This window comes from Pelophylax lessonae (genome assembly GCF_965119305.1).
Source record: "Pelophylax lessonae genome assembly, chromosome: 9".
NCBI lineage: Eukaryota > Metazoa > Chordata > Amphibia > Anura > Ranidae > Pelophylax > Pelophylax lessonae.
This window is the reverse complement of record NC_138776.1, coordinates 58,298,286-58,442,464: the sequence shown is the minus strand read 5'-3', so window position 1 is coordinate 58,442,464 and position 144,179 is coordinate 58,298,286. Positions and strand designations below refer to the sequence as shown.

At 45.2% G+C, this 144,179-nt stretch overlaps 2 protein-coding genes across 3 annotated transcripts in view; one reads left to right on the top strand and one right to left on the bottom strand.

Annotated features, from left to right (window-relative positions):
* Positions 1-13,704, top strand: part of PDZD8 (PDZ domain containing 8) — an 85,113-nt gene extending 71,409 nt beyond the window's left edge. The window contains exons 4-5 of one of the 2 annotated variants that reach the window (XM_082266696.1): positions 3,700-3,832; positions 11,046-13,704. In XM_082266696.1, the coding sequence (XP_082122822.1) occupies positions 3,700-3,832; positions 11,046-13,171 (2,259 nt within the window). In that variant the 3' untranslated portion in view covers positions 13,172-13,704. Of the gene's footprint in view, positions 1-3,699; positions 3,857-11,045 lie in introns of both variants that reach the window. The other variant, XM_082266695.1, reaches the window with a different exon arrangement.
* A 25,966-nt stretch (positions 13,705-39,670) lies between these two features.
* On the bottom strand, positions 39,671-100,888 carry SLC18A2 (solute carrier family 18 member A2). The gene is made up of 16 exons (XM_082266713.1): positions 100,767-100,888; positions 94,038-94,178; positions 81,722-82,061; positions 80,597-80,655; positions 73,878-73,961; positions 69,913-70,005; positions 58,287-58,376; positions 57,318-57,361; positions 57,179-57,239; positions 54,646-54,741; positions 51,228-51,306; positions 49,468-49,519; positions 43,682-43,745; positions 41,383-41,502; positions 41,037-41,170; positions 39,671-40,527 (listed from the first exon to the last, which is right to left on the bottom strand). The coding sequence occupies exons 2-16, from the start codon at positions 94,156-94,158 to the stop codon at positions 40,423-40,425; spliced, it is 1,542 nt and encodes a 513-aa protein (XP_082122839.1). The 5' UTR covers positions 94,159-94,178; positions 100,767-100,888; the 3' UTR covers positions 39,671-40,422.
* Positions 100,889-144,179: the final 43,291 nt, after the last annotated feature.

Below are 144,179 nucleotides of genomic sequence, written 5' to 3'. Positions count from 1 at the left end.
TGAAAATGAGTTGCACTGCAATGCATGTAAAGTCGCTGCAGCACACTTAAGCCGGAATTGGCCAGTTCAGCATGGACCGACCAAGATTTGAACCATCTATGGGCAGGTTGATTGAACCCAAGTCGATCCATTGATCGACTTGGGTGCAACTAGCATTAAAGATTTTTATGTGCGATTATTGCCAACTGCTGTAGTCGTTAGCAGTCATTTCTGCCATGAGAAAACTTTATCTCCACAGTAGGGATTCCCCCATAAACACCGACTGTGTTGATGGGGAAATCGAGTGAATTTCCTGGTTGCAGGAAAGAAAATCTCATTGCCTATGGCCTGCCTAAGGTAATGCACATACGTTGCAGCCCCATATTACATTGTTACCAAATTTGTGGCAAGTCCAATTTTTTTGGATGTTGGTAGTCCATTGATTTTAATAGTTTCCCTTTAGCAAATTGCATATTAATGCAACATAAAGTGTGTTAAAGCACTGTGAAAAATGTAAATGGGCCCTTTTTTTTTGATTTAGTAACATCCAATAAACATGGTGCAAGACCTGGTCATAGATTACGTAATTGTCTTTCCTTCAACTACTGGTTGAAGGAAAGAATATCACTTGATTCCCTCATCACCACAGTCAGTGTTAATGGGGGAATCCCTCCTGCCGAGCTATTGTGTTCTGATAGTAGGTGGTTTCCCTGCCATCAGAGTAGAACGTTCGCTGCTGCCGGCAGTAATCGCATGGAAAAACCTGACAGGCTGGTTTTACTGAAGTCAAATAGATTTGATTAGAATTGTGCCTGGTTCCTGCTTAAAGCGATGTTCCAGCCTCCCCCTCCAAAAATTAAAAGTCAGCAGCTACACATACTGTAGCTGCTGACTTTTAATATTAGGACACTTGCGTGTCCTGGAGTCCAGCGGTGTCGACACCGCAGCCGATGTTTCCATCAGCTGTCGGGGGGTGCCGCCACCATTGCCGGTGAGGGAACCCGGCAGTGAAGCCTTATGGCTTCACGGCGGGTCCCTAATGCGCATGAGCGAAGTGCGCTGCGCATTCGGATTGGCTCAGCGGCGGGGGGAGGAGGAGGGGGCCAAACTTCCGGGGGACAGCGCCGCGGCGCCGTCTCCCGGAAGTGGGGAATGGGTACCTGTCAAAAACAGGTACCCGTTCCCCCCCCTCCCCCTGAAAGGTGCCAAATGTGGCACCGGAGGGGGGGGGGAGAAAGCAAATGAGCGGAAGTTCCACTTTTGGGTGGAACTCCGCTTTAACCCGCTGAGATTCGAACCATATATGGCCGGCCTAAGGCTAGCTCAAGGCTATAGAGTATGCAAACCACGGGTTGAAGGAAAGAAAATTGCCAGATTTATACACCATTATCAGAGTCCCGTGGGGGAATCCCTCCCACTGCACAAATGAAAAAAAAAAAAACACTGGCCTGCTTCTACGGCGTTGCTCCCTTGCTAACTCATCCAGTGTTTGCCACTTCTCTGCTCTTCCCTCCCTGGCTAGTGAGACTCTGCTTTGATTCAGCCAGCAACAGGGCGATGGCTTTGGAACAGGTCAGGGATTTATTTAGTGATCCTGGTGCTGGTGGGTGGCTAGTCCTTGGAGATTCTTGACCTGACATCTACAGTATATGTAGGGAATTGTTTGTACAGTTTGTTATATTTCTATGTGAACACCAGTCTTCCCCCGAATCTTGCACAGTTGTGCAGGATCCTTTCCTGCACTGAAATTTCTTGATTTCACTGAACACTGTGAGCTGCTCACAATGTGAAATAAAAGCTGTTGCAAGCCAGATAGAGCTCACCTCATTTCCTGGCTAGAGGACATCCAGCATTGTCTAGGTCTTTCCTCAGCCTGGCTAGAGGACATCCAGCATCGTCTAGGTCTTTCCTCAGCCTGGCTGGAGGACATCCAGCATCGTCTAGGTCTTTCCTCAGCCTGGCTGGAGGACATCCAGCATCGTCTAGGTCTTTCCTCAGCCTGGCTGGAGGACATCCAGCATCGTCTAGGTCTTTCCTCAGCCTGGCTGTTTCTGGCCTGCCTCTATGTTCATTGAGTTTCAGTTTTTCCAGTAATGGAGGCGTGGCTTTAAACTGCTACTAAACCCGCAACCGTAAAATCAGTCTGTATATGCAGTAAATAATCTCACTGTGGAACCTAAGGGGTTAGTCCTCCGCATTGTGTAAAAGACTGTTTGATCCAGTCTTCTCTGATCCTTCCCTCCTTATTTCATCCCCCTAATCATTTCCTGATAGTACAGAGCTTGGGGACAAGCTGCACATGCTCAGTTTGCTAGAGGGTTTTTTTTTTTTTTTTAAATGAGAGAGTGCATGTGATCAGACAGAGGGTCAGGGGTCATGCAATCTCATAGGACAGTCAGAGGAGAATGAAAACTAGTGCTCTGCTGGACACTAATAGAAGTCACAGAACTGTTCTAGTTGCTGATGAGAAAAGGTATTTAGTTTATATTTACTAAAATAATTGCATTTCCATGTTCTGTGTACTGTGGGAGACCAGATATAGTGAATGCAGGGTTCTGGGTTTAGTAACACTTTAAGGCCCCTTTCACACAGGCGGACTGTTCAGATCCGCCTGTTCGTTTTTTTTAGGCGGATCTGAACGGTCCCCCCATGCATTCCTATGGGGCATTGGATGGCAGCGGAGACATGTCCGCTGACATCCGATCCGTCAAATCTGGACGGATGGAAACCCTATTTTCCATCCGTCCAGCGGACCGGATCGGATGAGAACGGACCGACGGTCCATTCCCATCCGATTTCCCGCATAGAGATGCATGGGGAACTGACAACTGTGTCTCCGCACACAGTGCAGAGACACAGCTTTCCTCCTGCTGCTCAGTGGGGGATCGGCGGCTCGATCCCCCGCTGAGATAAACGGAATCCGTCCGACGGACAGATAGTGTGAAAGGGGCCTAAATGTGGGCGTTACGTTACCTAGGCTATTTTGCATGCAAATAGAACTTGCCTAGGAATGTGCATTTCTTAAAGCTGACATTTATTTATTTCAGGTACTTGTATAGCGCTGTCAATTTACGCAGCGCTTTACATTTACATTGCACATTCACATCAGTCCCTGCCCTCAAGGAGCTTACAATCTAAGTTCCCTAACTCACATTCATACATGCATAGTAGGGCCAATTTCTTTTTTTTTTTTTTTTTTTTTTTTTTTACACAGGATCCAATTAACCTACCAGCATGTCTTTGGAGTGTGGGAGGAAACCGGAGTACCTGGAGGAAACCCATGCAGGCACAGGGAGAACATGCAAACTCCAGGCAGATAGGGTCGTGGTTGGGTTTTGAACCAGCGACCCTCTTGCTGCTAGGTGAAAGTGCTAACCACTATATCGCTGTGCCGCCCATCCGCTCATCCATTGCATAACTAAGTGCTAGCCTATTGTCTGCATCACTACTGAGGTCTGAGGAGTACTGAAGAAGGGCACAATGATGTTTTCAGGAATCTGTAAAGTGCCAGAATTCAGATCAGCCTGCAGCGTTTGGATGGACGATCTTGATCCAGATTGTTGTCCCTGTCATTTGTCTTTCCTATGACCCTAAAAACTTCCATTTGTTTATATTTTAGTCCTTTCATGGAGCATTTATTCTGCTGATTTGTTGTAGTGTTCTCTATTTCCAGGTTTCTATTTACACCACTTTAACAGACTTCTCCGTTTTGTGTTTCAGGTGGAGTTAATTAAAGGGACATCACAGAACATTGGGCTGATCCTGGTACAGGCCAGAGATGGAGACACTGGACATATCTGTGTGGAGTCGGTCATGCCAAATTCCCCCGCTGCGGGCATGGACCTGAAGAAAGGTGATCGCATAATTGCAATTGGAGGTATGAGAAGGAGGCCGCTGTCAATTCTCATCTGACTCTGTGTAGGCTGTAAGGCTCCGCTCATGCCTGGATTTCTGTCTCAGCCCATAGAGTGTAGAGGACAGGCCTTGGTTGGAAATGCCACCGTTACTCTGCCAATAACGTGTTAGTGTTGTCGTGTTTTGCCTGCACGGGTACTGGGAGCAAAATGGGGGCTGCCTTTGCTGAGCCCTGGCTGGAAATGCTTATTTCCTGGCTGTCTCGTATATTTTGGATTGCTGACATAAGAAAAGATGCAGCAAGTACTTCCTAAATACATACTGTATAGCCAGAAGTCTGGGGATCCCTGCCCAACACACATGTATGATGTCTGAGATCTCATACCAAAACCATACCCCTTGGTATGGATTTGGCTTTCCTTTGCAGGTTTAACAGCCTCCACTCTTCTGGGAAGGTTTTCCACAAGATTTTGGAGTGTGTGGGTGGGAGGGGGGGGGGGGGATTTGTGCCCATTTGTGAGGTCAGTAACTGATGTTGGACCATGCTCACAACTGGCATTCCAGTTCATCCCAAAGGTGTTCAGTAGGGTTGAGGTAAGGGCTCTGTATAGAACACTTAAAGGATAAGTAGGGCCAAAGCTCTTTTGGCCATACTTCTCTTGTGGGTCACAGGAGTGCAGTTAGTTCTGTGACATGTATTTAGCTGACAGCGGGCTAAAGTCACTTAGCCAGTCCTGGCTCTGGAGTAATCCTGTCTTGAATGTCGGGATCCACCCAGATGGCTGTGTTGCACCTGGCACAGCCGCTTTTGCCTCCTCTGACCGTCACCAGCTCACTGAAGACCGAGAACTGAGAAATCAGCGGCCTTTTATTGCTCAGTTCTCGGTCTTAAGAAGATGCGGGGGACAGATGCACCTTCAGATCGATGCTGCATCCACCTAGGTGAGTACGATTGTTTTATTTATTTTTTTTTATTTCCTGCACTTCTCCTTAAGCACTTGCCGACCGCCGCCCGACTATATACGGCGGCGGTCAGCCCCTCACAGGCAAAGTGACGTACCGGTACGTCACTAGCCTGTGAGCCAATAGGGGGCGAGCGCGCGCCGCCGGAGGCGCGCTCCCGCCCCCGCTCGTTTCCTAAGCAGCCCGCGCGTGTGACCGGCGGACCCGATGTCCTACACAGTCCTGCTATGTAGGACCGTAGATCTGTGCTGTTACACACACAGCCACATCCAATCACAGTTAGAAGCACGCCCCTAGGGACACACTCAACCCCTCCCTCTCCAATAAAGTTAACCCCTTCCCTCCCAGTGTCAATTTTACAGTAACAGTGCATATGTATAGCACTGATTACTGTAGTAATGTCACTGGTACCCCCAAAAGTGTCAAAAATGTCAGTCAAGGGTCCGATCTGTCAGTCCCGCAAAAAAAATCGCAAAAAATCACATTTTAGACAATTTCATGCTCCCAACTTTGTGGGAACAGTTTGGGGATGGCCCCATCCTGTTCCAACATGACTGCGCACCAGTACACAAAGCAAGGTCCATAAAGACAAGTTTGGGGTGAAAGAACTTGGCTCGCCTGCGCAGAGTCCTGACCTCAACCAGATAAAACACCTTTTAGAGGAATTAGAGCGGAGATTGTGAGCAAGGCCTTCTCATCCACAGTGCTGATAACAAGCCAGAAGCTCCCATCCCTCTTTAGTCAGGTAGACACGGAGCCCATGGTTGCATAAAGAATGTCAAATTTTTATTCGTATGACCACAGAACAGTTTTCCACTTTGCAGCAGACCATTTAAAATGAGCTGTGTCCCAGACACCACAACGATGTTTCTGGATCATGTTCACATAAAGCTTCTTCTTTGCATGATGGAGCTTTACCTTGCATTTTTTAAATGGCACGGCAAGCTAAGTTCATAGACAGATTTCTGGAAGTATTCCTGAGCCCATGCAGTGATCATCACAGAAATATGCCTGTTTTTAATACAATGCCGTCTGAAGGCCAGAAGATCACGGGCAATCCAATATTGCGTTTCGGCCTTTTCCCTTGTGCAAAGAGATTTCTGTAGATTCTCTGAATCTATTAATGATATGTACTGTAGATTATATATTTAAAGTCTTTGCAATTTTGCGTTAAAGAACATTATTATGAACTTTTGCAACTATTTTTGCATGCAGCTTTTCACAGATTAGTGAACCTCTGCCCATCTATACTTCTGAGACACTTCTTCTCTCCAAGATGCCCTTTTTCTACTCGGTCATATTATTGACCAGTTGCCAATTAACCTAATTAGTTGCAACATGTTCTTCCAGCTCTTTGTTAGTACCACTTTGCCAGCTTTTTGTTGCCCTGGTGGACCTTTCGGTTTTCAGATTAAACAAGGCAACCATGATTCTGGCTAAAGAGTCCCTGGCCTTTAAGGATCCCGCTAACCAGAAGGTGGAGACTGGCAAGCTATATGTATTCACTGGCTGGTTCGGCATTGAGGCCGGTATTCACCATTGCCCTAGTGTCGCAAACTCTGACTGAGTGGTCTAAGCTCTTACGCTGTAACCTGGAGGGAGAACAGCTCCCTCCTGCCTTTGCCAAGCTGGCGGCTGCAGTTTATCTATGATGCCTCTTTGGATGCGGCTTCCAGATGGCTTGCCTCTTTGTTTTGGCAGTGGTCCTTCGGCGTGTCTTTTGACTCAAGCGCTGGTTTGCGGATCAGACTTCAAAAAAGACCTTGACTGATCTTCCTTTCCAAGGAGATTGCCTGTTTGGAGGTACCCTGAAAGACCTCATTAAAGGTCTCACAGGGGGGAAGAGTACTTTTCTTCCCCAGGCTACTAAGGGCAAAGAACCTCGTTGTAGACATGGGCCTTTCTTCTCCGCTCATAAGAAGTTGTTTTTTCGTTCCTCAGGGTCGACTGACAAGGGCTCGAAGCCTTTCAGGGCCTCTTCAAGAGGATCCAAACTAACTTGGTCTGGCAAGCCAAAATCAGGCTTCTCCAGACCTGTGGACAAGGCTCCTTCAGCATGAAGGTGCGACCTCACCCATATCGGGGGGGGTACGTCTTTGCTGGTTTCCGGACCCATGGACTTCCCGGGTGCAAGACAAATGGTTCCACTAAGTCATTCGGTCTTGGCTACAAGATTGAGTTTTGCTCTTGTCCACTGGCAAGGTTTTTTCCTTCCATCTTGTGCCAGTCCCCAGACCGCTTACAGGGCCTGTTTGAAGCAGTACAAGACCTGTTCCTTCAAGGGTGATTTTCCTGGTTCCAACTTCGGAACATTTTCAGGATTTTTACTCAAACCTGTTCACATTTCCCAGAAAGGAAGACAAAGCGCGTCCAATCCTGGACCTCAAGGCGCTCAAATTCTTTGTGCGGGTGCAGAAGTTCAGAATGGAATCCATTCAAACGTCAGGGAGATTTCCTTGCCTCTATTGATATCAAGGACGCCTGCCTTCACATTCCAATATGTGCCAGTCACCAGCATTTTATCCGCTTTGCGTTGGGAGAGGAGCATTATCAATTTGTGGCCTTACCCTTTGGTGTTGCCTCTGCTCCTGGGGTCTTCACAAACGTGTTAGCCCCGGTACTAGCTTTGCTATGCCAACGGGGGATCGCTGTACTGGGCAACTTGGACGATCTCCTTTTGCGAGCAGAGTCTCCCTCTGCTCTGTTGGAAAACCTGGATATCACAATACAAAATCTTTGGGAGTTCGGCTGGATTCTGAATTTTCAGAAGTCTGCTCTGGCTCCGTCCATGAAGCTGGACTATCTGGGCCTGACTCTGGACTCCGCCTTAGCCAGAGTGCTCCTTCCTCTGAACAAACTCCAGAAATTGCAGACTGCAATTCGCCTCCTGCTGTCCAACAGATGGTCGTCCCTCTGGACTTGCATGTGGGTGCTGGGCCTGGCGGTGACTACCTTTTTTGAGGCGGTTCCATTTGCACAGTTCCATACGAGGTCCCTGCAAAGGGAAATTCTGACCAAATGGCACAAGACTCTGCAGTCTCTGGACAATCAGATCCGACTTAGTTGGGGAACAAGAGTCTCTGATTTGGTGGCTTCGTTCTCCAGCACTTCGGCTGGGAAAATCCTTCCTCCCCTTGTATTGGGCAGGGGTCATCACCGATGCCAGCTATTCCAGCTGGGCAAGCATTCTGCTCAGGGGATCTGTACGCTGGAAGAGTCCAGACTACCAATCATTGTCTTGGAACTCCAAGTGATCAGACTGTGTCTGGATCATTAGACGGATCATCTTCAGGGTTGTCCAGTGCGCATTCAATCGAACAATGCCACAATCGTGGCTTATGTCAATCACCAAGGGGCGGCTCTGGAGGTAGCTTGCCTTCTAAGGTAGGCAGAACGGTTCGTTCCAGCCCTCCCTGCCGTACACATTCCCGAGATCAAAAATTGGCAGGCGGATTACCTCAGTCGGCAGGCATTGGACCAAGGGGACTGGTCCCTTCATCCGGAGGTGTTTCTTCAGCTGTGTCTGCAGTGGATCTGTTGGCCTCTCAGTTCAACAGAAAGGTGCGGAGGGTTGTGGCTCAGTCAAGGGATCCTCTGACGAATGCCACAGATGCACTGGTGGCCCTGTGGGGTCAGTATCGGCTGATTTACGCCTTTCCTCCTCTCCAGCTTCTGCCCAGATATTCTGGTCATCTTAGTGGCCTCGACTGGCCTCGTCGGGCTTGGTAACACTGATCTGGGGTGGCTGGTCACCTACGTTCCTTGGAAGCTTCCTCTCAGGAAGGATCTACTGTCCCAAGGATCGACCTTCCATCCTGCTTTACAATCGCTGGCTTTGACGGCTTGGCTATTGAACGCCACGCTAGGGATTTATCTGAATCGGTGATTCTTACACCGTTAAAAGCTATGAAATCATCTTCTAGGAAGAGCTACCATAGTATGTGAAAGACGTACATCGCGTGGTGTGTGTCGCTTGGGATTCATCCTCGCTCCTTCTCGGTGGCTCGAATCTTAACCTTCCTTCAACGGGGGGGTTGAACAGAAGTTGGCCTTGAGTACCATCAAGGGCCAGGTTTTGGCTTTGGCAGTCGTCTTCCAACGAACATTGGCCACACACTCCCTGATGTGTACCTTTTTCTTTAGGCTGTCTGACATTTGGTCCCTCCAGTGCGGGCTCCATTACCACCTTGGGATCTCAATTTGGTGCTTTCAGCTCTACAGAAGCCTCCTTTTGAAAATATTTGGGAGTTTCCTCTGCTTATGCTGTCCCAGAAGGTAGCCTTTTTGGTGGATGTCACCTCTGTGCGCAGGGTGTCAGAACTGGCAGCCTTATCCTATCGTTCACCCTATCTGGTTATTCACGGGGGATAAGGTGGTTCTTAGCCCCTGTCCGTCATTCCTTCCAAAGGTTGTCTCTGATTTTCATTTGAATGAAGACATTGTGTTGCCTTCCCTGTGTCCCAGGCCTAAACATCTGAAGGAAATTGCCTTGCATGCCTAGGATGTGGTCTGGGCAATTAGGGTGTACCTGGCAGTTACGGAGTCTTTCAGGAAGTCAGACTGTTTGTGTTCACGGACGGACCTCGAAAAGTGTTGTCCGCTTCAGACGGATGGTGGTTCAGGCCTATTCCATCAGGGATCAGGTTCCTCCTTTCCCTGTCAAGGCACACTCTACTAGGGCGCTTAGTGCCTTCTGGGCCTTCCGTCATCAGGGGTCAATGACGCAGGTTTGCAAGGCGGCCACCTGGTCATTGGTGCACACTTTTGCAAAGTTTTGTAAAGTGGAAGTGTTGGCATCTGCGGATGCTTCCTTTGGCCGCAAGGTTTTGCAGACTGTTGTTTAAGAGGACCTGATCCTCTTTGAGGATGTATTGTTTTTTTTCAGGTGGGCTCCAGTTGTTTGAGCTCCTGTTGCCTGGTTGGCTAATGTTTAGCCTTGGGAATTTATTGGTTGTTCCCACCCCTCATGTTTAACACTGCTTTGGGATGTCCCAATGGATATGAATACCAGGAGCTGTGTCCGTCAATGAACGAAAGAGAAAATAGGATTTTTGACTTAACGTAAAATCCGTTTCTCTGATGTTCATTGACGGACACAACACCTACCCCTCTGTGGAGTTATTATTCTCCGGACACTGCTTGTAACAAAACTGAGTGGCTAAAGCCGAGAGGAGGAGTATACCCCCTGGGACTGCCCATGGGTGTAGCTAGAATTATTTTCTGCCTGTGTCCTACTCCTGTGGGGGGCAGCATAACCCAATGGTTATGAATACCAAGAGCTGTGTCTGTCAATGAACATCAGAGAAATTAATTTTACGGTAAGTGAAAAATCCCATTTTTTTTTTCATGATGAATTGTGCTTTTTTGGCGTTAACAAATTTACGATCAAAGGAAAACATGCCCAAAATTAGTAAAAAAAAAATAACTTTTTTTAATTAATGAGATTTATATTTCTTGCTATTATTACGTTACCACCAAGAAGAACCCAAAATAAATTCTCCTGTTTCTGATGATCACAGCGATACCACATAGGTGTATGCTAGTTGTATGTACCTATAGTAGGACCCAGAAACAATAGTGCACATTTTGCTTTTTTTTTTTTTTATCTTGCCTAAAACACACTAAAATTGACATTGACACTGAATTTTTTTTTTCTAAAAACCTACCCAAAAATTACTGACCCTGGCATTGACCTAGATCAGACAATGATCCAGCTATTTTTTTTTTTTCTTATTTTTCTTTTTTTCTTTTTACACACTGTTTTGCTTTTCTCCATTAAGAAGAGAAAAAAAAACACATGGGCAGGCTATACAGTTATGATCAATGTGATAGCCAATCAGAGGCTATCACAGTGATCAGGTGACCGGGAACCCTGGGGTCCTGATCATTGGTACGAGACCCGGGGCTCTCGTTAAGGGCCAGGTCTCTGTGCTGTGAGCGCCCTTTGCATATATGCAGCCTTATGGATAAAGACCCACATCCGTGAGGCCGGATATCTGTGTACTGTCGGCGGGAAGAGGTTACCATGGTACATTTTCTCAGTTTAAACCTTTGATATGTTTTCTGTTGTTAAGAAAAATATAAGTTTATGAGATTTGCAAATTATTGCATTTTGTTTACTTGTAGGTTTTACACCGCGTTTCAACTTTTTTGGAATTGCAGTTGTAATTAGCAGTTAATGGTTAGAAGTGCTGTCTGGAATTATCTAATCAAGTTGCTCCAATCATTTTCCTTGTTTTGTCTCCTAGATATTAAGGTTACCTCCTCGGTGCATGCATTCAAGCTCATCAAACAAGCAGGGGACAGAGTGCAACTCTACTACGAGAGGCCAGCCGGTCAGAACCAAGGTGGAGGCAGCCTTCAGGAGAACATAGGAACATTGGAAGATTCCGCTTTCCCGCAGACCTTTGATGATGATGCAGCAGGTCTCTTGATAGATGTAGAAAACAAAGAATTGGATTCTGAGTTTGAAGACCTAGCGAGTGAAGTGAGACCTCCTGGGGAGACTAAAGATGACAATTTCCTGCCAGTAAGTCAAAGTCCAAAACGGATTGTAGGAAACCTTTCAACAAAATCTCTGGGGTCTATCTCACCTATTCTAAGCCGCAAACCAAATACAGCAAGTAGCCAAACAGCGGCAAAAACTCCAGCAAAATCGGGAAAAGCAAGCCCGCCAGAGAACCAAGAAACTACCCAACTCAACAGAACTTCATCAGGATCTGGCATCAAGCCACCGGTACCCCCGAGACCTCAAGTTAAGCTAACCCTAACTACGTGTGAAACTCTAAGTGTAGAGCCCGTCGAGCCCTCCATTGATAAAGTGGAAAAAGTTCCTCCACCCCCTGTGAATGGCGACAAACTATCTGAAAAATCTGGGAAACAAGCAGAGGTTGTTGAAGAGCTCTCCATTCAGAAACCAAGCTCCCTGAAGCCAGAGGCTGCAAAGGACAGGACCTCTGAAGGTTCTACTAGTACCAGGGAGAGCTTAGAAGAACAGTATGTGTGGGAATCTCCAGAGACCTTGTACAGGAATCGGCAAGGTAGATGGACAAGGGCATCTTGCATTTTTGATATCGAAAACCACCACAGATATTTGAATGTAGCTCTTTGGTGCCGAGACACTTTTAAAACTGGTAGCCTCTGTTGTGTTGGGCATGTCAGTATCAAATTAGAAGACATTTCTTTAGAATGCCTTTCCACCTCATCTCTGGAGTACCATACGCGATTCCGGTTAAATGCTCCAGAACCTAAAGCCAATGTCAGCAGAACTGCATTGAGGAGTTTGAGTATGCACAAGGGGTTCAATGAGAAACTGTGCTATGGTGATCTCACTTTGAATTTCAAGTATCTGATGGAAGGCGAGTCTGAGAACTCAAGCCTTCTGCTGGAGAAAGAGAAGGATGCCATTTTTACAGAAGATGTCACCATGCTGCTGAAAGAAGAGTTTCCTCCCCCCACCATGACTTTTTCTGAATCCAAGCATAATTTCCAAGACACTCAGTTTCAGAATTCCACCTTGTGTGATCACTGTAAGAGAAAGGTGTGGACCAAAGCTGCATCGCAGTGCATGAACTGTGGCTATGTCTGCCATAAGAAATGTCAAGAAAAGTGTCTTGCTGAAAACCCATTCTGTGTGTCTCTAGAGAAAAGACCTGACCTGGAGTCCAAATCTGTGGGAAACAGAACAGCAGGCATCACCAGACATATCATCAACACCAGTTCCCGACTCTTGAGCCTGAGACCGGGACCTAAAACGAGACAGCCAGAACAAGGATGTGATTTGGTTGAGCCTTCTCCAAAGCAAACGCCGAACACTTCAGACAATGAGAGCAGTGACACAGAGACTGGTGGGGCAAACAGTCCTTCCAAGCGGTCTAGTGGCAGCTCATCAAAATTAGCTCGCAAAGAGGGAGGATTGGATGACAGTGTTTTTATAGCCGTCAAGGAGATAGGCCGCGATCTCTATCGCGGTTTGCCAACTGATGAAAGGATACAAAAGTTAGAGTTCATGTTGGATAAACTCCAGAACGAAATTGATCAGGAACTGGAACATAACAATTCTCTTGTTAAAGAAGAGCGAGAGTCTACAGAAGCCAGGAGGAAAGCTCTTTTGTCTGCGGCACTGTCCAAGTCTGGTGAGAGACTACAGGCCCTCACATTGCTTATGATCCATTACCGTGCGGGAATTGAGGACATTGAGTCTCTGGAAAACTCGTCTTTGGCTCAGCCTAGAAAAACCACAAAATATGTTGAAGACTCTGTGGTGGTGTCTGAAGCTGCTGATAATGAGGAGGATGATGTACCACTGGAGATGAAGGCAACTTTTAGTGACCCTACTGAGGATAACCTGCCAGAAGCCCTCGAGGCAGAGTAGTTAAACTTGGCCATAAAATTGCATCTTTTCACCGCTTGTACACTAAAACCCGAGGAAGAATGGATCTGCACCTTGACCTGCTTCACATACACTGAATTGAAGGACTTCAAGCAGGATGTTGACACCACTAGCCTTTTGGCAAAGGCTCAGACAGCCTGCTGTCCAGGTTATGCAGGTGCTAGAAAACTGGCAGCCCCAAGGCCAACTTTGGGTAAAATGGAGGATGAAGGAAGCCGATTTAGACACTGTTTGTCCAGCGCTGATTAATTTATCCTTTACATTGCAGCTGCCATTTTTTACTATGTCTGCCTGTCTGTCCATGTCTTCAGAAAAATGTATTTTTTTCGAGAGAATCCGACACTTTCTACAATATATTAACCTTTGCTGGCAGAGGAGGATATATTGGAGGCTTTTGGGACACAAGGAGCTTTGTGTGATGCCATGATTACCCATTCTTCACTCACAAACGCCAAAGATAACTTGTTTGTGGAGGAAGCTGAGCGGAAACCCCCCCTGTGATTGTACAAGACCCAATGATAAATATGAATATATATGTTGGCTTATTAAAGGGAAAATATTTGATATGTGTTCATCTCCTGGGACATCTCAAACTATTCTACCCCAGATATGTTACACACTGTGTGATGGCCAGTGGCAATTTAATATAAAACTCATTCCATAGAAAGATGCAGAAAGCGGCCTGTTGACCAGTTACTATTCCTTATATAAACCTTTTCTCACAGTCCCCAATCAGATTCAGTGTCAGAAAAGAGGAGTCAGATGGGACGGGATGTGCAAAGCAGCCTGCTCTTATTTAGGATAACCTGAGATTTGTTATAGTTCCACTGCCATTGAGTCATTCTGTATGTATTCCCCTGGCTGGTAAGAGTAGTATGAGCCTGTTCAGTAAAGAGAGAGCAATCTATGTAAGACAGAGTGAACTTCTAACCACCAATCAAATTTCATGCGAATGTAGTCCGATCCTGTTAAAAGGTGGTTAATGATTGGTTGCTTTTAGAATAAAGCATGCCATAGATATTAAGCACTGGCTGGATGGTCAATTATGGAGGTATGGTCACCATGTTCCCTCGGCTGATCTCTCTGCTTACTTTGAAGTGCGTTGGTCAGATGGATGTGGAAGTGGAAGCCATGTGTAGTGATTGGGCAAAGATTTTAAGCTGCCAATCACTGGTCCACCAAAAACACTGATATGGGATTCTCATGCACTCCACCAATCTACCAGATGCTACATCATCACCCAATCCAACCTTAATGAGGAAGTAAAGTCTACTGTAGTGTTCTTCTTTTTTTTTTTTTTTTTTTTCACAACCTCTTTAAAAGGCAACATATGGAGAAACGTATCTAATTTCTATGGATACCTAGAAATCTCAGCTCCAGCCAAAACATGCGAATGCTACTTTTTTATTACTATGTATCCCCATTTAGAAGATGGGTTACATAGCAGGCAGTGAGGTGACACAGGTTGCATTTAAATTGCATTTCTAATAGAATGAGGAAGGGTGAAGAATCTCCAACGGGAGTAGTATATTTCTGTCACCATTAGTGAGAGATTTCTCTGTACTTCCATTCAGGTGACACATGTGACCGTAAGAGAAACTACATTTTTTTTTAATGGGGAGGTTATATCCCTTCCTCGTGATATCTAGAGCCGAACAAAAATTTGTATGGGGTTGAGCCTCAAGGCCTCTTCTGAACTGACAGGGGCCTTTACTATGGCAATGTTTGGTTTGGGATTTTTGGTTTTCGTTTGTTGGTGTCAGATATTTTCGGTTCTTTATTCTTGCCGTGTGAGAGGTCCTTATCAGGCAGGTCTTCAGATGACAGAGGTTTATGAGGAGAGTGGAGCCTTGATTGCAGTATGTGGTGCACAGGGTACCACTTTGGTTCCTTTATCTTTTCTGTTTCTTTGTACTGTGCAGCTTTATAGACAGAGAGCTCTCCTATTCAGCTGTGCGGCTGCTACAGACGGAAGTGCATTAAGCCCTTCAGCGCGGTGGTGGCCTTCCACAGTGAACATGTAAATAGAACAGGAAAGTAAAGGCCCGTACACACGATAAGAAAATCTGATGGGAAATTTCGTCCAACGACCGATCTGCCAATTTTCGGATTGTTACTATGGTGCTTTTGACAGCCGACTCCGACTTTTCGGCCGACAAAATCCTGATGTGCAGGCTATATAATTTTTTTTCACCCATCAAAACAAAGTCCGATTTTCGTCTCATTAGTACAGATTTTGATGGAAAAAAAATTTAAGAGCAAGACTAGGCATGCTCAGAGACGAAAGAACACATACAAATCAATCCCTCTTCACTTTCCACATCAGACTAGCATGCCACAAAAAACGGACGACAGATCGTTCGATAATCTGATCGTGTGTACGGGGCTTTAGCCTACTTCTACCACAGATCCTTGGATTACTAGCATGACAGGTGCACTTTACTGCCTTTAATCTCACATTAAATATCCCTCTAAACCAGAGATCCTCAAACTACGGCCCTCCAGCTGTTGTGGAACTACACATCCCATGAGGCCTTGTAAAACTCTGACATGCACAGACATGACTAGGCATGATGGGAATTGTAGTTCCTGAACTGAAGGGCCATAGTTTGAAGACCCCTGCTCTAAACTAACAAAAAAAACATTTTTATGTTAAAGCGGAGTTCCAGTCATTTTTTGTTTATTAAAAGGACACAAAAAGTGTAGCTTCTGACTTTTAATCAACAGCCACTCACTTGTCCCACAATCCATCAGTGTACTCAACCCAGCCGTGTTCTCCCTCAGCTGCACGAGCATCTCTACTATGGGCACCTGGCTGTGTGACAGCTTGCAGCTTCACAGCCGGTTCCCACTGCGCATGCGGGAACGACACTGGGCTCTCTGACTGGTCCCAAAGTCTTCTAGGACTTGTGTCCCAGAAGACTTTGGGAAGGAGAACTTCCACGTCCAATCACCTTAGGCGAACAGAAGTTGGAGCAGGTACCTGTCAAAATCTGGTACCTGCCCCCCCCCCCCCCCCCCAAAAGCTCTTTTTAACAAACAGGAGCTGGGGAGAAGGCCTTTAAAGCGTAAATTCCACTTTTGGCTGGAACTCCGCTTTATATTAAATATTCAGAACTCCCACCCCACCACTCCTCAGTGTGTCAGAGCTGGACCATTATTCTGGTTTCCGGTCCAGGACATCAGCTAATTTTGAATATTATCACCTCTGTCAACTTCAGAATATTAGCCTTTTTAATAGGTTTTATTTGGACAACTAAACACAACTACACAGCTGAATCTTTACAAACTATAGAATAGGTTTTTGTGATAGTTTGTAATGTGATGTGGATGGTGCTGTGAGAAAAAGTTGCCAAACAGGTATCCTCTTTAATAGATGTTTTACTGTACCGCACATTTCCTATTCACATGAACTGGAAAAGTCTGGAGTGACCAGAGTGGGATCATTAAAGCGGACCAGTCACAGAATACAGGAGCTTGCCTTAGAATGACAGCCCTGGAGCCCTGAACCTTTAAAAAGCAGTCTGCAATCAGCTTCCATTTTTACAGGTTCTCTTTTAAAGCTCTTCAAGCATGTCCCAAAGAAGTGAGAACTTCTATTGAAGCTCCACCCAACCTCTTACACGTAAATGTAATTCTTATCTTACACTATGTGGTCAAAAGTTGGTGGACTCCTGATCATCAGACCTCTATAAGTTTGTTGGATGTCCCATTCCACACCTATGGCCATTAATATGGAACAGCCACTCCTTGTGGCTATAATAATAGCTTCCACTTTTCTGGGAAGATTTGCCATAAGATTTTGAAACGTGTCTTGGTGCCCATTTGTGAGCTTAGGTACTAATGTTGGATTAGAAAAATAGAAGAGGGAAGCGCCTCGAGTGTGGTAAAAAGCACAATTTATTACAAAGCAATATAGTAACTTACATATAAGTAAGCAGGTAAGTGCATGGCTCTCCGAGGGCGGCTGCTGGGGATTGCATCCAAGTGTCCAGGCGTAGGCTTGATGTCCGGGAACTGGTGGAGACTTTGCTCAATCCTTCCGGAAGTGCCGTGCAGCGGTGGAGACTTGTGCGACGGCCGGGAGTCAGCGGAGGCGTCTGACGTCACAAGGTGGTGTGGGCAGTCTGGGCTTCACAACTAGTTTCAGAGCATGCGCGAGAGTCCGGTCCCGGACCTGCGCTCTCCTTTCTCAAGTGTCGACACTTGTGTTACCACACTCGAGGCGCTTCCCTCTTCTCTTTATCTACTGCTCAGTCGACTTCACTCTCCTGGACAGCAGCCCTGAGTGCCTTGTGACCCATCCATCCATCCATCCTTGAATCTACCCTGTATCTGCTTATCCTTTATTGGATTCCAGGTCATTTATTTTCCTTTTATCCTCAGAGACTTGCACAATGGACTTCTAATCCCCACCTTGTGCCAAGTGTCAGTACAGCCCAAAACACGCTGAATATTGTCCTGGCCACTCATTTAAGACATACCACTCCTTACTGTATTGTCATTGTATATTCCCCTGCATTATCTATGAGCGCCATACCACCATTATATCTCTAATGTTGGATTAGAAGACCTGGCTCACAATCCATGTTCCAATTAATCTCATAGGTGTTCAGTAGGGTTGAGGTCAGGGCTCTGTACAGACATTCAAGTTCCTCCACACCAAACTGCACAAACCATGTCTTTATATAGCTAGCTTTGTGCACAGGAACCCAGTCTTGCTGGAACAGTAAAGGACCTTCACCAAACTACTACCACAAGGTTATACAATTCTCTAAAATGGCTTTTTGTATGTTTTAACGTTACCCATCACTGGAGACATCTGAACTCTAATTTGGGGGTAAAGGGGTGTCTACATTCTTTTAGCCATTTAGGTGTGTGTGATAGTTGGGTGTCCACAAACTTTTGGCCATATATTGTATTTTAGACCCACCAACTCCTTAGCTGTAAAAGTACTTCTTATCCTATATGACCCCCGATTCCTTGAAAAACTTCACAGGGTTATCATTGATATTCATATATTTTTAATACTTCTTATCAAGGCTCCCATTTCAAGGTGAGTGGCCCACTGTGTGCTCCAAATCATCTGTTTACTTCCTCTTGAAATATGGGACTATTGTAGTGTCCATGATGTTTTGCAGTGACGTACCTGGGGCAGTTCAGGGGAAGGTAGAAGACTGTATGCGGCTCCTGCTTGCAAATACAGTCATTTCCATTGATGCTTCTAAATGTTCCTGTTCTTTTCATTTGGAAGTACCATTCAATGAAAGCAATAGATGCCTTGTATCTTTCTAATTCTTTGCATAAACTGATGACTACCTCCTTTTAGTTTGGCTTTTGAATCCAGTAATTGGCTGAGGTGGAATCGTTTATTGCCGCTAAATCTACATCACATATAGACCAAAACACTCCCCATGAAGGAGACTTGGAGGGCTGTCTGTTACCTTCCAAGGGGGCCTTATAATGCACATGAAATATATAGATATAGAGGCAGTTGGTTAATCCTCTTGTTTTTGCCGAAATGAAACCTATGCACAAATAATCAGTCACTTTATCTTTACTACGCAAAGTCCCACTAACCATTTTAGAGCGTTCGGGAAGTTTTACTACAGTCTAGTAAATCGGGACTACCTATAACAAATATTTTATGGAATGACTTATTACTTCTGCTGCCTTGTGGTTGAAAGACCTTCAAGGCTAAGTTCACCTTTTAAAGAAAATAGCCTATGCCGTCAAGGGGCCCCAGGAGATTGAAAAACAGTGCAGCTTCGTAAAACGTTCAATAATATTGTTGTCATACCAGTAGGCCATTTGGGACTCCAGAAGCCTGATTTAAAAACCCCCAGTTAGCAACCCCCACGTCCTGGCATGTTGCTGAGACGTGAAAACCTTTGGGCATCCATTAAGCATCCAGTGGTTTTCAAATCCTAGAAGCAAGACATGACATGAAGGTTACTGACTTGGAGTTTTTCAGCCAGGCTTCTGAAGAAACCCAACTGGCCAGCAGGTATAACAATAATATTTTGGAATATTTTGGAAAGCCTCACAGTTTCTTAATATCTACTGGGGCCCCTTGACTGCAATGGCTATTTTCTGGAAAGGTGGACTTGGCCTTTCAGGCTTGTCCCTTCTTGCTTTGAGATGTACTTGTATTTCTAAGAGCAGAATGTCCAACTTCACTTCTCTGTCTGCTGTACCACTTGATGCAGAAAAAAATACAAGATCAGACTACTCTACCAATCTTACCAATATAAAGGATCGGTGTCATCTCTGGCACTGTCATTATTATAAATTTTATGGTGAAGGCAGAAAACACTGCAGATATATACCGCTGCATAATACTTTATGGGTGGATGTGATTATTTTTATAATTTTGTGTTTTAATTTTTAGTTTTATAATTTTATTAGTTTTCATAATTTGTAACAACATAATCTACTGTACATTATTTGATCTCTTGCACTTTAATCTTTATTTTCATGTTGTGTGTGAGTGGTTTGATATACTGTGTCTTCAGTCCCTTCCGCAGTTGCTGTAACGGTTGTAGTTCGATGATCAGAATCGGTCGCTATGAGCTGGACTGTCTTTGCCACAATGGGGAAATTGTCTGCGCACTATAAGGAGGGTCATCTGGTGTTTACAAATCGGTGAAAAATAGCTACAGAGTTATTCACACTAAGGGACATATTTATAGCAGTGAGACTAAGAGCCGGTTGACATACAGGCGGACCCAACTTGCCGGGGCGACCTGTGAAGTCGCGGTGCACAGCGCGCACGGCGACCTCGGAGCGACATGCACGGACTTAATTTCATTGAAGTCAATGCAGGTCACTCCAGGTCGCCCCAAAGTAGTACAGGACCCTTTTTCTAAGTCGGAGCGACTTGTGTAGCTCCTATTAGAACGGGTCCTGTGCTAATCTATGGCAGGCGACCCACGGCAACTTGTCAGGCGACTTGGTCGCCTGACAAGTCGCCCCGGTGTGAACCGGCTCTAAAATTCACCAAACAATTACTGCAGGTAAATCTTCTAGGCACATGTATTTTAAATGAGGGTGATTGATTTGCCACAAGTAAGTGTTAGCAGAAAGTCAATTTTACTGCTTTATTAATATGCCCCCTAATGTCAAATTTATATGACATTCAGGCAACATATGACATGGTGGGTAACATTGGACACTCATAAACTGCCATAAAAACAATGCATTTTTATACTGTTATTTGGCAGATTAAATTCCAATGGGTGAGGTAGTGGAAAATTGTGTTTTAGTTCAGTTTTGTATGAAAAGAAATGGAGACCAGTGTGTCACAAAACACTAAAAGAAAGAAATCTCTCTACCACAATTTCTGTGTGTCTCTCCCTTCATATCATATGGTTTTTTTCTCTTGCCTCTTTCTTTATCATTTTCTCCCCCCCCCCCCCCCCCCCCCAATGTATCCCTTGCCTCTCCCTATGCATTCTCTAAAGTTGGCCATAGATGGTTCATTTTATTTCTGGCTGAGCGAATAAAAAAAATCCCTTCATCCACGCAAGCGAGGTGAATGAAAGAAACTGTTCCCCGCAGGGACACTGTTTTCTGACAGTGGGGCTCTCCGCAGTCAACATATACTGATCAGTTTTCCAGCTTCACCATTCACCAGAAGTCGAGGGACAGCCACATGCAATCAAAATTCAATCGGCCCCGCTAACCTTGCCAACTTTTGATCTGTCTATGGCTAGCTTTTTACTCTTCCTCTCCTGCCTGTCTCTATCTCTGTCTTGCCTCTCTCGGTCTTCCTATCCCCCCCACTTACTCTCCGTCTCTTTCCCTTCCTCTGTTCTCTTTAAGTTCCCCTTACCCTTCCCTTTCTGTCTTTTATCCTTATTTTTCTTTTGTTCTCTCTTTCACTCCACTTTTTCTTACTTTTCTTCACTTTTTGTTTCTCTCCCTCCCTCGCTTTCGCTCCTTCTTTCCCTCACTCTTTCTTTCTGTCCTTCTCGCTCCTATGTAGGGGATAGTTAGTCTCTTCACTTCATCTACTTTCCACTGCTAAAATCCATCACTACTGTCCAATGCATTTTATTTGTCATGATGTTTTTATTACACATGCCTTGCAAAACTTAAATCTTCTCGATAACACCATTTCCTATTTTTTTTTTTTCTCCAGAGAAACACTTTTGGAATAGTCTCTAGACATTTATGTTGCACGATTTCAGACATGTTCATGCCAAAGTCCACCTCTAGCCAAGATATTTAGTTTCCTTAGTTTTGACGAAAAGGAGAAAGATTAGAACTTTTAATTTTTTGCCAATTGTCCCATTTGGTTTCTCCTTTCTTCAGTCCTGGTGACACCCAACAGGAAGCGAGATGAAACCTCTGAAACACAATTTGCCAGTAAAACATGATCTCACCCCTTCCCACTTCATCTAAAACTAAAAGCAAAGTGGAGTTCAGTTGGGCTGAATAATTTGATACACGAACTTCTATTCTCTGGTAATGTTTCTGATGCCCAGGCCTCTAAGCTCCTCAGCAGACAACGGTGTTATGCCAGAACTAATTATGAACATCGTACACTCCTTTCATTTACCAGATCATGAGTGGGCAGATGTAGAAAGCGGTACCTGTTCAAGTTCTTGAGGACTGAAAATCAGAAATTTCTATCAGAAGAATGCGTAAAATATTTTTAATGTATTATATGAACTACTTTTTCTCTTTACATTGGTAGCCCTTATTTGCTGGTCATCTTCTCAGAGAGTCTTCATAATATGGAGGAGGATTTGATTGGTAAAGTCGTATTTCTTAGATAATTTATGCTGAGAGGCCTTCGTAATACTCTGGTTTTGCCGAGTCAACTTGTATAACATCCTTTGTAAAAGCAAACGCAACAAATCTAGTGGCAAGAGTGTTTGGCGGAAGGATTGCATGAATGGACACTTGTGTATTTGTGGCTTTTGTCTTCCATGTTCCCGAGTCTAGTGTGAAGTTTCTTTCTACACGCTGTTCTACCATCACGGTCCGGCACTGTGGAATGAACCTGTCACTTTATGTCCTCTTGTAGATGTTTCTGTGTTATCAGGACAGGCTAGGTAAAAGTAATCTGCGGTTGATTTAATGCTGCTAATTCCATTAATCTTTTGTACAGTGCAGAATAAATGTAGTGCAATATTTTTTATAAACACGCAATGAAGAATGGAAGTTTTAAGGGAATATCCACAAATGGCGCAGTTTCTGTGGTTCTAACCCCTGGGTTGTACTGGAAGAAAAATGTATAATGTAACCTTTGCAACAATGCTGTATTGTACATAGCTTCAATAATAAAGGCATTGCGGGATGTGTTGTGTCTGCCGTTATTGCTGTCGTATCCTCGCTGTCACACTGCCAGGAAATGAACACAACCTAATCTAGATGACTCCTTATCTGTGTTATTACAGAAGGGTTTGGTGTTAACCTATATTCTTTTTGATTATAAAAGGAATGCAGAGAATTGTGTTTTCCAGGAGCTTTTATTGAAAATGTCCACCAGAGAGCGAGGAGCGATTTCCACAGAAAATGATCTAAGGTTCTCCTTAAAGGTATACTCCATCTGAATTATGTTTGCTTCTTTTTAACCACTTAACGCAAACTGACGTAGGCCTACGTCAGCTGACTTGAAGTGGTTGTAACGGGATGATGCCTCTAGCTCGTCTTCATCCTGGTACCGTTTTTTAGAGCCGGTGGTCGGCTTTCCGGCAGTAATGACCAATGCGGCTCGGGAGCCGCTCGATCGTTACACCGGCGAGCGAGAGGGGATGTAGTTTCCCCCCATCCCCCCCCCCCTCCCGTCGCCTTTCGCGGCTCTGCCCGGGTCTCCTGTCCCATCGGTAGACCCGAGCAACCAGCCGGCGTCTCCGCTGGCTGGATGGAGTCCCGATCTAAGCCGCATGCGACTTAGATCAGGTCTCCAATGAAGTAACCCAGAGGCGGCGTCCATGACATCACATCCGGGTTACTCGGCTGCTAAAGGCGGCAGTTTAAAAAAACGAGTGTATTCAAAATGCCGTTTTCGGCGTTTTCAAGACATAGAAGTGTAGGGGAGGGGTCTAGGGTCTCTTAGACCCCCGATCCCTCCATATAGAATACCTGTCATTGCATATTGCTGTCATAAGGGATGTTTACATTGCTTGTGACAGCAATAAAAGTAATTTTTTTTTTTTTTAAAAAACCTGTTAAAATTTAAAATAAATAAATAGGGGAAAAAAATGTAGCCGCTCGCGCACGAAAGAAAGTGTATACTAAAGTCGCGCCGCAAATGAAATCGCTGTTCAAACCACACATGTGAGGTATCGCCGCGATCGCCAGAGCGTGAGCAAGAATTAAAAAAAAAAAAGAGCTACACTCTACCTCTAAACTGGTAACCATTAAAAAAGTTTAAAGCGTCGCCTATGGAGATATTTATTGACCAAAGTTTGTCGCCATTCCGTGGGTGTGCGCAATTTTTAACCGTAACATGTTGGGTATCTATTTACTCGGCCTGACATCATCTTTCACAATATACAAAAAAATTGGTTTAACTTTACTGTTTCATTTTTTTTAAATGAAGTGAAATGTGATTTTTCGTAATTTTTCCAAAAAATTGGCGTTTGAAAGACCGCTGCGCTAATACTGTGTGACAAAAATTTTTTACAATGACCGCCATTTTATTCTCCAGAGTCTGCGCTAAAAAAATATATATATAATGTTTGGTGGTTCCAAGTAGGTTTCTAGCAAAAAATACTGATTTTAACTTTTAAACAAAAAGTGTCAAAAATAGGGTCAGTCTTAAAGTGGTTAAGGGCTCTTTCACACGGTCCGCCTCCGTAGGTGGATCCGTGTTGCTCAGCGGGGATCGATCCGCGATCCCCGCTGAGCCGGCGGATGACAGCTCCGTCTCCGCTTGCAGAGCGGAGAGGGAGGTGTCTCAGCCCCCACTGCCCTCTATGGGGGATCGGATGAGAGCGGACCGCTTGTCCGCTTTCATCAGATCCGATCCGATTACGGGTTTCCATCCGTCCAGATTTCACGCATAGGATCGGATGCGGATGTCAGCGGAGGTGTCTCCGCTGACACCCGCTGCCCCATAGAGCTGCATGGAGGATCCGATCAGATCCGCCTAAAAAACTGACAGGCGGATCTGATCGGATCGCCCGTGTGAAAGAGCCCTAAGGATGAATTTACTTTTGCACTTTCTCAGTGTATACCTCAACTGCTGAGTAGCAGCGATTCTCATTCTGGTGTCCGTTTTCATCTAAGCTGTTAAGGATGTTGAACAGCTCAGAATCCTTTAAAATGTAGCTGGGGGATTCATTAGTATTATTATTGTAAGTGTAACTAAAGGCAAAAACTTTTTTTGTTGAAGTTTTTTGACAGAGTGGAGATGGATTAGAACACTTATCAGGTTTTTACTGCTGTCTGTGCCCCCATTAAGAAGATTAGGAGAATATCCCCTTCAAGTCCGCAATATAGATAAACTGCAAGAAAAAGTATGTGAACCCTTTGGAATGATATGGATTTCTGCACAAATTGGTCATAAAATGCGATCTGATCATCATCTAAGTCACAACAATAGACAATCACAGTCTGCTTAAACTAATAACACACAAAGAATGAAATGTTGCCATGTTTTTATTAAACACACCATGTAAAAATTCACAGTGCAGGTGGAAAAAGTATGTGAACCCTTGGATTTAATAACTGGTTGAACCTCCTTTGGCAGCAACAACTTCAACCAAATGTTTCCTGTAGTTGCAGATCAGACGTGCACAATGGTCAGGAGTAATTCTTGACCATTCCTCTTTACAGAACTGTTTCGGTTCAGCAATGTTCTTGGGATGTCTGGTGTGAATCACTTTCTTGAGGTCATGCCACAGCATCTCATTCGGGTTGAGGTCATGACTCTGACTGGGCCACTTTAGAAGGCGTATTTTCTTCTGTTTAAGCCATTCTGTTGTTGATTTACTTCTATGCTTTGGGTCATTGTCCTGTTGCAACACCCATCTTCTGTTGAGCTTCAGCTGGTAGACAGATGGCCTTAAGTTCTTCTGCAAAATGTCTTGATAAACTTGGGAATTCACTTTTCCTTCGATGATGGCAATCCATCCAGTTTATCAAGACATTTTGCAACAGGACAATGACCCAAAGCATAGAAGTAAATCAACAACAGAATGGCTTAAACAGAAGAAAATACGCCTGTGATTGTCTATTGTTGTGACTTAGATGATGATCAGATCACATTTTATGACCAATTTGTGCAGAAATCCATATCATTCCAAAGGGTTCACATGCTGTATTTTTAGATAGATAGATAGCTATATTTTTTTTTTTTTTTATATATTTTCCGGCTTTGAAGTGGTTTACTGGGGTTATGGCTGAAGCTTTCTAATGAAAGCATTCCGAGTGGCTCATGAGTCGCTGGACTGCTTTAAGAAGCGGCGGGAAGGGGATGTCCGCCCTCCCTTACTGTTTCCATCGGCTTGCCCGAGAAATAGCCAGCTAGTCCCAGAGGCGATCAAAGAGTAGATCCTCTTTGATCGCCTCTGTCCATGTGTTTTTAAAGCAAAAGATCACTTTTTTTTTTTTACTTTTTTGGCTCTTTTGCTTTTAAAGATAAAGAGATCTGGGGTCTTTTTGACCCCAGGTCTCGCCATAAAGAGGACCGGTCATCCTTATTTCTCTTTCATTCTTTAACGGACACAGCATCAGAACTCCATAAAGGTTCATAACTGTTCATAACCGTTGGGCAGGAGTAGAACACTAGTCAGAAAAAAAGTCTGGCTACGCCCATGGGCAGTCCCAGGGGGTATACTCCCCTCTCTCTGCTATAGGCGCTCAGCTTTTTTTCTGCCTAGTCAGGAGTAAGGACCTAGTTCTTTGCTGGGGTTTTTGGTCCTAGCAATTTTTTCTTTTTAGATAATTTTTTCTCCTGGATTTTTCCTAGAACATCTACAATCAAGTACCGGATGAGGTGACGGGCTGGATAATCTAGATCCAGTGGTCACCCCAGTCTGGCCGGTGAGCGCTAGGTGGGCCACAATGTAGCCCCACTGGACGGGGCTGGCTTGCGAGTTAAACGCCTCGTGAGGTCCCATACGACCGAGTCTCAGCCTGAGTCGCAGCGTTCCTCCTGGCCGACAGCCCCCCCATTTTAATGAAGAGAAATCCTGTCTGGAGCGGTGCCCGCTTGGTTCCTGGTATGGCGAGTAGCTGTCCCTTCTCTCCCCCTGGAGTGTTTTGGTGTGGACGTGGGCCCCTCCTTGAGACGGCACACTACCACAAAAAAGCCGGACTACACAAAAATAGAAACACACAGGCTACAACAAAATGGCACCACAAGACTTACAGGGACCCAGGAGGGAACACAGGTCTCAAGGACAGACCCAGGCAGGATGGGGGGCCCTGGCAGGAGCCCCCACCAGGTACAATCACCCCTCGCGGCACAGTCGATCACCCGGTCACCGGCAGCACACACCCCCCCCCCGCCCCACAGCCCCCATTACCAGCATAGCACCCCGCACCCCCCCCATGTCATATGTCCCATATCCTACCCCCCCCCCCACATAGGTTGGGGCTGATGTCCCCCCATCCTGCTTGGGTCTGTCCTTGAGACCTGTGTTCCCTCCTGGGTCCCTGTAAGTCTTGTGGTGCCATTTTGTTGTAGCCTATGTGTTTCTATTTTTGTGTAGTCCGGCTTTTTTGTGGTGGTGTGCCATTAAGTATTACAGTGGAGCCCTGTGGACGTTGATTTTGGTGGTGGGAGCCCCTCCTCATCCCCTGGTGCTGACTCCTGGATCCTTTCATTTCCTGATCGCTGCACATGGAGTGCAGATTATCCTGGTGGCTGCAGGTGCCTGTTTCTGCTGAGTGGCGAGTCTGGTGGGGTCCTCTCCCTCTCTGCTAAGGATCACTTTGTGCCTGGTGACCGGGTGGTGCTGCCAACGCAGTGGAGGTTATCCCTTGCAGTCTTTTACACTTTTTATGGGGTCCCTGTAGTGACTCATTGAGTCTTTGGAGCACATCTCCCCGCCCCACCTGATCCCCTCTCTGAGCCTGCGGTGCCCTCCGAGTCCCAACCATCCATCGATGCACTGACGGCGGTCCTGGAGTTCTTTGTGTCCCAGGTAGAGGTGGTCTTCAGGAGGGGGGCTAGCAAAAAGCGCCCCAAGCCTTCCCCTGCCTCATCTGTCTCATCAGATCCTGCATCTGATTCAGCCGCAGACATGGGTCACCCTGCTGGGTCTGCAACCACGCACCCGGAATCCTCTGATAGTGAGGATGTTTTCTCCACGTCTGCAACCGCACACGAACAGGTGCTGGTTGAAGCACTGATTGTATCTGTGCGAGATACCTTGAAGATGGAGAATACAGCTGCGACCGAGGCACAGGTTCCCTTTGGCACTCTCAAGCCATCCAGAGTGACAAAGGTGTTTTCTTTCCCTGCCTGTTTTGTGGCTAAAGAGTGAGGATGACCAAAGTGTCCCTGTGGGGTCCCTAAGCGCTTTACTAGGCGTTACCCCTATGAGGAGTCTGTTTTTAGGAAGTGGGCTGTTCCACCGGTGGTGGACCCTCCGGTTTTCCAGATTGAACAAGGCAACCATAATTCCGGTTGAAGAGTCCCTGGCCTTTAAGGATCCGGAGGGTGGAGGCTGTGGCCCGCAATATGTACACTCTGGCTGGTTCAGCACTCAGGCCGCTATTCACCATTGCCCTGGTGTCGCAAACTCTTGACTGAATTAGCTAAGCTTTTACACTGTGACCTGGAGGGAGAACAGTTCCCCCCTGCCTTTGCTGAGCTGGCAGACCAGCTGGTTCAGGGGCTGCAGTTTATCTAAAAGGTCTCACATTGGGAAAGTGTACCTTTTTTTTTTTTCTGCAGGCTACTAAGGGCAAGGAACCTTGTCGTAGACGTGGGCCTTCTTTTTCGGCTCATAGGAAGTTTTTTCGTTTCTCAGGGTCAACTGACAAGGACTTAGAGGCTTTTAGGGCCGCCTCTGGAGGATCCAAACGAACCTGGTCTGGCAAGGCGAGAGCAGGCTTCTCTAGACCTGCGTACAACTCTCCTTCAGCATGAACCTCACCTGTATCGGGGGTGGGGGGGACGTCTTTGCTGGTTTCTGGACCCATGGTCTTCCCGGGTGCAAGACAAGTAGGTCCACAAAGTCATATGGTCCAGCTACAAGATCGAGTTTCGCTCTAGTCCCCCGGCAAGGTTCTTCCCTTCCAACTTGCACCCTTCCCCGGACCACTTACAGGTGGTACAAGACCTGTTACATCAAGACTTTGGAACGTTTTCAGGGTTTTTACTCAAACCTGTTTAGAAATCCCAGGAAGGAAGGCAAAGTGCATCCAATCCTGGACCTTAAGGCGCTAAACTGCTTTTTGCGAGAGCAGAAGTTCAGAATGGAGTCCATTCGCACGGTGGTGGCATCCCTGCATCAGGGGGATTTCCTTGCCTCTTATCGACACCAGCGCTTTCTCTGCTTTGCCCTGGGAGAGATGCATTATTAGTTTGTGGCATTACCCTTTTGTCTCGCCTCTGCTCCTCGCGTCTTCACAAAAGTGTTAGCCCCAGTGCTAGCTTTGCTACGCCAACGGGGGATCGCAGTACTGGGCTACTTGGACGATCTCCTTCTGTCAGCAGCTTTTACCTCTGCTCTGGTGGAAAACCTGGTGATTACAATACGAACTCTGCGGGAGTTTGGCTGGATTCTGAATTTTCAGAAGTCTGCCCTGGTTCCATCCACAAAGCTGAACTATCTGGGCCTAACTCTGGACTTGGCTTTAGTCAGAGTGCTCCTTCCTCTGGACAAACTCCAGAATCTGCAGGCTGCAATTTGTCTCCTGCTGTCCAACAGATGGTCATCTCTCCGGACTTGCATGCGGGTGCTGGGCCTGATGGTGTCTACCTTGTAGGCAGTTCCGTTTGCACAGTTCCATGCGAGATCCCTGCAAAGGGAGACTCTGGCCAAATGGGACAAGACTCCGCAGTCTCTTGACAATCCGATCCGGCTGAGTCAGGGGAACAAAGGAGTCCCTGATATGGTGGCTTAGTTCTGTGGCGCTTCGGCTGGGCAAATCCTTCCTCCCCTTGCATTGGACAGTGGTCACCACGGATGCCAGCCTGTCCAGCTGGGGAGGGGTCCTCGGCAAGCATTCTGCTCAGGGGATCTGGACGCTGGAGGAGTCCAGACTACCGATCAATGTCTTGGAACGCAAAGCAATCCGACTGTCTGGATCATTGGACAGATCGTCTTCAGGGTTGTCCAGTGCGCAATGCCACAGCCGTGGCTTATGTCAATCACCAAGGGGACACAAGAAGTGTCCTGGCAGGTCTGGAGGTAGCTGATATTCTAAGGTGGGCAGAACGGTTCATTCCAGCCCTCTCCATCGTATACATTCCTGAAGTGTAAAACTGGCAGCCGGATTACTTCAGTCGGCAGGCGTTGGACCAAGGGGAGGGGTCCCTTCTTCCAGAGGTGTTTCACCAGTTGTGTCTCCGGTGGGGCATCCTCTAGGGCAGGAGTGTCAAACTGGCGGCCCACCAGCTGTTGCGGAACTACAAGTCCCATCATACCTCTGCCTGTGGGAGTCATGCTTGTAACTGTCAGCCTTGCAATGCCTCACCAGTTTGACACCTGTGCTCTAGGGGGATCTGTTGGCGCCTCGGCTCAACAGAAAGGTGCAGAAGTTTGTTGCTTGGTCAAGGGACCCTCTGGCGGTCGCCACTGGGGTCACTTCCTCTGCAACCATTTCCAGATGGATCAGACAGACAGTGATTCAGGCTTATTCCATTAAGGGTCAGGTTCCTCTTTTCCCTGTCAAGGCGCACTCTACTCAGGCGCTTAGTGCCACCAGAACTTTCCGTCATCAGGCGTCAGTGACGCAGTTTTGCAAGGTGGCCGCTTGGTCGTCTGTGCACACTTTCACAAAGTTTTATAAAGTGGATGTGTTGGCATCTGCGAATGCTTCTTTTAGCCGCACGGTTTTCCAGGCTGCTGTTGAGAGGACCTGATGGAGGGTGTATTTATTTTTTCAGGTGGGCTCCAGTTGTTTTAGTTGAGCTAATGTTTTGGGACGTCCCAATGGTTATGAAGATCTCAAGCTGTGTCCGTCAATGAGCGAAAGAGAAAATGGGATTTTTGACTTACTGTAAAATCCATTTCTGATGTTCATTGACGGACACAGCACCCACCCCTCTGTGGAGTTGTAATTTTTCTGACACTGCTTGTAACTTTACTGGGTGCCCATAGCCAAGAGAGGGAGTATACCCCCTGGGACTGCCCATGGGCATAGCAGACTTTTTTTCTGCCTAGTGTCCTACTCCTGTAGGGGGCAGTATAACCCAACGGTCATGAAGATCTGAAGCTGTGTCCGTCAATGAACATCAGAGAAATGGATTTTACCGTAAGTCAAAAATCTAATTTTTTTATTACAAGGGATGTTTACATTCCTTGTAATAGGAATAAAATTGATCAAAAAATTAAAGGGACAGAGTAAAAATAAAAAGTAAGTGCCCCTATCTCTTAGTGGTTGCGCGGAGTAGCGAACGCATACGTAAGTTGCGCGCGCATATTTAAACAGTCGTCACACCACACATTTGAGGTATCACCGTGAATGTTCGAGCGAGAACAATAATTCTATTGGAGTAATTAGTTAACTCATCTGTAACTCTAAACAAGTACCCTGTAAAGGTGTTTAAAGAGCTGCCTATGGAGATTTTTGAGTACCGTAGTTTGTCGCCATTCCACCAGCATGTGCAATTTTAAAGGGTGACATGTTGGGTATCTCTCTACTCGACATAACATCATCTTTCACACAAAAAAAATGAAGTTAATATTGTGTTTGTTTTCTTTGTTTTTTTTTTTGTTTTTTTTTCATTTAGTTCCTTCAAGTACGGTATATTTTTTGCAAAACTGCTGCACAAATATTGTGTGATCTAGAAAATTGCAACTATCACAATTTTATTCCCAAGTCTATGCTAAAAAAAATGTATAATATTTGGGGGTTAGATGTAATTTTCTAGCAAAAAAATACTCATTTAAAGTTAAAAAATGCCAGAAAAAGCCTGGTCTTAAAAGTGTTTATTATTAGTATTATATAGGATTTATATAGCGCCAACAATTAGATTCACCCTCTCTATTTGTCCTGTGTACTGTTATAATTGAAAGTAAAGGGAAATCCTAAATTTTGGTTTGTCCCCAGGCAGTAAGAGAGAGGAAATTTTCCAATGGAGACACTAGTTCTGGTGTCTTGGGGGGGGCGGCAAGGGATTCCCTTAATTTGCAGGGATTTCCTCTCCCTTCCTGTTTTGGCTATGGGTCAGATGGCAAAAAAAAACTGATGGGTTATAACCCTCCCTTACTTTCAAATTTTAAAAATGTTTTGCATAAAGTTCTGCTTTAACACCCGCTGCAGTGTCTTCTTGTTAGCAACATTAGATTCACTATAGCTAGTAATATTAAGTCACATTCAAATTAGAGGGGCTTCTTGCTTTTACATCTTATGTAGTCAATATAGGCATAGTGAATCTTCCCCAGGACAGATGTGGTGGTGCAAGATCCAATTAGTTGAGTGTCTACAGTACCTTTTCCAGGTGTTGAAGACAGTCTCCCATCATCTTTAACAGCTAGTGGAAGGTCCCTCTTTACTGACTCATAACTATTACCATGTCTGACCCCTATTCATTACCACAGTGCATCTCCACTTGCCTACTGGTATGAACAATTGGTTTGGTTCCCTATTCAGAGATTTAGGAGACATCCTTTCTAGTAAAGTCAAGCTGGTAAAAGGTGCTGTGGCACTGGATAGGACAGCAGAGACTTCCAGGCAGAGTTGTTAAAGTCTCATGTCCAGCTATGTGATTGGTATGGTTGAAAGCTTAGATGGTGTGGATGAAACCCACCAGAGGGATATGTTGGAGCGCCACAATGAAGTTCAGTCCCTTGGCTAAGACTTCCCCAGCTGGGTCAGTTCTTTGCTCACTTGTCCTTCTTTGCTTGGTAGTGTTTCACCATCTGTGATCTTCATCTGTTCTGTTGGTATTCTTGGTCCACAGCAGCAAAATGGCGAACTAAGAATGACGCTTGGATGAGTAGATAAACCTCTTCAACATTGCAGTACAAGTCCAATTGAATGTGACTAATTACTGCTAGCTATTTCATGTCTTAAGTAAATGAGAGGCTTCACAAACATTGTGGCTTGGAATTGCAGCGTTTTATCTTCTGCCCATTCAGGGTAAGATAGCCACTTAATACGAAGGATATATTTTTAAGCTACATTTTTATTGTTCAATGCATTCTCTCGACTTCTTTAATGAATGAAATTGGTGGCAAAAAGTTTAAAAACAGTTAGAAGCTGCAAGATATGAAATATCTGCTAAGAAAATTGTCTTGTTGGTTCTGTAATTGGCTTACTCTTAACCACTTGCCGACTGCCTAACGCCGATCTACGTCGGCAGTCAGCCCCTCACAGGCAAAGTGACGTAGGGCTACGTCACTAGCTTGTGAGGGTCTAGGGAGCGAGCGCGCGCGCGCCCCCGGAGGCGCGCTCCCGCGTGGTCACGGACCCCCCCCCCGCGCGTGTGACCGGCGGACCCGATGTCCGCCGGTCACTCGGCGATCGGCGGGGGAGAGGGAGAATGTCAGGCAGCTTGTGTAAACAAGCCACCTGTCATTCTCCTTGCTGTTAGGATACTGATCACTCGGATCTAGTATGTAGATCCGTTGATCAGTGTCCATACAGCTCAAGCCCCAGCCAATCACAGTAGAAAGCACGCCCCTAGGGATACACACAGCCCCTCCCTCCCAAATAAAGTTAACCCCTTCACTACCAGTGTATTTTTACAGTAACAGTGCATATATATATAGCACTGATTACTGTAGAAATGTCACTGGTAACCCCAAAAGTGTCAAAAATGTCAGTCAAGGGTCCGATCTGTCCGCCCCAATGTCGCAGTACCGCAAAAAAAATCGCAGATCGCCGCCATTACACGTTAAAAAAAAAAACAACAAAAATGACAGAAATCTTTCCCTTTGTTAGTAAACGCGATAACTTTTGCGCAAACCAATCAAAATACACTTTTTGCGATTTTTTTTACCAAACATAGGTAGCATAAAACAAATTGGCCGAAAAAGTAAAAAAATTTTGATTTTTAAATTTTTTTTTTGGGGAATTTCATATAAAAAAATGTGAAAAATATTGCTATTTTTGCAAAATTGACGCTCTTTTTTTGTTTATAGCGCGTGATCAAAAAATCGCACAGGTGATCAAATACCACCAAAAGAAAGCTCTGTTTGTGGGAAAAAAAGGACGCCAAATTCGTTTAGGTACAGCGTCGCACGACCGCGCAATTGTCCGTTAAAGTCACGCAGTGCCGAATCGCAAAATACCCCCTGGTCGGAATGGGGGTAAAATCTTCCGGGGCTTAAGTGGTTAAAGGGATTGTAAACAATCACCAACGCATTCGTTTCAAAATAGAATTGAAAGACAAAACATTTTGTATAGATATAAAAATAAAATATTAATCCCTTTTTTTTTTTTTTTTTTTTAAATAAATGATCACATTCCCTCTGTTCTCAGCTGCATAAGAGCTGGAAGGGAGGGGGGAAGCAGCTTCACACTGATCTTCCCAGTAAATGGCTGTGCAGCAGGGGTGTGTCAGGACAAGTCTGATCATTGGAGTAAAGTACACTGAGTTCCCAGCATAGCTAGAGAACTGACCACAGTGTGCTCTCCTGCTAAAGAAAACACACGCGTCGAAATTCGGCCGGGAATTTTCGTCCGACGACCGATCTGCCGATTTTCGGCTTGTTAGTATGGTGCTCTTGACAACCGACTCCGACTTTTCGGCCGAAAAAATTCTGGTGTGCAGGCTATAAAATTTTTGTCCACCGTCAAAACACGTCTGATTTTCGTGCAGTCAGTACAGATTTCGACAGGGAAAAATCTTATGAGCAAGACTGGGCATGCTCAGAGATGAAAGAACACAAAGAAAGCAATCCAACACATGACATCACTTCTGAAGTAGAATTCTGTCGGAGGACAAAATTTGTGTGCAGTCTAGAGCACATTCCAACCAATAGACACCACTCTGGACAAAAGACGAATGACCGGTCGGCTGAAATTCGTTGCGTGTGTACGAGGCTTTAGTGTGGCCAGTTTTTAATGGGAAAGCAAAGGGACTGGCAGGATTACCAGGGATTTCACATAAAGCAAGCAATACAAAGAGAACAGGATACTTTCTTATACAAGTACATGGTACAGCAGGCACCTGTCAGGAATATGAATTGTTGGGGTAACAAATGCTTCAAATGCAACAGATTATCCCTAAAATACCGTGTACATTTTCAGCATTAAGGTAGCAGGTGCTTTATGATCTTCTCATGTAAGGAGAGTTTGAGCTGTATTTTCAAAGAGGTAGCCTCTTGTTTTTTTATTTTATGATGTGCACTAAATTTGATTCCTAAAAGGGGGTGTTAAGAAAAAAAACTTATTTCAAATCAAAACTGTTTTAGTTCACATTCCATGTTTATGTATATATATAACTGTTTGTGCAGCCAGGTCTCCTCTACAAGATATCTGAGCTGCAGGAAAGAAAACATCCTCTTGATTTAGTTATAAGTGGACACATGGCTGGACAGATATTGATTATTCAATCATGGCTAACCATAGACGACTGATGGCTGAAGCCCATTGCAGCTTGCACAAGAAGCCCCAGGCCTCAGGAAGGACTGTAATGCTGTAGTTTTCTACACTTCGGTCTCCACTAAGCAAGCTGAGGAATTTTGCCTCTACCATTGCCTGCCCTTCACTGATTGAGTACACTAATCTTTTCTTTCTCCAACAGATGACCCATATGAGTTCCTCAGAATGGCGTTACCTGGAAATAAGATGAATTAACTGAACATAGGAGGGCCTACAGACCTTAAGTCCACCAATCAGAATAGCATCCATGATGCAGGTTACTATTTGAAGGTGGGGACAATTTTAGTTCAAAACCAATACATTGCTCCAATACGTAGACTAAAGTTCGTGTTCCAGCTATTTTAACTCTATTGATCCAGGAAAACGGGATGAAAAGCCCAGCAGTGAAGGTTACAACTTATCTTGACAGTGAGGCATGAATATTCTTTCCTGACCCCTTCGCTAGTATTGCCAAGCCTTTGTTCGTGCCAAAACTGTTTTTCACCCCATACAAGTAAAAATATTCCGAAAGCTGCTTGAAGTGGGTCTAGAAGCCAGTCAACTGCACCTGCAAAAAAGTCCTAATCTCAAAAGCACACTACATTTGTCCATCAACACAAGCCCAACGCCCATTGATACAGGCCCATAAGATGACCAAGAGTTTAAAATGAACATCACTAGATACAGAAAATTAAACTTGATAGTTCACACCTTGACATTTTTTGATATGCAAATGACCATAGTAGATGTGTTTACCCAAGAAAAGTATCTACAAATTACTTGATAATTCTGGACTCCTGTGGCCTTTGTAGAGGAGACACCAGAATTTAGGGGGGAATAGTACTGTGGCCATTGACATAAAGGTAATGTAAAGAGAAAAACTTTTATAATTCTTTAAGAAAGAAGGTAAGCTCCAACAAATGATTTTCATGATGGTGATTTGGGAGCCATCTCCATTTCCCTGTGTGATGACCATTGAATCTATTTTTAAAAGCAGTTGCTGTATGGCTACGGCCACAGGCTTCTTCCTGAACATTTTCTCCCATCCAGTAGGTCTTGCCAATTATTTGGATCTGGGTACTCTGACTGAGGACATACTTTTAACAATAGTTCCCACAAATTTTCTTTCAGTTAAAGAGGAAATAAACCGGTTTAAAAAATGTGAAAAAAAAAAAAAACCTGTAAAGACAAAGGCATAATGAGCTAGTATGCATCGCAGTGCCTCAGTGCCGACAGGATGGCCGACATGTCCGGCCGTCCTGCTTCCTGGATCTCGTCCCCTGGCCATCTGATTGGCCGGGGGGCGCGATTACATCACTCCTGCGCATGCGCGTGGGAGCCGCCGTTCACGGCACTGGGATCTGAAGGAACGGCACGGGTGGCTGTTCCTTCAGCGCGCATGTGCCGATGACGTCATCAGCTGAATGCACTGTAAATATCTCCTAAACGGTGCAAGTTTAGGAGATAATTATAGCACCTATAGGTAAGCCTTAATGTAGGCTTACCTATAGGTAAATGTAAACAAAAGGAGTTTACAACCTCTTTATAGGCCACACTCACCATTGTTTAACAATAAATAAATGCACAAGTTTGTGCAAGTAGAAAAAAAAATGTGCTTTTATTTTTTTTTTTTTCTCAGGAGCCTGCAGAGCATTGCAGCCACAATTAGTGGATCACCGGTGCAATGTCAGGCTCTTGCAGACACTTCCTACAGCTCTCTGCCCATACGTCTGTATGTGCTATCAGTTTCAAACCTGCAGGAAATGTCAATTGATTACAAGAGCGCTGATCAATGCTCTCGTAGCTTATTAACCACTTTACTACCAGTCACGTAACCTCTACGTCATCAGACTTTGCGGGGTTATACCGGGATGATGCCTCTAGCTAGAGGCATCATCCCGGTACCGTTGTTTGAAGCCGACGGTCGGCTTTCCGTCGGTAACGATCGATGCGGCTCGGGAGCCGCTCGATCGTTACCCGGGGGGCGGGAGGGGACGTCCCCCCCCTCCCGCCGCCTTCCGCGGCTTTGCTCGGGGCTACCGTCCCACCGGGAGCCCCGAGCACCCAGCCGGCACGTCCGCCGGCTGGATGGAGTCCCGATGAATGCCGGAAACGGCATCGATCGGGTCTCCGATGACGTAACCCGGAGGCGGCGTCCATGACACTGTGCTGCAAAAGGCGGCAGATTTGAAAAACGGCTGTATGCAAAAATGCCGTTTTCGGCGTTTTGCATACAGGGAAGTGTAGTGGAGGGGTCTAGGGTCTTTTAGACCCTCGATCCCTCCATAAAGAGTACCTGTCACGACATATTGCTGTCACCAGGGATGTTTACATTGCTTGTGACAGCAATAAAAGTGATCAGATTTTTTTTTTTTTAAAAACCTGTAATAAAGTTTAAAAAAAAAGAAAAAATAAATAGGAAAAAAAAAAAAAATTTAGCCGTCCCCGTCACCGTTAGCTCGCGCACAAAAAAAAACGTATACGCAAGTCGAGCCGCAAATGAAATCGCTGTTCAAACCACACATGTGAGGTATCGCCGCGATCGCCAGAGCGTGGGCAATAATTAAAAAAAAAGAGCTACACTCTAACTCTAAACTGGTAACCGTTAAATAAATGTAAAGCGTCGCAGATTGAGATCTCTATTGACCGTAGTTTGTCGCCATCCCACGGGGGGGCGCAATTTTAAACCGTAACATGTTTGGTATCTATTTACTCGGCGTGACATCATCTTTCACAATATACAAAAAAAATGGGCTAACTTTACTGTTTAGTATTTTTTAAATGCAGTGAAATGTGATTTTTCAAATTTTTTCCAAAAAAATGGCGTTTTAAAGACCGCTGCGCAAATACCGCGTGACAAAAAATTTTGCAATGACTGACATTTTATTCTCCAGAGTCTTTGCTAAAAAAATATATATAATGTTTGGGGGTTCTAAGTAGTTTTCTAGGAAAAAATACTGGTTTTAACTTGTGAACAAAAAGTGTCCGAAATAGGGCTGGGGCTAAAGTGGTTAAGAACTACAAGTCCGTCTGCCATTGTGGCTGACAGGACTTGTATCCCATTCATTCACAGATCTCTCCTGATGTGAATATGTGGGAGCAAATTTTAAACTTGGCGGCTGCAGGGGAGAGGGGTTTGTAGTTGCGTTACACTCTAAATATATGTTGCTAAAGGTGAACTCCGTAAATATTCGTTCAGACTTCTGCATGGTTTACACTGGCGATCTTCAGCTGTGCCCATGTTGCATTGATTTGTGGTTAGCTCTTAGTTACAGATCTGTCTGAGGGTCACTTTTCTGGTACACATGAGAATACTTCAGAAAAGGTGGAAGGAACTGAAACACTGAAATATCCAGTTTTAAATAAAGCAGGAAGAGTTTGATCATCTTCCATATCTTGATAGATGTCCTGGGGACCCCCTCCCCCCTTAACTTCCTGTTCTGGGCGAATCTGAAATGTTATAGTTGTCACTGAAACAGTAGGCAAAATCTTTCTTCTGAAGAGTTCATAATATCCCGGATAATAATTAATGTGTTGAAGTCCATGCTATCGGATCGCAATTCATGTTCAACTGCTTTAGGTGGTTACTGTAAATTCATTCATAGCAGCATTGGTCTCTTCATGATAACAAAATAACAGAGATAGGTTAAGGCAAAATGGCGCTCCCCCCAATCCTTACTACTGAAATGGAGAAGAATTGCAATAAGTACAGAGAAGCCACTCCCTTTATATTGTTTGTGCTGGCCCCCTGAGACATCAGCTGCCTACAAGTTTCCCCCACCTTGTGAATGATGGGCAGGTCGGGCGTACCTACGGGGGTTGCAATTGCGACTCAGCCTCCTGTACACCAGGAAAGTAGGGGAGGTGGAGGAACCGATCCCTTCCCTCCTACAATCACTGAATGCCCGCTTCTCCTCTCCCTCCCACAGGCATTCAGCGGGTGCAAGAGGGAGGGGATCGGTTCCTCTACATGCCACCACCCCTCCTATCCAGCTCCCTAATCCCCACCCCCCCCCCCCCCATGGGCCCCTGTCCTCTCTCCTGGCCACCCTGTGCTGTACCTGCTCTCTCCCCTCTCCTGCCGGCTGCTGCGGGGGGATGCTGTTAGGAAGGAGTCGGTAAATGTGTCATTTACCAGCCTTTTCCTAGTTTGAATGAATAGTCAGTGATCTGTACCGATCACTGATTCTTTCCAATTTATAACTGAAACAAAGTAAACTGCGTTTAATATGTTTTCGTTTGTAAATGAACAGGAAGCTCTGTACAGAGCTATTCCTGTCCATACATTCTGTGCAGCTGAGACTGCCGAGATAGAGCTTGAGGACTGTGTCCTCTAACATATTTCTCTGTCTCAAAGGGGAAACATCAGCGGTCTGATTCCTGATATCTCACAAAAGCCCCCAACGGGGCTCCAAAAAAATTGTAAAAAACGACTGACACCAGTGGCGGAACTACCAGGGTCACAAAGGTTGCGCTAGCGACCGGGCCCTGGTTTTCTGCCACCGGGCTCAGAGGGAAGGGTCGGGGGGCCTTTTGGTTTTTCTGCACTGGGGCCCTGAAGGTTCTAGTAACGCCCCTGGGGCAGGGGCACTGCTTTCACCAACTGCAGTATGTGCCGCCCTTACTGCAGGAGCATGAAGGATGTAGCTGGGCCCCGTGAATATCGTCCGGGTCCTAGGTTACCTTGTAAATAACCCGGATCTGCATAACACTGCGACCTTAAAACTACACATCAGCCAACCAGCAGCTTCTCTCCCATCACCCCTTGGCAATCTTTACTTCTCTCATACATCACATTCAGACTGAGAAATAAAAATGATCAGGCATTTAGCATTTTTACACATTTACATTACAATTACAGTAGTTAAAAATATATTGCATAATATGTAATAAAATTAAATACATAAAATAACATCTTTCAACAATATTTATAGCAATGAGTCTATAAAAGTCTGTTTTTCTTTAAACTTGGTAAGGCGGTTGGTAATAATGTGTAGTTCTTATGTGTCACATTGGGAGCGAAGACGAGAAGTGGCTGTATTTGTGGATCGAGCGGAGCACACGTGGAGAGCGAGTGTGGTGGGTTTATTCTTGAATGTTAAGGGGAGGTTCTGGTGTTTCAGAGGCCATTGGTCACCGGTGACCTCCCTAGGGGTACCTGTATACACTATCCAGCCTAACTTGGCCACACCTGAGGACCAAACAATGGATAATTCCGGAATGGGCTTACAAACCCTGGCCTTGTATACATTATAGGAATCTTAGACATAATACAGAATTACATTTGTATAACCCACCTTCTCCCAATAAATCTAAAATTGTAGCCAGATCTGTTCACTTTCACAGGCTGCTGTGGATTGCGTCACAATACTTGTCCCCATACAGTTCTACATGCTGTGTAATGACTCCTCAGTCTTACCCCAGGTGTGTGCGCAGCTCTTCGTATAGATGTTGCTCCGCCGGGATAGAACACGGGACCTTTGGCTTGTTACTAAGTCACTGATAGACCAATGATACGACAATGAAATGTAGAAACAACTAGCTGCGTAATGTGGAGTTGGCACTCATTCGTCGCTCTCGGACTCCTCAGCAGCAGCGTAATAGGACTGCGTGCTGTTCTGGGTGTACATACGCTTCTTCACCGGACAATTCTGCTCCATGAGGATCGCCTACATGGATAAAAGCATTTCATTACCCTACAATGATATCGGGAATGCATACGGACTGAATTTCTATGATGTAAACTGGCAAGCAGTGAACCAGTGGACCCGGCAGGAGGTCCACCATGACGTTTTACAAGTTAAGTTGAGATTTGGATTAGCTGTCACTATCTGTAGATTTGCTTATGGTGTTGACATGCAGTTCTCAGATTACCTTGGCTCATGTATGTTTACATCGTATTCTCTGTTAAATTTCCATGTTTCTGGCATGTCCACTTTTCCCCCTATAAGGCCTAGCTATAAGAAGTGATTCTTAAAATTGTCTCGCTGATTATATTGATAGGACAAGGTAATGCCACCTGGGGCGGAATCCACACTATGGTGCTATAAAAGTGTTCGGCATCTTCAATGGGCAACAGTGAGAAATAATGATGATGAAAAACAATTTGTTGTCCATCTGAGAAGCAACCAAAAAACAACATACAGTATAATCAAAGAAAGGATGATTTTCCACTCACCATCTTCTCTTCCTTGGCGGGAGGACTTCTGAGGAACAGACACATAGGAGCGAATACTATGTCCACGATTCCAATGATTGTCATTAGCCAAGGGAATCCAATAGATTTGGCTATAGCGCCCCCAGCAGATGGCCCTGTGAAGTCAGATAAAGGAAGATCGGTATATGAGACAATTGTGGTGAGTATCTCCACCTGTGGGAACATGAACATGTGTGTACAATGATACTCCAGCCTTCAACTTGCAGCCTGTTTGCTGTGCAAATATCTAACATCGATAAGAAGTGTTTGTTGGGTTTTCATCACCTGTACCGTGTGCTAGAGACGTCTCTGATGATACAAGGCTTACCTAATGCAAACCCCATACAAAAGGCTACGTCTGCGATGGCGTAGACACTGCCGTAGACAGAGACGTGGCGTAGATCCACCAGATAACCCATAATTGGCATCATCGATGAATCCACCATGCCTGCGGGACAGAAAAACAAACGCAGCTGTTGGAGCTGATGGTTTCCTCCATGTACAGCAAATATGCACATGTGACATCATCCAGCATGCTGGAAAACAACTTTCAGCATTAACCATTTAATGGCCTAAAGATAACAATTGCTTTTTGCATTCTAAAAAACCATTGCTGGATAAAGACATTTTTGCTTTTGTAGGCTAATATGACTTTTTTGTAGGTTTGGATGAGCCTTTTTTTTTTATTGTAAATCCTGCTAAATGTTTTTTTTTTTTTTTTTTTTTAATTTTGGGTGGAGTGGGGAATCTGCTGTCAGGTTTTTATTTCTGACTGTGTCCCTGTTGCAGATTTTCTTTTACTTCCTGTCTGGTGAAACAGTTGTCACCAGGACAGGACAGGGAGTGAGTAGAAAGCTTTCTTCAGAGCTACGGATAATAGTAAAGCTAGAAATAATGTTTTTTTGGCCTGACATACACTTGTTACGCTTACCTTTTCATAAATAAATGAAAAGGTGAAATAACTCACAATACCCTCCCCACTCCCCCCCCCCCTCCTATAATGCTGCACTTAAGCAGTTGTAAATGCCATCCCCCGCTGCTCATGCCATCCTTTTTAATGGGCCAGACACTTGAAGGCTCATAGCCCTGGAGGCTGTATAGCATCATAATGTTCGCAACGGCTTGCAGTCAATGAGAATTTCTTAGAAGAAATAAGGTTTAGAAGAGATTCTCATTGGTCAGTGGGGTCACGCGACCATGCTGACTTTTAACCACTGTAATTGTGTGACTATCAATTACCCCTGCGTGCCCAGCCTAAAATGTGTCAATGTTGTGCAGGTGAGGATGCAGCTTTGTCACATTCTCAAATCAAAGGTTCCTATTTTAGGAGAACCCCCCCTCCCCCGTCATGGCAAACCATCCATAAACTAACTAACTAATCATTGGTGATTTTTGTATGGAGAGAAATTAGGGAGTGTATAACTTTCTTGGGTCAGTAAACAGAAAGGGGTGTCAGGTCAGTGGGAATCAAATCCTCAGACACTTTGGAGATCTCTGGTCTAAAGAATGTCAAACTGCAGCCTAAAGGCCAGATGTGGCCCTTTTGATTGCCTTTATCCGGCCCTTGAGCACTATTCCTTCCCTTGATATGAGGCCCTTTCCTTTCACTGACACCAAAGACGGCACTATTCCTCCCCCTGATGCCAGTGATGTGGCACTATTCCTCTCCCGGATGCCAATGATGGGGCACTATTCCTTCTCACTGACAATATCGCTGGTGCACTTTTCCTCCCACTGATGCCAATGATGGGGCACTATTCCTCCAAATGATACCAACAGTGGGGCACTATTCCTCCCACTGATGCCAACGATGGGGCTCTGTTTCTCTCACTGATGCCAGTGATGGGGTACTATTCCCCCCCACTGACACCAATGATGGGGTATGATTCCTTCCACTGATACCACTGGGGCACTATTCCTCCCAGTGATTCCAATGAATGGGGCACTATTTCTTCCACTGACACCAATGATTGGGCACGATTCCTCCCACTGATACCAATGATGGAGCACTATTCCTCCCACTAACTCCAATGATGGGGCAATAATCCTACCACTGACACCAAAAATGGGGTACTATTCCTCCCAGGGACACCAGCGAAGGAGAACTAATTCTTCCACTGACTTTAAACTCCAACTGACATCAATGTTAGGGCACTGTTCCTCCTACTGACACCAAATCTGGGACACTATTTCTCTAACTGACACCATTGATGGGGCACTATTCCTCCCACTGAAACCAATGATGGGGCACTATTCCTCCCACTGACACCAACAATGTATTTTATTTTTTAACTCCCCCCTGACCACCAAGCCTATGACATTGTTTACTCCTACCGATGCCAGAATATTTTCTACTCCCACTGATCACAGTCTGCCCCCCCCCCCCCCCCCTAATATTTAAAGGGCAGTAAACTGGCCCTTTTGTTTTGAAAGTTTGGAGAACCCTGCTTTAGACACTTTGCCTCAAAAGGGGGAAATTATACTGAATACTTTTTTTGTACAGTTCGATTATGTATATGGTAGAACATTTATTATTAACTTTAAAGTGCTTATATGGTAAGAAACATCTGACGTTTCCTAATTAAATTTACATATCCCAATGGCCCCTTGTGTTTTTCAGGTCTTACCAATAGCGAATCCAACGCCAAAATTCGGTGCTATTAATCCATAGATGTTCTTGGCAAATGGCACCTGAATGTGAACATACAATTCAAAGTTAGTAGTTGAACCAGGCTGTGGATCGATCTGGTTGGTATGTATACCAGACAACACCTTGAAGCTGGGCTATGGAATTGTCTGGTACTCATGTATACAAGACCTCACCCTAGGGTTTGGCTGTGGTCCAGTCTGGCAGACCTGTATATTAGACATTACCCTGGAATTGACTGGTGGATTGGTATGGTTCTCATTTAAACCTGACATCACCCTAGAGTAAGACTGTGGTTTGGTCCAGCAGATGTGTACCAGATATCACCCTGGTGCTTGGCTGGGGTGTCAGTCTGGAGGTCATGCATATCAGACATAACCCCTGGGGTGGAAATGTGGATTGGTCCAGACATGACCCTATAGTTGGACTGTGGCCTGTTCTGGGGGGCATGTATACCAGACATCAATCTTGGAGTTGGTCTGTAGGTTGGTATGGTGCCCATGTATACTAGACATCACCCTTGGATCTGGGCTGTAGGTTGGTATGGTGCCCATGTATACCAGACATCACACTTGTAGTTGGGCTGTGGATCTATATGGTACTCATGTATACCAGACATCACTCCTTGAACTAGGCTGTGGATCGCTATGGTGCTCATTTATATCAGACATCACTCCTTGAACTGGGCTGTGAATCGCTATGGTGCTCATGTATATCAGACATTCCCTGGAACTGGGCTGTGGATCAGTATGGTGCTCGTATATATCAGATATCACCCTGGAACTGGGCTGTGGATCGCTATGGTGCTCATGTTTACCAGACATCACTCTTGGAACTGGGCTGTGGATCGCTATGGTGCTCATGTAGAACAGCCATCACTTAAGGAACTGGGCTGTGGATCGCTATGGCGCTCATGTATTCCAGACATCACTCCTGGAACTGGGATGTGGATCGCTATGGTGCTCATGTTTTCCAGACATCACTCTTGGAACTGGGCAATGGATCCCTATTATTCTCATGTATACCAGACATCACCAGGTATTGGGCTGTGGATTGGTCCTGCAAACGTATTCCCAACATCATCCTAGCATCATCCTGGAGTCGGGCTGTGGACCAGTCAGCTAGCCTGTTACATCCTTTAAAAAAATACCAAACTCGCCCAAAACAGTTTTTTTTTCTCTGGATCAACCCTTTCAATTCGCCTATAGGTGATTGGACACTGGCAGATCAATCAAACAGGAAGTCCTTCTCTATATAACCCCTCCTATACAGGAAGTAAGGTGGTAGTCACTGACATGCTACATGTGCTCTTGGAGCATACTTGGAGATCTAGAATGGTTCTACTGAGAGTTATGGACTTCAATCGAATCTATTCGTCATGGCAGACAAGTACCAGATATCACCCTGGAGCTTGGCTGACTTGAGTCAGGGCAGCGTCTTGCCTTTATTTTTTTCCTAATCCACAGTAAATGAGAAAGATCGCTGTATACTGTGGAGGTAGTTCAGAAGTTGTCGGCGCAGGTCAAAAGTCCTGGTTGTGCTGCCAGAAGAGCCCAGGAAGGGCAGGCGCCATCCAGGTAAACTACTTTTCTCATTGGATCCGCCAGTTAATCATTCAAGCCTATAGTTTGAAAGGGCAAGGTCCCAGCCTTTCTGGGGAGAGATTTCTCTACTAAGTGTGTGGGTGCATCTTGGGCTATCCGCCATCAGGGGTCAGTGGTTTAGGTCTGCAAGGGCACTACTTGGTCTTTGGTTCATACAGTGCTTTGCGAAAGTATTCGGCCCCCTTGAACTATTTGACCTTTTGCCACATTTCAGGCTTCAAACATAAATATATAAAACTGTAATTTTTTTGTGAAGAATCAACAACAAGTGGGACACAATCATGAAGTGGAACGAAATTTATTGGATATTTCAAACTTTTTTAACAAATAAACTGAAAAATTGGGCGTGCAAAATTATTCAGCCCCCTTAAGTAAATACTTTGTAGCACCACCTTTTGCTGCGATTACAGCTGTAAGTCACTTGGGGTATGTCTCTATCAGTTTTGCACATCGAGAGACTGAAATTTTTGCCCATTCCTCTTTGCAAAACAGCTCGAGCTCAGTGAGGTTGGATGGAGAGCGTTTGTGAACAGCAGTTTTCAGTTCTTTCCACAGATTCTCGATTGGATTCAGGTCTGGACTTGACTTAACTTGGCCATTCTAACACCTGGATATGTTTATTTGTGAACCATTCCATTGTAGATTTTGCTTTATGTTTTGGATCATTGTCTTGTTGGAAGACAAATCTCCGTCCCAGTCTCAGGTCTTTTGCAGACTCCATCAGGTTTTCTTCCAGAATGGTCCTGTATTTGGCTCCATCCATCTTCCCATCAATTTTAACCATCTTCCCTGTCCCTGCTGAAGAAAAGCAGGCCCAAACCATGATGCTGTCACCACCATGTTTGACAGTGGGGATGGTGTGTTCAGGGAGATGAGCTGTGTTGCTTTTACGCCAAACATAACGTTTTTGCATTGTTGCCAAAAAGTTTGATTTTGGTTTCTCTGACCAGAGCACCTTCTTCCACATGTTTGGTGTGTCTCCCAGGTGGCTTGTGGCAAACTTTAAACAACACTTTTTATGGATATCTTTAAGAAATGGCTTTCTTCTTGCCACTCTTCCATAAAGGCTAAATTTGTGCAGTATACGACAATACAATAAAACCTTGGATTGCGAGCATAATTTGTTCCGGAAACATGCTTGTAATCCAAAGCACTCTTATATCAAAGCGAATTTCCCCATAAGAAATAATGGAAACTCGGATGATTCGTTCCACAACCATTTATTCATAAGTCCTTCAGTTTTTAGTCCATATAAAAAGATCATAACATTGCGATAGGTTGTGTAACCATAAAATGTCCATCCACAAATAGCCGCTTCCATAAAGGGATTAGAGGCAAAATCCAGCAGGAGCTACAGAGTATCAAAGAGAAGAGAGGCGTCTCTAAGTGTAGCAATATGATTCCATTTAATGAAGGTACAACATTTAGCAACTCACATGGTTGATGAATAAAACAGGCACTTCTAAGTATGCAGGCATCCGGGGTAAAGCTGTCTACATAGACTATCTTCTGCACCGCCGGCTGCCAGTCTGTAATCCTGCCCGGGAAGACCACCCTGCAGTAAAGCGATCTGAAAGCGAGGGGCAGCATGTAAGGGATAACGTACATGGCGGTGAGGGTGGTCTATGTGGACAGCTTTAGCCTGGATGCCTGCATACTTAGATGTGCCTGTTCCAATCATCAACCATGTGAGTTGCTAAATGTTGTACCTTCATTAAATTTAACCATATTGCTACACTTGGAGGCACCTCTCTTCTCTTTTATACTTAGCTGTGACTTGAGACTACTTGTATATCAAGACATCGCTTGTATATCAAGTCAAAATTTATTAGAAAATTTTGCTTGTCTTGCAAAGCGCTCTTAAACCAAGTTACTCTCAAACCAAGGTTTTACTGTATATGATTGTTGTCCTATGGACAGAGTCTTCCACCTCAGCTGTAGATCTCTGCAGTTCATCCAGAGTGATCATGGGCCTCTTGGCTGCATCTCTGATCAGTCTTCTTCTTGTATGAGCTGAAAGTTTAGAGGGACGGCCAGGTAGATTTGCAGTGGTCTGATACTCCTCTCATTTCAATATTATCGCTTGCACAGTTCTCCTTGGGATGTTTAAAGCTTGGTAAATCTTTTTGTATCCAAATCCGGCTTTAAACTTCTCCACAACAGTATCTCGGACCGGCCTGGTGTGTTCCTTGTTCATGATGCTCTCTGCGCTTTAAACGGACCTCTGAGACTATCACAGTGCAGGTGCATTTATACGGAGACTTGATTACACACAGGTGGATTCTATTTATCATCATTAGTCATTTAGGTCAACATTGGATCATTCAGAGATCCTCACTGAACTTCTGGAGAGAGTTTGCTGCACTGAAAGTAAAGGGGCTGAATAATTTTTCAGTTTTTTATTTGTTACCAAAGTTTGAAATATCCAATAAATTTTGTTCTACTTCATGATTGTGTCCCACTTGTTGTTGATTCTTCACACAAAAATACAGTTTTATATCTTTATGTTTGAAGCCTGAAATGTGACAAAAGGTCGCAAAGTTCAAGGGGGCGAATACTTTCGCAAGGCACTGTACATTCACAGGGTTTTACCAGGTGAATGTCAGAGCGGCAGAGGATACTGCCTTTGGCTGCAGTATGTTAGATGGTAGAATAGGTCCTTCTTGGGTGACCGTTTCTGTGATTGTGTCTCCCTCCCCTCAAGTGTATTGTTTAGGAACGTCCCAGATAGTAAGGATTATAACCTGCTCTGTGTCCTGTGATGTACGATAAAATTGGATTTTTACTACATACCTGTAAAATTATTTTCTTGAAGTACATCACAGGACACAGGGGTCCCTCCCCACTTTCTGGGAATTTTATTGCTTGCTACAAAACTGAGGCGCTTCCTGTATAGGAGGGGTTATATAGGGGAGGACTTCCTGTTCGATTGATTTGCCAGTGTCCATTCACCTATAGGTGGCGCATAACCTAGATATTAATGATTATAACCTGCTCTGTGTCCTGTGATGTACTCCAGGAAAAGTATTTTACAGGTACGTATGTAGGAAAAATCCAATTATTCTCAATTTCTACTTACATTCAACACACCTCAGCGCTGTCCCCGACTTCCTCCTCAGTCCAGTGCTGGCAGTTTCCATTGAGCAAAATGACAAGCATGTCATTTTGCCCATTTCCTGTGGGCCTTGCCTGTCGCTGGTGCATGCCATCACACAGACTGGGCTCACAGCACTCCCCAACCAATAGGCACTCACATGATTTTAGGTTGGAGGGGGGGCTTTGGCGCTTAGAGGGGTGAAGGTTTGCTCATTAAATACTGGAGTTCTGCTATATTTCCTGTTTGACTCCAATGCATTTTTTTCAAACCAGCAAAATTTCAGTGAAATAGAATAAAATCTCAGTTTTGGTTATCTCTATTTGTAGCTAACACTAGGCTAGTTTGGTTGGGCCATTGTGAATATAATAACCGTACTAGAACTCCAACTATTAAACACTAATGACTTGTGCACCCTTCTGTAGCGTGTTGCAATGCAGCCTCTATATTTATAAGCACCCTTGTATTAAAAATGTGCGCACCAGAAAATCTTTGATTATAGTCTTAAAAAAGAAGTATGGACCCCCCCAAAATCATACTTGCCTAGGTGGATGCAGCATCGGTCCAATGCTGCTTCTGTCCCCCACCGACTCTAACACTGAGAACCGAGTTATCAAACGCCACCAATCGCTCAGTTCTCACAGAGAGCTGCTGACTGTCATGAACGCTCTCTGCTCTGACCCCCCCCCCCCCGGGCGCGCACTCAAAGGAGCGTTGGGCTGTGGAGGGGGCGGGAGCGGCCGGCTTAGCCTGAGCAGGGTGCCCGGTCCAGGCATGTGGGCGGATCCCAACTTTATTGTCGCAATCTTGTCTGAGCCTCGACCTGCTCTTTGATGTCAGCAGACAGCGGACTTCAGCCCACTGTCTGCTGAAAACAGGTCACAGGAGTGCAAAATAAACTGCACTACAGTGATCCACAGGAGTTTGGCTGTACTTCTCCTTAAATGCTGGACGTAGTTTAATGGTGTTTCCTGACAATTTGGAAGTTCATTGTTTAAATCGTACAATGAGGCGGATAAGGCCCTGGACCGGGAAATTGTGAACAGAAATATTCAGAATTTTGCTTACACAGATGATGCTCACTCCCACCAGTATCATCCCGATAAAGGCGCACAGCCACCTGCAGAGACACAAGACGGACAGGCCCATATTACACATCCATGCGCACACAGCCAGCTGAAGCCCTGCCGTGAAAGGGAGAAGGATTGAGCATGTAGCTTTATTGGTAATTCCCTTCAGGTGGAGAGATCTACAGTGCAAATGGGGTACTGAGACAAACCTCCCCCCCCCCCCCAAAAAAAAATTTCTGATCTGTTTTTTAATCTGTAGTGCTAGATATTGTGCTATTTTTTCTTATTTTTTTTTAAACCAGTATCTAAAGAACTTCACTGTGTCTTTCGAGACTTTATTTACACCAGATGCACTGATCAACACATGCCAGCGCATATACATTGTAAAAGCAACACGTTTAACCCTTTCGCATCTAGAGCCGTTTTTGCATTTTTTGCACACATGCTTAAAAAAAAATCAAATGAAGCCTGAAGATTACATAGACCAAAACATTATATATTTTCTGAAAGCAATTTTTTATGTCACACGATGTTACCACAAAGGTCTAACAAATGCAAAATGTTATTAAAAAAATACACTAAAGTTGATTTTAGCGTTTAAATGACCCAATTTTTTTGGTAAAATATAAAAGACGAGATTGCGTAAATAGATATCCAACATGTCAAACCTTAAATTTGCATACGCCCGTGAAATGGCAACAAACTTTACTGCTCTATATATTCCATAGGCGACGCATTAAAAGCCCCCTATAAGTCATTAGATTACTGGTATGGAGGAGGTCTGGTGCCAGAAATCCTGCTTTCACTCTGGCGTGCTCGGCGATATGTAACATGTATTGCAATCAGCGTTTTCATGAGTAGGTGCCCACCAACCCTTAACCAGTGATGTGTGAAAGCAAACGGGTGGCACCGCCCAAATGCTTACATCTGACCGATAGGAGGATATACACACGTGTGTAAAACCCCCTGTTCTCAGTTCATTTGTGAGGAAAAAAGGACGTAAATTTTGTTTGGGTACAGCGTCGCACGACCGCGCAATTGTCAGTTAAAGTAACGCAGTGCCAAGTTGAAAAAAGTGGCCTGGTCATTAAGGGGGCAAATCCTTCCGGTCTTAAAGTGGTTAAACAACAAAAAAGGAAAGTGTGTGATGCGTTAAAAATTTTCCCCACTGCCCCTCACTACAGCCCAAAACTGATCGGAGCGTTTGGTGTGCAGCCAGTATGAAGGGGTCTTACAAATACTGAAGTTATTGCTTGATAGATGGCGTTAAGGTAAAAAGTAACGCCGTCTATCAATGCATGTGCATTTACCTGCATTTAATGCACTGCACTGTCTGTGCCATGACATCCAATCCTGCCTGTTAGCAGCACTTAGAAAACATGTTCCCGCGGACAGCGCCCATTACAGGTGTCATTTGTTATTGATCGATCGGCTCTGGCTGTGAAACATTCCGAATTACAAGCACTTTACTCGTCAAACGTCTGATTTGTTTATTTTGTGTCTCCAATCAATAAAACTGTGATTGTACGAGCGGCCTCGCGCTGGGCTGACATCGACCGCAGCTTCCGTCTTTACATTAACCCCTCCTGCCCCAGAATGTGCGGCGCAGCATTCCCCTACTGGTTTAATAAAGAGAGAGAAGTGGCGGGACTGACGGACGGACATAAATCTCTCTCCCACTGCGCTGTGAATGTTCCCTGTCCTTCCGCTGATTAGATCTGCAGCAGACAGCAATATGCAGCTAATGAAAAGACTCACCTGCCCATCCTATGAGCCAGAGGCCCGAAGATATTGGTTCCGATGAGATAAGACACGCTGGCCGGGAGGAAGGCCACACCTGAACGGGGAGAAAATTCCTTTTATCAGCATTAATGAAAAATTCATGAAAAGGTTTCATATCCGCCGTGTCTTATCGGCAGCACCATCACCCTGCAGCAGCAGCGTCTGAGCTTTATTACGGCACACCGACCATCCATCTCACTGATGTTTATTGAGTGACTGGCGGAGCCGGCGAAGTACATCACCGGCAACCCCGGGACAGTCCTGTCTGCACCAATTACAGCTCGGGATGTGGAACCTCACATGGTGCGGATACTTATGCCTCGTCGTACACACGAAACTATTATCGGCCGACCGATCGGCCGACTTTTGTCCAGTATTGTTGTGGTGTTGGTTGAAATGTGCTCTAGACTGCACACAAATTTTCTCGGCCAACAAAAACCAACTTCAGAAGTGATGTCATGTGCTGGTTTACTTTCCGTGTGTTTTTACTTCTCTGAGCATGCCCAGTCTTGCTCATCAGATTTTTGTCTGCCGAAATCTGTACTGACTGACGGAAAATCAGCCGTTGTGTTGACGGCCAACAAAAATTTTATAGCATGCACACCAGATTTTATTCGGCCGAAAAGTCGGAGTCGGTTGTCGAAAGCATCATACTAACAAGCCGAAAATCGGCCGATCAGACGTTGGCCGAAAATTCACGGCCAACTATCGATGCGTGTGTACGAGGCATTAGATTTCACTACAGAGGGGGGAATAGGTCAGGAGGTCTATTTAGAGAGTATCTAAAGCCAAAACCTTTTATTTTAGTTTTGGGTGGAGTGTGGAAGGGTTTATGGCTGACTGTGTCTCCATTAGGGCAATTTGCTGTATTTGTCCCGGGGAACAACTTTTTAAGTTGTTGGAATCTTACAATGGGGACACCTGTTTCAGTGACAACTAAGAGGAGATTTTCCTAATTTTTGCTAAGGTTTTCCCTCATTTTCTGTTTTGCCTACAGGACAGCAAGTGAAGGGACAAATTTCTGGCAGGGTATCTAACTATTCCCTATCTATGTGGCCCTCCAGCTGTTTTAGAAGTTCCATCATGCCTCAGCCCTTGGGAGTCATGCTTGTACCTGTCAGTCTTGCAATGCCTCATGGGACTTGTAGTTCCGCAACAGCTGGGGGGCCACAGGTTGTGCACCCATGCACCTATTCCATGCAAAAGTAAAAATAATAATTGTGACTTTAGATAAACTTTACTATGTGACAAGACTGCTGAGGAGCAGGAAAATATTTGTACGTAGGCAAACCTAAGTAGTTCTTTAAAATGCTTGGAAATTCCTTGATGTTTGGCAGCCCAACCCTTACAGATGGGGTAAAAGGGAATTTAGAGGTCCTGCTCTTGTAGAGTGAGGTTAGAGGCTACAACCGCACACATGGGGAGTGTGAGGGGGTTTGGAGGCCCTACACTTGTGGATGAGGGGGGTGCATTAGAGGGATGCTGGAGACCGCACTGTCACAGATTGAGTTAAAGTTAACTAGAAGGCCCTGCCCTCATGAATGGAGGTAGATGGGGATCAGAGCCCACACTCTCATAGATGGGTATAGACGGAAATTAGAGGCACTGTCCTTGTGGATAAGAGGTAGTTGGAGGTTGGAAACCACATATTCACAGATGGGGATAGAGGGAAATTGAAAGCTCTGGTGTCACAGAGGGGGTAGATGGAGGTTGGAGACCCCACTCTTTCAAATAGGAATAGAAAGAGGTCAAAGGCCCTGGCCCTGTGAATGGGGGGGGGGGGGTAGATGGAGGTTGGCTCTCTCAAATGGGGATAGAGGGAGGTCAAAGGCCCTGGCTTTGTGGATGAGGGGTAGTTGGAGGTTGGAAACCACACATTCACAGATGGGGATAGAGGGAAGTTGAAGGTTCTGGTGTCACAGAGGGGGTAGATGGAGGTTGGAGACCCCACTCTTTCAAATAGAAATAGAAAGGGGTCAAAGGCCCTGGCCCTGTGAATGGGGGGGGGGGGGATAGATGGAGGTTGGCTCTCTGAAATGGGGATAGAGGGAGGTTAAAGGCCCTGGCTCTGTGGATGAGGGGTAGATGGAGGTTGGAGGTACTTCGGTTGATTTCTTCCACACTATCCATCCCACATCCTCCTCGAAACAGCAAGCCGTGTGCGCTCAGCTCTGACAATATTCCTCTGTCAGCTTCTATCTTCACAGTGTGCTCTCCATGCGTGCTCTAACAAAATCTATATATGTGATATATATGGAGCTGTCAGTATGCTCTGTTCATCTGTATGTCATATAGAATTTCTAGGAAATTATTTTCTCAAAGGCCTAAAATGCTGCAAAATAACTTTACATAAAATATATCTGAATAATGAACGCTATACCTATAGCTGGAGCAAAACCGTGGCCTCTGCCTGCACCTAGTGGCCAATCTTAATTTAGTATGGCGGTTAATTCGGCTAGAAACTTAGCCACACCATGAAGAGCTCTCTTTGCAGCACAGAATTGGATGTTGACAACATTAATGGGCACATGAAATCTGACTGGGCCCAGTGCCCATCCATTCTGCCAATCACCATCAGACCAACAAGTAGATGATCGCCAATTATGTAAAATAATTTCTCTTTCTTTTATTGACGGACACAACGCTCCATAAATCATAACTACTGGGTTATATTGCCCCTCTCCAGGAGTAGGACTAGGCAGAATAAAAAACACCTGGCTACGCCCATGGGCCATGCTCAGCTTGATATATAACCCCCTCTCTGCTCTAGGTAATCAGTTTTAATCTGTCTAGTTCCCTCTTGAGGGGTGTTTTTCTTTAAACTTTTATTTTTTCAGACGGGGCTCCTGTGTCCTGGTTAAGGCTCCAGTATCCTGGTTAAGGGCACTTATGTTTAGCCTTGGGTTTTTTTCCCCAGCCCTCATTTTCCTTTTGGCACTGCTTTTGGACATCCCAGTAGTTATGATTTATGAAGCGCTGCGTCCGTCTATAAACAAAAGAGAAGATGGGATTTTTGTACTTCCACTTCTCTGAGTTCATGGACGGACACAGCACCCACCCCTCTATGGAGTTCTGATACTTCTAATACTGCTTGCTACTAAACTGATTACCTAGAGCAGAGAGGGGGGTTATATACCAAGCTGAGGATGGCCCATGGGCATAGCCAGGTGTTTTTTTTTTTTTGGTCTGCCTAGTCCTATTCCTGGAGGAGGCAATATAACCCAGTAGTTATGATTTATGGAGGGCTGTGTCTGTCGAGAAATAAATTTTACGGTAAGAACAAAAAGAAAACTCTTAATCAGCGTCAGAATAGGAGGATTTCTAGAGGCATCCTCTCCCATTTTTGATGGATCCTATTTTAAGGAGATGTAACAGGAAAGGAAAAAGATCTCACCTAACTGCCATTTCCGGGAGCACATCGTCTCCATCATCCAGATGGGCAGTGCCGGTTCCAGCATAGCGATTGCCATGTTAGCAAAACAGATGGAGCCTGAAAAATAAATAAATAAATGGAAATTGGAAATCACCCCAAAAATTGGCAAATCCAATCTCTTGCCAGAACTGTCTTTGAGTCCTCTGTGAGCCTTGTGCACCTTCCGGAGTCCTGATTTTAGCTTTTGTCACCTATGACCACCATCTGTTGCCCTCTCAGTACCAAATCTTACCCCAATCAGTCCAGCCAATTAGGTGACAATCACTATGGATACGTCTAGATGAAAGGATACGTCTCAAAAAATTGATAGAGAAGGGGAGAAATTTATTGGCTAATACTCTCTTGTTCTCCACTGACTACATGGACATTTAGCCCTGGTTCACACCAGTTCAAAGTTGCATATCAAATTGCACCCCATTTGCGGCAATAGAACTATTCAAATTGCAGTGACTCAAGAGGTTCCTGCACTATTTTTGTGTGATTTTATGTGCGACTTGTGTTGACATCTGTGTAAATGAAGTTGCACAGATGTCAGCAAGCTGCATATGAAATTACACTGATCAGCTACTTTGAATATGCACTGAAGTACTGCAATTTCAAATCCGCACTGGTGTGAACAAGGGCTTAAGGGGGAGATTAACTAAAACTGGAGCACACAGAATCTTGGTAACCAATCAGCTCCTAACTTCAGCTTATTTAATTAACCTTTGCCAATAAAACCTAGAAAGTGAATGTTTACGATACATAGCTGCACCAGTTTTTGTAAAGCCCCGTACACACGCGTCAAATTGGCAGGGAATTTTCGTCCGACGACCGATCTGCCGATTTTCGGCTTGTTAGTATGATGCTTCCGACAACCAACTACGACTTTTCGGGCGAAAAAAAAATCTGGTGTGTAGACTATAAAATTTTTGTTGGCCGTCAACACAACGGCCGATTTTCGTGCAGTCAGTACAGATTTTGACAGGGAAAAATCTAATGAGCAAGTCTGGGCATGCTCAGTGAAGAAAGAACACAAAGAAAGCAACCCAACACATGACATCACTTCTGAAGTAGAATTTTGTTGGGCAAGAAAATTCGTGTGCAGTCTAAGCACATTCCAACCAACAAAACACAACTCTGGACAAAAGATGGACGATCGGTCAGCCGATAATCGTTGCGTATGTACGGGGCTTAAGTCTCCCCCTTGGTCTTGTGCAATAGGAGTGTGACTGTGTTCTCATCTGCTAAAGATGATTTGCTGGAGACTTTTCTAAGTACTCCTCAGTGACCCCCATGCCCAGGAGTACCACCAATGTGGTAAAGAGTAGAACATTCGCAGTTCATTCTCCGGTATTTGGCCTCCCCAATTGACTGCATTCCCTATTGACTGACCCTGTAATGACATCGTTTTTTAATCTTAATGAAAAATTTCTTCACAATTTCCTTCATGTCATATCTAAGCAATCTCTACCATAATGTTGTCATGCCAACGCAGAAACATAAAACATCTCTTATTCATGTATCACGGATATTAAAAGACACCTCCTGTCCTGTGGCCTTATCTGATATTATTATACCCCATAATTGACTGTAGCCACCATAAAGTTCTCAGCATATACAGAGGAAAACTGTTGATATCTCAGATAATACTTAGCGCCGGTTCACATTACCGCGACGCTACTTGCAGGGGCGACCTCCGAGATCGCGGTGCGAGCAGCGCGCCGCGACCTCGGAGCGGCCGCCACGGACTTCATAACATTGAAGTCTATGGCGGTCGCCTCCTGGTCGCCCCAAAGAAGCTCCGGACCCTTTTTCTAGGTCGGAGCGACTTGTGTCGCTCCTATTAGAACGGGTCCGCAGCTTCCCTATGGGAGGCGACCTGCGGCGACCTGTGAGGCGACCAGGTCGCCTCACAGGTCGCCCCAGTGTGAACCGGCACTTAAAGGGTTAGCCCACCAAAACGTTTTCATTATGGCTGGTTGGTGGCGTTTTCTATCTCTCCACCTTCCAGGTACATTACTAGAGGACCCACAGTGCCAGAAGTACATTTTATTAATAAAACAGCATTGAGTTGGTAGAATGACACTGACATTTCTGTCATTAGAAGTAAGAATCCTTGGCTGGGTGGGTATAGCAAGGTTACTAGTAAAGAGACCAGCCATCTGTCTCTAACTGGAGTATCTGTATTGGAGGATTGTCCCTTTTTAAGAAGGTCTAGGAGTCAATGTATAGGGAGGTGCCAGTTATGACATTGAATGTTCCTCTATGTGGATCACCAAAGACTGCTATTTAGCAAATGAACTGTGCTACAGTGGAAAGCTCCCAAAATCCCAATCTCCACCACCTACTGCTAGGATTCTTGACTGAAATTGTTTAGCTTAGATCTAAAAGCTACACAGACTGACGTGGGGGAAAATGTGGTCTACACCTGATCTGGGAGGGATGGAAGTGACACTACCTACCGTTCACAAACATGACAGCCCGTGCGACCCCCACCACAACATAGACCTACCTGCTGCAATCAGGATGTAGGGGTCCCTTAGAAGCTCAAACAGCGATGTCCCAGTCTGGCTCTAAAAGGAGAACAAGTTAAAAAATGAATTCTTATGGTTACAAATGGCCCGCTGTGGTGATTACGTTGGCGAACTCACCTCTGGCTGAGCTCTGGAGGGTTGCAGAATGAAGAGCTGGAGAGCTGCAGGGAGGAAACATTTGGCTTATTACATAGAATTATATGGATTACTTTCTAAAACAGCCTTTCTCAACCAGTGTACTGTGGAACCCTAGGGTTCCTTCAGAGGTCGCCTGGGGTTCCTTCCTCTCTTCTAAAGGTGCCTGCATAGTTCTGGGTCCAATGCCACTTGGCAGAGCAAATGGCATGACACCTATGATCTTCTTTTATGTAAGGGTGGAATGCTCATTACTACTGTAAAAAGGGGGGGGGGATTCTTCCCACTAACCAACAAACTATGGGGAGCATTCTTCTCACAGACCAGCACTGTAAGGTGTATTCTCTTCACAATGCCCACCGCTTTAAGGGGGTGGGGGGGCATTCTTCCCACTGACCACCAATATAAGGGGCATTCTTCCCACTGACCATCAATATAAGGGGCATTCTTCGCACTGATCACCAATTAAGGTGGGCATTCTTCCCACTGACCACCAATATAAGGGGCATTCTTCCCACTGACCACCAATATAAGGGGCATTCTTTGCACTGATCACCAATTAAGGGGGGCATTCTTTCCACTGACCACCAATATAAGGGGCATTCTTCGTACTGATCACCAATTAAGGGGGGCATTCTTCCCACTGGCCATCAATATAAGGGGGCATTCCTTCCATTGATCATCAATATAAGGGGGGGCATTCTTCCCACTGACCATCAATGTAAGGCACATTCTTCCCACTGACCATCAATGTAAGGGGCATTCTTCCCACTGACCATCAATGTAAGGCACATTCTTTCCACTATCGATCAATGTAAGGAGCATTTTTCCACAGACCTCCAATAATTTTATTTGAACAGTTTCCTGAGACCTGAGAATGATTTCAGGGGTTCCTTCAGGGTAAAAAGGTTAGGAACATTTGTTCTACATTACAACTAGAAATGGACTTACCACCATCAAAGAGAACCAGAACTGCCAGCACCAGGAATGGAGCCGTCTTCCCAACAAACTCGTACAAGATGCTTCCAAATGGCGGTCCCACTGCCAAGTAAAACTGTGATCAGTGCAGAGTAAGAGAACTGGATCTACCTATGTCATCAAAGGACCGCTCCCTGACCAGGCTGGCTCTAAAGCTGGACAAACAAGCCAGAAAGATTGTATGCCAGAGAAGGCCCAGTCAGAGGAGGTTTGGTCTGTTAACCTCTCATGCCAGAGTTCTGGCTTTTCCTAAGACCACAGGAGATGTTACACCAGCTACTGACTGCAGATGGTGGTTGGACATTAGCAAACAATCTGACCAATTATGTATCTTTAACTTCCAAAAGGGGCATCTAGACATGGATGCTGTAATCTTAAAAAATGTGTGGCTGTGGGCCAAGAGATTCTGACTCTGAAGCATAATAGACTACTAGATGACAAATTCCAACCTATGCTTTTACCCCGGTACAGGTATGCTGTTATGGCAACTATCTTATTAACAGCTGAATTTAATTGGATTTGTGTATATTGTCCTTTGTGAATGTGATGACCCCTACCTCTGTTATTCCACCCATAATGGAAGAAGTCCTTTCCCCAGTGTCCACTTTTTGTGGGATTATCATCTGGCATCTTTTTATGTTCTGCAATAATTGGCTGATTTTTAAATTTCTCCTGCAATCTATTTATCTCTAACAATCCTATCTACGTTCTCCAATTCTTGACTCGTTAAGAGTTCCCACAGACAATGCAGTTTTTTCGTCTGGAAATATATACAGTGCCTTGCAAAATTATTCACCCCCACTTGGAATTTTTCATGTTTTGTTGCCTCACAACCTGGAATTAATATGGATTGTTTGAGGATTTGCATCATTTAATTTACAGAACATGCCCACAACCTTGATGTTTTTTTTTTTTTATTGTGAAGCAAACAACAAATAGGACAAAATAACAGAACAAGTCAATGTGCATAACTATTCACCCCCTAAAGTCAATACTTTGTAGAGCCACCTTTTGCGGCAATCACAGCTCCAAGTCGCTTTGGATAAGTCTCTTTGAGCTTTCCACATCTTACCACTGGGATTTTTGCCCATTCCTCCTTGCAAAACTGCTCCAGCTCCTTCAAGTTGGATGGTTTGCGCTTGTGAACAGCAATCCTTAATGGGCCATACACACTATAAGATTTTCTGAAGACTTTTTCCTTTAGACTTACCAAAACCATATAATGTGAGGTCAAACCTAAACACTTTCAATCTGTATGCAATCTGGCAGGCCTTTGCTCTACAAAGAAAATGTAAATCTGAAGGAAAAAGTCTTCAGAAAATCTTATAGTGTGTATGGCCCTTAAGTCTGACCACAGATTTTCTATTGGATTGAGGTCTGGGCTTTGACTAGGCCATTCCAACACATTTACATGTTTCCCCTAAACCACTCAAGTGTTGCTTTAGCAGTGTGTTTGGGGTCATTGTCCTGCTGGAAGGTGAACCTCTGTCCTAGCCTCAAATCACGCACAGAGTGGTAAAGGTTTTGCTCAAGAATATCCCTGTATTTAGCACCATCCATCTTTCCCTAAACTCTGAACAGTTTCCCAGTCCCGGCTGCTGAAAAACATCCCCACAGCATGATCCTGCCACCACCATGTTTCACTGTGGGGATGGTGTTCTTTGGGTGATGTGATGTGCTGGATTTGTGACAGACGTAGCGTTTTCTTTGATGGCCAAAAAGTTCAATTTTAGTCTCACCAGACCAGAGCACCTTCCTCCATACATTTTGGGAGTCTCCTACGTGCCTTTTCGCAAACTCAAAACGTGCCATTTTGTTTTTTGATGAAAGTATTGGCTTTCTTCTGGCCACTCTGCCATAAAGCCCAACTCTATGGAGTGTACAGCCTATTCTCGTCCTATGTACAGATACTCCAGTCTCTGCTGTGGAACATTTCAGTTCCTCCAGGGTTACCTTAGGTCTCTGTGCTGCCTCTCTGATTAATGCCTTCCTTGCCCGGTCCGTGAGTTTTGGTGGGCGGCCGTCTCTTGGCAGGTTTGCTGTTGTGCCATGTTCTTTCCATTTGGTTATGATAGATTTGATGGTGCTCCTGGGGATTCAAAGATTTGGATATTTTTTTTTATAACCTAACCCTGACTTTTACTTCTCAACAACATTGTCCCTTACTTGTTTGGAGAGTTCTTTGGTCTTCATGGCAGTGTTTTGTTAGTGTTGCCTCTTGCTTAGGTGTTGCAGCCTCTGGGGCCTTTCAAAAAAGGTGTGTATATGTAATGACAGATCATGTGACCCTTAGATTGCACACAGGTGGACATCATTTCACTAATTATGTGACTTCTGAAGGTAATTGGTTTCACCAGAGCTTTTTATGGGCTTCATAACAAAGGGGGTGAATACATACACACATGCCAATTTTCTGTTTTCTATTTCTAAAAAATAGTTTTATGTATATATTTTTCTCATTTCACTTCACCAACTTAGACTATTGTGTTCTGATCCATCACATACAATTCAGATTATCAAAACATTGAACTTAAGGCTGTAATGTAACAAAATAGGTAAAAATTCAAGGGGGTGAATACTTTTGCAAGGCACTGTATTTATTATGTAACGTCTCTCCTACCATTTCAGTTATTTAGTAACACTTCATATTAGTCTATTAGTACCAATATACAGAAATCAGAACAAGAACCTGAGTCCTATAAGACAGAACAGTTTGTATTAAAGAAAACACCCCATTTAAAACTAAAAATTAAAGTGCAACTCACCTCCTCTTCCTTTTTTTAAGCTTTAGAGATGACAATATCTGTTTACTTAGGCTAATTCAATGTCGTCTTTCATCATATACTTTAACAAGAGCTATTTTAGTTTCCCTAGCTATTGCAGCTCGCCCTTTACTTCCACCCTCTGCTGACATCCGCTCTCCAGGTGTGATAGACACCAGAGCCAGTATCACGTGACCGCCTCTGTCTACGTTTGACCATTCACAGAACTCAGAATTTGGTGATGCTACTGCGGTGTGGTTTGTGAATGGCCAAATGTGAATGGGAGAGGTGACATGACACCAGCTCTGTTGTCTATCATACCTGCAGAGTTGATGGCAGAAAGGGGGGAAAGGGAGTACAGCAACCTTTTTAAGCTATATTGAAAAGCCATCATGAATTTGCTAAACGGTAACTGATAATATTCTATATAAATTGAACAAAACAAAGGTGCCTGGAGTTGGGCTTTATACCTTGAGGTACCTAAAGGAAGCACAACTTATTCTGGGTGCAGTCTCCCATCCCTGCATTTCTGTAGTATACCACCCCAATGCCTTATATCTGTGATTTAGGGACCCCAGCTTGTGAGAAGAACTCCCAGATGTTCTCCCTTTCATGCTCTGGGCCATCTCTTATACATGAATAGGCAGGTGCAGTCTGCTTTCTCCACTGCAGGTGGAGCTCAACTGCAGCAGCTTTACAGAGAGATGGGAAGTCAAGAGGAGCTTAGTTCCTCTATGGTTCCCTGGTCACATGGGGAAACTATCCAATTGGATGTTGGCTCTCCATGTGACTGGTGGCCATTTTGGGTCAGTCACAGTCTGACCGTGGCTCCTGGGTTTGGTGCACATTTCACATGTGGCTAGAGTAGGACAGGTTACCCGTCTGACTGAGAGAGCATAGCATTAGGGAGAGGTGCCAGAGGAGTAGGGAAAGTGCAGGAACACACCATCCTATCTGGAAGCCTCTCTACTTGGGTACAGACCAGCCAGGCTGCAGTCTGCTCCTCGAGACAGATGGTATCGGCACACCCAAAGCCTACTGTACTTCAATCATCGCTGTGAGTGCTCCCAGTTGGGTTGCCTTCCTGCCGGGCCTGTTCTGTATTGCCAAAATTCAGTTATAGTATATTTCTGTATCTCTGCTCCGGGAGTCTGAGTGTTTTCTGCTGCACCTACCCACACATGGAAAGTATGATGTATCAAAGTACACGTATATGTTTTTCACAGTCATCAATCACATTTCTGCTTTGAAAGTTTGAATCTCTTGTTGACCCATAGAGCAGAGAGAGGGGGGGGGGGGGCGGATACAGAGAGCCGACTCCCCCCCCCCCCCCCCTCAGAATACCGAGGAGGAGACGTTTGGATTTTGGCTACATTAAATTTCATGGAGCTTTGACTAAGGTAAACCGAGTGTACTCGCTGAATATAGCACAGCTGCAGTGTTTGCTGGAAGGAATAAATTGTTCACTGATTGGACACAATGATTACCTGGAAATGCTCTTTAAGGAGACTGAAAGGATGCATGAAGGAATCGCAGATTTTTGACTGTATCACCTGCCACCATATAGAGGTGTCAGATCCAGCTTAAACCTCTGATATGCTATTGGAGCTTCCTCTGTGTTAAGCAACACTATATGGCTAAAAGCATTTGAACCATCCAAAATGACTGAGTTCAGGTGTTTCCAGTGAAGGGCACTGTTACTACTACAACATATAGACCTTTTAGACCGGTGTGGGCTTCCAACCTTGTGGTAGTTTGGGAAGTCCCTTTTCTGTTTCACAATGATTGTGCCACTGTACACAAAGAGGGCTCCATAAAGACATGGTTTGACCAGTTTGGTGTGGAGGAATGCAGTGGTGTATTTAGGTTTTGTGCTGCCCTAGGCCTGACTAAGTTTGTGCACCCCATAATTTAAATATCACCCACCCCTTCCTGTAAAGGCCACACCTCTTCCTGTTTATGACCCGCCCTGTCATCTGTACACCGCAGACCACAACCACAGTCTATCTGTGCCCATCAGCATAGCCTTATCAGTTCCCATAAGTTCAGCCTCATCAGTGCCGCCTCATTACTGCCTATCAGTGCAGCCTCATTAGTGCCCATCAGTGCAGCCTCATCAGTGCAGCATATCAGTGTGGCTTCATCAGTGGCCATCAGTACAGCCCCATCAGTGGCAACCAGTGTAGCCTATCAGTGTCCATTAGTGCAGCCTATCATACTGGCAGGTAGCAGTGTGACTGCTTTATGGGAGTGCCAGACTGATTTGCCTCCTGGACCCTGCCCTCTGGCCCAATTCGCCCCATAATACTGGCACTAAACTAAAATTGTAGCGCAAGCCGTTTTTCGTGTGGGAGACGGGAGGAGGCTGTTTTTTTTATTGCGGTGAGCAGCTTTTTATGCTGGCCCCTGCAAAGTGCCTCCCTAGGCCTGGGCCTTGTCGGCCTAGGCCAAAATACAGCACTGGAGGAATGTGAGTATCCTGTACAAAGACCTGGCCTTAACCCTACTGAACCCCTTTGGGATGAATAGGAACTCCTATTGTGTGCCAGATGTTCCCATCCAACATCAGTACCTGACCTCAAACATTGTCACAAATTCCCAAAGACACAGACCTTATTTGCCTAATGTACCTGCAGACATTCATGATTTGGTCACCAAAAATCCTTCTACCAAAAGATCAGGATTGGATGAATATGTGTGCCTATGGAGAAGGGAAGTGGAGCTCTTAGCGGATATTCATCAGTGATGGCCTCCTAGAGGGGAAAATACCCATCAGCCAAAACAAATTCCAATCTAATTTATTGCCCTCTTAGAGGCTCAATTCTGACCACAGTTGGGTAGGGCCTACAGAACAATGAATACTCCCTGATCTGACAATAAAATTGCTGGATTGGGTGAATACTCCCTGGAGACATCTTTAGTAAATCTGCCGTTCGGAGAATAAACATCCAAGAGGAACCTGCTGAGAATTCATCTTCTCAGCTAAATAAAGTCTGATATTGGAGCCAATACAGTAACAGACAATATTCCCAGATCTGATGTAAATTCCATCTTTATGCTGCAATAAGTTCCCAATAATGAAGTTGGGTCTCAGGTGCCGAGAGGGAATCACAAGAGTCCTAGACAGACATCAGAATTCATATCTTATCTGCAGCAAGTGGGAATAAGGAGAATCAGCTATGTGAGAGTCAGAAATTTGACTATGGCCTCATTCACACATGTGGTGGTTCTTAGCACACCTCTGAAAAGTGATCCATGGTAGATTGCTTTTCAGAAGGGAATTAGAGTTACTTTACGGGTGTTCAGGAGGCAATACTTTTTGTTTTGGATCACAAGGGGGATTTTACTATGAAATACTATGCTGCAAGCCAAATGTTTGGCACGTTGGTCCCATTTGCCTGTAAAAGAAGTACTTTGCAAGCGTTAAACAGAAAACAAATGCAGCCACCACATCTAATGACTGGAAAGCTGCACTATATGACATTTTTGTTTTTGGGTTATTCCTTACCTATTACCACCCACATAACACATACATATATTGTCTAAAGTATTTTGGGATGTCTGCCTTTACACGCACATTGAACTTTAATGGCATCCCAGACTTGGTCGATAGGGTTCAATATTGAGTTGGCCCACCCTTTGCAGCTATAACAGTTTCAATTCTTCTGGGAAGGCTGTCCACAACATTTAAAGAGGAAGTAAACCCTCCTCTACAACTTGAACCTATAGGTAAGTTTATGATAAGGCTTACCTATAGGTACTGTAAGTATCTCCTAAACATGTACCGTTTAGGAGATATTTACCTTACATGCAGCCAGTGACATCACAGGCGCATGCGCTCTGAAGGAACGGCCGCTCGTGCCGTTCCTTCAGAGCCCCGTGCCGTGACTGTCGGCTCCCGCGGGCGTGCGCGGGAGTGACGTCACCACGGCTCCGGCCAATCAGATGGCCGGATGCCGCGATCCCGGAAGACGGACGACTGGACATGTCGCCCGTCATACAGGTAAGCGGGCGGCACGGCGGGGGCTCGTTCTAAGGTAAGCATTTCATAATATGCTAGTATGCGATGCATACTAGCTCATTATGTGGTTCTCTTTCAGGTTGCAAAAAAAAAAAAAAAGAAATTGTATGGGTTTACAACCTCTTTAAGAGTGTGTCTTTGGGAATATTTGACCATTCTTCCAGAAGTGCATTTGTGAGGTCAGGCACTGATGTTGGACGAGAAGACCTGGCTCGAAGTCTCTGCTCTAATTTATCCCAAAGGTGTTCTATCAGGTTGAGGTCAGGATTCTTAGCAGGCCAGTCACATTCTTCCACCCCAATTTCGATCATCCATGTTTTTTGGACCCCCCCCCCGGGCATAATAGCCCAGTTAAAGGGATGCTGGGTGGGAAAGGGCTAAAGAAACACAAGGCTGTCTTCACTTTAGCCCCAGCCTGCTGACTAGAGAGTAAAGCCAACCATACATGGTTTGAAATTCAGCCGGTTCAGCAGGGACCAGCTGAATTTCAATCCATGTATGGGCGGGCACCTTGGTTGTACAGACGTCCGTCTACCAATCGACTTCTCTACAACCAGCCTTGTCAGGTTTTTCTCCATTATTCAGTACCACTGGCTATAGCTGTAGGACTAATCATCGTATTCTGACTACAGGGAAGGCTTCCCGTTGTCAGAACACAATAGCTCAGTGGGGAGGATTCCTCCAACCACACGTTTAATTAGAATCTGATCATTTTGTTTTCGCTCAACTCGCTGGTTTAACAAAAAAACAAATGTTGACTGGATGGGCTGTCTTAGTTAACAGCCGCAAACTGAGGTCATCCCTCTCCATGAACATTAAACAATAGATCCCCCAGCAGCCAGCATCAAAAGACCCTCCAGCGCCCCCTTGCCCCTACATTTAGTACTGGAGGTGCCGTAACTGCGTTCCCCCCGCGTTTCTGCTGAACAAAAAGCTCTGCCCGATCTGTGCTGAAAATCCATGGATTTTTATTACTTATTTGTTTCCTGTGGCCTCCTGCTTCTCCACAACTCATGTTCCTGCCGAAGAAAGTTACTGGCATGAACAGTCAGCTCACAAAATTCTGGCGACAGGATAAGGAACAACAGGCCGAAGATGGCGCTGGCTCCCCCTCTGAGTCAGCACGAAGGTACTGGAGGCAATAGCGGTCTGCCAAAGCAAATTACCAGCCAAAATAGAAGTTAAAATCAATATATCACTCATAAGACAGGATTTGTCTAAACTGCGCGACCGGATGACTGAAGCTGATGTAAGATACCTTACATCCCCTGCAGCATAATATGGAGGATATACAACGCCAAATACAACAACTCCACTCCAAACAAGATGAAATGGAGAATAGTCTCTGGAGATGCAACCCGAGATTCATTATACTTCCTGAGAATGCTGAGGGGCCCGACTCCACAGGCTTTTTAGAGGACCTCCTTATCAAAACCTACGGGGGGAAGCCTTTGCTGTGATGTTTACGGTGGAACGTGCACATCGCATTCCCACACAACCTCCTCCTCTAGGACTCCCAGCTTATAGCTAAATTTCTCAACTTTAGAGATCGGGACAAAATCCTCCGCCTCTCCATAGAAAAAGGTAACATTCCTTTCCAAAATGGGCATGTGGTGGTGTTTCCTGATTTCTCTATTGAGGTCCAACGACAAAGATCCAAAGTCCAAAGACAAAGTTCCAAGATGTCAAGAAATGATTGCGCGCTTTTCCTCTGAAGTATGCCATGTTGTATCCTGCACGTCTTCGCGTGAAAGAAGATGGTCGTGCTCATTTTTTTGTGGATCCTGACATGGCTTCAGAGTGGATAGACGGTCGAGATCGCCCTGCCTGACGTTCTTGGTTAATAGGTGGTTCGTGAGTTATCATACTTGAGTTTGTTATATTCCCAATTCTACAACATGGCCCTTGTATAATGTCAAGGGGATATCTACCTCGTGGAACTCAGATATGGGAACACCATTGCTACCTGTTTCTACTGACTATATGTGAGCTTCATTTACTACCAAGCACTCAGGATTATCTGTCTTCTATTCCTAAGCACTTCTCATTGAAGTAATTGCACCCTGGTCTTATTATTTTACTGTTTCCACTTCCAGCTCACAATTGGGTTTTTCCCCCTTTTTTCTTTTTAAGTATGGTGCCTCAGCTGGTGTTCTACGGTCTCGCCCTACTGCAGACATCATGCTTGCAATTGATGTTTACTGACCTGGATATTCTATGGTTTGGGATTGATGCTCACATGAGTTGGGGTGTATGTAGAGCCAGGTGGGTTAGGGTTTTTGTTATTTTACTATGGACTTATCTATATGTACAACATAGAAACTGGAACAGTATTGAATTTGCACTAACATTTGCATATGTTCTCATCCTGCATATTTTCTTCCTATCTGACATGTATGGGAATGTGTTGTATGGGGTATCCCTCTCCGCTGACCTCCTTTACTATTTTCTACCTCCTTGATGGCCCCCTCTAATGTTATTAGCCTGGAATATTCGTGGCTTTTGGGATGGATCATAATACAATGTCGGATGACACAGTCATTCCAGGTTGCTCACCTTCACCCGGTCAAAGCATGCATATACTTAGTTAATATAACCACACAACCAGAGTACCGTATTTTCGTGACTATAAGGCGCACCGGATTATAAGGCGCAGTATCAGTTAACAGTAAATTTTCAAACTATTTTCATATATAAGGTGCACTTTTTTTTGGAACGTTGATCGGCGCGAGGTTTACTGGCAGGTGCTCATCGCGAACCCTCGGATGACAGTTCCGGCGGATACTTTATGCCAGGCATCCACTATCCACTGGCACACAGTGGCATAACTGGCCCGGCGTTGCCTCCCCGTCTTCATGAAGGAGTGCTCTCCTTCCATCATCCATTTTTCCCACGTGATTAGCAGTTTCGCCTTGAAGGAACGATTGACACTTATGTCCAGTGGTTGCACCCCTTTGGTCAAACCATCCAGTTAATGGTAAATTTTCTAATTATTTTCATATATAAGGCGCACCGGATTATAAGGCGCATTGCCGGTTTTTGATCAAATTTTAGGATTTTCAGTGCGCCTTATAGTCCGAAAAATACGGTACTTGTCGTTCAGTCGTCCTTCACACGCTTATAAGCTGCCAGATTCCCCTGTGATGTCTCAGTCTAAAAATTATCACAGCCACCTCTTCATAGCCTACAGGAAAAGCGCCAATCCATTTGGATTGGACACCTAGCGAGACCATAAACCTTTGTGCTAAATACTTGAACTAATTGGAAAGTGTGCAATGAATCCCCTATGTGTGGATAACATCTATTAATCCCCCAGCGCTTTAAGGAATTGACATGGAATGCTAGTAATGCTGGAGACTTAGAAGTCCGCAATAACTAATTTTTTACTGACCACCAAATGTATTTTGGTATTCCCTGCTGTCCACATACTATTGTGGTTCAAACTAATGACTGCCTTTATATCCAGATATCGCTACTTCATTGTGAACACCAATTACACTGGATGGCTTGAATGTATCCACTGTGATTGATATAACTATTAATGTACTAAAGTGGTTAATTTGTTAACAATTGTAGCGGTTGGCAGGATTAATATTTTGTTTCTCTGCAGAGGTTTCCGCTTCTGATCATGAACAAATTTGTTCTTTAATGATATGAGCTTTCTAGCTTCGGGAGAGAACCTCAAGGTCTGGGAAACCAAGCTCAATTTTGAATGTCATGGCAAAGGCTGTGAATACTTCTGTATTGATTTTTCCATTTTTTTTGTTTTTAATAAATTTGCAAAGATTTCAAACAAACTTCTTCCACCTTGTATTTTTTGTAGAATTTTAAAAGAAAAAAATAATGTAATCAATTTTGGAATAAGGCTGTAACGTAACAAAATGTGGAAAAAGTGAAGCGCTGTGAATATTTTCCGGATTCGCTGTATAAACCCCGAACAGGACTTTTCCTGGCTCTCTCTGGGACACGCTACTACAGTATACAGAGCTGCATTTAATTATGTATTTTATATCTGCCTGGAGTTCAGCTTTAGGGATCCTCTTCCCAAATTTCTAAAAGCTCTCCATCCGACACCATGCTGGAAGTGGAAGAGACGCAGACACATGGAGCCTCCTCCCCTTCATCTGGGAGTTCCTTGTCTGTTTCCTTCTTTCTTCCTTTCTCTTTTTATACATTATAGCTCAGGGTTGTAGATGCTTTTTATTGCCGGTTGGTTTTCACAGCCTCCCTATTTTACAATAACTGAAAATCTAAAATGTCACTTCAGTGTAATAGAAGCCTTGTGACAAAATATAAAAACCTTCCCAATACCTGCCTGGTTTGTTACATACAGTCAGTGCCGGGACAAGGTCATCCAGCGCCCAGGGCAAAGATGCCAAACTGCGCCACCCCTCCTTCCCTTAGGGTTAGGGTCAGAGCACCCTCATGCCTGCAATAATCCATTGTGCCCAGGGCAGCCGTCCCTCCTGCCCACCCCTTGTCCCGGCCCTGCACACAGTTATGGAATTTAAAAACCTTTTCACCCCATTTAAATATTCTATAATCCATTGCAGCCGGATTCAGCAGTCTTTTTTCAGTGCTTCTTTCTTATTTCACATGAATTTGTACAGTGAAACCTCCCTCTCCTGCTGCAGCGTTGATAATGAGGCTAAATTAGGAAGGAGGGCAAAACTGCAACCAGTGAACATACAGGCGGTACTGACAGATGTCTCAGATTCCGGGGTATATGCCACCAGGATGAGAATAAGATCTGCTAAGTTTAATGTGTAATTTTCATGTTTGTAGAGGACCATTACACTGATATAATTAGACTCACCCAATACGCCCATCGCTAGTCCTCCCAATGCGATGCCCATGGCGTTCCCTCTCTCCTCGTCATCTGTGTAGACGCTGGCCAGCATGCCCATCCCTAGAAAGAGAAGAGAAGTCCTGGGTGCACAGTAGGATCCTGCCACTGCTGAGTTTCTTGTTCTGCATAATCAGATCTGGATATAAAGCTGGCTATACAGTAGATGAGTAGTTTTCTCCATTCGCACAAAATCCCCCCTGCCCAGACATTGTATTCTAACAGCGGAAGCGCTGTAGGAAAACCCTGATCAGCGGCTGCAGCTGATTGGTTGCAGCCGCTGATCGACAAAAGTTTTTCAGTGTGTCCATTTTAAATAAGTAGACGTCTGTTAAATAGGGAGGGCCACACACAGGTTGAAATTCGGCCGGTCTTTGATGTCCTGGCTAAAATTAAATTAGTCTATACTTCGCTTTCGCATGTGCAAAATCAAGAATCATATATATATATATATAAAGCAGTCTGTCAAAAGGATTGAAGTATACAGAAAGTTCACCTCTTTAGAAAGCATAAAAAGGTGAACTAACACCATACACCCTACCGGCCCCCGCTGTACTTACCTCCGTTAGTGCTGCCAGTGCAGTGCCATCTTAAGAGCCTTATAGGCCCCCGGGCAATGAAGTGCACTGGGGCCCCGCCTACACAATCGCCCACGAGAATAAAAAAGGGAAATTATCGATAAGGCAATGTTTATTGGTACAGCAGTGCCAGGCTTATGATAGCTTCCAAGTTTGGCAGCTGGGTCCGGTGAACACACACGCGGACGGGAGTCAGACTCGACTGTCCTGTGTGTGCCTGGTTCTGTGGAGGTGGCCAGGCATTCCTGCAGTTGTGGGCTTCCCCTAGACGACCCAAGTGGCCTGACAGCAGCGCAGGGCTGACAGGCGCTTGTCAACTGCTAAGTTTGGCGACGGGATGCACACAGGAATCGGGACTAATGCTTGGCAGGGGCTGGGTAGGTGGGGCCCCCCCCGGGCAAATGGGGCCCCGGGCAAATGCCCAGCGTACTCATTCGGTAAGATGGCCCTATGCCAGTGCAGTAGTCCCTCCTTATTTCTGCAGGGCTTCCGAGAAGGATAAGAGCAATGGTCCACGTAGTTGATCATTTAGAATCGTTCTGATCCATCCCAGAAGTGCTGCAGAAATAAAAGAGAGAAGAGCAGGGACATCAAATTTCCAGACTGATGCAGCGGCTGCAGCGACAGCTGACAGCTCACTTTAAAGGCGCAATTACATTTATGCGGTGCATTAATGCACATGTGCCTGCCGTACTTTTTTTTTCAGCGCAGTGCATGGCAATCCACCATCTTGCAGCACGTGGCGGCCAATAGAACTCAATAAAATGTCAGTGTATGACATCTCAATAAAGGTCATGCAAAAAAAATGAACAGTGCAATGCACCAGGATTGGTGCATCAGCACTGCAGTTTTTCAATTGGATCACATGGCCCACCAGCCGCTGCATTGTAATGCTGTGGCTGGTGTGAATGGACCCTTACAGGGGTTGGGAGAAACTATACAACATTGCATTCGTTGGATGTAAACCTTTTTGGGAAAAAAGAACTTGTAACTTCCTAAAAAGTGTTAGCTGGCGTTGGGTGCTAATTTGTTACTTACATAAAGTCAATTTAAAATCTATGGCTCTTCTGCTTACAGAGTGACAACACTGCCATGTGATTTCATTACTAAAAAGAACAGCGTGGGCGCCCTATTACGGGAAGTGGATAACAGATCTCCTGGCAGGATCAACAGGTAATGAAAACAATGTTACACAGGAGGACTCAAGAAAAACAAAAACTGGTGTGTTAATGCTACTGACAGACTATATTTGTATATAATATGTGTGCGTGTGTGTATATATACAGTATCTCCCAAAAGTGAGTACACCCCTCTCATTTTTGTAAATATTTTATTATATCTTTTCATGTGACAACATTGAAGAAATTACACTTTGCTACAATGTAAAGTAGTGAGTGTACAGCTTGTATAACAGTGTAAATTTGCTGTCCTCTCAAAATAACTCAACACACAGCCATTAATGTCTAAACTGCTGGCAACAAAAGTGAGTACACCCCTAAGTGAAAATGTCCAAATTGGGGCCAAAGTGTTGATATTTTGTGTGGCCACCATTATTTTCCAGCATTGTCTTAACCCTCTTGGGCATGGAGTTCACCAGAGCTTCACAGGTTGCCACTGATGTCCCCTTCCACTTCTCCATGACGACATCACGGAGCTGGTGGATGTTAGAGATCTTGTGCTTCTCCACCTTCCGTTTGAGGATGCCCCACAGATGCTCAATAGGGTTTAGGTCTGGAGATATGCTTGGCCAGTCCATCACCTTTACTCAGCTTCTTTAGCAAGGCAGTGGTCATCTTGGAGGTGTGTTTGGGGTCGTTATCATGTTGGAATACTGCCCCGCGGCCCAGTCTCTCTAAAGGGAGGGGATCATGCTCTGTTTCAGTATGTCACATTACATGTTGGCATTTATGATTCTCTTAATGAACTGTAGCTCCCCAGTGCAGGCAGCACTCATACAGCCCCCCACCATGACACACCCACCACCATGCTTGAATGTAGGCAAGACACACTTGTCTTTGTACTCCTCACCTGGTTGCCGCCACTCATGCTTGACACAATCTGAACCAAATAAGTTTATCTTGGTCTCATCAGACCACAGAACATGGTTCCAGTAATCCATGTCCTTAGTCTGCTTGTCTTCAGCAAACTGTTTGTGGGCTTTCTTGTGCATCATCTTTAGAAGAGGCTTCCTTCTGGAATGACAGCCATGCAGACCAATTTGATGCAGTGTGTGCCACATGGTCTGAGCACTGACAGGCTGACCCCCACCCTTTCAACCTCTGCAGCAATGCTGGCAGCACTCATTCCTCTAATTTCTTTGGTCAACCATGGCGAGGCCTGTTCTGACCGTTGTATGGTCTTGGCCACTGTGCTGCAGCTCAGTTTCAGGGTCTTGGCAATCTTCTTATAGCCTAGGCTAGTGATGGCAAACCTTGGCACCCCAGATGTTTTGAAACTACATTTCCCATGATGCTCAACTACACTGCAGAGTGCATGAGCATCATGGGAAATGTAGTTCCAAAACATCTAGGGTGCCAAGGTTTGCCATCACTGGCCTAGGCCATCTTAATGTACAGCAACAAATCCTTTTTTCAGATCCTCAGAGAGTTCTTTGCCATGAGGTGCCATGCTGATCTTCCAGTGACCAGTATGAGAGAGTGAGCGCGATAACACAAAATTTAACACACCTGCTCCCCATTCACACCTGAGTCCTTGTAACACTAATGAGTCACATGACACCGGGGAGAGAAAATGGCTAATTGGGCCCAATTTGGACATTTTCACCTAGGGGTGTACTCACTTTTGTTGCCAGCGGTTTAGACATTATTGGCTGTGTGTTGAGTTATTTTGAGAGGACAGCAAATTTACACTGTTATACAAGCTGTACACTCACTACTTTACATTGTAGCAAAGTCTATAAAGATATAATTTACAAAAAATGTGAGGGTTGTACTCACTTTTGTGAGATACTGTGTGTGTGTATATATATATATAGATAGATAGATAGATAGATAGATAGATAGATAGATAGATAGATAGATAGATAGATACACACACACTTTTGGTAACAGTTTCACCCTTAGCCTTATAGTAGTACACAATGCAGCTGATTCATGGAAACTGGATGATACCATTGGAGATATAATGACTAGTCAGGATTCATTCATATTTTCCAGTAAACAAAGCAAAACCTGACACTAATCAGCTTTTCTGAATTAGCAGAAGTGAGCAGAGGAAGGTCTCTTCCCTGTGGGGGCAGTGAACGTTCTTCATTAACATAAGGCTCTGTTCAAGCACAGAATTGTGCGTCTCCAATGGTGGATATTTTACATTAGCATTACTGAACTGACAGCCAACCTGCGACAGAGGAGCACGATGACCCGATTCCTTGCATGGATCTCGCTATGAAAAGTAAAACGTAACTCCCGGAAAATGCGAACACTGTAGAAAGAGGAAATATTTGTATAAATATTCATGTAAAAAAACGGCTCCATTTTTAGGTTGTATCTTTAAACTTTAAACCAGGGACTCCAGTTGTACTGTTGAATAAATGTTTACATATTTGGGCTGTATATAGTCTATAAACCAGTGGCTCTAGATCAGTGGTTCTTAACCTTGTTGGAGGTACTGAACCCCACCAGCTTCATATGCGCATTCACCGAACCCTTCTTAATTGGAAAAATAAAATATGATTTTACGAGTCTAGTCTTCGGGAGGGGCACTGCCAGAAAATAAGGTGTTGTTTACAGAACTGAATTAAACTTATCATACAAAGTAAAATGTACAGAGGTCAGTAGTATGTAGGGCAGCATACAGAGGTCAGTAGGCTGTAGAGCAGCGTACAGAGGACAGTAGGCTGTAGGGCAGTGTACAGAGGTCAGTAGGCTGTAGGGCAGCGTACAGAGGTCAGTAGGCTGTAGGGCAGCGTACAGAGGTCAGTAGGCTGTAGGGCAGTGTGCAGTAGTGAGTAGTTTGTAGGGCAGTGTACAGTACTCAGTAGTTTGTAGGGCAGTGTAGCGAGGTCAGTAGCATGTAGGGCAGTGTATAGGGGTCAGTAGTTTTTAGGGCGGTGTAGAAAGGTCAGTAGGATGTAGGGCAGTGTACAGAGGCCAGTAGCATGTAGGGCAGTGTATACGGGTCAGTTGATTATAGGGAAGGTTAGAGTGGTCAGTAGGCTGTAGGACGGTTTACAGAGAATAGCGCAGAGGACAGGAGTTGACAGGACAGAGGATAGGACAGTGTACAGGGATCAGTAAAGCCACACACCAGGGGAGGGTCAGGAGGGCACACACTGGGGGGGGGGGGGGTCAGGAGGGCACACACCAGGGGGTTGGAAGGGCATACACTGGGGGGAGGGTCAGGAGGACACACACTGTGGGGGAGGGTAGTGAGGGCACACACCAGTGGAGAGTCAGGAGGCCACACACTGGGTGTCAGAAGGGCACACATCAGTGGTTGGGAGGGCACACACTGGGGGAGCCAGGAGGGCACACAATTGGGGGGGGGGTTGGGAAGGCATACCATGGGGTATCAGGAGGGCACACACTGGGGGGGGGGGTGGGAGGGCATACCATGGGGTGTCAGGAGGGCACACTGGGGTGGGGTTGGGAGGGCATACCATGGGGTGTCAGGGGGCACACACTTGGGGGTCTGGAGGGCATACCTTGGGGTGTCAGCAGGGCACAAACTGGGGTGGGGGGTTGGGAGGGCATACCATGGGGTGTCAGGAGGGCACACACTGGGGGGGTTGGGAGGACATACCATGGGGTGTCAAGAGGGAACACACTGGGGGGAGGTGTTGGGAGGGCATACCATGGGGTGTCAGGGGGGCACACACTGGGGGGGGGGGTTGGGAGGGCATACCATGGGATGTCAGGAGGACACACACTGGGGGGGAGGTGTTGGGAGGGCATACCATGGGGTATCAGGAGGGCACACACTGGGGGGGTTGGGAGGACATACCATGGGGTGTCAAGAGGGAACACACTGGGGGGAGGTGTTGGGAGGGCATACCATGGGGTGTCAGGGGGGCACACACAGGGGGGGTTGAGAGGGCATACCATGGGGTGTCAGGAGGACACACACTGGGGGGGAGGTGTTGGGAGGGCATACCATGGGGTATCAGGAGGGCACACACCAGGGGGCATTCACAATGCTTATTGAGCTAAATGAAAAGGACATGCATTTCCATTTGTCAGCTAACAGCACCTCTATGCTAAGCTGCAGTAACTCAGCAGACTTAGCATAGAGGTGCTTGTAAACTAATCCACCATGTACAGCTAGCTGAGCCTACCTCCAGGAACATTCACTCGGCTCCCTCTGCTCAGCTGCTCACACTTCCCTCTTCCAGGTGGGTGCGATCTCTGTGGTCAGGTACATCCCCATCCCGCCCACTCAGGCAGCAAGCAGCCTGCAGGAGATAGGCTGGAAACCTGCTGGGGGAGGTACAGGGGGCAGTGCGTCAAGTGTCTATGTGTAATGGCTGTGAGTCGTCCCGACCGCAGCTCTGATTTCCCCCGGGGGGGGGGCTGGCCTCACAATCAGTAATATTTTCGGGGGGAGCAATTGCCCTGTTGCCCCCCCCGCCGAACCCCTGAGCCTGACTCACCGAACCCCTGGGGTTCGATCGAACCCAGGTTAAGAACCACTGCTCTAGATGGACAGTTGGATAAATAGCTCTATAGGTTGTATCTGGGGTTATAAACAGTGACTCAATTTGTACTGTTGGATAAATGTTTACATATTTGGACTGTATCCAGGCTCTAAACCAGTGGCTCTGGATGGACAGTTGGATAAAAGGCTCTATATGTATCTGGGATTATAAATCGTGGCTCTGGATGGACAGTTGGATAAAAGGTTCTTTATTTAGGTTGTATCTGAGCTATAAATAAGTGGCTCTAGGTGTACAGTTGAATAAATGGTTCTATATTTAAGTTGTATCTGAGCTATAAATAAGTGGCTCTAGGTGTATGGTGTGATAAGTGGTTCTCTGTTTAGACCGTCTCTGGGCAGTAAACCAGAGCTGCAGTACATGGCCGTTTGGCATCAGAAGGGATCCATTTATTTCCACGTGGGAGTCATACATAAGGCGCAATGTATCTGCTGCTGATGTCCAGTAACAATGTGACCTGGCCTAGCTGAAGGCAATGTGAGCTGCAACATGCCAGTTTTGATTTCTGCAGCATTACCCTGTTAGGCAGAGATGTATAGTAACGAAGTAGAACTACTTAAGTACTGTACTTAAGTACCGAAATGCGGTATCTGTACTTTCCTAGAGTAGAATTTTTTTCTCCTACTTCTACTTTTACTTCACTACATTTTTTCGATGATTTCGATACTTCTACTCAAGTATTTTTTTTTTTGTGCTGCATAGTTACTCGTTACTTTTAAAAAAATTACCACTGCCAGAACAGTAGATGGCAGGTTACATAAAGCTCAAAAAAATGTGTATAATGTCATTTGTAAATCAGCGCATACGAAAATAAAGGCTGTGTATAATAAAAGCTGCTATACCAAATCTTTCCAATAAAAAGAAAATATGAAACAAACAAATAAATGGTGCTACAGCGCTTAAAGTGCATCAAGAAACTACTAACAAACACAACTTGGCTTTGCGAATAAAGTGCCTGTGCAATCGATATAATATCATCGTTGCCCCCAGTGCCCTGCCCACACTCCACACAATATCAAAAATAAAGTGACATGAATGTGCTAAAGCCTAAATGCAGTGAAAATAATTATTCCCACAATGTAACAGTAAATTCAATTCATATAAAATATGACAATAAATCACAATAAAATAAGTTATGAAATAAGTTAGGTCAGGTGCGTGCAACAAGTTGAAGTGTGTAAACCTATCTATAACGAAAAGTCCATAAATGAATTCCAGTGTGCAAATCTAAAGTGTCACTTCACTTGTCAGATGCTTCCACCTCCTTCAGTGCTCGAGTGACCGACCAACACACTTAATAGTGGTGGCACTGGTGGATAGCGTCTGGGTGGCACTGTGGCACTGGCACTGACTGCACTGGTTCAAAAAGCCATATATATTTAATTATTTCAATTCTCAATCTCATAGGTCCTCTCCTCATAAGATATTAATAACTTAAGATTAGGTGATGAACTTCTTGGCGTCCCTGGCAGGATGACGGGGACACCTGCCACTTCTGGAGCCGAGCCGCTGTGATTCCCCAACATGTGTCAAAGTGACAGCCAGGAGATCTAGTGGCTGGTAGTGCTCAACAATACCGCTTTTATATATAAAAATGAAATAAAATATACTGACTCACAATTTAGTAGTAGGTAGCGTGTAGCAGTAGGCAGCACAACTCAATTCAATCAATCCCACAGCCTCGCTCGCGCCGCGGCCCGCGGAATCACTGTCATGATCATCAAGTTAAGACCGCACTGGAGGAGCCGTGCTGCCGTCTTCCCGCTCGAGGTCTCCGCCTCTAAACGTGTTGTGTGTCACTCAGACTCCACCCCTTAGGGCCCTTACTGAGAGGAGTTGTGACACGGGCGGCGGGACGCGGGAGCAGGACTCGGAGCATTTTCTTCGTTATCTCATCTTCTTCTCTATGAGGTGAGTGAGGTGGACCGTAGAGAGGGCCTAATCCTTGCCATGGCAAATGTTCCATTTGAGAATCAAATAATCAATATAAAATATGAATATATTATATACACACGGGTCATGGGTGGCTTTTTTGAACCAAGAAGAGTGAGACTGACGGCTATGATGATTATCCGACCATCCATGGTCCATGGACCATAAGTGTTGTGTTGTGGTGGTGCCTGTGCTTCCTGCGGCCTGCCTTTGCCTGTGCGGCTGTGCCTGCACTGCAGTGGCCACTGGCAGTGGCATTTGACTTGAGCAAAGCAAATGAGCACTACTAGTGTGAAGGACAGGTGGTGGAAGCATGTTCTGACAAGTTCTTATAATGAAAATAATATAGACAGCTTTTTGAACCAGTGCAGTGCCAGTGCTACTAAGGTGAGAGGCAGAGGGAGAGGCTATCCAGTCCACCACTTTACTTGAGCAGATCACAGAAGAAAGGTGGAAGCATCTGACAGCAAGTGACAAGCACTCCTTAGATTGCACACTGGAATTCAGTTATGGACTTTTCGTTATAAAGTTTAGTTTACACACTTAAACTTGTACCTAACTTATTCACAATCACAACTTATTTTATTGTGGTATTGTCATATATATTTTATATGAATTAAATTTACATTGTGGGAATAATTTGCACTGCATTTAGCACAGACATGTCACTTTATTTTTGATGCTGTGGGCGATGATTTTGAATACAAGAAGAATATATATAATTGCAGGCACTTTATTAGCATTTTAAGCACAGCCACTTTGTTAGTAGTTTTTGATGCATTTTTCACTTTAACCCGCTTGCCGACCGCCGCACGAACATATACTGCGGCGGTCAGCACCTCACAGGCAGAGTGACATATCGGTACGTCACTAGCCTGGGAGGGTCTGGGGAGCGAGCGTGCGTTGGCGGCGGCGCGTTCCCGCGCGGTCACACACCCCCCTGCGCGTGTGACCGGAGGACCCGATGTCCGCCGGTCACTCTGCGATCGCCGGGGGAGAGGGAGAAAGGCAGGCAGCTTGTGTAAACTATGTAGAACCGTTGATCAGTGTAACTACACCTCAAGCCACAGCCAATCACAGTAGAAAGCACGCCCCTAGGGACACACACAGCCCCTCCCTCTCAAATAAAGTTAACCCCTTCACTGCCAGTGTATTTTTACAGTAACAGTGCATATATATAGCACTGATTACTGTAGAAATGTCACTGGTAACCCCAAAAGTGTCAAAAATGTCAGTCAAGGGTCCGATCTGTCCGCCGCAATGTCGCAGTACCGCAAAAAAATCGCAGATCGCCGCCATTATGCGTTAAAAAAAAAACAACAAAAATGACCAAAATCTTTCCCTTTGTTAGTAAACGCGATAACTTTTGCCCAAACCAATCAAAATACGCTTTTTGCGATTTTTTTTACCAAACATATGTAGCATAAAACAAATTGGCCGAAAATGTTAAAAAATTTTGATTTTTACTTTTTTTTTTTGGGGAATTTCATATAAAAAAATTTGAAAAATATTGTTATTTTTGCAAAATTGACGCTCTTTTTTTGTTTATAGCGCGTGATCAAAAAATCGCACAGGTGATCAAATACCACCAAAAGAAAGCTCTGTTTGTGGGAAAAAAAGGACGTCAAATTCGTTTAGGTACAGCGTCGCACGACCGCGCAATTGTCCGTTAAAATCACGCAGTGCCGAATCGCAAAATACCCCCTGGTCTTTTAGCAGCCAAATCCTCCGGGGCTTAAGTGGTTAAGCGTTGTAGGTTTGATGAAGCTGGCCTGGCACATCATCATCAATTGAGCAAATCAAATCTAACCGCGATTAAGAAGACTGCGCATGCTCCTGTTCTGCCTTTTGATCAGCTGAAAAGATGGACGAACCAAAAACACCACCTTCCACCCCTGGCCCTTCAACTACAAGTGATCTGCCTGGCTGTGAGAGTGAGGAAGCTCAGGAAGGAGACCACCCCTGGCTTTAAAAGGTGGATGCTTTAAAAGGGGAAGGGAGGGACATACTTTATCTGTTTTTTGTTTACAAAAAGTTACAGCCTAAGGAATTGTGATTGTCCTTTAGGTTAATCATTTGAATAAATCATTTGAAATAATAAAAAACAATATGATGTTCAAACTTTTGACTTCTTTCTTTAATAACTACATAACACAGTACTTCTACTTCTACTTTCAGTACTTGAGTAGAATTTTTTTTTCAAAACTACTGGTACTTTTTACTTTTAGTACTTAAGTAGCAAATTTTTTGAAAAAACTACTTGCAATACTTAAGTAAAAAAAATGTTGAATACTTTAGTACTTCTACTTAAGTAACTTTTTCTGCGAGCACTTCCACTTCTACTCAAGTCACTTTTTGATCGAGCACTTGTACTTTTACTCAAGTAGAAATTTTGAATACTTTATACAAGTCTGCTGTTAGGGGTATCAGATTTGATGTTCTTGGAGGAGATGGCAAACAGAGCAATACTTACTGATAGTTGAGAGGAACATGATGCAGAAACCGGCAAACATGGGTATCTGGTAACCAATCCTGCCAATACAACACATAGTACAGTGAGTGCAATTTCCTGCCCTAACTTGATAAAGGTGCAAGCTCTGGACCTGTCAACCCAATCCTTCACCAAGTGAAGGATGAGGATTACCATGTGATGTTGGATTTATCGCTATATTTTTATTCCAACCTATTAATATAGAAGAAGAGAAGCCAGGGATAAGTCCCAAGAGCCTGCCATGGCAATTCCTTATCTCCATCCTGACAGCAGCTTTCCCTTCTAATGTTCTTACAAAGAAAACAAGATTTGCCATATATAGTTAAATACACATCTTCCTGCATTTAATGTGATCAGTTTTCTGTTCTGTATGTCCCCTTAACATGAAGAACAGAAAACTGATGGGCTCAGAATAATTTAATCCTCCCATGCCTTTTCCATATTTGCACAATACGGTTGATCACACTCTGACAGATACACTATATGGCCAAATATTTGTGTACCCCTGACCATCACACAAAATCAATTAATATGGATTTGCCCCCACCTTTGTGGCTGTAACAGTCTCTACTTTTCTAGGGAGGCTTTCCACAAGATTTTGGAGGATGTCTATTGGAATTTGTGCCCATTTGTGCGGTCAGATACTAATGTTGGATTAGAAGACGTGGCTTACAATCAGCGTTCCAAGTTAACTCAAACCTATGAGTAGGGTCAGGGTTCCAAACATCAAACTGGTCAGGCCATGTGTTTAGAGAAGCTGGCTTTGTGCACAGGGACACAGTCATGCTGGGACAGAAAAATACCTTTCCCAATACTTTGGCCATATAGTGTATTCCATAAAGTATATCTCCCGGGATTTTTGTGCTTAGAGATGTTTATCTACAGAACCCAAAATCTGCACTTGGCCCATTGTAACCCTCATTGGATTCCAAGGGTGGTGAACAACAGAGCCATCAATCCAAAGGAAGACTGTGATAGTTGGAGCTGGAGAGGTAGATTGGTGAAAGGCATGGCAGACTGTCTTTTCATTAGACACAATGATAAATGAGGGCCCCCCAGTCCTGTTTTTTGAACGTGACACTGTGCAGGGTTATGCTCCTGTCATACCTGTTGGTCAGAGGCCCGATGAAGGGATTGGTCAGCAGTTGGACAGTGGCTTTTGATGCAAACAATAAACCCACTTTGACATTTTCATTAAGTAAGTTTGAGTCAGCCTTGGGGCAGTCAGATGTTGGCACAGCACTGGGGAGTGCAGGTGGTTGTGTCGCTTCCTTGACTTGGAGCAGTGACTCGGTCGTGGAGTTTGCAATGAACAGGGTGCTGTTGTCGTAGTAGGAGAAGATGGTCTGAAAGCTGCTGGGTGTGGAGAGTCTACTTGGCCCCTCTTCATGGACACTGCTGTTTGATTCTTGCATCATGGTGTACAGGTAGCTCGGAATGATGGGAACTGTAAAAAGAAATATCAGAAAGACATTAAGTAGAGATACATATCTACTAAACTCTCACTCGGGCTTGTTTGAGAGTTCAGAGCCTCTGCAGGCAACATGATAATGTCATGTGACCATCCCAGAGCCTATGTAGAGAGAGCTTCCAATGTCATGTGACCATCCCAGAGCCTATGTAGAGAGAGCTTCCAATGTCATGTGACCATCCCAGAGCCTATGTAGAGAGAGCTTCCAATGTCATGTGACCTTTCAGAGCCTATAGAAAATATCCGAAGGGACAGTCATGAACATTTTTCTCGTACGATACCAGAATGAAGAATTTGAATGTAATTAGTATGGTATTTGTACAAAAAAAAATTGCATGACCAAGACCAAGCAAGCTTGGAAATGAAAGAATACATTACAATACAATACATCACTTCCGAAGTTGTATTCTGAGACTAGCATGCAAAAAAAAAAAAAAAGAAAACAGACGATCATTTGTCCAATATTCTTTAGAGCCCATTCACATTGAGGCGACATGACTTCGGGGGGGCGACCTGTGAAGTCGCGTGCACCGCGACTTCGGCGCGACTTGCAGAGACTTCACATAATGGAAGTCTATGCAAGTCGCTCCGAGGTCGCCCCAAAGTAGTACAGGACCCTTTTTCTAAGTCGGAGTGACTTGTGTCGCTCCTATTAGAACGGGTCCTGTACTACTCAATGGACCGCGACATACCGCGACTTGTCAGGCTGACAAGTCCCGCTAATGTGAATGGGCTCTTAGTGTGTACGAGGCTTAAAGAGTGAATACTGGCAGTATGATGGTGACTGTGCCCCCTAAATCCTATTGAGGGGAAAACTGGCGGGGCCATGTGATCTGTGATCGCTCACAGCCTTTGTAGTTAAAATTTGGTTTTAGCTATTTAACCCCGATTCCCAACTTTCTTTTTTCTGCCACTCTCACAAAAATGGCTTTACCTTTCCTTCTATTCACTTATTCTTTTTTCAGTATTAAAAAAAGAAAACTTTTTACACTTTTTTCCGTATTAAAACTTTTTTTCATTTGGTAATGAAACAATACCTGTGGGTTCCATGGACCAGCGTAAGGTTCTTCATAAGGTGGAGCTCTGCTCATGCACATCTATCCATCCCAAGATTTGAACCAATTATAGGTTCAAGTTGTTTTGAGTTAGGGGAAACAATAAAACAGCAGTAATTCATAACTAATTCAGAAAAATAGTTATGCGCTATCCCTTTATATAAGCTGATAGAACACAAGCTCTATAAAACAAAATAAGTTGCGTGACAGGACAACTCACAATAGAGTGAGCGTCCCACAATGTGAAACAATGGAGAGACTGCTTTAACGCACATTACACAGACACGGTGCAGTGTTGTCACCATCAGGAAACCCCCTCCCGAGAAATGCTATGCAGTCATTGCACATGCTACATATTTTTTTTAGAACTTGTGTTCTATCAGTTTGTTAAGGACTCATGCACACTGCAGCTCAAATAAACTGCTCCTATAGGCTTTTGAGCTTTTTTGAGTTCCAATTTTTTTCAGCCTGGAAACTCTCCTCCATGTTAGCCAATGTGCCTATGGTCACTATGGATTTTTCCAGAGTTTACAGACATATGCTCTAAGGGCTCATGCACACTGCAGCTCAAAAAAACTGCTTTTACATGCGTTTGAGCTTTAATTTCAGCTTGAAGAAGCTTGTACTTTATTTATCTCTTTTGCATGTTTTTATTGAGCTTCTTTGAGCTTCTTTGGGCTTTTTTGAGCATAAGTGTATTTTTTCACAAATCTTCCCCCCTGCTAATTTTTCCTTTCTTTTTGTTTGTGTTTTTGAGCTTCTTTGAGCTTTTCATGCTCTTTCGTGCCTGTGTGTATGGGGCTTAAATTACTTTTAGTTTGCTTTGTGTATTATAAACATAAAAAAGTAATTGTTTTCCACTTTGTTGCTTCTCAGAGCTGCACAAGCAGCAATTACTGTGTGGAATTTCTCTTGCTGATGTTGACAGCAATAGACCATGCCTATGTAATGGGTGATGAAACAACCACTTGTAGTCTCCATCAGAAGCCTATTTGACAAACCAAGAGCACAACTGGTTGACAGGGACAGAACCTGAACAGGTAGGATCACCAAGAATTATTTATATGACACCATTAAAAAAAAGATTGAAAACAACCTTTAATATGACATTAACATGTTGAAGATTATATGAGATTTTGGTTTTGTGCTTTATATATACCCTAATGCATTTCTGCTGTTTAATATTATTATTAGCTCATCGGAGCTACATGGGTAAAGGAGAAGTGCTGGTACGCACTCTTCAGGGGATATGGAATGTGCTGGTAACAGGTATTCTTTAAAGTGGTTGTAAAGCCACTAAATCTTTTACCTTAATGTATTCTCTGCAATAAAGTGACATTATACTTACCTGCTTTGTGAAGTGGTTTTGCACAGAGCAGCCCAGATCCTCCTCATCTTGGGTCTCTCGCCTGCACTCCTGGCCCCTCTCTTCTGCCGAGTGCCCCCAAAGCAAGCAGCTTGCTATGGGGGCACCCGAGCCGAGCCACTGCTCTGTGTGTCCATTCAGACACGGAGCCGTGGCTCAGCCCCGCCCCCTCTCTCCCCTCACTGGCTCACTTACTTTGATTGACAGCAGTGGGAGCTAATCAGGAGGAAGAGTCCTGGACAGTGGAGGCTCTCATGCAACATCACTGGATCAAGATAGGGCTTAGGTAAGTATTAGGGGGGCCGCTGCACACAGATGTTTTTTTTTTTCATCCTAATGCATAGAATTCATTACGATAAATACCCTTTAAGGTAAAAACCACTTTAAGGTAAAAAAAGTTTTAGTATGTGTATCACCCCCTAACCCCTAGTATACTTACCTGAGCCCAATCTCGATACAGTGCTGTGCCCATCTGCAGCCACACTCTCCTCTTCTCCTGGCTCTCATAGGACTGGTTGAGATTAGTGGGAGCCATTGGCTCCCGCTGTTGTCAATCAAATCCTGTGATGAGGTAGCTGAGGGTAGGGCTGAGTCTCACTGTATGTGTCTATAGACACAGATAGCGCAGCTCAGGATCGAGTCTGCAGGTGGGCCACAGTAGGAAGCAGCTTCATATGATGGCACAACAAGAAGAGGAGGAGCCAGGAGTGCAGACAGGGAACCTAAGAAGAGCAGGATCAGGCAGCTCTATGCAATACCATTGCACAGAGCAGGTAAGTACAACATGTTTGTTATTTTGAAAGAAAAAATAATTGACATAAACATTTTAAAGCTATAGTAAACAAACACCACTGTAACACCTGTACCTACAGATAAGCTTATAATAAAGCTTACCTGTAGGTACAATAAATAGCTCCTAAACATTCACTGTTTCTGCAGCCCGATGCATGCGCTCTGAAGGGACAACCTACTCATGCCATCCCTTCAGAGCTCTGTGCCTCAGCCATGACTCCCATGAACATGTGCAGGAGTGATGTCATCACAGCTCAGCCATTCAAGCGGCCGGAGCTTGCAGTCTCCACTCTAAATCATCCCAAAGGTGTTCTATCGGGTTGAGGTCAGGACTCTGTGCAGGCCGGTTAAGTTCCTCCACCCCAAGCTCGCTCATCCATGTCTTTATGGACCTTGTGGGGACTGCAAGCCAAGTCATCCAACATCCGTGCCTGACCTCACAAATGCGCTTCTGGAAGAATGGTCAAAAATTCTCATAGACACACTGCTAAACCGTGTGGACAGCCTTCCCAGAAGAGTTGAAGCTGTTAGAGCTGCAAAAGGTTGGCCAACTCGATATTGAACCCTATGGACTAAGACTGGGATGCTAGTAAAGTTCATGTGCATGTAAAGGCCGGTGTCCCAATACATTTGGTAATATAGTGTACATGGGTTCCTCACTATATTTAAACTCTATTAAACATGAAAAAAGTGCAGAAACTTTTTGAAGACCCTTTGTATACATACGATTATATACACACTGCTCAAAAAAATGGCACACTTTGAAAACACATCAGATCTCAGTGGGGAAAAATATAATTCTGGATATCTATACGGATATGGACTTTGCCACATCATTTGATTGAAATGAAAGTTCTCAACCTACAGAGGGCTAAATTCAAAGACACCCTGAAAATCAAAGTGAAAAAATTATGCAGCAGGATAGGCCATTTTTTTGAAATTTCACGGCAGTAACTCAAAATGGTACTAAGCAGTTTGTATGTCCCCCACGTGCCTGAATGCATGCCTGACAACGTCGAGGCATGCTCCTAATGAGACGACAGATCGTGTTCCCGGGTATTTTCTCCCAGATCTGGACCAGGGCACCACTGAGCTCCAAACAGACTGAGGTGCAACCTGGTGGCGTCGAATGGCCTGAAACATAATGTCCCAGAGGTGTTCAATTGGTTTTAGGTCAGGCGAGCATAGGAGCCATTCAATGGTATCAATTCCTTCATCTTCCAGGAACTGGCTACATACTCTCACCAACATGAGGCTGGGCATTGCCGTACACCAGGAGAAACCCAGGACCCACTGCACCAGCGTAGGGTTTGACAATGAATCCAAGGATTTCATCCCAATTCCTAATGGCAGTCAGGGTGCCATTGTCTAGCCTGTAGAGGTCTGTGCGTCCCTCCATGGATATGCTTCCCCAGACCATCACTGACCCACCGTCAAACTGGTCGTACTGAATGATGTTACAGGCAGCATAAGGTTCTCCAAGGTTTCTCCAGACCTTTTCACCTCTGTCACATGTGTTCAGGGTATCCCTGCTCTCATCTGTGAAAAGCACAGGGCACCAGTGGCGGACCTACCAATTCTGGTGTTTAATGGCAAATGCTAATTGAGCTCCACTATGCCGGGTAGTGAGCACCGGGCCCACTAGGGAATGTCGGGCCCTCAGGCCACCCTCATGAAGTCTGTTTCTGATTGTTTGGTCAGAGACATTCACATCAGTGGTCTGCTGGAGGTCATCTTGTGGGGCTCTGGCAGTGCTCATCCTGGTCCCCCGTGCACAAAAGGAGCAGATACCGGTCCTGCTGATGGGTTAGATATCTTCTACAGCCATGTCCAGCTCTCCTAGAGTAACTGCCTGTCTCCTGGAATCTCCTCCATCCTTTTGTAACTTTGCTGGGAGACATAGCAGACCTTCTGGCAATGGCACGTATTAATTTGCCATCCTGGAGGAGTTGGACTGTATGTGCAACCTCTATAGGGTCCAGGTATCGCCTCATTCTATCAGTAGTGACACTGACCCTAGCCAAATGCAAAACTAGTGAAAAATAGTCAGAAAAAAATGAGTAGGGAAAAAAAATTTCAGTGGCCTCTACCTGTAAAACCATTCCTGTTTTGGGGGTTATCTCATTGTTGGCCATCTGGTGCACCTGTTCTTTTCATTAACACCAGAGCAGCTGAAACTGATTAACAACCCCCTCTGCTACTTAACTGACCAGATCAATATCCTAAGAGGTTAATTGACTTGATGCTATACTCTGATTAAAAAGTGTTCCTTTAATTTTTTTGAACAGTTTATATGCAGTATATATAACAATATACTGTAGATATAGTATTTGCTTGTAGGTACCCTGGAGTGAAGGTTTTTTAACTGAATTATATATTTGCACAAATACTGGCTACTTTATTATTCATTATACTATAATAAATGCTTCAATTGTCAAAGCCTTTTAAGCGCCCATGCAGACTGGCGCGACACGACTTTGTGGGGCGACCTGCACAGACTTCATATAATTGAAGTCAATGCAAGTCGCCTCCAGGTCACCCCAAAGTAGTACAGGACCCTTTTTCTAAGTCGGAGCGACTTGTGTCGCTCCTATTAGAACGGGTCCTGTACTATTCAATGGCGAGCGACCGACCGCGACTTGTCAGGCGACCAAGTCGCCTGACAAGTCGCGCTAGTGTCAATGGACCCTAAAAGTTTTTAAAAAATATTTTAAATAGCAATAAAAAAAATAGTTATACACACACAAAAGAAAAATAATATTCTGCAAGCTGTACTTGATGAAATATGCCAAATGGTGTCCCTACACGTTTCACGTAAATCGATGAATGATCAATATATTTTATGATTTATCTCTGCCGGAATAATTTATTTATAGTCGACAACCCATTCGATCAATATGCCACAAACAGGGAAGGGGATTTCGATCAGTTGCATTTCTGTTTCCACCAAGTAATCTCATAATACCATCTTTTTTATGAACAAATTATCTCTGCTTATTCAGCAATAATTTTCCACCTTGGCCAATCGACTCAGTTTGACCAAATCAAAGTCTAAAGCAATTGGAAGAGGAATTAGGGCTATTCAGTTATTTGCAGATTCGATCAATTGTTGGCAAAATGGAACGTGGCCATTTGTCTCTAAATGCTAAAATTGGGGCTTCTTACCCAAGAAAGCAGCAGGAAAGTTACAATGTGACTACAATCAAACCTATCAGCTTAATTTTTTTTTTCTGATAATGGGGAATAAAATAAAAAGCCTGGGCTGAAATTGTTGGTTGGGGACGCGATGTCTGTAGCGGTTTGTGCGTTATTGAATTAGGATTAGGTCTAAGGGGGGGTCAGGCCGCTCGTGCTCTATGTACACAGCGGACACACAATAGCGATGACTGAGGCTTGTTGGCACAGCCAGGAAATTGTGACGAATTTAATATGAAGATGATGAGAGAAGCTCAGATAAAAGGGAGACATCCAAGGTGCCGCTGGGAAACAAACGCCAAGAGGGGGGAGGAAGGGGGGCAGAATTAACTGACTCACTGCTGAATGAAGAAATAACCAAGCTCTGCACAGACAATTCTCTAAAGCTGGCGCCATAATTAGCATCCACATATTGCTGAGCTGTCCTCCCTAGTAAGCTTCACAAACACCCCGATGCCCAAAGACCATTCCCTTCCAGCTCCCAGTGCCTGAAACATGTTATTAACACACCTGTGAAGTAGCAGCTGATTACCTTGCAGTGTAATATCTCCCACCATCAGCCTGATTTCTGGTGTGCTGGGACTTGCTGTAATGTCCTCTTTTCAGCAGCATGAAGAAAATGTCCAGTTTGGGTTTTTAAGGGTAAAGTCAATATACTGCCAGCGTGTATTGTGGGAAAATCCAGATGTTTGTGCTCTTTCTGATTAGAATAAAAATCTGACGCAAATGCAGCTGAGACCTCTGTTTTTATACTAGAAACAGATTAGACAGGTCCTCTTGGCTGAGGCCTCTAATGGCAATGGTGCTCCTTCTGTTTGATGATGGGAAGGTAATATAAAGATTTCAGGTAGTTGTACTAAGGACATGGTATTTATACTAAATACAAATTCAGATTATTATGGGCTGTGCTGTCCACAGATATCAATGTTTCTAACTGTTTTACATCATCCAGTTATCTGACATTGAGGTTCTGAGGAAGAGGCGATGCCTCGAAACGCGTAAACCTAGCTTCAGAGGATGCTACACCTTGTGGTTCTGATGCGGTTGGCACTGTATCCATTTTATATGCTTTTATCAAGACTCTGTGAGTATTTTATACCTTTTATTCAGGATAATGCACTAGGCCGGTGCGCCCTTGTGTTTGTTTTTTTCTATTTTAGTTATCTGACATTGTCTGTGACTGATCTGTGCCTGCTGCTTTGATGTTTATTGGGATAAGTATTGCTGGAACTTGTAGTCCATCCTAGACAGTCACTCACAGGTCTGCTTATATTACACTGTTGACTGTCTGTCCTTGCTCTTCTAGACTTGCTGAGATTTGTAGTCCTTCCATCTCTGTAGTCCAGATGTGCCCAACCTTTTGAAGAGCGAGGGCCACTTTAGTGGCTTGGTAACCGGTTGCAGACCACAATGAGTGGAGAGGGCGTATGACAAGTCCGTGTCCACTCTGCCTGTGCAGATCGGACACAGACACAGCCCGCTCTACTCTTTAGGTCCTCGAACCCACGCAGATGGAACGGGGCGAATCCCCTTCTGTTTTTTTAAGTGGATCGGATTGGAGGAAGGCGGGTGTAAAAGGACACAAGTCCATTTACATCTGCTGCTCCATACAGGTGAATAGAGGGTCCTGAAAAGTGGACCGACGAACCCGATCATGTGAAAGGGGCATAAGTCTGCTTTCACACTAATGCACTGCAGTTTACCCACACAATTGGGCACCCCTGTTGTAGTCCATCTTCATACACACAAACCGCTGACCTCAAATCACGTTTATGAATATGCGGTGGAAGAAAACATGGCCCTCTTGACCTAATATGAAGGGATTTGTATTTTCTGACATTTATTTATGACTTATGGTGGCATTTCATGTTGTTGTCATTTTCTGCTGATGGTGACATTTCCTGTGGGTGACCTTTCCAGATGATGGCATTTCCCGATGAAGATATTTCCTTATTGTGCCATTTCCTGATGAAGACATTTCCTATTAGCTACATATCCTGATTATAACCTTTCCTCATAATGGAATTTGCTGTAATGGTGTAATTTCCTGATGAAGACATTTCCTGGTGGTGATATTTCCTCATGATAGTATTTTCAGATGATGACATTTCCTGGTGGTGGCATTTCCTGATTGAGGCATTTCTTGAGTGTGCCAATTCCTGATGTAGGTATTTCCTGCTGGTGACATTTTATCATGGTGACATTTTGTGGTGGAGGCACTTCCTCAGTGACATTTCCTGTTTGTGTAATTTCCGTGTAGTGATATTTCCTCATGATAGCATTTCCTAAAAATGAAATTTCCTGAGGATGGCATTTCCTGATGCAGACACTTCCTGTTGGTGAAATTTTCTCATGATAGTATTTCCTGATGATAATTCTTGCTGGTTGCATTTCCTGATGGAGGCATTTGCTGAAGGTGGCATTTCCTGATAGTCTCATTTCCTGGTGGTGACTTTTCCTCAAGATAGCATTTCCCGATGGTGACATTTCCTTATGATAGCATTTCCTGATGAAGACCATTCTTGATAATGACATTTCCTGATGAAGACATTTCCTGATGATGACATTTCCTGATGATGACATTTCCTGATGATGACATTTCCTGATGAAGACATTTCCTGATGAAGACATTTCCTGATGATGACAATTCTTGATGATGACATTTCCATATGATGGCATTTTCTGATGATGACCATTTTTGATGCTGGCGTTTCCTAATGATGCCATCTTCTGAATGTAGTATCTATTGATGGTGGCATTTTATAAAGGTAGCATTTTGTGATGGTGAAATTTATTGCATGAGGTATGAATATAAAACAGTTGCAGCGCTCAAACTAGATTAAACATAATAAAAAGTCCAATATGAGTCCAAAAAATATATAAATCAAATGCAAGAAAAAAGTGTCCCAGTGTAAAGAACAAAAAATTAATATTGACACTCGTGAACGTTGTCCTCCACCGTGTATATAAAGTGCACACTCACCAGAGCTAGTTGCTGTCCAAATGATAAGACAGCAATAGCGCATTTAGCTACTGGTGTCTAGGTTGTTTTTGGTCCTGAAGAGCGAAATTGGCCAATACCGAGAGTCTCTTCATGTGGAACTGTAGCATCAATTAGCGAATGTGGACATCCTGTTAGGCAGCCAAGGCACAGTTCTGAATGAGGTACGTTTGGATGTATTTATGGCAAATTTTGATGAAATATACATTCATTGTGGCAGCTCCTTTGGAGTTTGGCATAGTATCGAAATTGGTTACTGATTCAATGATTGATCTGTACAATCAGGACAGATAAGCCTGATCTGGTTGTGGGTAACTACAGGACTGAATAATGGCAGTCTTCAGTATGCTCCAATGGGGGTGAGAAGAGAGGATGACAATTTGTTCTGGAAATGCCCTCTCTCTTGTCTCAGTACCCCGTAATGAAGTCGGTTTACTTTGTTCCATTGTTCCTCTCCATGGTGAACAACGCAGTGTCTTACCTCTCTGCAGCATTAAATATGACGCTCAGCTGACTGCGATGCCTGAGGGTGGTCGGATTGTAGATCAGATATCTATGGGGGCTCCTTATGTGACTTTCACAACATGTAACCGATTTGAGTTAGGATGAGCTTTAGGAAAAGCAAATGTCAGTTGCATGTATCTTCATTGCGATGGGAAATGACTGTAGATCCATTCTGATATATCATGTATAAAGGGCGAACTATGTGAGCTGGAAGTTTAGCCTGTGAGTTTTGCAGGACATGAACAGATCAGATGTCAGTGTGACAAGACTCGATCTGTCTGTATGGTTATAAACGCATTTAAGGTTATTATTTAAATTTGTATGCTGTGCATCCTACAGAGAGTGCAGAATTATTAGGCAAATGAGTATTTTGACCACATCATCCTCTTTATGCATGTTGTCTTACTCCAAACTGTATAGGCTCGAAAGCCTACTACCAATTAAGCATATTAGGTGATGTGCATCTCTGTAATGAGAAGGGGTGTGGTCTAATGACATCAACACCCTATATCAGGTGTGCATAATTATTAGGCAACTTCCTTTCCTTGGGCAAAATGGGTCAAAAGAAGGACTTGACAGGCTCAGAAAAGTCAAAAATAGTGAGATATCTTGCAGAGGGATGCAGCACTCTTAAAATTGCAAAGCTTCTGAAGCGTGATCATCAAACAATCAAGCATTTCATTCAAAATAGTCAACAGGGTCGCAAGAAGCGTGTGGAAAAACCAAGGCGCAAAAAAAACAGCCCATGAACTGAGAAAAGTCAAGCGTGCAGCTGCCAAGATGCCACTTGCCACCAGTTTGGCCATATTTCAGAGCTGCAACATCACTGGAGTGCCCAAAAGCACAAGGTGTGCAATACTCAGAGACATGGCCAAGGTAAGAAAGGCTGAAAGACGACCACCACTGAACAAGACACACAAGCTGAAACGTCAAGACTGGGCCAAGAAATATCTCAAGACTGATTTTTCAAAGGTTTTATGGACTGATGAAATGAGAGTGAGTCTTGATGGGCCAGATGGATGGGCCCGTGGCTGGATTGGTAAAGGGCAGAGAGCTCCAGTCCGACTCAGACGCCAGCAAGGTGGAGGTGGAGTACTGGTTTGGGCTGGTATCATCAAAGATGAGCTTGTGGGGCCTTTTCGGGTTGAGGATGGAGTCAAGCTCAACTCCCAGTCCTACTGCCAGTTTCTGGAAGACACCTTCTTCAAGTACAGGAAGGAGTCTGCATCCTTCAAGAAAAACATGATTTTCATGCAGGACAATGCTCCATCACACGCGTCCAAGTACTCCACAGCGTGGCTGGCAAGAAAGGGTATAAAAGAAGAAAAGCTAATGACATGGCCTCCTTGTTCACCTGATCTGAACCCCATTGAGAACCTGTGGTCCATCATCAAATGTGAGATTTACAAGGAGGGAAAACCGTACACCTCTCTGAACAGTGTCTGGGAGGCTGTGGTTGCTGCTGCACGCAATGTTGATGGTGAACAGATCAAAACACTGACAGAATCCATGGATGGCAGGCTTTTGAGTGTCCTTGCAAAGAAAGGTGGCTATATTGGTCACTGATTTGTTTTTGTTTTGTTTTTGAATGTCAGAAATGTATATTTGTGAATGTTGAGATGTTATATTGGTTTCACTGGTAAAATAAATAATTGAAATGAGTATACTGTATATTTGATTTTTGTTAAGTTGCCTAATAATTATGCACAGTAATAGCCACCTGCACACACAGATATCCCCCTAAAATAGCTAAAACTAAAAACAAACTAAAAACTACTTCCAAAAATAGTCAGCTTTGATATTAATGAGTTTTTTGGGTTCATTGAGAACATGGTTGTTGTTCAATAATAAAATGAATCCTCAAAAATACAAATTTGCCTAATAATTCTGCACTCCCTGTATAAATGGTATGGTCTGGAGTTTGCAGAGCTAGCACAAGCATGCGCATGCACATACACATACACACAAGCATACACACACACACTAAGTGCAGAAACACACACACAAGCAAACGTGCACACACAGCGAGTAGCGCCTACCAACAACGGTGAGCAGCATGTTATCCAGCAGCAGGGCGATAAACACGATCAGGAGGATTAATTTCCGTGACTGTCTCCGTTCCCGCAGCCATCTCAAGAGGCTGAACTCCGTGACCGACATGGCGAAGAACCCGACCACACCTATAAATGGAGAGAGATTAGAGAGTCGCCAATAACAGGTAGTCCCAAAATGGTCTGAGGTTTCCATAACCCTCATTATATTTAAACGATTCGTTCAATCCCTCCCACCCAGCACTCCTCTAACACCACAGACCACACAGAAAATACACGATCGACTCTGTTACACAGAATGCTACATGGATAGAACATCAATCTGCCACAATGACAGGGCTCAACACAGTGCTGATAGTATAAAAAATTAGGGTACTAATGGGTGAGAGCCTGTTGGGTTTTTATTGCTGTGTTCTGCTGGAGAAATGTCCAGTGCCCTAATGACACTATGGGGTTGATTTACTAAAGGCAAATAGACTGTGTGCACTCTGGAAGTGTAGTTGCTCTAGAGCTTGGTAAATGAGGTAAACCTTCCCTTTGCAAAGAATACCCAATCGCATGCAAGAAAATAAAATAAAAAAACAGCATTTTGCTTGCACCTGATTGGATGATGGAAGTCATCAGAGCTTCCCCTTATTTACTAAGCTATAGAGCATCTGAACTTGCAGAATTTACGATCTATTTGCCTTTAGTAAATCCACCCATAGGTGTCTAACTGGAACTAAAATCAGAAGAAACCTCAGCAATGAGGACAAAGCTATAAAAACATAGCAAAGCTGGCCTGTGCCACTCCCTCCCAAAATTAGAAAAAAATGTTGGCATGAGTTTTGCTGTAAATAAAAAAACTTACCCCCAAAAGATGCAGCAACATAATATAAACTGCCTGTCAATACCAGAACCAGGTGTAGGTGAAAATAGACAGGTAGCCTTGATAAGGGTATCCCAGGATATTTATCGAAGTGTGAAGAGCTCTAACCCATAGCAACCCATCATCAGCATCAATCATAACCCAAACCAAGAAGTCATTGTTTCTTATAGCAACCCATCAACCACAGCAATCCATCATCAGCATCAATCATAACCCAAAAACCAAGAAGTCATTGTTTCTTATAGCAACACATCATCCACAGCAATCCATCATCAGCATCACTCCTTATCAATAGCATCCCATCAGCATTTTCCATAACTCATAGCAGCCCATTATCAGCAACATTCTCACCAACAGCAATCCATCATCAGACATCAGCATCTATTATAACCCATAGTAAGCCATTGCCAGCATAAATCCATAGCAATCTATCATTAGCATCAATCAAAACCAAAAGCAACCCACCGACAACATCATACTCAACCAATAGCAATCTTTAATTTGCAACAATTGTAACTCATACCATCATCAGACTCAATTGTAACCCCTGGAGACCTTTCGTAAGCATAAATTGTGACCAATACCTACCCATCATCAGTTATAACGCATGGCAACCCATTATCAGCATCATTCTCATCATTAGCAATCCATCATGATCATCAATTCATCATCAATCATAACTCATAGCAAGCTATTATTAGCATCATTCTCACCATTAGCAATCCATCATTGATATCAATTGTTACCCATAGCAATCCATCCCCAGCATAAATCGCAACCTATTACAATTCATCACCAGCATCAGTCCTAAACCATAACAACCCATCATTACCATCAGTCATAACCAATAGCAACCTATCATCAACATCATTCTTAACCAATAGCAACCCATCTTTAGCATCAATCAAAACCCACCATCATCGTAGAAACCCATATCATCATTCTTAACCAGAAGCAATCCTTACTCTGCATCGATTGTAACTCATAGAAACCCATCATTATTGTAAACCCTGCAGAAATTTCGTAAGCATAAATTGACATCAATACTTACTCAACATTACCATCATCAATCATAACTCATAGCCTCCTGTTATCAGCATCATTCTCATCATTAGCAAATCATCATTAGCATTAATTGTAACCCATGATAACCCATCACCAGCATAACCTATAGCTATCCATCACCAGCATCAGTCATAACCCTTTGCAACCCATCATCAATGTCATATGTAACCCATAGCAACCCATCATCAGTATCATCCTTAACCAATAGCAATCCATCACCAGCATCAGTCATAACCCTTTGGAACCTATCATCAATGTCATTTGTAACCAATAGCAACCCATCATCAGTATCATCCTTAACCAATAGCAACCCATCATAAACATTGAACAAAACCCATAGCAATCCGCCATCAGCATCATTCTGAACCAATAGCAATCCTTAATTTACATTATTTGTAAACCACAGCAACTCATCATCTGCATCAACTGAAACCTTTTATAAACATAAATGGTGACCTTTTATAAGAATAAATTGTGACCAATAGCTACTCATCAGCATCAATCATATCCCACGGCAATTTATCATCAGCATCAACTCTAACCCATAGCAACCCATCATCACTGTCATTCCTAACCCACAGCAACCTACCGTCAACATCATTTATAACCCATAGCAACCCATCATCAGTCATACCCCTTGGTGACCCATCAGCATCAATTGTAACTCATAGCAACCATCATCAGCATTAGCAAGGCTGATCCATTTTCTGGCTAATGATAGTAGTTGTGATAATATAGACAGAATGATCTGTTAAATGTAACACACACTCTTTGTAAAAAATCTGGTTTTATGAATTCCTGGGGGGCACTGATCCCCATCAGAGGTGTGCTGGGTCTTCCAGTGACCCCATGCTAGGTGCTCCACGTGTGGTGGATAGGTAATTTATAATTTTTGCAGAAATGAGGCACTGCATTGTACTTTGTGTCACCCAGCAATCTCTGGCAGGGATAGAAGACTTCACAGATGAGAAGTTTGTGGATAAAAGTTTTCCAGAAAGAAAATATTGATGAGGTTTGGGACTCTGCAATGTGCGGGCAAACTGTATATCAGTCAACACTAGGATCTATTACGGAGGGGGAGGGGGGGGGGAGATAAGCAAAAAGGACAATTAAATTAGAAAGCCTTCAACAGCCCAGATTCATCCCTTTCTCCAGACGAGAGAGCGGAGGGAAGCTGTCTGCGGAATATGATCAGTTGAACGAAGAGCCATGAAATGAGGTTAGCTGGAATATAGGGCAATGCAGGTTGGAGATTTCCTGAGGATGCTGCAGGCTCTATTCTGAGATTTCCACATCAAACTCTGAAGGAGGCTGGAGCAGCTGGGACAGGGGGACCAGGGATTCAGGAGGACTGCCAGAGGATCAGGATATGCAGCAGAAGGGTTAGGGTCTGGGGGGATCTCTGCTGAAGTGGGGGATCTGCGCTGTGGGACAGGATATGGAGCAGAAGGGTTAGGGTCTGGGGGGATCTCTGCTGAAGTGGGGGATCTGTGCTGTGGGACAGGATATGGAGCAGAAGGGTTAGGGTCTGGGGGGATCTCTGCTGAAGTGGGGGATCTGTGCTGTGGGACAGGATATGGAGCAGAAGGGTTAGGGTCTGGGGGGATCTCTGCTGAAGTGGGGGATCTGTGCTGTGGGACAGGATATGGAGCAGAAGGGTTAGGGTCTGGGGGGATCTCTGCTGAAGTGGGGGATCTGTGCTGTGGGACAGGATATGGAGCAGAAGGGTTAGGGTCTGGGGGGATCTCTGCTGAAGTGGGGGATCTGTGCTGTGGGTCAGGATATGGAGCAGAAGGGTTAGGGTCTGGGGGGATCTCTGCTGAAGTGGGGGATCTGTGCTGTGGGACAGGATATGGAGCAGAAGGGTTAGGGTCTGGGGGGATCTCTGCTGAAGTGGGGGATCTGTGCTGTGGGTCAGGATATGGAGCAGAGGAATAGTGGTATGGGGAGATCCCTACTGTGGGTCAGGATATGGAGCAGAGGAATAAGGGTCTAGGGAGATCTCTGCTGCGGGTCAGGATATGGAGTAGAGGAATAAGGGTCTATGGGAACTGTGCTGTGGGTCAGGATATGGAACAGAGAGATAAGGGTCTGGGGGAATCTGTGCTGTGGGTCAGGATATGAAACAGATGGATAAGGGTCTGGGGTGATCTCTGCTGTGGGTCAGGATATGGAACAGAGAGATAAGGGTTTGGGGGAATCTGTGCTGTGGGTCAGGATATGAAACAGAGGTATAAGGGTCTTGGGAGATCTCTGCTGTGGGTCAGGATTTGGAGCAGAGGAATCAGGGTCTATGGGAACTGTGCTGTGGGTCAGGATATGGAGCAGAGGGATAAGGGTCAGGGGAGATCTCTGCTGTGAGTCAGGATATGGAGCAGAAGGATAAGGGTCTGGGGAGATCTGTGCTGTGAGTCAGGATATGGAGCAGAGGGATAAGAGTCTGGGGATCTGTGCTGGGGACCAAGAGATGGAGCAGCGGGGTAAGGATGGGCTGGGGAGATCTCTGCTGAAGTTTGGAGATAGAAAAAATAGCAAAGGGTGGTCTAAGGGCATCTCTGCTCAGATTTGGAGATAGCACAGATGGGTAAGGGTGTTCTGGAGGAAAGGGGGGGGGGGCTTGCAGTGGTTTGAAGATTGGACAGAGGTTTAAGGGTCAAAGGCAGTCTCTGCTGGTGTTAGGAGATGGAGCAGAGGGACGGGGACCCAGGGAAATCTTTTCTGCTGGTCAGGAGATGGAGCAGAAGAGTAAGGGTCAGGGGATCTCTGCTAGTGTCGAGATGAAGTAGAGGGATAGGGGCCAGGGGATGAAGTAGAGGGGTAAGCATTTGAGGCATCCCTTCTATGGATTAGGGCATAGAGCAGAGGAGTATGGGTCAGGGGATCTCTACTGGTGACAAGAGAACAAGCAAATGGATAGGGGATAGTAGATGGAGTAGAGGGATGGGAACCCAGGGAAATCTTTCCTGCTGGTCAGAAGATGGAGCAGTGGAGTAAAGGTCAGGGGATCTCTGCTGGTGTTGGGATGAAGCAGAGGGATAGGGGTCAGGGGACCTGTGCTGGGGGTCAGGTGATGAAGCAGAGGGGTAAGCATTGGAGGCATCCCTTCTGGGGATCAGGAAATGGAGCAGAGGAGTAAGGGAGTGGGGGGGGGGGGGTGATCTCTGCTGTGGTCTTTCACCTGTTAGCAAGGGTGGTAAGGAGTTGGGGATCTCTGCTTGGGGTTTGGAAGTGGAGAAATAGTATGAGAATCTGGATCTCTGCTGCAAGTCAGGAAAAGGTGCAGAAGGTTTAGGTCTGGGGGTATGGGTTTGTGGGATCTCTGATGAAGGACCAGGAGATGGGAAAGAGGGGTAAGGGGCTGAGGAATTTCTAAAGGGGTATTGGGAGGAAATACAAAAGCAATGAATTTAGAGAAGAATAGATGGTGGGGAATTGGGAATGGAGGGATATAAGGGCTGGGAGGGGGGGGGGGAATCTTGGCTAATAATGAGGAAATGAGGCATTGGGGTAGGAATCTGGGGGGTACTTCTGCTGGGACAGACATCAGGTGCGGATCAAGGGGGACCAGACCAGGGTGGATGGTGTGTGATCAGCAGATGGTGCAGAGAGGTTAGGGGGCGTGAGAATCTTTTTTGGGGGGATCAGCAAAAAATTTGAGAGTACTTGAACTAGGGTAGAGTTGTTGGTGGAGAATAAGCAGATGGAGCAGAGGGGTAAAAGTGCTACAGGAGAAGATCTCTAGAACTCAGAAATGGATCTCGAAAGGACTGAAACAGGTGGATAATAGATGGTGGAGGCAAAAAGGATGCGGCAGAGGTAAAGGTTTGTTCCTAAAAATGAAGGTGTCTATAGGGACTCTGTTGGGGAGTCAGAAAAAGAACTGGGGGATGGGGGGCAGGAGTAATGTAGAAGAGGAGTAAGGATCTGATAGTGTTGGGGAACTTTTCCAGGGGAGTCTCTGCTGAGGACCCTCAGGATCAGGGTGAGGCATCTGAAGCAAAGAGTGAGGAGTTCACTAAAGAGAGATATCTGGGGGTTTTCCTTGAAGGGAGAAAGTCTGGTTTTGAGGGATCTGTGGACAGAATCCTGTCCAGAATAGGAAGTACTGAATGGTGGTTTTTCCCGGGTTAGAATCTGCAATCGGGGCAGGAGAAGGAGCAGGTACATATGGGTCTTGTCCTGTACAGGAAAGAATTTAGATATTTAAGGGCAGAGGCAAAAAGGTAATGGAAGAATTCGGGAGGTCAGTGTTTGCACAGACACCAAGTTGCCCCAAGAATTTGGGAAAAGTCTTTGCTGAGGTATTTGGAACTAGGCAGAAGGATCAGAATGGAGGGATGTGGGGCAGGTGAATAGGGGGTCTATGGTCCACGAGTACAATGTGGTCCAGATATGGAAGTAGTCATGATGATCCTGCAATGGGGAAAAGGACTGGTTGGGGAGATCTGTATCTGGGATAGATGGATAAGGACCAAGAGAGGTAGAAAGATTTGGAACAGATGGATAAGAATCAAGTAAGGTAGGACTATCTGGGACAGAAGAATAAGGATAGGTAGGATGATCTGGGACAGAAGAATAAGGATAGGTAGGATGATCTGGGACAGATGGATAAGGATTAGGAGCAAACGGATGATGTGGCATAGACAGATACGAATAGGTAGGATGATCTGGGACCCATGCAACGTGCAGTCTGGGGGTCTGCACAGGAAACATAGAAACATAGAATGTGTCGGCAGATAAGAACCATTTGGCCCATCTAGAAACTAGTCTAGAAAAACTCTTACCTGAGCTTGCTGGAAGTTGCTCTCCAGCTGTTGGCTGCAGATGGGAGGTGAGTGTAGCAGAGTGGGATCGGAGAGAGACTAGAGAGGGAGGGAAGGCAGCACTTGGAGCCCCCCCACCCAGCTCCTTCCTGACGTCACTCTGCACTTCAATCACTTAACCCCTCAGAGACTGGCACAGCACAAACTGTGTGTTCACTGCCAGCAGCCACATGGAGCACCTGGCAGACTCTCATCATTTACACTGCACTGTGTCACTTATATCAGTAATGATCGCAGGATGACTCTGGATATAGAAACTGTCAGTCAGCTGTATAGGAAATGTAAAGTCAGTTCTTGCAGTCAGAGGCTGCTCTCTGGATACATCCATCATATTCTGTGACAGAAAGGATCTGGCATACAAATATATCCATACTTAGAAAATGGAGTCACATCATTAGCAGCATTAGGAGGATTATAAAAGACCTGGGGGAAATTAGAGTCTGAGCTCACTTCTATATACATTGCACACACATGCTGAAATCTTTGCATGTGCAGAATATGCCTTATTACTGCGCCGTAAGTGAAAGTCTCAAAGACGCACACAAATCTCAGAATCGTTTATAAAAGTTAAACCCTTCAGAATGCACACAGAGAGTTTGTATGATCTTCATTAAAATAACTAGAAGCTATTATGCAACCAGCGACTGTTGAGACAAGAAAACACCTAGGTAAGGAGCAAGTAGTATATACGGTAGAGTAGTCCGGACTATATGTTGCAAAATATTGTATATTGAGTGCAGTAGTTAAGACATGGCATAGCATATAAAGTGCAATGTTCAAAACTAAGTAATGTACAAACTGTAGTCAGGTCTTTATAATGTACACATAGTGTATAAAGTATAGCTATCAGGACTACATAACATACAACATAACATATTAACTGAATGATCAGGACTTTGTAATGTACAATATAGTGTGTAAAGTACAAGAGTCATGACTATATAGTAAGAAAAGTGCAGTGATCAGGACTACAGAATAACATAAAACACAACATATACAGTGCAGCAGTCAAAATTATTCAACATTGCACATATAGTGCAGCAGTCAGAGTGGAAGGATCAAGAATATGTAATTGCACTGCACAGTTTGCACAGTGGAGTAGTCAAGAGTAAGGCTCGGTTCACACTTAATACGGATGTGGCTCACAGGGGACGAATCAGGCCCATCATTTTGCCTGAATTCGGACCTGAAATGGAGCCAAAGAGGCACAGGACCCCTGTGCAAACCGCTCCACAGCTGCTGCACTCGGGCACACCCTCCTGTCATGCGAATTGGATGCCGGGAAACCCGCATTCAGTTTGCACTAGTGTGAACCCAGCCTTAGTGTCCCTGTTGTGTTGGTGGTCAGTGTTCTCCTTTCATTGGTGCTCAGCAGCCCCTTTACACTGGTTCTTAGCATGTCCACTTAAAGTGCTGGTTAGCGTGCCCCCTTACATACTTGGTTAGCACTATTCCCGTCCCCTTACATTGGTGGTCAGTGCTCAATATGTTCTCTTACATTATTAACTAATGCTTAGTGCACCCCCTTACATTGGTAGTCAGTGTGCCTCCTTACGTTGGTGTTGAGCATGTGCCCCTTACACTGGTGGTCAGTGGTTTCCCTAAATTGGTGGTCAGTGCACAGTGTGCGCCTTACATTGTTGGTCAGTGTGTCCTCTTACATTAGTGATCAGTGTGCCCTTTCCATTGGCAGTCATTGCTCAGTGTTCCTCCTTACAGTGGTAGTCATTGCTCAGCATGACCACTTATATTAATGATCAGGGTGTTCCCTTACATTGGTGGTCAGTACTTAGTGTGTCCCCTTACATTGGTGATCAGTGTGCCCCCTTACGTAGGTGGCTATTATGTCCTCTTACGTTGGTAATCAACGTGTCCCCATATGTAAGTGGTTAGTATGCTTCCTGACATTAGTGGTCAATGTGTTTCCTTACATTGGTAGTCAGTATGTACCCTTACAGTGGTGGTCAGTGTTTCCTCTTAAATTAGTGGTCAACATGTCCTCTGACAGTGTTGGTCATTTTGTCCCCTTACATTGATGGTGTTTTACCTTACATTGGTGGTCAAGTCTCAGGATCTCACCATGACTGCCTCCCCATTCATAAGCAATCAATGTGCAAATACATATGAGCAAGCTTGGAGACGGGAGCACCGCACTCCCCAAGAACCCAGGTCATAGCAGGGAAAATACCTGCAACTATTTATTAAGTATTTAAAATAGATGGGCAGTTTGCAGCCTTAGAACCGGATGCACCAAACACCATTGAATCACATCAACTATTTGGAAATGTGAGGGAGACGATGAAGAGTTAGGACAACACTGATTGAAAGGGTGGGGGGCAGAGCCGGCAGCCGACATGTGAGTAGAGCGAAGAGAAAGCTCTATCTGCTTGTCACTGATCCTGGGAGCAGAGTGCCCGATAGCTGCTTACTTCAGTTCAGAAAATGGCTGGGGACACTCCTGGTTCCAGCAGCGATAGTGAAATACGGGATGGTGGCTCCTGAAACCGCCGGAAGAGCAGCTTGCTAAATTCGCCTGGGGATCCCAAGATGGCGCCGGCAGCCATGAGGCAGCGGAGGAGGAGGTACTCTGCAGGCACTCCCTGGAACGCTTCAAGGAAGCCTCAGCTGCACCTGAGCGGTGAGTTCCCTCCCCCCACGGGATCGGCTGAAGTCTAGGGGGAAGTCCCTGGACAGGCTGGACACCTGGGCTCCCAGTTATGAGAAGGAAGGGGAATTTGAACCCTCACTTAAAAAAATTATGGCTCCAATACAACTTTGTCAATCCATGCTGACAGATCATGTTGAAGGCTTAAGAATGGAATTCTCTTTCCTGAAGCAGGATGTCCAGCGAGGAAGCAAACAGCTGCTGCAGAATAGCGTATCAGTACTCTCGAAGACACCGTCAGACCTCTGGAAACTGCAGCTTAGCTAACTAAGAAGACCCTTTCTGAGCACTTTCTGAAAATGGCAGATATGGAAGATCATATGCACAGAAACATCATCAGATTAGTGGGTTTTCCGGAAGCTGCGGAGGGTGGGCACCCTCAAGATTTCCTGAAGGGATGTCTGAAAGCTAATATGCAGGCTGTTACCTTTACACGCCTGTTTGCTATCGAGAGGGCTCACTGTATTCCAGCTAGGGCACTGCCTGCTGGGGTGATCCCTCGCCCTATGATTGCCAAGATTCTGCATTTCCATGACAGCGAAAACATCCTGAGGGCTGAGAGAAATTGTCCTGAGATGGAATTTAATGGCTGTCATATTTCAATTTACCCTGATTTTTCTATTGCCACGCAGAAACAACGGGACAGTTTTCAACCAATGAAGAAGGGTCTTAGAGATCTGAATGTGGCCTACAGTATTCTGTACCCAGCTAAGCTGAGGGTGATGAATAGGGGAAAGCTCACTTCTTTACTACCCCCACTGTGACTTCGAGTCATCGCAGCCCACAAGGAGGTGACTCCCCAAGACCTCCCTGAAAATATGTTTTTTTGTTTAGGGAGCACTTTTATGTGCTCCCTAATGGACTTTTGAAGTTCAAGGAACTGGTGCCGTAGGCCTGTACGGGACTGTGGGAGTCCCACCTCTGTTTCCTACTTCTGGTTTTGGTTGCAGGGTGAAGCGCTTTGCAGGGAGGGTGGAATTTGGGACTTTGTTTTGGTTGACAATTACTTTTTGGACTCAAGTTTAATCCTTATGGTCCGGGGGTGTGTGTGCTATATTTGATATCCCTTCTAATTATTGTTCTGTACTCTCTGATGTTGATGTGGATCCATGCACTGAGTGGGATCCCATAGCCCTGGCAAGTTAACAGTATGTTTTATGATACTCTAATTCTGTATGGTATTTTCCTCTATTACAAAAGATAGAGTAAACTTTGCGCTTGGTATCTGGAAAAAAAATGTAAACACTCCTTGATGTATAAACCACACATAATTTCCCTGTAGGAGACTCATTTACAGGGCTTCAGGATTCTATCTCTAAAAAGGGCTCATATAGCCAGGGCTTACAATGCCACTTTTTCCTCCCGTGCGAAGGGGTTGTCTACATTGGTGACAAAGGTGCTACCCATATCTGTACATGCTGTTAAAATTGACCCATTTGGTCGTTATATTATTCTGGTTATTAAGGTATGGAGTTTTTTTTTTAACTTTTGATAAATGTTTATGTATCTTCTTCCTTCTCGATCACTCATCTGGATGATATGTTTAAAGTAACTTTGGCGGTAGCTGAAGGAAGAATTTTTATTCTGGGAGATTTGAATACAGTGGCAGGTCCCTCCCTGGACAGGAGGACAGGATCTTCTTGCTCTCCTATCCCTTTTGTGGGGTGGTTGTCTACTTATGGATTCCAGGATGTTTACAGATGTAAACATCCGAATGTTAGTGAATATTCCTGTTACTATGAGACGCATAAGTCATTATCCAGAATAGGCACCATACTTGCCCAGGGGACGATGGGCTGGGTTTGGTTAATTTGGTCAAATTTTTGCCTAGAGCGATTTCAGATCATTCACCTATGTCTCTCTGTCTCAATTTGGGAGTCCCGCAAGGTATCCGTCACTGGGGAATGGAGGCCAATTGGTTACAGGAAGAGTATATTAAGATTTCATGCACACAAGTTATTCACCGTTACTGGGGGGGGAGAACAGGGCTAGTGAGTCACGACTATTTCAGTGGGAAGCTTTTAAGGCTACTTTCAGGGGGGTGTTCATCGCGAAGTTGAGCAGTTTGAAGCGACAGTTGGCTTCCATGGTAGCCATGAAGGAGACCTCTATCTCCTTTGCTGAGGCTGCATACAATAAGGAACCATCTCAGAGTAGGCTGGTGGAGTGGCAGCAGGCGACTCGGGAATACCGCTCTGTCTTGTTCGTACAGACCACCAAGAACATGTTGGCCCAAAGGAGGCGCATCTTCGAGACTGGGGACAAGAACGCCTGTTTGTTGGCTTACCTGGCACGACCTCATGATTAGGGTATGACCGATGCCCACTCCTGATCTTAGCATAAACCACCCCTTTCTAATCCTTCTAAACAAATGATACTGACAACGACTTTGGATAAAATTGTGGCCTGTTAGGCCATTTTATTAACAACCAATTTAAAACATTGTAAACAGTAAACCATAAATACTCCAGTACACATAAGAGAATCAGGGGTTGTTGGTCTTGGGAGGCACCAAAATCCAATTCAAAAAATGGTATCAGTATCCAAAAACCCAACGGTCCCCAGCCGCGAGACACCAGCTCAGGAACAAACACATTTTCCACTGATACCCTTTGTTAACACATCCCGGTTAAACCCCTCTTAACCGGGATACACTATAGGGCTCTATACCGTAGATGGGTCACCCTATGCACTGACCAAAAAACCTGTTACCGCCTCCAAAGACCCCCAACCGCCACAGACAACAACAGTACCCCAATAACCCCAACTCCAAATCCGAATCGACATCCACCACGTTCACATTCCGAAATCCCAAACTCAAAGGGCGGGAGGGCGGGGATTCCTCCTTCTTCCTCTGCTGATCCTCACGATTCTGCTTGACCGGAAAGTGCCCCACCCAGTGCAGCCACACTGAGCCCCCACCCCTACCTGGCCTAATCCAATCCTCTTCCTGCACCACCAGCCGCAGCCCACCATTTAACCCTATCCTACCTCCTTTTCCTGTGTCCCCTATCAACCCTATCATGAGGCCCTGCGCCTATTTTTTTTTTTTTTTTTGCTCCGGGCCTATCTTGATTAGGGTATGACCGATGCCCACTCCTGATCTTAGCATAAACCACCCCTTTCTAATCCTTCTAAACAAATGATACTGACAACGACTTTGGATAAAATTGTGGCCTGTTAGGCCATTTTATTAACAACCAATTTAAAACATTGTAAACAGTAAACCATAAATACTCCAGTACACATAAGAGAATCAGGGGTTGTTGGTCTTGGGAGGCACCAAAATCCAATTCAAAAAATGGTATCAGTATCCAAAAACCCAACGGTCCCCAGCCACGAGACACCAGCTCAGGAACAAACACATTTTCCACTGATACCCTTTGTTAACACATCCCGGTTAAACCCCTCTTAACCGGGATACACTATAGGGCTCCATACCATAGATGGGTCACCCTATGCACTGACCAAAAAACCTGTTACCGCCTCCAAAGACCCCCAACCGCCACAGCTCACAGGTGTGACACCTTACACCTGTGAGCCCCGCCACACTCGCAGAGCCCGTTGAACTCCATCCTGAATCCCAAGAGTCCACAAGTCGGTACCTACAGCATTCAGGTGCACACCGTCACTCCGCAGGTAACGCCACGTGTCCACTTCCAGCTCCCCATGCCTGACCACCACTCCCCCATTACGGCAAACAAAACGGCCAACAGCCTTGTTCACCTTAATACGGGCCTTGTTCAGACTCGCAGCGGACCTGGCAAAACGCCAAGAGGACCGCCCCACAATGTCCGACCAAACTATAACCAAGTCGGGAAAGGAGGTGCGCAGCCTGAGAAAATCAAACTTGATATCTCGTATGAGCAGGCGCATGGAACGGACCCCCAGATCGTTGCCCCCCGCGTGCAGAACCAGGACGCCCGGGGCTCGGTCCAGCCGCGCAAAACGATGCACTTCCGGAAGGACCTTGCACCAGAGCAAACCCGGCACGCCAATCCAGCGGACAACAGCCTCCTCCCGAGAAAAACCCAATTGGCGCCCGTTGTTCCGCACCTCAGCCCTCCTGGCCCCCCAGAACACATAAGAATGCCCCACGATCCAGATCAGGCACGCAGCTCCCTCTGTAATGAAACAGCAAGAAAACATGACAAAACCAGACACACAACAGAGCCCCCCGACGTACCACAAATCACAACAAATGAGGACGAACGTACAACTTGAAACGGTTAGACTCCCATCTACCAGTACGCCTCAACACTGAATCATCCACACCCCACCTGGCAGCCTCCGTAGCCGCCCCGATGCGGAAGGAGTGCGAAGAATAATCCCCGGGCCGGTAGCCCAACACAGCCAAACACTTATTCAAAACCGCCCTGAACTGGAACCTAGACAAAGACGACCCGTCCAGGTGTACTAGGAAAGACCCCCCAACCGGGGGGCGTGCCCCCAGAAACTCCCGAACCACCGCCACCGGGCAGAGGGGAGAACCCCCCACCCCGTACAAACGAACATACGTACCTCTGCCTGCCTGGTCGGTCTTGGACCTCCGAAGAAAAATCACCACCGCATCAGCGGAGCAACTCACCTCTCCCACCAAAAGGCCCCCAGGAGACTTCCTATTAGCACTCACCAGTTCCCCAATACGGAACGCTCCAAAAAAGGCCAGAACGAAGGCCGTCTTGAACAACAATGCCTCGTACGGAGAGGAGCAGGAGCAGCCCACCTGCCGCACCAACTCCCCCAGCATCCCGAACGATATCGGGCGACGGCCATCCGGCCGACGCGAACCCCGCCTATAACCCCTCAAAGCCTGGCGGACCACAAAGTCTTTCGTAACATCCGGAAGGCCCCAAACCTTAAACAGGAAGGCCAAACCCGCCAGCTTACGGCCGATGGCCGACGCCGACACCCCCCGCTCAAAATTCAAGCACAGAAAGTACAGCACAAGAGACGGAGAAGACATACTCACCGCATCCGCCCCGACCCAATCCAGCAGGACCGACCACTCCCTCCATACCTTGGAATACGCAACCCACGTGACATCACTCAGCGACCTCCGGAGCAAACCAGCGGCGATCCCGACACAATGTGCCACAGCTCCGGCGGGCAAGGCTCCCCCTGGAGGTCCGCCTCCGGCGCCAACTCCCGAAAACGGACCTGCTGAAACCGAGACAAAGCATCAGCCACCGAATTCTCCACCCCGGGCAAGTGAACAGCATACAAGAAAACATTAAACTGCAGACAACGCAAGACCAAGTGGCGCAACAACCTGATTACCGGCGCAGACGAACCGGAAAGCCGATTGATAACCTGCACCACGCCCAAGTTATCACAATGCAGCCGGACCTTCTTGTCCCTGAACTCCGCCCCCCATAGTTCCACCGCCACCACCACCGGAAAAAGTTCCAACAGAACCAAATTCCGCAACAATCCAGCCTCGCTCCACGCCGCCGGCCATCGCTCCGCACACCACCGACCACCGAGGAAGGCGCCAAAACCCGTAGAGCCAGCCGCATCCGTGTACAACTCGAGATCGCAGCTGCTGACCGGGCCTTGTTGCCAAAGTGACCGCCCGTTGAATGACGTCAGGAAGACATGCCAAACTCGCAGATCATCCACATGATCCGCGGACAACGTCACAAAGTGATGCGGCGACCGCACTCCCGCCGTGGCCGCCGACAGACGTCGGCTGAAAACCCGGCCCATCGGCATAATCCTACACGCGAAGGCCAGCTTCCCAAGGAGAGACTGCAGCCGCCTAAGCTGCACCTTCCGCTTCCCCACCAGCAAGCAAATTTCCGACTTAAGATCCAGCAGCTTGTCCTCGGGCAAGCGACATTCCATGTTCTCGGAATCAATCACGATCCCCAAAAAACTAATCACCGTCTTAGGGCCCTCCGTCTTATCAGCCGCCAGCGGAATGCCAAAGCGCACCGCCACGTGTTGCACTGTGGCCAGCAGAACCCCGCACAACGTAGACGAAGGAGGGCCCACACACAGGAAGTCATCCAGATAGTGGATGACAGAATTTACCCCCGCCACTTCACGCACAACCCATTCCACAAACGAGCTGAACTGTTCAAAGAAAGCGCACGAGATCGAACAGCCCATGGGCAAGCACAAGTCCACGTAGAAGGAACCCAGCCACTGGCAGCCCAACAGACGAAAGCTGTGGGGATGGACGGGAAGCAGCCGAAAAGCGGCCTCGATGTCCGTCTTTGCCATCAGCGCACCCCGCCCATACTGACGCACCCAAAATATGGCCGCATCGAAAGAAGTGTAAGACACCGCACAGGCCTCAGGATCAATGCCGTCATTAACCGACCCCCCTTTGGGAAAGGACAGGTGATGAATCAAGCGGAACTTGCCAGGTTCCTTCTTGGGCACCAACCCCAAAGGGGAGACCACCAAATCGGCCAAAGGGGGCCGAGGAAAAGGCCCCGCCATGCGGCCCAACGCAACCTCCCTAGCCAGCTTGTCCGACACCACCCCGGGGTTAAGCCGGGTCGATCGCAAATTGTCCGCCACCGGGGGAACGGCGGACATGGCGCAAGGAATAACAAAACCCCCCGAAAACCCAGCCTCCAGCAAGCGAGCAGCCGCCCGATCCGGATACCTACCTAGAAAAGGACGCATCCTTTCCACCATCACCGGCATCATCCCTCTTCTGCTGAGCATCTCCGGAGCGTGACTTGCCTTGCTTGAAACAACGGGAGAGGGGGTGCGCACCCCCACAGCCGGAGCACTCGTGCTTAAAGCGGCACGAGGACCCGAACTTGCAAGTCCCCTCATTAAATTGCCAACAAAACCCTCGACGTTTTGCGGCCGGCTGTCCCGGGGCACTCTGACTTCCGGCCGTCCCTGGAAAAAAGGAAGACGACGCCCGCGCTGACGTCATGAGGCGCATCCACAGGCTAATGTCCTTATGGTCCCAACGCAGAGCAGGGCGGACCGCCTTGCGCTGGCGGAATTGCTCGTCATATCGAAGCCAAGCAACCCCGCCATAAACCCGGTACGCCTCGCCAATGGCGTCCAAATAACAGAACAAGGCGGAGCAATGCTCCGGCCTCTTCTCCCCCACCACACTCGCAAAGATGGCGAAAGCCTGCAGCCAATTGCTAAACGTGCGCGGAATCAACCTGTAGCGCCGCCGCTCCTCATCCTCCTTCTTGGATTCCTCCGGCTTCACCCGATCCAGGTTGAACTTCTCCAACGGAAGCAGCGTGAAGATCTCCACGTATTCGTCCTTCCAGATCTTCTCCCTGACCTCGGGCTTGAGGTGCGCCCCTAAGGGCCCCTCAAAGCAGACATAAACCTCACACTTCGCCGCATCCGCGAGCCGAACCGCATCCGCATCCTTACCTGTGGACTTGGGATCCGCAGCCTTGTCCCCCCCCACCTGCGCGGGCGGCGCCACGACCGGCGCCGAGACAGGCACCTCCGGGGCGGCAGCCGCAGCCGCCGCCCCCAGCACACCTGCGCCCGCCGGAGCCGAGCGAGGGGCCATCCCCCGACCCCAAGCCGCGGTCGGAGAACCACCGGCCGACACCCCGCCAAAGCGCTGCACCAGAGACCGCAGCCCCGCCAGCAAACCCTCCAGCCCGACCTCGGCGCCCGCTACAGCGGGCGCGCCCCCCGGGGCAGATGGGACCCCCGACCCCAGAGGCGTCCCCCCGACCCCCCCCCCGTCCAGGCCCAGTCCCCAACCCCCCAGACAAAGCCTGCAACACAGACAACAAGGAAGACTGAACATTAAAGGACTCACCAGGCCGGGCAGGGCTAGGCCCCGCCGCCGCAGATCCGGCATCCCCCGCTGGAACAGGAACCGGCACCTCCCCGACATCAGAGCCCGACAGCTCCCCTTCCGATCGCTCCTCCCGATCGTCCCGATCCTCCACAGGTGCAGGAGCAGCCAGCACAGAGGGGCCAGGCCGACCGCCAGTCCCCCCCAGCCGCAGACCTGACGACCGTCCAGCCTCGTCGCGCCTGGGCCTCTTCCCGCTAGGCCCCGATCCTCCGCCATCCACGTCCGACTCTCCCGCCTCCACCCCCGACCGGGGTGATCGCAGACTTGAGCCACCAGCCGCTCGGCCCGACTGGCTGATGGCCGCCGACGTCCTTCTCCCACGCTGAGCCGCCCCCACCGATCGGTCCTCACCAGTCGGGGCGGCCGCCGATCCAGCTGCATCCCGGCGAACGGGCGGGGCCGGCGAGGAAGAACGGGCAGGGCCCCGCCCGGACGTGCTCCGCCGACGAGGGGGATTCCTTCCAGCCACTCCGCCGGTCCTGGCAGGAGAGCGCCGGGCCGGCGGGCCTGGAGGGTCCACAGGGGGGCTTCCGAAATGGCGCTCAGCACGTGGGGACACCGGCGGGCTGTAACGCTCCGGAGGCCGTGACCTCCGAGCGAGGGAACGCCCATCCCCGGCCGCCGCAGGCTCCCCGCCAAGCATGGAGGAGACCTGCGCCTGCAGCCAGGAGGAGCCGCGCGAAGCGGCAGCCTCCCTCAGCCTCCCGAGCAAAGATTCCAAGTCCGCCATCTTAAAGAGAACTCAGGGGCAGCACAGCAGATTCCTCCTTCTTCCTCTGCTGATCCTCACGATTCTGCTTGACCGGAAAGAGCCCCACCCAGTGCAGCCACACTGAGCCCCCACCCCTACCTGGCCTAATCCAATCCTCTTCCTGCACCACCAGCCACAGCCCACCATTTAACCCTATCCTACCTCCTTTTCCTGTGTCCCCTATCAACCCTATCATGAGGCCCTGCGCCTATTTTTTTTTTTTTTTTTTTGCTCCGGGCCTATCTTTATGTTCTGGCACTCATATTATATGCTCCTCAGAAGGAAGGGAAGTTGGTGATTCTAATGATGATATAATACAGGATTTTGTTCGGTTCTACAAGGATTTCTATGCGTCCTCTGCCTCTCTGAATCGGTCTGATCTGTCAGGGCACTTATCAGAGATTGACCTTCCTGAGCTGTCAGAGGATGACCGGGGTTTGCTTGATAGGGTTATTACGTTGAAGGAAATTGAGGTCGCTATTGCGTCCTTTTCCCCTCGTAAGTCTGGATGGTCTGCCTTCAGAGTGGTATGAACCTTTGGGCACTTCTTTTCTCTTAGGTTGTTACAGGTGTTCACCTCAGCGAGAGAGGAATGTAGCCTCCCACCTTCTATGAGAGAGGCCCTTGTGGTCTGAAACCTAAGCCTGGCAAATATGTTAAAGGATAAGTCCAGGCAAAACCTAACTGACGCTAAACCTGCTCTGTGCCACATTCTAAACCTAATCTATCTAACCCTGTAAAGCAAAAATCATTGTACTTCCCTATTCTGCAGCCGATCCGGTCTAATAGCTCTTTCTAGGCCCTCTATTTGGGTTGGTTGGAGGAGTGGGTGTCATTGTATGCGGATGACCTGCTCCTCTATCTGCAGAATCTGGGCCCCTCCCTGTCAGCTACCTTTGCCCTAATTGAGGAGTTTGGGGACTTTTCTGGGTTTTGTATAAACTGGGCAAAATTGTCTTTCTTCCCTATTGATGACATCTTGCATGCTTCCCGGGGACTGCCTCATCCCGTTGTCCACCTCCTTTCAATTCCCGAGGGTCCAAATCCAAATGCCAGTCTCTAAACTTTTTGACAATAATTTTTCGCTGGTGGTGGGGGCATTTTAAGGGAATTTGTGATGATGGAAGGCCTTACCATTTACTTTAATGGGGCAAATCAACTTATTTAAAATGACTGAAAGGGTAGAGTGGGGATGAGTGATACTGATAAAAAGAGTAAGGTGGGAGCAAGTGACACTGATTGAAAGTCTTTTGAGAAGTTCTTCTGCTTGCTATAGTTGGGGCCCTTTATAAGTGTCATTTGCACTTAACAACAGCCCCAGTTAACCTGCATGCAGTATAAGTACAGTATAGATATGATATAGTCTCTGTACAGATTCAAGGTAGATGTGGTTCAGATGTAAAGTAAAGGTCCAGTATAATGCAAGATAGGTGCAGTCTGGGTTTAGAATAAGTGTAGTATAGAGTGCAGTATTGGTGTGATATGGATTGGGTACACTTGGTGTCCTGCTCACAGTGGCTAAGTCTCTGCCAGCACTTTCAAAAATGGGCGGATAGCCCTTTCACCAGTTTCCAGGATGCTGCTGTGGATACTTGCTTTAGAAGGGGGCTCTCTCAGTCTCTCCCTGAAAGCCTCCAGTGATCAGCGGTGGGAAGCAGAAGGAGATTAGATGCTCCAGCCTGCAGCAATGCAGGTTCTGGTGTTGTGCTCTCCCCATGTGTCCTTACTCTCAGGCTGTGATCTCCACGGGCAGGTAAATATTCAGATAAAGGTGCTCTGTTCTCCCTCTCTCCTCGGGAACCAAGAGGAAGATTCTTCTCTCCACTCCTACTATTGCACAGTGTCCATTGGGTTCTGTAGTCCAAAGAGTTTATGGGTCCTATTATATGGCTACTGTCTCAAACTACAACTCCAAGGATTCTCACCTCTCTGCATAGATGTCCATATGCCTGCTTAGCTTTAGGTAGGTCCCTGCAGAACAGAGGAAAATATTGCAGCATAACATCAGTATCTCATTAGGGGGAGAGAAGAATAAAAGGCAATGTTCCCTTTTCCATATTAGTGTAGCCCAGCACCTTGCTACACTGAGAAGGAAATGGAAGACTGGGGGTGAGTGACTGATAGAACAAGGACCAGTAGAAGGATTGAGAGAGAAAGGGAAAAGAAGGGGCGAGTGACATTGATAGAACAAGAATCTGCTGTAGAAATGAGAGAGAAAGGGAAGAGCGATGGGGAATGACACTGAGAGAGCAAGGACTGACCGTAGGGATGAGGTAAGTGACACTGATATAGAACAAGGATCTGCTGCAGATTGGGAGAGAAGAGGAAGAGTAAGGAATAAGTGACACTGATAGAACAAGAATCTGCTGCAGATTGGGAGAGAAGCAGAAGAGTGGGTATAAGTGACACTGATAGAACAAGAATCTTCTGCAGATTGGGAGATAAGAGGAAGAGTGGGTATAAGTGACACTGATATAGAACAAGGATCTGCTGAAGATTGGGAGAGAAGAGGAAGAGTAGGTATACGTGACACTGATAGAACAAGAATCTTCTGCAGATTGGGAGAGAAGCAGAAGAGTGGGTATAAGTGACACTGATAGAACAAGAATCTTCTGCAGATTGGGAGATAAGAGGAAGAGTGGGTATAAGTGACACTGATATAGAACAAGGATCTGCTGAAGATTGGGAGAGAAGAGGAAGAGTGGGTATAAGTGACACTGATATAGAACAAGAATCTTCTGCAGATTGGGAAAGAAGAGGAAGAGGAAGAAGAGGAAGAGGAAGAAGAGGAAGAGGAAGAAGAGGAAGAGTGGGTATAAGTGACACTGATAGAACAAGAATCTTCTGCAGATTGGGAGAGAAGAGGAAGAGTAGGTATACGTGACACTGATATAGAACAAGAATCTTCTGCAGATTGGGAGAGAAGAGGAAGAATGTGTATAAGTGACACTGATAGAACATGAATCTTCTGCAGATTGGGAGAGAAGAGGAAGAGTAGGTATACGTGACACTGATAGAACATGAATCTTCTGCAGATTGGGAGAGAAGAGGAAGAGTAGGTATACGTGACACTGATAGAACAAGAATCTTCTGCAGATTGGGAGATAAGAGGAAGAGTGTGTATAAGTGACACTGATAGAACTGGCTGTAGAATTGGAAGAGAAGAGCTTGGTTGAGTTACACTGTGACAAGGAGTAGCAGTGCTTTTATTCATTATTTGGAGCTGCTTTGATTCTAGAATGGAACATTTTTGGTCTTGTGCAATTTCCCACAGAGCGGAGACACTTATTTAAACATTTCTGGTGGCTGTATTTATGTTTTGTGGTCATTTTAGTATTTGGTGACTTATCTTTTGGAATTGGACTCATATTAGCCAGGATGTGTGTGGTGTGTGCGCAGCACTGATCCCCCGCCCTGTGCGCCCCGCGCTACCTTCTATGTAAATTGAACCCAGCAGAGCCGGTGTGGGAATAGTACAGAATATTATTAGCTGCTCTATGAATAATCAGCCCTAATGAGATGATTTAATAATGTATGGCGTTCCCCTCTGTCTAATCTCAGCAATTTTCCTCCTTCGGTGAAGAACAATCATCGTATTTGTGCTGGTAATGTCCAAAGTGCTGGTCACTGAGCAATGAGGATGGAGCAAAGGGAATCATCGGAGTCAGGAAATGCCTCTCTATTGGGTCAGCCAATCAGAATCGACAATGAACAGCAGGGGTGATCCTATATGGGCTGGGGCCCCACAAAAAAAGCCACTCTGGGGCCCCCAGCCTAATCTCCATCTTGGAGTTAATATCTCCAGTGATATGAACTGTTCTCATAGAGATTCCTGAACCTTTATACACTTATTTAATCTGTATCTACTTTTTCGAAGCTAGTGTTGGTCAGACAGCTCTGGGCCCCATAGGAATCGTATGGTGTGTTATGACTTTATTTCATACACCAGGGCTTGCAGAAATTTTTAACCTTTTTTTTTTTAAATTTTTTTTTTAACTGGACAAATATTCTATTGCAGTCAGTCTTTTCTGTCTGTACTTTTTCAACTGCTGAACTGCAGCAGCCAGAAAAATGAGTCAATAGAAGAGGTGACAGAGGCGGAATCACCCCCTGACATACCACCTTTCCATATAGGTTATCATTGCTGTGTAGATTTTGAGGACGGGTCATAGTAAGATGCTCATCCAATGCAGATACTTCAGTGGCTATTTTATTGGGTCTCAGGCGGTTTGTAGAAATAAGACTAAGCTCTCAAGAATCTGAGGACAATGTTGGATGTACCCATGCTCATAGCTCTGACAAATTTTTTAGCACTGTTCAGAGAACACTGAGCCAATCACATCAGTCTCTGCAGCAGAGGAGCTTAGGCTCTAATATCTCCACCACAGTCACACACTGTTATTAATATTAATATACATTTACTGTATATAGTTCTGACATAATCCGTAGTGTTGTACAGAAAACATTAACCTCCCTGGCGGTATGATTATGTCAGGAATTACATACCAAAAGCGGTACAATTGTTTTCATGGAAATTTGGCGTTATGTATTATAGGCCTACAATTCTTAGTAATTACTGACTTAAACCTGACCAAAACAAGACTCTAGCAGACATCCCAGATGTGATAAATTTGAAACACAAACACGTGAATTATAATCGAATCAATAATATTATTTTATTATATAATATATATAATAAAATTATATTATTGATTAGATTATAATTCATGCATTATATATTATATATAGATATATGTGTGTGTATATATATATATATATATATATATATATATAATATATAACGCATTAATTATAATTGAATCAATAATATAATTTTATATATATATGTGTGTGTGTGCATATATATATATATATATATATATATATGCATATATATATATATATATATATATATATATATATATATATATATATATATATATATATATATATATACCGGTGTATATATATACATATATATATATATATATATACATATGCATATATATATATATATATATATGCATATATATATATGCATATATATATATATATATATATATATATGCATATATGCATATATATATATATATATATATATATATATAAAATATAAAATGTGTTTTGTGTTTTGTGCAACGTTTTTTTTTTTTTTTTTTTAAATTTCCCTCCCTAGTTCCGCTCCCATGCAGCATTGCTGCTGCAGGGAACGAAACTAGGAAGTGATCAGACCGACGGAGGGACGGAGGAGCGGCGGGACTCTCGGCTGGCGATCTCAGCAATGAGAGATCATCGCTGGATCGCCAGGATAAGGTAAGAGAACACCGCTGCGCTCTCTACAATCCACCCCGAGCGTGACTCGGGGTTACCGCTCCTGATATGAAAAACCAACCCCGAGTCACGCTCGGGATTACCGCCTAGGAGGTTAAGCAATTCACATCAGTCTCTGTACCAAAGGAGCTTACACTCTAAAGCCCCACCAGTGTTAAACACTCCTAGTAATATTATGCATTTATATAGCTCTCACATTTTCTGCAGTGCTGTACTCAGAGCACATGTCTTTGATCTAGAATCAAAAAACAAACAAAGGGCGCAGCGGCCTAGGGCATTATTCTCAATAATAGGCTTTATTAATTGTAAGTGTATACACTCACAGACAAAGGTTTAAAAAAGCACATCCAATCCGAACATCTGGAACAATCTGTATCTGTAACCAATGTCCTCAATAGATGATGGCTAACGCTTTTAGAGGCTTAGCCCCTTCTTCAGAGCCACTGGCTAAGCCTCGAGACACGTTAGCCATCATATTTTTGATTTTTTGATTCTAGTGCCTTCAGACAACCCCAGTCTTAAAAGGCAGCAAGGCCGTTGCCATTTGGGAAGTCAAGCCTGAGTTCTGTGGAACAACACCTTTAAATATGTTGGATTGGGGACCCTGTCTCTGAGCGCAGGAGAAAGGTGCTACAGCATCACATTTTCGTCTTGGACATGTCTTTGATCCAAAGGAGCTTACACTTTAATGTCCTATCATAGTCACACACTATAATTATTATACATTTATATAGCTCTGGCATATTCCAAAGTGCTGTACAAAGAACACTGAACCAGTCACATCAGTTTCTGTACCAGAGGAGCGAACGCTCTAATGTCCCCACCCCAGTCACACACTTTTTTATTATACATTTATAAGGCTCTGACATTATCTATAGCGCTGTACAAAGAATGCTGAGCCTGTCACATCAGTCTCTGCACCAAAGAAGCTTACACTCTAATGTACCCCCTACATTCACACACTAATATGATTATACAGTTATATAGCTCTGATATATTCCACAGTGCTGTAAAGAGAACACATGGCCAGTCACATTAGTCGCTGCAGCAGAGGAGCTTACACTCTAGCACACCAGTTTACTGAGATACCATCAATTCCATCCCCCCCATGTCTCACCACAGCTTAAAACTATTATTATTCATTTAGATTTATATAGCTCTGACAAACTTCAGAGTGCTGTACAGAAAACACTGAGCCAGTCACATCAGTCTTTGCACCAGAGAAGCTTACACTCTAGCACACCAGTTTACTGAGATACCATCGATTCCATCCCCACATTGCAGAGTGCTGGTCGCATTGTGTGATTCCTGTGTTAGCGGACTGTAATAAAATGTCTTTATAAATTGCATTGTTGTGTATTATCTGGGGACTCGCTCTGCTCTGATCTTCTTCTCATCGTCTTCCTAATCATATTACCCGGACCAGAGAACGCAATATATTTATCACTTTCTTTAAGCACTGGTCTATTCAGCTGCCACTGTGTGATGGAAAGTATTCAGTGCAGGGACGGAGCACACATCCTGCGATTTATCATAATTTAATGAGCTGTTATGAATAGCGAGGTGTGAGCTGGAATTTGATTGGCTGTTCTGAGCAGCCCAGGCAGTCTCCAGCCTTCCTCCTCTCCTCTGTTGGTTTTAGTGGGATATTTTGAGGTGGTAGTTAGCAGGTTCAGTCCAGCGGTAATCTGGTTACAGCAGACCTATTATCACTGCTGACTGTGCCAATCTCCTCCATCTTCACAAATCATTAACTTTTGCAGAGGATCATCAGATGCAGCTGCTGCAATTAACCCCACTAATAGATGTCTGCGACACACTCAGCATGGTCGCCTGACCCATCAGAGCCAGGAACATGGCAGAGTGTGCATATACTGTACTACCCAAAAACTGAGGACAGGGAGACCCAGATCAGTGAGTGCAAGACTAGTGCAATAAACACAATTGTCATCAATGGGCCTTTTATTGTGCATTGACACATTAAGAAAAAAAAAAACAGACTACCCTGTGTACATGTGTTAACATGCATTAAAATGTTTTGGTATGATGGGAGCCTTACAAGATGTAAGAATAGCAATCCTGGCAATGCATGGACAACAGCTGGGTAATCATAGGACCAGCACATTGAAAACGACTACATATACCCATCAGCCATAACATTTTGGGGTGGATTTACTAAAGGCAAACAGACTATGCACTTTGCAAGTGCAGTTGCTCCAGAACTTAGTAAATTTGGTAAAACTTCACTATTATTATTTATTAATAAGACAAAAATAACATAGCACAATAACAAACATATATATGTTTGTTATTGTGCTATGTTATTTTTGTCTTTTTTAACAATGTTGCAATAAAGTTGTATATGTTTTTTATTTAGTGGTGTTGTGGTGTTGTGACTGCATCCTTCCAACCATACACATGCTGATATAGTCCCGCTTTTTTGGACCTCCCTCGGTCTTTGGTTTTTTGGAATTAGAACACCTGTCAGGTTTTTTTTTGCTGTCTGCTAGGAAGATTTACCCTCTCTATTTGTCCTGTTTACCAATATCATTGAAAGTGAAAGTAAAGAAAATGCCAAATTTTGGGGTGTCCCCAGAAAAGTAATAGAGGGGAAATCTTCAAATGGAGACACTAGTCCTGGTGAGCTGGGGGTCCCCAAGGAACTCCCTTAATTTGCAGGGATTTCCCCTCACTTCATGTTTGGCTATGGAACAGGAAGTGAAGGGAAATCTTTACAATGTGACACAGATGGTGAAAAAAATGTGACAGGGGGTTATAACCCTCCCTTGCTCTATCCAAAATGAAAAAAAAAAGTTTTGCCTAAAGCTATACTTTAACCGCCTGCCAACCAGCCACCGTAGTTTTACTGTGGAAGGTTGGCTCTGTCCCGTGAAATGACGTACCTGTATGTCGCTTCGCGGGACAGCTAGTGGGGGCATGCACGCACAGCCGATTGGCCATAAGGGGAGCCAATTAACGGGTCCGGTGGCCAAGCTAGTGGGGGCATGCACGCACCGCCGATTGGCCATAGGGAGAGCCAATCAACGGGCCCGGTGGCCGCGATGTCTGCTGGGCATCCGCGATCGCTCTCAGCGGAGAGAGAATGGCGGTCTGCCTTTGTAAAAAGGGCAGATCTCTGTTCTATCAGAAATGAACACAAGGATCCTGTGTTCCTCCTGTTTAGGGACACAGGTCTCTGTGTTCATGCAGAAACCCCCCCCCCACACAGCATATTTTAGCACTGATTACTGTAGTAATGTCACTGGTGCCTCCAAAAGTGTAAAAAATGTCAGTTAGGTGTCCGATCTGTCAGCCGCAATGTCGCAGTCCAGCTAAAAATCGCTGATTGCCGCCATTACTAGTAAATAAATAAAAATGACATCTTTTCCCCATTTTGTAGACGCGATAACTTTTGAGCAAACCAATCAATATACACGTATTGGGATATGTAGCAGAATACAAATTGGCCTAAAATGATGACAAAATTTGATTTTTAATTTTTTTTTATTGGGAATGTTATATAAAAAATGTTTTGTTTTTTTTTTCAGAATTGTTGCTTATTTTTTTGTTTATAGTGGAAAAAATAAAAATTACAGAGGTGATCAAATACCACCAAGAGAAAGCTCTATTTGTGGGGAAAAAAAGAACATCAATTTTATTTGGGTACAGCATTGCATGACTGCGCAATTGTCAGTTAAAGTAACACAGTGCTGTATTGTAAAAAATGGCCTGGTCATTAAGGGGGTAAAACCTTCCAGTCCAGAACTGGTTAAATAGCAATCTTAAGTCTTTGTAAAAAAGTTAATAATAGGGGAGGTAGAGACGGGAGATCTCCATTTCTGCGATGTGGAGGTCACTGTCACACCGATTACTTTTACTATTTTTTACAAGTGTATGTAGACGGGATGTTCTTGTTGAATATAAGCTACGTAATTGGAATGCAACACTGCTCAAAACTCCTATTTCCTTATGCAATTGACCTGCTCTGCCTGCTATCCAAACACACCTCAATAGGCTGTTCTGCGTCCAAAGAAATGTAGCGCATAGCATATGAAATGCAGCCTCTGACCTGTCATCTACCCTATCCTATGGTAGTCAATGGGAATTGGCTGGGTTGCGTTTGTGTGTTTCAGATGCAGAAATACAGCTCCTGCTGACACAAGCCCAAAATCTTCTCATATTCATGATGTCAGATAAGGTCAGCAGCAGATTTTGGGTTGTAGGATCTCTGCTGTGCATGCTGGGATTTGTAGTCCCACCACAGATGGCCATCCTTTCCCTGGTCCAGATGCGTCATGCGGTCTTAGTTCAGCCCGTGGGGTGTATTTTTAGCTTCTTGTTGTTGCTGTGTTCTGAACGCACCTCCTGGACAGTGGCAGAGACAATGAGCTCCATTCAGCGGCTAGAACATCTCTGCGTTTTGTTATGGTAATAATTGGAGCATCTGCTTGCAAAGAGCTGAAATTATCTGTAATAAAGCACGTAGCCTGACACATATGGAGTGACTGTCACCAGTATAGAGGTTGGGGTATGGTGCAAAAATGGCATCAAAAAATATTGATAATCTGAATAGTGGATTTATTGTGTCTGGAAAATATATATATCATTAATAACATCACCCCGAAAGTGTGCACATTTATTACCTTCATCCCAAAAGTGTGCACATTTATTACCTTCATCCCAAAAGTGTGCACATTTAATACTATCACCCCTAAAAGTTTTTACTTTGATTAAAATCACCTCTAAAGTGTGCGCATTTATTTCCACCACCCCTAAACTGTGCACATTTATTATCACCCCCTAAAGTGTGTACATCTACCAGTATCACCCCCTAAAGTGTGTACATCTACTACGATCACCCCTAAAGTGTGTACATCTACTACTATCACCCCCTAAAGTGTGTACATCTGCTACGATCACCCCTGAAGTGTGTACATCTATTACTATCACCCCTAAAGTGTGTAGATCTACTACGATCACCCCTAAAGTGTGTAGATCTACTACGATCACCCCTAAAGTGTGTACATCTACTACTATCACCCCTAAAGTGTGTACATTTATTTCCACCACCCCTAAACTGTGCACATTTATTATCACCCCCTAAAGTGTGTACATCTACTACGATCACCCCTAAAGTGTGTACATCTACTACTATCACCACTAAAGTGTGTACATCTACTACTATCACCACTAAAGTGTGTACATCTACTACTATCACCTCCTAAAGTGTGTACATCTACTACTATCACCCCCTAAAGTGTGTACATCTACTACGATCACCCCTAAAGTGTGTACATCTACTACTATCACCACTAAAGTGTGTACATCTACTACTATCACCTCCTAAAGTGTGTACATCTACTACTATCACCCCCTAAAGTGTGTACATCTACTACGATCACCCCTAAAGTGTGTACATCTATTACGATCACCCCTAAAGTGTGTACATCTACTACTATCACCCCTAAAGTGTGCACATCTACTGCGATCACCCCTAAAGTGTGTACATCTACTACGATCCCCCCTAAAGTGTGTACATCTACTACGATCACCCCTAAAGTGTGTACATCTACTACTATCACCTCCTAAAGTGTGTACATCTACTACTATCACCCCTAAAGTGTGTACATCTACTACTATCACCCCTAAAGTATGTACATCTACTACGATCACCCCTAAAGTGTGTACATTTATTTCCACCACCCCTAAACTGTGCACATTTATTATCACCCCCTAAAGTGTGTACATCTACTACGATCACCCCTAAAGTGTGTACATCTACTACTATCACCCCTAAAGTGTGTACATCTACTACTATCACCCCCTAAAGTGTGTACATCTACTACTATCACCCCCTAAAGTGTGTACATCTACTACGATCACCCCTAAAATGTGTACATTTATTTCCACCACCCCTAAACTGTGCACATTTATTATCACCCCCTAAAGTGTGTACATCTACTACGATCACCCCTAAAATGTGTACATTTATTTCCACCACCCCTAAACTGTGCACATTTATTATCACCCCCTAAAGTGTGTACATCTACTACGATCACCCCTAAAGTGTGTACATCTACTACTATCACCCCCTAAAGTGTGTACATCTACTACGATCACCCCTAAAGTGTGTACATCTACTACGATCACCCCTAAAGTGTGTACATCTACTACTATCACCACTAAAGTGTGTACATCTACTACTATCACCCCCTAAAGTGTGTACATCTACTACTATCACCCCCTAAAGTGTGTACATCTACTACGATCACCCCTAAAGTGTGTACATCTACTACGATCACCCCTAAAGTGTGTACATCTACTACTATCACCCCTAAAGTGTGCACATCTTCTGCGATCACCCCTAAAGTGTGTACATCTACTACGATCCCCCCTAAAGTGTGTACATCTACTACGATCACCCCTAAAGTGTGTACATCTACCAATATCACCCCCTAAAGTGTGTACATCTACTAATATCACCCCCTAAAGTGTGTACATCTACTACGATCCCCCCTAAAGTGTGTACATCTACTACGATCACCCCTAAAGTGTGTACATCTACTACGATCACCCCTAAAGTGTGTACATCTACTAATATCACCCCCTAAAGTGTGTACATCTACTAATATCACCCCCTAAAGTGTGTACATCTACTACGATCACCCCTAAAGTGTGTACATCTACTACGATCACCCCTAAAGTGTGTACATTCCTTACCTTCAGCCTTAAAATGTGTATATTTTTGATCATCACCCCTAAAGTATTTACACTTATTACAATCAACCCTTAAAGTGCATATATTTATTATCATAACCTCTTATGGGTATACATTTAATAACTATCACCCCCTAAGGGTCGGTTCACATTAGTGCGGTCACAGAGATTGCATGTAATTCGGAGCGCACTGCTCCTAAATTACATGCGATCTCTGTGCGGTGCAAATTTCAGCCATACAGTTTGTATGGCTGAATTTGTATGGCTGAATTCGCACCGCAATCGCACTAAACACGCACATGACCCTTTTTTTTTCCGCAGCAGAATCGGATCGCATGGTGGTTCACACTAGTGCGATCCGATTCTGTGCGAACTTGCAGATCGCACTGCGATATGCGATCTCAACTGGGAGGGTCGTTAACTTTTAATTGACACCCCCAGAGTATCGCATATGGCAGTGTGAACTGCCAGGGGTGCGGATGCGATGCGGGAACAGGCTGCATATTCGCAGCGTTCCTGCATCGCAGAAGTGTGAACCGGGACTAAATGAGTGTACTTTTGTTACCATCGCTACTAAAATGTATAGATTTACTTCCATTGCCCTTTAAAATGTGTACATTTATTACTATCATCCCCAAAGTGTGTACATTTATTTCCAGCCATCATAATATGTACATTTTTTTTTACCATCACCCCAAAAATATGTACATTTATTATCGCCCCTAAAATTAGAAAATTTGTTACTGTAATCTATGAAAGTGTATTGTGAGGGATTAGCTCGGTGGCGGGTGTGGATGACCCCTTGGGGGGTGCGTTTTCCCAGAGAGGTAGCCGACAAGTGCTTGCAAACAAACAGTGTGGTTTATTAAATGGTGTTTTCTTCACCAGGCTGTATGCAGCAAAACATCCAAAATAAAATAAAACAGAAAATAAATCCTTGCCTCTGTGGGCGGCTACCTTCTCACAACTGGAACCTGCCTAAGTGTCTGTCTCCAACCTACCGTCGGGCAGACTTCCTTGTCCTACAGCGGACACTCAATAGTCCTTTTATAATAGCTTCACAGGGCAACACAGTCCTTTGTTTCTTTCACATCAACAGTTCGTCTTCTCACCTTTGAGACGTATTCACCCTTGGTTACCGTCCCGGGCACACATCACTCCGGGGGGTCTTCTCCCAGGCCCACACATCCTGTCGGGAGGCACACGCTGACTGTCCTCCTGCTCCCAGCCCACATGGCTTCAGGACACAGCTTCTGGAGGCAGCAAACAATAGGAATTTCTCTGAACAAATTATAGAGCCTTAACTCCCTCATTCTGAACAGGTGAAGGCCTTTCAACTTCCTGCTGGCTAGCTCTGTAGCCAACACCCTAAATTAATTAATGGACTTTCTAAATCAGGTAGAAATGTATCTCCTTCCTGTGACTACATTCCCAGATTTAGCTGACTTCCTGTTACATACCCCCCCCTCTTGTTTCAACCCTAGGGTTGGGACACAGATTTCCAGGCACGCATGTGTCAAGCACTGCTGACTCACTGATAAGCCTCCTATTATCCTCAAGCTTCCGGATGAAACTGTTTTGTCATCTCCACTGACGGATCTCTCACAAATGCCACACAGTCTGTCTCTCATCTCATATACACATTCTTCAACTGCATCCTTGGCATCATTTCGCTCCTTCTCGCCTCTGTCATCCTCATCGACAGCTTTCCCATAAATGTCAAGACAGCTTGTCCCTCATAACCGTCTGTCCAATCCACCATGGAGGACCGTGATCCATAGGCAACTCAATTGGGCTAGTCTTAATGTCTTCAACATTCTTAAGACGCCTCTCTCTGCAATCCATAAATGTTTTCCACAAAACTTTGAGAACCTTTGCTTCACTAAGCTTTGTTCCAAGTAGGGACTCTTGACATCCCTCTGTGACTTGAGTTGCCTCTCCATACAGCTGTACACAATCATTGACTTTTTGTTGTAAAAGGGAATGATCTTCCTTCTTGAGCTTTGCTTGCTCTAAGATGCTGTGCAGAGGATTTTCCAATTGAGACAACAGGCTGTCACACATTTCTTCAAAGTGACCCCTGTTCCTTTTCCCAGAGATATCAATATCATTCAAACATTTCATATTCATAGGCAGATCTGAAGCATTTGCACTCATCAACTTCTTAAACTTTTCGCCCTCCTGAGCGAGTCGCAGTAAAGGCCTACTACTTGATTTGATATTCAGTTTATATTTCTTGCCAAACTCTTCACAGAAGTAGCCAACCAGAACATCATCAACTTTCCTTCCACCAACATAGGGGTCAAAGGCAACAACACAGTTGAACCCAGCGATCTGGGTGGTATCCATTATAGCCCTCCTCTCTGCATCAGTGAAGAAGCATGGAACTGCAACACATTCTTTTACAGGTTTCTTCAATGCACTTTCTGCTGAACTATTTGACCGCTCAAGGTCACCTAGTTCTTTTTCTCTATCTGAATTCCACATGGAATGCATCTCAAGATCACGATCAAACTTCTGCCACCCGTCTTTCACCAGTTCCATTTTGGAAACACTCCCTGAAAGGCACTTATTCATTTGCTTCACGTTTTCACCAACAGCCTTAGTTTTCTCCACTAGGTTTTCAGCCTGAACTGAGAAATCACCACATTTCTTACTCAGCTCCTGAACGCTTTTCACAACATCATCCTTGGAGCTGACCAATTCTTCCATTTCTGTACGCAGCTGTTTAACACTTTCTAGTTCAGCCTTACACTCTAGAGCTTCCTCCAAAGAGCGAGCCAAGAACAGGGCTTTGCTCTCGTTATCACGCACCTCCGTTTCTGCACGTGCGCGTTCTTCTGCATATTTTGCAGACACAGTCTTCTCTTCACCAAGCATCTGATCAAACTTCTTTTTCACATCTTCAACACACTGTAATGAACCAACGCTTTCTTCCATGCGTTTTTTCATATCCGCTATCTGAGCTTGCAATGTTGCGACTTGCTCTGATAGGTTTTTCTTTGCTTCCGCCTCCTCTTTTAATTGTTCCAGGAAGCCATTTTTCTCATCTTCCATTTGTTTGAGCTTTGTGCTAAAACTCAGCCTTTGACACCTCTCTTCCTGTAAGAGTTCCTGCGTGTCTTGCAGCTGCGATTCCAAGATAGAAAAATCTTCCGCAATTTCTCTAGATTTTCTGTCTGCTTGAGAAAGCTGATTTATAACATTGTCCAACTCAACCTGCAGTCGGTTTGCCTTCTCTGACAGCTTAGCACACAATCGGTCACCTTCTGACACCTTGACTTGCGATTCCAGAAGCTGTGCCTCTACTTTTTCCCTCTTATGTTCACAATCTCCTTTTCCCTGCATAAGAGCTTTCACCTCATTGGCTAGCATCTGGGAATAAGAATGTAATTCTGCCACACAGGCTTCTTTCTCCTTTAACTGCTGCTGGACACGTTGGGCTTCCCCTTTCCAACTTTCACAGTCCGCACGCCATTCATTTACCACATTGCTCAAAGTAGTGAGCTCATACACAGTACTCAGTAATTTAGCCTCTCTTTCACTTTTCTCGTTGTCGCTGAGAGACAATGTCGTTTTCAGAGCGACATTCTGTTCCTGCGACTCCTGCAGGTCTACTTTTGTAGCTCCCAAAGACTGAAGACTTTTTTCCAGCTGATTACGCAACTCCAACATATCAGCCATACTTTGCTTCTGCAAAGTCTGAATTTCACTTTCCTTTTCCATGAGGATGGTATCTTTCTCCATTATAGTCTCTCTGCGTTTTTGCAACTCGACCAAAAGAAGAGCAGTGGATTCTTCCCACTGTAACACATGAGACTTGAGTAGTTCATTCATTTCCTGCAAGTTTCTATGCTCCATTTTAAGCAATTCCAAGGCTTGTTCCTTTTCTTCCATTTTCCGTTGCAAGGCATCCAACTCAGCCCTGCACACATACTCGGTTTCCTCCAAACCGATGGCCTCTATTGGCTGCTGGCGTCTCTGTTTCCAGCCTGCCATGCTCTCTTGATGAGCCTTTTGTTGAGCTGCAAAGCTCTGCTGAAAATCCGCATTTGCCTGCTGTTGAGCTGCATTTGCTTGCTGTTGAGCTGCATTTGATATAATCAGATGTTTCAACATCTCCTCCATTTTGAGTTTACTTTTCATCTGAGCACACTGCGTCTCCATAGCGGTTTCATCAGTGTTGCTAGGGACAACAACCTTCCTCTTTAGTAGACTCTCTTTAGGCATGGATGGGGCTGGTTCAGACGGCAACATCCCCTCCATCCATAGAATCCGGTCTCTCATTTCATCTATCTTTGCATTTTTCAGGCGTTTGGACCGCCCCATCTTCAATAACTCCACAAACAAATTTTTCACAGTCCAGCAAACAATTTTCAGACCACTGTCTCTTCAACACATGTAGTTTTTCTCTCTCTTGCAGGATCTCTTTTCCTGCACACACAGTTTGTGCAGTCACTTGCACCAGACACAACAAAGTTCATCAAATAATTTTGAGACCCCTGTCTCTTTAAAACACTTTTTTTTTTTTTTTTTTTCTGTCAGGATCTTCTCTCCTGCACACATAGATTGTGCAATCTCATGCACCAGACAAAGTTCATCAAACATTTGCACTTCCTTGCAGGGATCTTCGCTTCTGCCCGCATCCTCCACCATATGTGAGGGATTAGCTCGGTGGCGGGTGTGGATGACCCCTTGGGGGGTGCGTTTTCCCAGAGAGGTAGCCGACAAGTGCTTGCAAACAAACAGTGTGGTTTATTAAATGGTGTTTTCTTCACCAGGCTGTATGCAGCAAAACATCCAAAATAAAATAAAACAGAAAATAAATCCTTGCCTCTGTGGGCGGCTACCTTCTCACAACTGGAACCTGCCTAAGTGTCTGTCTCCAACCTACCGTCGGGCAGACTTCCTTGTCCTACAGCGGACACTCAATAGTCCTTTTATAATAGCTTCACAGGGCAACACAGTCCTTTGTTTCTTTCACATCAACAGTTCGTCTTCTCACCTTTGAGACGTATTCACCCTTGGTTACCGTCCCGGGCACACATCACTCCGGGGGGTCTTCTCCCAGGCCCACACATCCTGTCGGGAGGCACACGCTGACTGTCCTCCTGCTCCCAGCCCACATGGCTTCAGGACACAGCTTCTGGAGGCAGCAAACAATAGGAATTTCTCTGAACAAATTATAGAGCCTTAACTCCCTCATTCTGAACAGGTGAAGGCCTTTCAACTTCCTGCTGGCTAGCTCTGTAGCCAACACCCTAAATTAATTAATGGACTTTCTAAATCAGGTAGAAATGTATCTCCTTCCTGTGACTACATTCCCAGATTTAGCTGACTTCCTGTTACAGTATGCATGTATTATCATCACCTCTAAATTGTGTGCATTTACTACCACCACCTATAAAGTGTATATTTATTACTATTGCTTTTAATTACACTATATTACCAAAAGTATTGGGACACCTGCCTTTACATGCACATAAACTTTAATGGCCCACTCTTTCCAGCTATAACAGCTTCAACTCTTCTGGGAAGGCTGTCCACAAGCTTTAGGAGTGTGTTTATGGAAATGTTTTACCAATTCGTCTATTGGACGAGAAGGCCTGGCTCGCAGTCATCGCTCGAATTCATCCCAAAGGTGTTCTATCAGGTTGAGGTTGGACCTCAACCTGTGCAAACCAGTCACGTTCCTTCACCCCAAACTCGCTCATCCATGCCTCTATGGACCTTGCTTTGTGCACTGGTCCAAATAATTTGGTGGAGGAGGGATTATGGTGTGAGGTGGTTTTTCTGGGGTTGGGGTTGGCCCTTTAGTTCCAGTGAAGAGAACTCTTAAGGCATCAGCATACCAAGACATTTTGGACAATTTCATGCTCCCAGCTTTGTGAGAACAGTTTGGAGATGGCCCCTTCCTGTTCCAACATGACTGCGCACCAGTGCACAAAGCAAGGTCCATAAAGACATGGATGAGCAAGTATGGGGTAGAGGAACTTGACTGCCCTGCACAGAGTCCTATCCTCAACCCATTTAAACACCTTTGGGATGAATAAGAGCGTGCCTGACCTAAAAAATGTGCTTCTGGAGGAATGGTCAAACATTCCTATACACACACTGTTAAACCTTGTAGACAGCCTTCTCAAAAGAATTAAAGCTGTTATAGCTGCAAAGGGTGGGCCAACTCAATATTGAACCCTAAGGACTAAGACTGGGATGCCATTAAGGTTCATGTGAGTGTAAAGGCAGGTGTCCCAATACTTTTGGAAAGATAGTATATGTACATTTATTATCACCACCCCTAAAGTGTGTAAAAGTATTACTATCACTCCAAAAGTGTGTATATTTATTATCATTTATTACCACATAAAGTGTGTACATTTATTACCATTACCCCTAACATGTGGCCAGATATAAAGAATAATTTATGAGCAATAAATATCTGGAATATTGGAGTGGTAGGTTACATACATTTTACTCCTTTCATTACAATTGGGGACCAGTTACTCTCTCTAATCCTGTACCCATCACTCTCACATATGTTGTGCCTGCGCCTGCCAACTCTGTTACTTCATAGTGATTGGCAGGAGAATTGCACCCTCCAGATTCTGGCCAGGTACTAAGCTTCATAATTCTGAACATGTAGCTGTCAGAAGAGAACTGGCTGCCTATACAGGTTGGGTTTGCAGCGTGGCATAGAAGGATTGTTTGTTCTGGGACATTCTACCTACAAATCACACTTAGCAGATAATGATCCCTATGAGGGTAAATTGCGGTGCTCCTCTGGACTCACAGGGGACTTTGATGTCAGGATTGCAGGTTGAATCTTTCATCTTCGGAATCATTGTTGGGTTATTGGAGATCATGAAAGGAGACATTGTGAGATGCAAGGGATGGAAATGACGTGAGATATACAGGATTATGGCAAAGGAGCAATTCACATCACACAGAAATGTTCCAGATTGTTCTCCACGTCCATGTAATTGTATCCCATAGTAAACAGATTTATGGAAGAGTTCAGCTAAATAAAAAATGACAATAGCACTTGTGGAGCGCCCATAAAGCCAGCCATACACGTCACAATTTTCGGTCAATTTAAATTCCTTTCAAACCACTGGAAAACCGCACAATTGATTAAAAGTTATTGCCAAAAAAAAAAAACACCACCATGAGTTAGATAGACCACCAGAATTTGGCCAATTTCGCAGACACGACCTCGTTAGGGAAGGAAAATTGGGATCCAATTGAAATAGAATAAAAAAAGGTAAGACGCTACAGAAATGTTGGAGAAATTGATCAGATTTTTATTTTGCTGTCTCTGATCAGAGAGTTTTCCATCCTTGTAGTTGATGGAAATCGCGACTTGTGTAAAATTACATAATAAAGCAAGTCATACTACCATGGGCAGTGTTGATGAGAGAATCCCTCCCGCTGCGCTATTGTAGTCTGACAGCGGGAGGTTTCTCTGCCATCAGAATACAATGATCATTGTTGGCAGCTATAGACACCAGCAGTGATCACATGAGAAAAACCGCCTGCCCATTGAAATTTGTCCAGTTCCTGCTGCCATATTTCAGCCGGCCTTAGGCTGTTTTAAAACATCCTGGACTTGAAGTAGAGCTGCAGCCATGAACTTGTTTTCATTTTTAAAGTCGGTAATTGGCCTCCAAGTAAAAGTGAGCCATGCGGCTCTACAGCCACTTGGTTCTTTTCATGGTAATGAGCATTGCTTCCAGTCATGGTTCCTGGGCTCTCCTGTCACTCCGCAGTAAACTGCCAGCATAGTCCTCTGTGACTAATGAACCCTGAGGCAACCCTGAGGCAACAAGGATTACATTACTTCTGGTTTCAGAACTGTCATTCTCTGATAATCTGTGCTTGATTAGCTGCAGTGGAGGGCAGGGGAGACATCTAAGGTCTAAAAGAACACTATCGTCTTCATTAAAAGAATCTGTCACATGTCCATACTATCACATAGGGGGCTTGTTAGCCCTCTTCTGATAGCAATTAAGTTAAATGAAATATATATATATTTTTTTAATAATTACATTTTAATCAAATAAATAAAAATAATGAAAAAAAGCATCCCTGTTCCCCCCATGTATACAGGCAAATGCAAACAGCATATACAGTATCTCACAAGTGAGTACACCCTCACATTTTTGTAAATATTTTATTATACCTTTTCATGTGACAACAAGAAATGACACTTTGCTACAATGTAAAGTAGTGAGTGTACAGCTTGTATAACAGTGTAAATTTGCTGTCCCCTCAAAATAACTCAACACACAACCATTAATGTCTAAACCGCTGGCAACAAAAGTGGATACACCCCTTAATTAATATGTCCAAATTGGGCCCAAAGTGTCAATATTTTTGTGTGGCCACCATTATTTTCAAGCACTGCCTTAACCCTCTTGGGCATGGAGTTCACCAGAGCTACACAGGTTGCCACTGGAGTCCTCTTCCACTCCTCCATGATGACATCACTGGGCATGGTGGAAGTTAGAGACCTTGTGCTCCTCCGCCTCCAAAGGGTTTAGGTCTTGGGACATCCTTGGCCAGTCCATCACCTTTACCCTCCCATTCATTAGCAAGGCAGTGGTTGTCTTGGAGGTGTGTTTGGGGTCGTTATCATGTTAGAATACTGCCCTGCGGCCCAGTCTCCGAAGGGAGGGGATCATGCTCTGCTCCAGTATATCACATTACATGTTGGCATTCATGGTTCCCTCAATGAACTTTAGCTCCCCAGTGCCAGCAGCACTCATGCAGCCCCAGACCATGACACTCCCACTACCATGCTTGACTGAAGGCAAGAAACACTTGTCTTTGTACTCCTCACCTGGTTGCTGCCACACACGCTTGACACCATCTGAACCAAATAAGTTTATCTTGGCCTCATCAGTCCACAGAACATGGTTCCAGTAATTTATGTCCTTTGCTTGTATTCAGCAAATTGTTTGCGAGCTTTCGAGTGCATTATCTTTAGAAGAGGCTTCCTTCTGGGACAACAGCCATGCAGATCAATTTGATGCGTTGTGCGGTGTATGGTCTGAGCACTGACAGGCTGACCCCCCACACCTTCAACCTCTGCAGCAATGATGGCTGCACTCATACGTCTATTTCCCAAAGACAACCTCTGGATATGACTGAGCACCTGCACTCAACTTCTTTGGTCGACCGTGGTGACGCCTGTTCTGAGTGGAGCCTGTCGCTGTATGGTCTTGGCCACTGTGCTGCAGCTCAGTTTCAGGGTCTTGACAATCTTCTTATAGCCTAGGCCAGTGATGGCGAACCTTGGCACCCCAGATGTTTTGGAACTACATTTCCCATGATGCTTATGCACTCTACAGTGTAGTTGAGCATCATGGGAAATGTAGTTCCAAAACATCTGGGGTGCCAAGGTTCGCCATCACTGGCCTAGGCCATCTTTATGTAGAGCGAAAATTCTTTTTTTCAGATCCTCAGAGAGTTCTTTGCCATGAGATGCCATGTTGAGCTTCCAGTGACCAGAATGAGAGAGTGAAAGTGATAACACCAAATTTAACACACCTGCTTCCCATTCACACCTGAGACCTTGTAACACTAACGAGTCACATGACACCGGGAAGGAAAAATGGCTAATTGGGCCCAATTTGGACATTTTTTCACTTAGGGGTGTACTCACTTTTGTTGCCAGCGGTTTAGACATTATTTGCTGTGTGTTGTGTTATTTTGAGGGGACAGCAAATTTACACTGTTATACAAGCTGTACACTCACTACTTTGCATTGCAGCAAAGTGTAATTTCTTCAGTGTTGTCACATGAAAAGATATAATAAAATATTTTCAAAAATGTGAGGGGTGTACTCACTTTTGTGAGATTCTGTAGGTCCTGTATGCTTATGTAAACAGCGATTGCACTTGACGTGATCGATGGAGTGAGTGCAATCATTTTGGGGCCCTGGTGACTGACATGCGGCCCTTTGGTATATGCATACCTCCCAACTTTTTGAGGGAAACCAATTCGCCATGCCCCCTTAAAGGAAAATTATACAAAAAAAGATGTTAACCACTTCAGCTCCGGAAGATTTACCCCCCCATCATTAACCAGGACATTTTTTGCGATATGGCACTGCATTAATTTAACTGACAATTGCGCGGTCGGGCACCGCTTTACCCAAATAAAGTTTGTCCCTTTTTTCCCACAAATAGAGCTTTCTTTTGGTGGTATTTGATCACCTCTGTATACCTGCCAACTGTCCCGTTTTTGCCGGTACAGTCCCGGCAAATAGGATTCTGTCCAAGGTAATATAATTTGTCGTTACGGGCAGCCGGTGCCCATAAAAAAATGGTTGAGGGCCGACATCGTAACTGCGCATGCGCCGTTCCGACGCCTGCCGGGCTTGGGAAAGCTCGTACAACCTCGGCTGGGCGGGCGCATGCACAAAGCCGCATGGCGCCATTTTAAATGAAAGGCACTCATTCTCGGCAGCACCTCGCCAGCGCCGTCTGCCACAGTCAGCTGCAGAGCAGAGAAGGACCGTCACCCCGGAAGTGCTGCTGGACACTACTTGCCCCTTGCAGGGGATGAACATATTCTGTGGAAGGTAAGAAAGCCTTTAATTTTGAATGGATTTGGGGGCCAATCTCTGAAAAGTAGAAGCATTCAAAGGAGAAAATGTAAGAGATAGGCAGAGGCACTTCCTGGAATTAAACAACAGGGCTACAAGGACCATTGGAAACTTATTCTGCACCTACTACCCTTCATTAAAAATAAACATAGGATTTATGAGTGCAAGGCTTTGCTTACAAAAATAATGGTATGCATTAAAACTTGGAAAAGCTTATATTGAAAGAACCATTTTAAATTACAATGTCAGCCAGAGAAAGTAAACCCTCCTCTGCAACTTTTACCTATAGGTAAACCTATGATAAGGCTTACCTATAGGTACTGTAAATATCTCCTAAACATGCACTGTTTAGGAGATATTTACCTTACATGCAGCCAGTGACGTCACTGGCGCATGCGCTCTGAAGGAAAGGCCGCTGGTGCTGTTCCTTCAGTGCCCCATGCCGTGACCGTGGGCTCCCGCGCGCGCGCGGGAGTGACGTCACCGCGGCTCCGGCCAATCAGATGGCCGGATGCCGCAATCCCGGAAGACGGGCGACTGAACATGTCGCCCGTCATACAGGTAAGCGGGCGGCACGGCGGGGGCTCGTTCATGAGTATTTCATAATGAGCTAGTATGCGATTCATACTAGCTCATTATGTGTTTCTCTTTCAGGTTGAAAAAAAAATAAAAATTTTAATGGGTTTACAACCTCTTCAAGGGAGGGCAAATGTAACCAAAGTGTTTCCAATGAGCATGTGTCACTTATGATATAATTCATTATATGTGCATTGTGCACCTATCTTTTCAGTTTCCTGTAATTCTCTCTTTATTGAGTAGACCCTATAATCTGATGATAAGTAGTCGGAAATTAATTATGTGGAGTGGGCGGAGCTTCAGGGAAGTGGGTGTGGTAAGTAATTGATAGCTGTGCTGCAAAGTGTCCCTGGAAACTTTTTTCAAATGTTGGCAACTATGCCTCTGTTTTTTTGGGGTTTTTTTGCGCTATAAACAAAATAAGGCCGACAATTTGGAAAAAAAACAATATTTTTTGCTTTCTGCTATGAAACACATCCAATGAAAAAATGTAAAAAAATCAAATTTCTTCATAGATTTAGGCCAATATCTATTCTGCTACATATTTTCGGTAAAAAAAAATTCCTAATAGGTGTATATTGATTGGTTTGCGCAAGAGTTATACTGTCTACAAACTATGGGATTTTTTTATTTTTTTTTACTAGTAATAGCAGGACTGTAATATTGCAGCGGACTTTTGGACCTGACACTTTTGACACTTTTCGGAGACCAGTGACATTATTACACTGATCAGTGCTAAAAAATATGCACTGTCACTGTACTAATCACACTCACTGCGAAGGGGTTAACATCAGGGGCGATCAAAGGGTTAACTGCGTGCCTAGCCAGTGTTATTGCGCTACTGTTTTCTATGGGATGTGCTTTTACTAGGGGAAGGCATGGGTCCATGTCCCTGCTTTGCTGGAACACAGGATCCATGCCTTCCCCACTGACAGAACATCAATCTGCCTTGTTTACGTAGGCAGACCGCTGCTCAGTCATTGCCGGGTGCTGGCAGACATCAAGTCCACGGTACCCATTGCTAGGCTCCCTGCTGTGTATGACCACGGCGGGAGCAGGCCTGTGGCAGCGCGCCTTACCCGGAAGAACCAGATCAGATATATACGTGATGCGGTGCACAAAACTGCTATGGGGAGGACCTGAACTGGTTAAACCCACAAGTGCTTTTTTTTTACCACTATTTCTTTATACTGGTTTAGAAATTTACAAATGCAGCATTTTAGAAATTGGATGAAAGGTTTAGGACTGGGAAACACTTTTTGAAAGATAAAAAGTGCATTTTATATCCAACTATATATAGATAAGGCCAAAATGAGGGACAATGAGGAGGAAAGAGGGACAAAGGTACTTTGTTCCGAATCAGGGACAGTTCCTTGAAATCAGGGACAGTTGGGAGCTATGTATATGATGTGCGTCCCTCGGACCTCAGCTGTCTGTAGTGGAAACATTGCTTAGGGTAATAGCATTGATCTCTACTAGTCTCATGTAACATGTTGCCAGTTTGGTATTGTCTTCTGCAGCATATCTCCAGCCAAAAATGTAGCATGTCCACACTCTCTGATCCTCATTTCCCCTATTAGGTCTGCAGTTTCTGACAGTCCTCTCAAGTATTACATACACTATATTACCAAAAGTATTGGGACGCCTGCCTTTACATGTTCATGAACTTTAATGGCATCCCAGTCTTAGTCCGTAGGGTTCAATATTGAGTTGGCTCACCCTTTGCAGCTATAACAACTTTAACTCTTCTGGGAAGGTTGTCCACAGGGTTTAGGAGTGTGTCTATGGGAATGTTTGACCATTTTTCCAGACGTGCATTTGAAAGGTCAGGCACTGATGTTGGACGATAAGCCCTGGCTCGCAGTCTCTGCTGTAATTCATCCCAAAGGTGTTCTATCGGGTTGACCTAGTCCTGACCTCCACCTGATAGAACACCTTTGGAATGAATTCGAGCGGAGACTGTCAGCCAGGCCTTCTCTTCCAACATCAGTGCCTGACCTCACAAATGCTCTTCTGGACACACTTCTAAACCTTGTGGACAGCCTTCCCAGAAGAGTTACATAGTTACCTAGTTACATAGTAGTTGATGTTGAATAAAGACTATAGTCCATCCAGTTCAACCTGTGTAGGTGTGTGTGGCTGTAATTATTTCACATACCCCTGAATGTTCTGATCCTTGAGATGTACATCCAAGAGTCTTTTGAAAGTAGCCATACTTCCCCGAGTAACTACCTTTTGTGGCAGAGAATTCCACAGTCTTGTAGCCCTAGCAGTAAAGAACCCCCTGCGTTGCCTGAGGTTAAAACGCTTCTCCTCTAATCGCATTGTATGGCTTTGTGTCCTTGCGACTGAATCATTTTTTTTTTCTATGCTGAGTTGAAGCTGTTATAGCTGCAAAGGGTGGGCCAAATCAACATTGACCCTACAGACTAAGGCAGGGATGCCATTAAAGTTCATGTAAGGTCGGGTGTCCCAATACTTTTGGTAATATAGGGTATTTTGAACATTGTGTGGCCCTTTGGTGATGTCAGGGCCTGCATTTGAGGCCTACACCAAGAGTTCGCTTGGCACTTCTCTCCCCTTTCCGTATTCTTTTAAAGAAAATAGCCTATGCAGTCAAGGTGCCTCAGTAGATTTTAAAATTGTAAAATGATAAATAGTGTTATTGTTTTAATTGTAGGCCATTTTGGTTCCCTTCAGAAGCCTGGCTGAAAAACTCCTAGTTGGTATTGGTTTGTGTAATGCTATGAGCTATGGTAAGGTTTATACAGATATTATTTTTCTCCACATGCTATTTTCTGTATGCTGTATATGAAATGTGGTTCAAATGTCTGTCTTCCTGTTACATTGTAATTTAAAACTTTTAATAAAGTTTTTTATTGATAAAGCAAAAACTCGTTGCCAGCAACCTTTGTTGCTAGGGCTCAAAAACCATTGAGAGCAATGCTGGGAGTGAGGATCCAACGGTTTTCATGTCCTAGCAAGTCAGGACATGGGGGGTCGCTGACTAGGAGTTTTTAGCCAAGCTTCTAAGAGGACCCAAATGGCCTACAGGTAAGACAATAAAACTATTATCTATTGTAAATTATTTTACAAAAATGTTTAATATCTCCTGGGACCCCTTTTGACTACAAAGGCTTTTTTTTTTTTGAAAAGATAAGCTTATTCTTTAAGGCTCCGTTTCCACTATCGTGGCTACCAAGTCGTGCTACTTCTAGCGCGACTTCGTAGTGTAAGTTGTTTGCGGCTTTCAGTGCGACTTATCCCTTATTATAGAAGGATTCGCACTGAAGTCGGCCCAAAAGTAGTGCACAAACTACTTTTCAAGTCGCGGCGACTGAAGTCGCAGCAGTTAGAACGGGCCAAATTGAAATGAATGTCTTTTGACCTGCTGTGCGACTTGACATGTGTCAAGTCGCACAACAAGTCGCAATAGTGGAAACGGAGCCTAATGCCCCATACACACGTGCAGATTATCTGCAGACTTTTGTCTGCAGACTTACCAAAACCATATAATATGAGGTCAAACCTAAACACTTTCAATTTGTATGCAATCCGGCAGGCCCTTGCACTACATAGAAAAGGTAAGTCTGCAGACAAAAGTCTGCAGATAATCTGCACGTGTGTAAAATTACAATGGCAACCATTTTATTCTCCAGGGACTCTGCTTTCAGCAAACCTAATGTCTGGGGGGGGGGGGGGGGTTCTAAGTCATTATCTAGCAAAAAATGGCTCATCCCTCTCTCTTCTTTTGTTTACTTCCTGGGGTCCCTCTTTAGGTGTCCATATCACTGCCTGTGTGGTGTGCACACTGCCTATTGGTGCACCTACAGCAGCTCAGTCTTCTCTCATTGGTTTCAGCGGCAGGAGAACTCACAGGGGCGGTGAAGGGACCGGGGCCTAAGAAGATAATGAGCGAGAAGAATGTCTGGTCCCCAGGGCAGGAAATTATCTGAGCTCAATGCTCAAAGAGGAAGCTAAGACTTGAATCCATTACACTTAGGAAGACGGGTCTGGGGTGAAGACTCAGTAGTGAGGTAATTGAGGCACAACGCACTATTTACATTTCAGTTTTGCCCAGAGTTTGGCTTTAACAAAATGGCTTCTCTTTAAATGTGTTAAATAAAGATTGGGATTTGTTCATGTACGAGCCCCGGTTACTGTTTGAAACATTCGTTTTTTTACTTTTAGGGTCTGCTCACATAGCAACGGACAGCTACTACACACTAAACCGCAGGGGTGTAGTGTGAGGCAGTTCTCTGCTCCAACTGCAGTGAGCCGGTGATAGGGGGCGGTGTGGTGGGCATTTCAGCACATCACAAAACTCCCTAGTTTTTACTTTTTTTTTTTGTACAAACTTTATTTGAAGTGCACAAAAGTGACACTTTATTCATGTCAATGTACAGCAATGCGGTGCATTATAATGTATACAGTAACATGCGATTCTGTCCAGTTGGGCTGATGCACACCAGTGCATAATGTATGGCCACTGGTGTACACTGGGAGAACACATCTCTTCACATCACAAGTGACACTAGGGATAGTTTACCTTTACTACAAAACTGCCTATGCAGATTAGGGGCATCTGTAGATAAAAACAAACTGTGCAGCTCTGACTGAAGTTGAATAAAGCCCTTGCAATAGGTGTAGGCCATTTACATGCCTTATGAAGCCTGACTGGAATACTCCCAGGACGTTGCTAAGTGAGGCCTAGTCGTCACTGCTCACCTCCACCATCACAGGAGTTATTTCCCAACACTCAGAGCTACTGTATTAGGGGAGAGAAAGAGTATAAGAGGGGGTTTGAATTGGAGAAAAAGGCTCACTCCTGTACTCCTGTGATGGTGGAGGTGAGCAGTGACAACTAGGCCTCACTTAGCAACGTCCTGGGAGTGTTTCAGTCAGGCTTCATAAGGTATGTAAACGGCCTACACCTATAGCAAGGGTATTATTTATCTTTCATCAGAGCTGCACAGTTTGTTTTTATCTACAGATGCCCCTTATCTGCATAGGCAGGTTATTTGTAAAGCTGAACTATCCTTTTAAGGTATAACTGAAGGCACTTCAGCCGCGGAAGGATCTGCCCCCTTCCTGACCAGGCCCTATTTTGCGATTCGGCACTGTGTTATTTTAACGGACAATTACGAGGTTGTGCGATGCTGTCCCCACAAATAGAGATTTCTTTTGGTGGTTTACAACAGCCGACCGTCCTTCTCTCTTAGTGGGGAATGATTGCGGGTGTCAGGCAGCAACCCGTGCATCCGCTTCCCCGCTGCCGAGTGGGGGTGGGGGCCCCCTAGCTTCGTGAACGAGCCCAATGTACAGCTATGGTGATTTGCCTGTGTCAGCGGCTGCCTGCCACCGTATGACTGCAGCGGGCGGTTAGGAACATGTTAAAGAGGTTGTAAACTCAGAAAAAAAGGGGAAAAAAAAACCCTGTAAGACAAAGGCATAATGAGCTAGTATGCATTGCATACTAGCTCATTATGTAATACTTACTTTAGAACAAAGCTGTTCCAGCAGCACCCGCACACCGCTGACCTTTTCCTCAGAGTTTCTTCCGGGTTCGCGGGCTCTGGCACTGTGATTGGCCGAAGCCGTGATGACGTCACTCCTGCGCCTGCGCGCAGGAGCTGCCGTTCACTACACGGGGCTCGTAAGGAACATCCCATGGCCGTTCCTTCAGAGCACATGCATGTTTAGGAGATATTTTCACTACTTATAGGTAAGCTTTATCAAAGGCTTAGCTATAGGTAAATGTCTGCAGAGGAAGTTAACGTCATCTTTAACATTTTGAAAAGAGTGGATAGGGATTAGAACTCCTGTCAGGTTTTCATTGCTGTCTGTGTCCCCATTAGGGAGATTCTGTCATGGTCTTACCTTCTTGCTGTTCTCCTTCGTTTGACATGTGCTGGCGGCCATCTTGGTTTCTGGGTTTCTTGTAGCCTCCCACCCTGCGGCTCCTTCTTCCCACTGGGAGGAGCTGGATGCCTAGCTCATATATATAGGAGGTCTGTGGCTTCAGTTCCCTGCTTGGTCCTCCTGTGTTCACATGCTTCTAAGACTGCTGCTGCTTCTGGTTCCTGTTCCTGGCTTCGTCTGACTACCCTGCTGGTTCCTGATCCTGGCTTCGTCTGACTACCCTGCTGGTTCCTGATCCCGGCTTCGTCTGACTACCCTCCTGGTTCCTGACCCCTGGCTTCGCAAAGACTCTGCATCGGTTTCGCCATCCGTTTGGACTTTTGCTTTATAGCTTGTTTTTCAATAAAGCTTTCTTATTTTCACTTATCTGTTGTTGTACGTCTGGTTCATGGTTCCGTGACATTAGGACCAAGCCATGAATTCTGACGGTACAGGGCCATCCTCACTACCCACGCTGGTTGCCAGACTTGATCAGCAGGATCACCTGTTGGGTCAGTTCGCCGTGGCGTTGCAAACCCTGCTTGAACGCACGGCTCATTTCGCTCCCGTTGCCGATGGGTCGGTTGTCGCTCCTGGGCCCACTCCTACTGCCGCTCCGGTTGTTGCGCCAGAGTCTACCCCGACACCTGTTGTTGCGCCTGCGGTGTTTCGGGGTATGTCCGGTTCTGCCCCCCTTCCACAGCGTTTTGGGGGAGAGCCAACTCAGTGCCGAGGTTTCCTTAACCAGGTGGGCATTTATTTCGAGTTGCTGCCACATGCCTTTCCTTCTGAGAGATCAAAGGTGGGCTTCTTAATCTCGCTGCTCTCGGACAAGGCCTTGGCCTGGGCCAGCCCTTTATGGGAGAACAACAATCCGGTGGTTGCCGAGTTTTCCGGTTTTGTTGCTTCTCTTCGGAAGGTATTCGATGTGCCGGCTCGTGCTGCCTCTCCTGCGAAGCTCCTTATGTCCATCAGACAGGGTTCACGATCCGTAGCTGAATACGCCATTGAGTTTCGTACCCTGGCAGCAGAGGTGGGCTGGAATAATGAGGCTCTGGTCGCTGCTTTCTCTCATGGTCTCTCGGATGCCTTGAAGGATGAGGTTGCAGCTAAGGACCTACCAGTGGAGCTCGAGTCTCTTATTTCTTTCCTGATTTTGATTGACACCAGACTCAGGGAGAGACCTTCCTTTAAGGAGAGTCTGCGGAGGCCTCCTAACAGATTGGCGCCTACCTTTGCTGTCCCACCCGTGCCTCCCTCTCCTCCCACGCCTCCTGGGGATGACTTGTCTGGGGGTGAACCCATGCAGCTGGGGTTTGCTCGCCTGTCCGAGGGGGAGAGGGTACTCCGGAGACGCGAGGGCCGATGCATGTACTGTGGTCTCGGTGGGCATTTTCGGTTGGCATGTCCGAACCGTCCGGGAAACGCTCGCACCTGAGATCCTGTCGGGGGCAGATCTTGGGTGGAGTCTCCTCGTCCCCGGTTTCCCGTGTTGACAAACCACTGATCACTGTTGTCCTCTCCTGGGTCGGGGGCTCGGTGACGACCCAGGCATTGGTGGACTCTGGTGCTGGTGGTTTGTTCATTGATAGCGTGTTCGCTGCCGCCAATTCCATTCCTCTGCAGGCTCGAGGTTCTCCTCTGGCTCTTGAGGCGATAGACGGCAGACCCCTTCTGCCGCCACACGTGACTCATGAGACCCTTCCAGTGGGGTTAGCCATTGATGCCGTCCACAGAGAGTCGGTCTGCTTCCAGGTTATTTCGTCTCCACACTACTCGGTGGTCTTGGGGTACCCCTGGCTCCAGAAGCATAATCCGATTTTCGATTGGAGATCGGCCGAGATCCTCTCGTGGTCACCGCAGTGTGGGGCTAGTTGCATCCATGGGCCTGTCAGGTTGCTGTGTACTTCCTCGGACTCTCTGTTGCCCCCTGAATACGAGGAGTACCGGGATGTATTCGATAAGGTGCGCGCGGTTGCCCTACCTCCGCACCGCCCATACGATTGTGCCATCGAGTTACAATCTGGTGCCGTTCCTCCTCGTGGCAAAGTCTATCCACTGTCGGTAGCGGAGAATGTGGCCATGGAGGAGTACGTGAGGGAGGCGCTTTCACGCGGACACATTCGCAAATCCTCGTCCCCGGCAGGGGCTGGATTTTTCTTTGTGAAAAAGAAGGGCGGTGAGTTGAGGCCTTGCATCGATTACAGGGGTCTCAATCGCATCACGATCAAGAACGCTTACCCGATACCCTTGATTTCTGAGCTGTTCGATCGCCTTAAAGGGGCCACGGTCTTTACCAAACTCGACCTGAGGGCGGCATATAACCTCGTAAGGATCAAGGCGGGCGATGAGTGGAAGACCGCGTTTAACACCAGGACCGGTCATTATGAATCCTTGGTTATGCCCTTTGGGCTGTGCAATGCGCCCGCAGTCTTTCAGGAATTCATCAACGATGTTTTCCGTGACCTGTTGCAGCAGTGTGTGGTGGTCTATTTGGATGACATCTTGGTATATTCTGAGTCCATGGAGACCCACATTCTGGATGTCAAACGAGTGTTGCAACGGTTACGAGAGAACAAGCTGTTCGGTAAGCTTGAGAAATGCGAATTTCACCGATCCCAGGTAACCTTCTTAGGTTACATCATTTCCGCTGAGGGGTTCTCCATGGATCCTGAGAAGGTTTCGGCTGTCTTACAGTGGCCCCAGCCCAGTGGTCTTCGCTCCCTGCAGCGCTTTTTGGGCTTCGCCAATTATTATCGGAAGTTCATCAGGGACTTTTCCATGCTAGCCAAGCCTCTCACGGATCTGACCAGGAAGGGCAGTAATTCCCAGGTCTGGTCGCCCGAGGCCATCCGAGCTTTTGAGGCTCTAAAGTCCGCCTTTGTGTCGGCTCCGATTCTGTCGCATCCCAACCCTGGGTTGCCCTTTGTCCTCGAGGTGGACGCGTCTGAGACGGGAGTAGGCGCCCTTCTGTCTCAGCGTAGAACACCAGAGGGTCCTCTGCTTCCTTGTGG

What these genes read in the sequence shown, in the direction of transcription:
- SLC18A2 (XM_082266713.1), bottom strand. Translation starts at nt 94,158, where the DNA reads ATGTCGGTCACGGAGTTCAGCCTCTTGAGATGGCTGCGGGAACGGAGA. An exon ending in ACTAGCGATGGGCGTATTGG is followed by an intron (nt 58,377 to 69,912) that starts GTGAGTCTAATT and finishes TTTACTTGGCAG; the next exon opens with TGGGACCGCCATTTGGAAGC. An exon ending in TCTGGTTCTCTTTGATGGTG is followed by an intron (nt 57,362 to 58,286) that starts GTAAGTCCATTT and finishes TCCTCCCTGCAG; the next exon opens with CTCTCCAGCTCTTCATTCTG.